This window comes from Equus asinus, chromosome 1 (genome assembly GCF_041296235.1).
Source record: "Equus asinus isolate D_3611 breed Donkey chromosome 1, EquAss-T2T_v2, whole genome shotgun sequence".
Lineage (NCBI taxonomy): Eukaryota > Metazoa > Chordata > Mammalia > Perissodactyla > Equidae > Equus > Equus asinus.
The window spans coordinates 188,960,120-189,077,058 of NC_091790.1; the positions used below are offsets into that span (position 1 = coordinate 188,960,120).

Sequence of the window (116,939 nt, forward strand, 5' to 3'; positions counted from 1 at the left end):
ATCCTCGGTTCCCAGAGAGACCCCATATTCTTAAAACAAATTCACCGCTTGAGGTAATTGCTAGAGCTAGATTTCTGTAACTCAAAATATGGAGTCATAAATAATTAATGTGAATGTGTAGTGTGTATTTTGTAAATCTTGGGCTTGTGTGATTGGATGGTGGTGTGTGGCAGGATGATTCCAGCTGGGGCAGGAGGGTGAGGCCAGCAGCTGGGGCAGGAGGGTGAGGCCAGAAGCTGGGGCAGCTGAGGCTGTGAGAGATTTGTTGGGTAATACAGTGGCTTTAGAATGAGAGACGGTGGCAGAAGCCAGGCCAGGCAATGAGTGGAGAGACCACAGTCTGTGGAAGTAACTTCTGAGGGGTGGAAAGTGGAGGACAAGGAGTGGTGCTGGCTTGGCTCCTCATCGGAGCTCCTGAGGGAGGGGGTACTACACTGATAGCAGCAGAGACCACAGGGTGATGTAGCCGCCCCTGACACAGGAAGGGTTAATAATCACTGGAAAAAGCTTGCCAACACACTGTGACCCGGAGGTGAGAAGGCCAGTTAGCCAATGACGGGTAAGACCCCCTGGGGGGGCAACCTAAGCCAGGTGGCTGCCACCTGGGGGCACAGATGGAGAAACGATATCGATATCAGGAGCAGGAGGGACCTTTGCCTAAGAGACCTTGCCTGCTCCGAGATAAAAATATGCAAGCACAGCAATAACATGATAATATCAAAACAGATGCCGAGGGAGGGCTCCTTGAGAAATCACTAAGAATTCTTGGCATTCGCTAATTACTTCATCCAGAACACCTGTGTATGTCTAACAGCTGTAAGCTATGTATATATTGAAACGCTGGTTACAATAAACTCAGAGTGGCCATCAGCCCTCTCCGCATCTATCCTGGTGTGTACATTGGATTGCGACACCGACATATGGTGACCCCGACGTGATCCAAGATCGGCGGCATTATTGGTGAGTAACGATATGCCGGAATTTCAACCGCCTTTTGGCGGTCCGCCGTGAGAATGATGGGCCAACAATTGGCAATTCAGCAGAAATTATACTTTAAGACACTTCAGCGGCTGCTGAAGGCGATTTCAGTTTTGGTTTCTCCCGCAGAGTAACAGAGGATATTGCTGGCAATATCTCTAAGCAACCGTGACTTGCCGTCGGGAAACTCGAAACGGGGCACACTCACCAGTGCCCCGAAAAACCAAATTTGGGGAGCTCTCAATCAGCAGGCCGATTCTATGTGAATGATTTAGTGGCGGCCTCGTCAGGAAGTGCCGGAGTGGATCTCATGGCTTCAGAGACAGTCGTCATAGATTTGCTGATGAAACCTTTCTTGTTCCTACCAATGTACGGGGACCTTTACGAGCAGGATAATTTGGGTTGTTAATGGGACGCTATAGTTCAGCTTTGAAGGGCTTAAAACATCATTCCCGGGGTAATTGATGCTGACTATCAAGGTGAAATAAAAATCATAGTCCATTTATCTACTTATTATGTGATAGAAGCTTTTACGAGGATAACTCAGTTGGTATTAATACCTTACTTGTCCCCTGCTCACGCCTCGATTTCAGTTTCGGTTTCTCCCGCAGAGTTACAGAGGATATTGCAATATCTACACATCGCCCCTGGTTCCCTGAGAATGGCACCTTGGACATTGAGTTGTGGGAAAGGGCTGGCAAGGCACTAAAGTCTCACTTTGAGCATGGTCTTTTAAAGGATGTACATATCTTAACGACTTGGGGAACAGTATGTACTGCACTGTTCCTTTTGTGGGATCTATCGGATGAGGAAAACTCGGCCTCTTTCACCAGAGCGTCCTTCAGGCAAAGCGCAGGAGGCGCCACCACTGCCTCCTCCGCCTTGCTTGCCGCCTAGAGACTCTTTTAAAAGGGCCGTTAGTAAGTCTCAGACAAATTTTGAACAAACGTCCTCAGACAATGATGATTTACCATTCCCCCCTCTTTTAGAGAGGCGTTTCGCCTTCAAGAACCCTCCTGTCTTGCCTACTGCTCCTCCTTGTACTCCACCCGCCCCGTATGTTGATTCCAGGCAGTATAGTGTGGTTCATAATTGCCTTCAGGAAGGATTAAATCCTGGAGATCCTGATGTTTTTTCCTGTGCCTTCCCCGTGATGGTCAATCATGGGCGAAGAAAACATGAATCCCTTCTTTTTGGGGTGTTTAAGGAGCTGAAAAAGAGCATTAGAGAGAATGGAGTGCAGTCACCTTTCACTGTCGGGATGATAGACGCACTGGGAGCCAGTTATCGTATGCTACCCTGTGATTGGCTTTTGCTGGCAAAGACTCTTTTGTCGCATGCTGAATATACTCTTTTCAGGTCTGAGTATAACGAGATATCTGTATCCCGATCTATGGATAATCTATCTTTAAACCCCCCCTCCCAATCAGTGCCGACATGTTACAGGGGGTCGGCCAATATGCGACACCTCAAGCACAGGCTGAGGCAAATGGAATGTTGCGTAGACAATGTTCAGAGGTGGCATTAGCAGCCTGGAAGGCAACTCCCCCTTCAGGGGCAGACAAAGCCACCAATTCCTTTGTGAATGTTCAACAAAGGCCAAACAAGCCATACATAGAATTTATTGACCATCTCCAGCAGGCAATTGAGAGACAAATAGCTCATCCTGAAGCAGCTCAAATTATCCTGTTGAAAATAGCCTTTGAAAATGCTAATGCTGATTGCCAGTCTGCTATGTCTCACCTTAAAGGGTGAACTCACACCTTAGGGGATATGCTGGAGCGTGTCTGGAAGTAGGAACTCATAGTCATGTGGCCAAAGTAATGGCAGCAGCGTTTTCGCAGCTGCCCAAAGGTGCTTTTTGATAATTCCTGTTTTAAGTGCGGAAGACCTGGACACCATGCAAAATAATGCAAGTCTGCTCCAAAAAATATCTCTGGTAAAGGAGGGCCAGCCGATATTAAAAAGCCGCCTTCTAAACCATGTCCTCAGTGCTGAAAGAGATTCCATTGGGCGAATCAATGTTGCTCTAAAATTAATGTAGATGGTAATCTAATCAACCGTGATTTGCCGTCGGGAAACTCGAAACAGGGCACACTCCCCAGTGCCCCGAAAAACGAAGTTTGGGGAGCTCCGCTGCCAAGAGGGGGGCCAGTGGCTTCGGCCACACTGGCGATGGTGCTTTATAGCCTCGCCCACTTGGCCTCCCCATTGGCCTAAAAAGCAAACCTCTGCATCTGTACAAGGTGTAGGGGGGCTTATGACACCTGAGGGAAGTGATCAAGTACTCAAAGTCAGAGGACCTGAAAACAGAATTGCCTTAATTACACCCTACGTTCTTCCAACTCCATACTCCCTATGGGGGTGACAAATAAAAATGGCAAGCAATAGGATATATTGGAGTATATGAGGAAGCCATTTGGTATAAACCTAATTCCACCTGACTTTGTTTTTCCAAAAGGGCCTGACTGTAGCCATTGAGCATGCATTGTATATCTATTTAGACATTTTGAGATAAAGGTGCAACTTCCCTCCCTCTCCCAACGTTGGCATCTCCTTAAAGATTAAGCATTTTTCTTTAGGCTGGGAACTGATTGTAGCGCTCATCTGTGACCGCCCAGATCGAGGCAACAGACCTGCTAGCCTGCGGGGTTCACTGAGACAGCAGACCTATCTGCCATTTCCATCAATGGCTGTGCGGACAGAGCAGCCTCCTGACTATTGTAACAGGGACATTTCAATCATATGTGAAACATACTCTTTGAAGGTATATAACCACACTGTGTACCCCCACTTCTTTGGAGTGCTCTGTTCCTTTGTGGAAAGACTCTCCTGGGTTATAATCCTCAGATTTAAGCTCAGAATAAACTCACCCAAATTTTTATTTGTAGATTGGTTATGGATTATTTTCCTCGACAGGGGTGAGATTTGCTTTCTCAATGGAAACTATCTCTAAACGTTAAGCCTTTTCCCTAGGGGCCACTGATGTTATTAACATTCCTCCCATACCTATTCAATGGAAAACTACCACGCCTGTATGGACAGATCAGTGACCCCTCCCAAAAGAAAAATTACAGGCTTTAAAGATGCTAGTACAGGAGCAACTAAAATTAGGCCATATTATACCCTCAAACACCCCAGTATTTGTGATAAAAAAGAAATCTGAAAAATGGAGATTACTCCAGGACTTAAGGGCAGTTAATGCTGTCATGCAACCTATGGGGGCTTCACAGAAGGGAGTGCCAAACCCTTCTTTAATACCTGAGAATTGGCAAATTGTTGTTATTGACATTAGAGACTGTTTCTTTTCTCTACCTTTGTGCGCTGCTGATAGGGAAAAGCTCGCATTCACTGTCCCAGTTTATAACAATCAAGAGGTCCCCCAGAGATATCAGTGGAAGGTCTTGCCTCAGGGCATGAAAAACAGTCCTACCATATGCCAACAATTTGTAGGAGATGTGTTATTAACTTTTCTCTGCAAATACCCTACTATACAACTTTACCATTATATGGATGATATTTTATTAGCAGCACCAACTAAAAATTTTTCATTAACATTATACCAACAATTAATTGAATTGCTAAAAGGCAAAGCCCTGCTTATGGCTCAAGATAAGGTACAGTTTACCTCCCCCTGGAAATTTCTAGGATTGATGATTGATAGACACCTGGCAAAGCCATGCATTCCCTCTATTTCCATACCCAATACTTTGACATTAGTTACATTGCAACAGCTTTTAGGAAATATCAGTTGGATACGTCCTTTTCTTGGCATCCCGATGCATTCTCTGAGTCACTTGTTTTCCTGCTACATGGTGACTCTTCCCCCTCTTCTACGCGCACTCTTATCCCTGAGACAAAACAAGAACTAAGCCTAGTAAACAAGGCTCTAACCTCCCAATTTTTAAATCGCTTTGATCCAGAAATTCCCTTATGCCTTTATATGATAAACACACCTAAGAGTCCTACTGTTATCGTCTTTCAAAAAGCGGGCAAGGTTATAAAATGCTTGGAGTGGATATACTTGCCCCACACACCAGCTAAGGTACTCTATACATATTTTGATGGAATAGAAGAGGTTATTCAAAGGGGACGTTTATGGTGTTTACAATTGCGAGGCGCTGACCCTCAGACCATTTTTTTACCTTACACATCTTCTCAATTTGATCATCTCCTCTGTTATCTCGTCTGGAAAAACCAGAAAAGCCAGTATAGCTTGGTTTGCCAATAGTGACTGGCAGACCAAAGTCTCTCACTGCTGTCCCGCTTTTGCCCTCCGTTTTAAACTTTCATCAAACCACACAAGATATTTTCACTCATTTTCTGAAAATCAAGCAATTATTGTCCCAGCGTACTCACTCCAGCTTTATTGCACACATACGCTCTCACACTCCTCTTCCTGGTCCTTTATCTCAAGGGAATGCTATTGTTGATTCTGCTGTAGAAAATGTTTGACTTGACTGTCCTGTTTACAGCAGCACGTTCGATTCACGCCTTACATTATTGCAATGCTCCAGCCCTGCGCTCGTGCTTGCACTTATAACGACAGGCTGCACAAATAATTGATGGTTGCCCAGCCTGTCAACAATCTTCCCTAGCCACCTCTCCCTTCACTGCTGATGGGGTTAACCCTCGTGGACTATACAGCAATGACCTTTGGCAAACGGACACAACAATATTTCCGCCTTTTGGACGTTTCAGGTATATTATCACTTATATTGACACTCACTCTCGATTTCTTTTCACATCGGCACATACAAAAAATACCGCTAAACAAGTCGTTTGTCATTGGCTTGCTATATTTGTTTTCGTGGGGTCTCCTACATGCATTAAAACTGATAATGGTCCCGAGTTCTCAGCGTGAATTTTCCGCCAATTTTGTGCAACTTGGAATATTATCCATAAAACTGGCATCCCCTATAATTCTACGGGACAAGCTATTATTGAGCGATGTCATAGAACGCTAAAGGCTGTTTTACAAAAAATGAAAGGGGGAAATGAGTATTATAAAATGATCTGCAAGGTATTCTCAATCTCGCCTTATTTACTTTAAATTTTTTGAATCTAGCGGAGGATGGCACATCAGCTGCAGAAAGATATATGGGTCAAACTCAGAACCATATGGCCTAACAAAGGCCACATTACACACATCTGTTTTGACACAATATCTTGGCAAAGTGTGGATTAAAACGTCCTTATACGGATATCTGGGAGGGCCTTTTTATGGTTAAATGTGGGAAGACGTGCATGGCCTGCTCTGGAATAACCGGAAAATGGACAAACGGATAAGTAAATCAGTTTTTTTCTTTTTCCTCCTTTCTTCTCTAATGCATGTTGAGGTGATTTCAGAGCATAAGAATCTCACATATTGGGCCTTTATTCCTAATCCTCTCTCTACTCTGGTTACTTGGTGGCATGCCAATCCCCCTTTGTCCTCTAACGATTCTGATTGGCCAGGAGGAACCGGGGTACCCCGACAACAACATACAGGCCTGCACCAAAAGGAAGAAGAACCTCTGGTGATGTATGCTAACAATTTACCTTTTTGTATGGTTTATCAAAACAAAAGCACAACATGTGTCACCTTTCAGGAACAAAAGTATTTGTATTACCAACCTAAGAAAGGACAACAGGCAGCCAATCTGACATACATTACTGCTATATCAACATCTTACGAAGACAAAAGTAATGTCACACAAGTTCCTTCCGTCCCAATTTGCCGTCCAAAAACTGATTGGCGTTACAAACATTACTCAGTACAGTGGTCCCCTTGCCGTACAGCATATCCAAGGCGGGGCAACATCTTTGGGGCCAACGTGCTGGATTGGGGACCTCATGGACATCTTTTGAGTGACGATATACTTGGGCCTTCAACAGATCAAGTCAGAAACCTATAACATGGAGCGAACACGGCCTATCTGGACCCCTTTTACAACTATTGTACAATGAGACAGTGTGCAGCCCCCTCACAAAGGAATATGGAGGATTGGGTTGCCTTTTATATCACGACGATTGTCGCATGGTAAATATGAGAATGCAAGTGGCGATTATTCATTGACTCTGATTTGAAATGTTTCTGATACCGTTATGATCTGTACCACCCATCCTTATGTGTTATTATGGGAAAAAAATGTCCCCACTATTGAAGAATCTTCTAGTATGTATGTAATTAATATTTCTCCCCCATGGTATTCTGATTGTTTAACACATTATAATGTACCCTCATTGAATGTGACCTATGTAATGGTGTTAAAAAGAAGAGCACATTTTTGGTTACCTGTTTCTCTAAATCGGACATGGTCCGAAGAGCATGCTCTACATATCCTCCTTGAGTCCATGAGAAAATTAGGTCCTAAGCGGTTTTTGGCTACGCTAATAGCATTCATTGTGTCCGCGGTGATTATCTTTGCATCAGCTGCTACAGCTACTACTGCCTTGGTTAACAGTGTTCAAACAGCCCATAAGGTGGAGTCTGTCTTGGTAAATGTCACTCAAGAATTACAGACACAGGCAGATATTGATAAAGGGCTAATGTCACGATTGCAGGCATTAGAGGCAGCAGTAGAGTGGCTGGGAGAGCAGCAAAATGCTTTACATATGCGTATGAAATTAAAATGTGACTGGCAATTTACCATGCAATGCGTTACCCCCCTACCGTATAATAGCTCGCTGACATCTTGGCAAGAATAAAAAACATTTACAGGGGGCATTTAATACCTCCCTTGCCAATGACATCACTGGGCTACAAGCTCAGTTAGAGAGACAGTTACAAGAAGTACATAAGGTGTTCTCTCAAAAAATATTTCAAGACATTGAAAATGGGTTACACTGGCTAGAGCCCTCCAATTGGTTCTCGGGCCCCAATTTACACATATTTGTTAATGCTGGTGTGATTTTGATATTATCCATGTTAATAGTTTATGTTTTACATCTGCTGTGCTCCCTGAAAAAACAACAAAGTCAACAAGAGCAAGCATTGGTTATGATGGGCCTTCTGGCCTCAGCACAACATGACGCCTTCCTTGCTTTAAAAAACAAAAGGCGGGGAAATGTAGCCACCCCTGACACAGGAAGGGTTAATAATCACTGGAAAAAGCTTGCCAACAAACTGTGACCCGGAGGTGAGAAGGCCAGTTAGCCAATGACGGGTAAGACCCCCTGGGGGGGCAACCTAAGCCAGGCGGCGGCCGCCCGGGGGCACAGATGGAGAAACGATATCGATATCGGGAGCAAGAGGGACCGTTGCCTAAGAGACCTTGCCTGCTCCGAGATAAAAATATACGAGCACAGCAATAACATGATAATATCAAAACAGACGCTGAGGGAGGGCTCCTTGAGAAATCACTAAGAATTCTTGGCATTCGCTAATTATTTCATCCAGAACACCTGTGTATGTCTAACAGCTGTAAGCTATGTATATATTGAAACGCTGGTTACAATAAACTCAGAGTGGCCATCAGCCCTCTCCGCATCTATCCTGGTGTGTACATTGGATTGCAAAACCGACAGGTGAACACAGAAATGTCTTGTGCAGAGAACCATGTGAAAGACTGTCAGGCCCAGAAAAAGGACTTGAAGATGAAGAGTGAGGAAGGCTCTGGGACACAGTGAACAGGCAGCTAAATGAAGTGGGAACAGGAGACCATCTTTGGGATTTATCTCAATTGTGGAGCTAAGCCTGCGCCATCTTTCCTCACGCTCTAGGAGAGTTAATTGTCCACCTAAACAGTTGGCTGGGGGTTGGGGAAGGGGTTGCGGGGGGAGGGTGAAGCCAAGAAAGCCAAGACCTTCAGTGTAGGGAGGGCAGCATCTTGGAAAAGGCCCCTTCTATGTTACCCCAGAAGTGACAGAGAAAAGAGAAGTCCAACAAGAACCCACCCTTGCCCCTGCCCGCAGGTCTGTGGGGCGGGGTTGTGGTGGGCAGCACAGGCAGCCCCTGCTCTGATGCCCACCAGCCAGGCCCTCCTGCAGCAGCAAAACCCGTGCTGCTCGCTGTGGAGATCCCCGTGGATGGTGACACCTGCTCTCTGTCTACCTTGTACTTCGCCCAGCCCGGGGAACCGCACATTTCGTGCGTTCAGGGGAACCCAACAGACAGAGTAGTCCATGCCCTCCTGGGGCTGAGCAGTCTCACCTTCACTTCCGAGGTGATTATGGGGACCCCCGGGCGCCATTTGTAGAGGACCCACATTTCCTCTCATTGCCAGCCCCAGGAAGCCCCCTGCGTCCAAGCCCTCTGGGCCATCTCCCCTGGAGCCTTGTCCTTCCATTCTCCAGACCCAGAGGGTTCGCAGGTCTCCATCCAGCATCTCCTTGAGCCCTGTGGGCTGTGGAACAAGATTGTCCGGGTTTGAACCTCAGTTCCTGCGTTTTCTATGAACCTCTGGCAAAGAGCTCACCCCATCAACACCTGAGTTTCTCGATCTATAAAATAAGGATGTAGATGCTAGTTTGCGGCGAACATTAAATAATACAAAAACAGTGCAGCAAGTCAACATAGTGAAGCATTTAGTAAAGCTAGGTACTTAGTGACCTTTGACTGTCTTCTGACCTTGGTTTTCTGGCACTGCCCAAATCAGGTCTGTCTTCTCCCTGGTCAAACATCTCATTGTTATTTTTCTCAGTGCTCCCTCTTGGACCAACTCCCATTTATGTCTGTGTGCGTCCTGCGTGTTTTTTGAACTTTGAGACCCAGCGCCACCCATTAGAGAACATGACACCATCACGAGTAGTTGGCACTTGGCTTCCTTTGGACTTTGTGGAATAGGGTTTATCTTGTGTTTTCGAGGAGAGTCTGCCAAGAGCCCTGTGCGGAATGAGAGTAAGGTGATGCCTTCCTGGACCCGTCTCTCTAAAAGCTGGGTTATTAGATGTTTCTGGGTGTTAGGGAGACAAGCACCTAAGAATTAGAAATGTTTTTTCCTCTGTCTCTCACTGAGGCTTTGCTGCATCCTTGAGCCCTAGTGGCTGCTCCCAGGTCAACAGTAATACCCTTTCCCTCATGACTTCATTAATACATCTCAGGGGCCAGCCTGGTTGGGCTGTTTTTGCAGTGCTTTCATCACAGCTCAGCCAGTCACTAGAAATCAGCTTTCGAAACTGAAAAGCCTCTTCAGCCAGAGCCTCCCCCTCAACCCCCTCCTTTCCTGCTCCCGGGAACTCGGCTTCCCCAAAGTGAGCTCCCGACATACCCTGACAGGCTGTGCCCTGATTTGTTCCTTAGCGTCATGGGGTATCAACTTCTCTGCAATTACCCAAACTTACCAAATTATGACTGGAGAGGGCTGGGGTGGGGCAGTGTGGGTGGCGGGAGTCTGTTGCAGATCCACATCTGGAGCCAGGAGGCCCCACCCTCCTCAGAGCCAGGCCAGGGATCCCTGTCTGCCTCTCACTTTTATTATTTTGGCAGGCATTCAAAAGTTAATCTTTCTCTAATGGAGCAGCTTCCCTTTTTCTTCACCCTGAGAGGATGCCAAAAGGAGAAGACCTCCAGTTGCCGTGAAGTCTGCCATGACCAGCTGTGAGCACCCCAACTTCCTGGTGAGTGCTGGTAGAAGAGAGAGGGAAAGAGAAGAGGGGGGCAGGCAGAAATGGAGAGAGAGGCCCGGAGGGGCCAGCAGGGAGTCCTAAAGCCCCCATTCCTTATTAGTGCTAAGGACCATGCCCCACAGTCTAGACAAGATTTTAGGTGATTAAACAGGGGTGGCAGCCGCCCTCCAACCTGGTCCCCACAGGCAGAGATTTCTCCAGGGCTGACCCTGTGGATGAACCACAAGGACTGAGGAAGATCTGGAGGAGCCGCTTTGCTCTACCTTTGACCTTAGGTTTGTCTCTGTTGAATTCAACTATTTGTTTTCCAGGGTTCTCAGTGTTACAATTTCTTTGCTCAGAAGCCCTTTCTGAACAAAGCAAAGGGAAGGAGAGAGGGAAGCAGAGAGAGAGAACTAATGTTTGCTGACAACCCACATGCCCCAGGCACTTCATGTACTTAGCTTCCTTCCCTCCAAGCCAATGCCACAGGCCCCTCTGTTCCCATTTGCCCGATGAGGAACCCGAGGCCCAGAGGAGTAGTCACAGTGACCCATCTGGAGGCCTCACGAGCTAGTCCTGGCCCCACCACCTCTCCCACCTGTTTTGGCCACCTGAGACTAACAGGGGATCTGAGTAGAGACCCTCTGTTCTTGCCACTCGCACCACAGGCAGAAAGAATCCCTTTGTACCAGGCCAGGGCTGTTGCCCAAATGAGTCCCAGCCAAGGCGTCTGTGGGACAGCTGCCACCTGCGCACCTGGGCTGGGTCCCCAGAGCTGTCCCCTGGAGCCAGGCTGCCAGACCCTGCCCACTGCTGGTCAGCCATCTGGTAAAGAGGCCCTGGCCGTCTCTTCTGGAAAATTGTGGGAGGCCCCTGAGAACATTCCCCTTTCTTCTCCTCAGAATCCTTTCTGCCACCACCTCATGGAAGCAAAACGAAAACTAAAAGAAAAAAAGTCTTGGGATATAAGTTGAAGACTGTTTTCTGAAGACTGGGATCTTTGCCACACTTGGGGCTTACCTGCGGCCAGTGGGGAGGGGAGGTCTGGGCCCGGATCCATCTCCTCTTCTGTGGCATCTTCTCTTCATTTTCCTCAAAACCTCAGTTTCAGCACCTGGATTAAGAAGTCACTTTTCTGAGATGTTTTTGGTTTTCACATGCATGTTTCTCTTCTAGAACCTTCTGGGGATATAAACACGGGGAAGATAGCTGATGGCCTAGCTAGGGGAAAGCAGGGTACACAAAAATTACTTCTGGTACAAGGGAGAAATGGTAAATTACATAACAGAGGCAACATGTACTGGAGTACTAGGGAGAAAAATCACACGGGGGTACGGGGTCAGGGGAGGTGATGGGGAGGCGGCACTGTGCTCTTGGAAGCAGGGGGTGGGTAGGGGAAGCAGGGCACTGAGTGGGGAGCACAGGGGGAGCAAAGGCTCTAAGGCAGGATCATCGAGGCCACATTTGGAGAAACCTGGACGATCTGATTGGCTAGAGCCTGGTGAATGGGAATGTTAGGAAATGAACCTAGAGGGTCCGGTGGGGGCACAAAGGCTGTGTGGGGTACGGATGGAGTCAGAGGGCAGGGATCCGTCTTCCCCCAGGAACTCCCCCTTCCCACTGCTGCTCTCCCTGCACCAGGGTCTCTTCCTGCTCTGCTCATCTGTCCTGGGAGCTGGAGGGCTGTAAGTACAGGGGACGCACCTGCAGGCAACTGCCTTGTTGCTAAAACAGGATGGTTACCTTCTCCTGTTTACAGTGGGACCTTGGACAAGCCATGGACCCTCACTGAGCCTCAGTCTCCCCACTTGTGAATTGGTGCAGATGAGAGGATGCATCAGAAGTTCTTTGTAAACTGTAAAGCTCTATAAAATGCCAAGGCACGGCAAAACTCCTCTTTTGATCAAGTCTTTCAGTGAGGTTACAGCCATGTATTGAGCTGATGGACTCACCTCCAAGCAGAAGAAGAGCTGTGGCCTCTCTTCTCATCCCAGTGCTCACTGGCAGGGACGCTGCATCAAGAATCCATTCTTCCTCCAAAAAGGGACTTGAAAGCTTCTGTCTGTGGCTGTGTGAGTCACAGGTGCAGACCTCTCCCTGCAGGGATTCTCTGGGAGAAAAGTGCCTCCCGGATTCAGATATGCTCCAGGATGGGACAGTGTCCACCTCTGTCTGAGAAGGCTGCTCTAAAAGAGCTTTGGGATGTCACTTGTTTCTATGTATGTCTTTAATATGCTATTGTTTCATCTCTGACCCAGAGGAATCTTACCACTCTGTGTACTTAGCGTGTGTTTTGTTTTTTGCTCCATCTCTTTGCAAAAGTGACACGAGGTCATTTACAACCAGACGAGTCTCTTGATCAGGCTCTGTGTTTTCTACTGCCATAACTGACCGGCTTCTCAGAAGTCGCACACTCTTACCAGATGAGAAGACTCAGTTGTTCTCAGGGAAGACAGGATTTTCCCAGCTCTAAATTCTAAATGATTTTTTTTTCATTGGGACTTCATGCAAGATCAGTTTCCCAGATAATTGTGTTTTGTTTTTTAAACCAAGCTTATGCATCTTTTCCTTTTTTTTTTCTTTTTTTTTTTTGCTGGCAAAGATACATACTGAACTAACGTCTGTTGCAGATCTCCTATCGTTTTTTTCCTCCTTAAAGCTCTAGTACGTAGTCGTATATTCTAGTTGTAAGTCCTTCTAGTTCTTCTATGTGAACTGCCCCAACAGGATGGCAACTGACTGACGAGTGATGGGGTTCCGCAACCGGGAACTGAACCTCAGCCACTGAAGCGGAGTGTGCCAAATTTTAACCGCTAGGCCATCAGGTCGGCTCCTAGATAATTGTTTTAAAGCAGGTGCAGGAGTGGTTTCCATAATCTTCAGATGATCCAATTTGATATCCAGACAGAACTTAGATTATTAAGAGGTCCTCAGGCTGGAAATAGTCTTGGAGTCATTGGCTCCTGTGAGGGAAAAAGACCAGAAGGTCCAGAGCCAACAGTTCTCTCCAGTCAGTGTTTCCCTCCCTGTCACCTTCCTGAGAATTCTGGGAGGTCCTGAGAGAGGATGTGAGGTGAGCTTGTTGGCAGAACACACACAGCTGTACCAGCCACAGCCCTGTGAGCTCATGCATGGGCGCACACAGCAGGATGTCACATACACTGCACAGACTGGAGTCTTCAAGTGTCCTTACAACCATCCCAGATTGAGATGGGGAGACTGAGGCTGGGAGAGGTGAAGTGATGTGCCTTTGGCCTCCAAGCAGGGCGCTGACAGACCATGTCAGCCCAGCTTCAAACTGCATGGTCCGTTGTTCTGTGTAGCCTACCCAGAATCAGTCAATCAATCAATCAGTTGATCGATCAATCTCTCTTTCCTTCTCCCTCTCCTCTTTTCCTCCACCTGTTTTTCCTCTGTTGCCCTCACTGATTCCTCCATACATTCACTAAAACCTCGTGACAAGAGCTCAGGGGCCCAGAGTTCGTTCCCTCCTGCACCCTGCAGTCTGTCTTGGGCCCAGCCTTAACCTCCTTTGGCAAAAACAACTTTCCTGTGCAACCCAAGTACCAAGCAGCAGCAATACATCCTTCTTCTCAGAAGTCTAGATAGGATAAGCACGATGTTTCAGAAGAGTTCTACCAGTTAGTTAGGGATTTACTTAAAAAAAAAAATCAAAGGCTGGCCCCATGGCCTAGTGGTTCAGTTCACTTGCTCTGCTTTGGTGGCCGAGGGTTTTGCTGGTTCAGGTCCTGGGCACAGACCTAGCACCACTCCTCAAGCCAGGCTGAGGCGGTTTCCCACATAGCAGAACTAGGAGGACCTACAACTAGAATATACAACTATGTACTGGTGGGTTTTGGATAGAAGAAGAAGAAGAAGAAGAAGAAGAAGAAGAAGAAGAAGAAGAAGAAGAAGAAAAGATTGGCCACAGATGTTAGCTCTGGCCAATCTTTAAAAGAAAATCAGTGAGAAAAACTCTCTATAGTCATTAATTTATGCATTTATTCATCTAATTCATCAGTCAGCAGATAGTTGTATGAGCACTACCTATGTGCTGGGATGGCCATAGAGACTTTATGGGACTTGATGATCTTCTGGACAAGGAAACACGGGGCACTCAGGCCTGTTTTGGGCCAGGGTAAATGTGCTCATGGTTTTATAGGAGCCTCTGAGGAGGAAAGGGCTACTTTAGTCTGAGGCTGGGGTTGGGTGAGGCCAGGGAAGGCTTCCCAGAGCAGGTGAGGGATGCATACTTCCAGCCATTGCTAAACAGATGAGCAGAAGCAAAACTCTTACATTAATCTTTTAGGACCTAAATGTTGGAAGATTAATGAGCAAACACTGTTCAAAACCCCAGGAACAAAATCACTCTGCAGAGCTGGGCTGCGGCTGGATCAGTCAGCCCACCATCAGCAGCCTGACCATAGCCCTGGGCTCCCCCAGCTGCTCCGAGGCTCAGAACGCTATGCCATGCCTTCTCCATGGCCAGTGATGCGGGCCCCACAGGTGGCTCTGGGAAGGAATTAGAATCAGTATTTGCTAATGCTCTAACCCCATGGAGGAGGAGGCCTGAGTTCCTCAGTCTCCACACAGGAGACGGGATGGTCTACCCGCCCCACCTCCCCATGACAGGCAGCACTGTCCCTAGTTAGGACTTCGGTAGTGGGACTTGATCAATACTCAAAACAGCAGTTGTTAACTGAGAGTGAGCTCACTCCTCCCCTTCGGGGACATTTGCAATGTCCAGAGACATTTTTGGTTGTCACAAGTGTAGGGGAGGAGGTGCCACAGGCATCAAGTGGGGAGAGGCCACAGGTGCTGCTTAACATCCCACAGTCCACAGTAGAGCCCCACCCCCCGACGCATACACACAACACACAAAGAATTACCTCGTCCAAACTGTCAACAGTGCTAGTTCGAGAAACCTTCTCTTAGAAGATAGTGTTCCCTAGGGACCAGTGCTGTCCTGGAGGTGGTAGGGACAACCACCCAGTTCTTGACCTGGTACATTTCTTGCCTCGCTCCACTTCTAAGTAAGTGGAGAAAGCCACTCCTACCCCATCTCCATCTCCTTCTCCCACTTCTCCAAAGCAGGACCACTACCCATTACGTACCACAGTCACAGTGCCTAGGGCCCATCATTCTTGTAGGATCCCATGAAAATGTTTTTACTTCTTTTAAATCAGAAGAAAAAAAGAACTTTTAGATCAAAGAAAGTGTTGTAACATAAAATCTTTGTCTTTATACCAATGTAAAAAAAAATATTAAATTTTTTGTGGAAGAAGAATCCCATAGAGTAGCAGTGCTCAGCACCCATGAGGGTCATCATGCAGCCCTGGTTCAGAAGTTTCCTCTGAGTCTTGGCTGAAATAAAGGGGGCTGAGGCATAGAGGTGGGTGTTACTGTTCCTTTCTGTAACTTTCTCTGTGAGAAGCCCACACCACCCTCAGGGCAACCCTGTCTCTGCCACTGTGCAGACCCTGCCTTCTGTCGTCTGACTACGACCCGGGACCCCACTGAGGCATATCACCTAGGGCTGCCTGATTTTCATGCTGTTGGGCTTGCCACCTTCTGGCCACACTGGAGACATTGTTCTCATGTTCCTGTCGCCCACAGCTAGCTGCTCAAATGTCAGGCCTAAGCACAAATTTAAAGTCTTTGAAACATGAGACTGGAAGCTCATCTTAATTATAATAGCTAATATTTATTGGGCAATTGCACTATGCCAGGCACTGGACTTTGTGCTTCCTGCTCTAGTTTTTTCCAGCTTTTCTTTTTTTGAGGAAGATTAGCCCTGAGCTAACATATGCTGCCAATCCTCCTCCTTCTGCTGAGGAAGGCTGGCCCTGAGCTAACATCCATGCCCATCTTCCTCTACTTTATATGTGGGATGCCTACCACAGCATGGCTTGCCAAGGGTCGCCATGTCCGCACGTGGGATCCGAACCAGTGAACCCAGGGCCACCAAGAAGAACGTGTGCACTTAACTGCTGTGCCACCAGGTCAGCCCCTTTTTCCAGCTTTATTAAGATTTAATTGACAAATAATATTGTGTAAGTTTAAGGTGTAAACTTACCATGTGGATTTGATACAGGTATATATTGCAACATGATTCCCACCCTAGCGTTAGCTAAAACCAGCCTCACATCACAGAATGACCATTTCTCTTTTGCAGTGAAAACATTTAAGATCCACTCTTTTAGCAACTTTCAAGTATATAGTACAATATTATTAACTATAATCACCAAGCTGTGATATCAAACCTGAAGTGAGTTTGCTCACTTGCTGCACAGCAAGCCAATCTCTGGCACCTCGTGTAGTGGAAGAAAGTAGGAATTTTATTATTGCATGGCACTGAGCAAGGAGAAAGGGCAGCTAATGCTGAAATCTCAAACTCCCTGAAAGCTAAAAGTAAGGGTTTTTATTTGGGGTTTTAGGTAGGGGAGAGGAAGCATATGGCCTTGCTCATCAGAGCTTTTCCACTAGCCTGGAGCTCCTTGGCAGGGAGGAGGAGGAGATAATGAACCCAGGTGGTTGTCCTTGGCTGTGTCTGTCTCCATGGAGGATAGTCGATTCTGGAGCCAGGAAGCCAGGGAGTAAGCAGGGAATCAGTGTTTTGGTTTTAACCCCATATATGCTGGGTTTAATGTAGGGAAACTGATATGAGGGCCGCTATCAGCTGTACATTAGATCCCTAGCTCTTATTTGTCTTATAATGTTTGTTTGCATTCTTTGACCAACATCTCCCAATTTCTTCACACTCCTATTTAATCTTGTCAACTATCTATAAATAGATGTTATTGACATTTCTGTTGTATAGATCAGACAATGAGGCTTAGAAATATTAGTAATTTGCCCAAGCCTGGTAAGCTATGCAGCCAATAAGTTGGAGGGGAAAGTTTATAACTGAAGTTAATTTTGGTTAAACTGGTAGGAATGTAAGTTGGTATTGACCCCAGAGCATTCTGTATGCACTGCACTCATTTACATTTGTGTGACATCCATTCATTTGGTCTACACTGAGCACAAGGACTGCTGCAGAAGCGGGACAACAAAGAAGAGTAAGGCACAATCAATGCATTCTAAGAATTCACAGCCCAGCAGAAGAGATGGATAAGGAAACGGTCCATACAATATCCATACTGTGATGAGGGCTTTGGCAGATGTGAGCCCAGAGCCTGAGGGTAGCTACACCATTCTGGGACCAGGATCCTCATTTACCTGACTATGTGGAAGGGAAACTTGCCCATTTTCTGACCTTGGAGTTGGCCCCCATCCCCTCCTGCAGAAAGCTGCTTCTCTGCCAGGGCTTTAGGCAAGGCATCCACTCCTCTTGCATGGCCCCAGATTCACACAGAGCCCTGTGCAGGTGTATAATAAAGAAAATCACTGCTCTTTTGAGTCTGGACCTAGAAATCCCAAGCCAGCCAACAGTTACCCTTGTCTCTTTGCCTCTTGCCTCTGGAAGGCTGTCCATCTGTGTGGTTGAAGTCAGGAAGTCCATTTGATTCCTTTGGAAATGCCCACATGTGTCCTTCTGTTGTTCCCAGCAGCAGGATGATAACATGCTCAGCTCCCAAGATGATGGCCAAGGCAAGAAGAAAGATGGTCAGCCTGGGAGTCCCAGCAGCAGCCACCTGGCCTATGGTATCTTGGACGTCCCACCATGGTATCTCTGCATCTTCTTGGGGATTCAGGTAATGCCAGCCAGCAAACACTGGATCCAACAAGGCTTTGCCTCAAAAGCCACATCAATGCACACCCGGGTCACATTAGGCAAGATCCACAACTTCAGTTGCTGATACTGTCTTCCAAGTAATTGACCTCTAGGGGAGCTCAGAGCTCCTCTGGTCTCTCTTTCTGTCCAAGAGTTTAGGGGTAGGAGGAGGAATTAAGGAGGATTTTTCTCTCATGCTGGGCTGATAGGTCACATCAAGGACATCAACTTGGCAATTTCTTTTTCAAGATACCAATTTTAATTTATTTGATTGGCAACAAGTAAAAAATTTGATAATCAACGTTTGGGGATTTTTCGAAAAGAAGCTCTCTTGAACACTTTCGTTGGAGTGTTATTTGCTGCAATCTTTCTGGATGACAGTTTGGTGATTTCCATCAACATGTAAAACACATATACCCTTTCACCCAGTCCCCAGTGCTTAAGTTTTTCTCTGTGGATGTGCTGACAAGGCTTGTTCAAATAAGTAAAGGTAGTTCTTGTAACATTGTTGGTAATAATAAAATCAAAACCACATAACAAAGCAAGAAAACCCTAGAAACAACCAAAATACCCATCACAGGGAACTGGTTAAATAAATTGTGGCACATACTAACAAATGACTTTTTTATGCAACTGTTAAAAAGAGAAGGATATATTTACCTTACAGTTAGGGAATGTTCCCCAAGTTATATTAAATGCAAAAAACAGAATAGATAACTGTGCATAGTGTGATCTTTTTTCTGTTAAAAACAAACAAACATAAAAGAGATAGAATGGTAGAAATAAGTATATGTAAGAACTTTATATGTTTTGAATGGTTCACAAGAAACTAATAAAGCTGTTTAGCCTTGGGAAGAGGAACTAGGAAAGGCAGGGTAGCTTTCAACTTTCCTTTTTTTATTCTGTAAATTTTATAGCATGAACTTGCTAATTTCATAGATGTGTTTCTTTTACTATTACAAACTGTTCAACATGGGATTGCAGGGATATGATACACATTTTTGTTTGCTTCTTGGTGCTTTTCTATAAAATAAGAATGAAGGTCATATTATTCTTAAAATATTGTTGTGAGCCAATATAATGGATAATGTAGTTATTTTATCATGAAAGAATGTTGAATTTTTTCAAATACTTTTTCTGTGTCTATTGAGATGATCATATGATTTTTATCTTTCATTTTATTAATGTGATGTATCATATTTATTGATTTGTGTATGTTGAACCATCCTTGTGCCCCAGGGATAAATCTCACTTGATTGTGGTGTATGATCCTTTTAATGTACTGTTGAATTCAGCTGGCTAGTATTTTGTTGAGAATTTTGCATCTATAATCATCAGGGATATTGGCCTGTAGTCTTCTTTTCTTGCAATGTCTTTGTCTGGCTTTGGTATTAAGGTTATGCTGGCCTCATAAAATTAGTTTGGGAGTGTTCCCTCCTCTTCAATTTTTTGGAAGGTTTTGAGGATTGTTGTTAATTCTTTAAATGTTTGGTAGAATTCACCAGCGAAACCATCTCATCCTGGACTTTTCTTTGTTGGGAGGGTTTGGATTGTTGCTTCAATATCCTTGCTTGTCATTGGTCTGTTCACATTTTCTGTTTCTTTATGATTCAGGTTTAGTAAGTTGTGTGTTTCTAAGAAGTTACCCATTTCTTCTAGGTTATCCAATTTGTTGGTGTATAATTTTCATACTAGTGTCTTATGGTTCTTTGTATTTCTGTTGTATCAGTTGCAATGGCTCCTCTTTCATTTCTTTCTTTTTTTATTTAAGATTTTATTTTTCCTTTTTCTTCCAAAGCCCCCAAGTACACAGTTGTGTACTTTTAGTTCTGGGTCCCTCTAGTTGTGGCATGTGGGATGCCGCCTCAGCATGGCTTGATAAGCAGTGCCATGTCCGCACCCAGAATTCGAACCGGAGAAACCCTGGGCCACCAAAGCGGAGTGTGGGAACTTAACCACTAGGCCATGGGGCTGGCCCCTCCTCTTTCATTTCTGATTTTATTTGTTTGAGTCTTCTCTCTTTTTTTTTCTTAGTCTAGCCAAAGATTGGTTTATATTTTCAAAAAGCAAGTTGATCTTTCTATTGTTTTTCTGGTCTCTGTTTCATTTATTTCTGCTCTGATCTTTGTTATTTCCTTTCTTCTGCTAAATTTGGACATAGTTTGTTCTACTTTTTCTAGTTCTCTGAGGAGTAAAGTTAGGTTGTTTGTTTGAGATCTGTCTTCTTTCTTAGTATAAGCATTTGTTGATGTAAACATCTCTTTTAGAACTGCTGTTGCTGCATCCCATAAGTTTGATATGTTATGTTTCCATTTTCATTTGTCTCAAGATATTTTTTATTTCCTCTTTGACCCACTGGTTGCTTAGGAGTCTGTGGTTAATTTCCACTAATTTGTGAATTTTCCAGTTTTCCCCCTGTTATTGATTCCTAGTTTCATACCACTTTAGTTGGAAAAGATACTTGGTATGATTTCAGTCTTCTTAAGTTGGATAAGACTGTTTTGGGACTTAATACATGATCTCTCCTGGAGAACGTGCTCAGGCCTTCCTGGTCAGTGGTCTTGCCCTCACCTTCTGCCTTGTTTTAATAATGAGCCTCTTGCCTTGTTCTTATCCTTGTGGCCCTGTCCTTTGTTCCTGTTATGTCCACCTTGGCTGTGTTTCTGCTTTAGTTTCTTACTCAGGATACCAGTTCCAAGCACTAGGGTCCTGTCCAGGATCTGCCCTTGAACCCCAGACCCTCTGGCTGGGTCCTTGTTTCTGATAGCAAGGCCTTCCTGGTACCCACTGTTTGCCTGGATTTCTGCCTGCCACTCATGGCGAGCTTCCTCAGAGACCTGAGATGGAGCTCTTGGCTCTGGCAATGGGAATGGAAATGAGGGTGGTTCAGGAAGCCACAGCATTTACATGCCTGTCTACTCTCTCTGCTCTGCCCACAGCACTTCCTTACGGCCCTGGGGGGCCTTGTGGCAGTGCCACTCATCCTGGCCAAGGACCTGTGTCTGCAGCATGACTCCCTGACCAAGAGCTACCTCATCAGCACCATGTTCTTTGTCTCTGGCGTCTGTACTCTCTTGCAAGTGCTTTTAGGAGTCAGGTAAGTAAACTCCTCCCCATGGATTCACACTTTTACCTGCCATAGTATCAACAAGTCTTGCTTGGCTTATAGCAGGAGAGGCAGTTAGGAAGCTGGTGTGACATGGTAGAGGGAGCACAGAGCCAGGAGTCAGAGCGTGGGTTCAAGTCCTAGCTTCAACACTTCCTATCTATATTAGCTAGGATTCTTGATTAAAATAACACAAATTCAGATTAATTTAGGCAAAAATTTGTTTGTTATTAACTGATAAGATCAAGCCAAAAGAAAGGCAGGGCACATTATGCATCAGGAACACATTGAACCAGGTACTCAATGCCACCAGGACTTTCTCTCCATCTCTTGTCTCTATTCAGGTCCACCCCTAATATTTGTGAGACCCAGGGCAAGAGTACAAATGGAGACCCACACACTCCATGTCTAAATATCACAGAGTTATAGACCAAACTTCCAAACTCCTAAATAAAATGTGTTCTTATCATCCCACCTGAAAGGCCAGGTTTGAATTAGAATTCTCTGATTCCTTCAAGTTCTGCTGTGGAACGTGGCAGCATGGGGAGGGCTTGCCCCCACCCTGTGGCCTTCCCCCTTCTCTTCCCACCACAAGCTTTTCCCCAGATCATATATGGTTTCACATGCATGGATGTGGACACCCCAACCTGCACACACAAGTTCCATCCACTCCACCCCCCACCAGATTCCCCAAACAGCTGCCCCTTGGCCATCCTTCAGGCCTGGGGGTTTGCACACCAGCATCATGGTCAGCCTTCAGCAGCACAGACCTGGGGAATAGGCCCAAGCAGGCACTAGAAGAGGCTCAAGGACATTTGGACAGAGAATTCTTGGGACTCAAAGGTAAGGGCACACAGACTTCAGGTGGGTAGAGCCCCTCGCCCTGCAGACAACCCCCCAGAGGAGGCCAGAGTGGAGCCCGCTAAAGCATCAGGCTAAGTGCAGGGGGCTCTCCTCTCCTAGTCTGAAGACAAGACTGTCTCTTCATTACTCTGCCAGTGCCAATGCTTCATTCTCGCAGACACACTTCCTGCATGTGTGCATAGACAGGGCTGCTGGCAGGCCTCACACTAACCCCTCAAAAGGAGTACTGCTCTGGCTGGCCTCACATTTTAAAATTCCAGGGGAGAGCTCTGATTGGTTCAGTTTAAGCCAAATGCCCAGCCCTGGACCCACCAGGGCAACAAAAATATGGAAATTCCAATTCAGGAAGAGAAGTTCTGTTCTGAGTAGAGAAGACAGCAAACATTCACAGAACCAGATATGTGCTCTGGGATCTGCCAGATGAGGCTCATGATAATATGTGCCCTGCTCCTTTACAGTGTCATTGAAATAATTGATTGTTATAATCAGTGGAGTCACCTTTTTTGTAAAATCCTCAAGTCTTTTTTTGCTCATATGTAGGCTCATAACTTTAGCCTGAATAAAATGGAGTCCTATTGCCCTGGAGCTGGACTTGACCAAACTGTGAACAAAGCCTAGAACTCATGTCTTTGGAACATTTCCTCCTCCTTTTCACACATCTTGTCTTCACTTTCTCCACCACCACCCCCGGCCCCGCCTGGATCCCACACCACACAGTGGCTCCCTTGGGTCACCATCTCCTCAGGAAAGTCCTCTCTGTTGGTCCTCCAGACCTTTCTTGCTCACCTGCCTCTCCTCACATCTGTCAGTCCTGTATCTTCTGCGTCTCACATTTATTTAGTATCCAGACCAAGGACAGACCCAGGTTTTGTCCAGCCTGAAGCTTATACAGTTTTTGGTGTCCCCTTTAAGAAAAAAACCTCAAAATTGTGAATACAAATCAGGTACAAAAGAGAATATTATTACCTTGAAAAAATCAAAACACATTACAAATTTTTAAAAACAGATAAAAACAGAAATGCCACCAATTTCAAAACATAGCTTGGTACTTTTTATTCTTTAACCTTCTCATAATCCCCTGTAATACAATTTTCCCCAAATTTTATGGTTACATACATTTCAATCCCCTATTCATTTCACAGAGAGAAGAAAAGATAATTTAGTCATTCCTCTAGCAGGAGTCACTCCAAAACTGTTTGTTACGACTGCTAGTTGGGACTCATTATCATGCCTCACATGCAAACTGTAGTACTGCTGTAGATTTGTGCCCCAAAACACAGGAATTCTGACCAATTCTATGGCACGTGATTCCTATCAATTTTTTATAAATGCATGGTGCATTTATCATTGCATATGCTGCGTTGTTAAGCATATTCCTGATAGGAGGAAACTTCCGTTGTGCCTGCACGTCAATGAGAACCAGACCTTCTCTGGTAGTTTGACGTAGCTGCTGGTTGGCCAATTTGCCACAGACTAGCTTCTGAATGCATACATTACAAACCTTGTTTCTCATCTACCACCCACATGTGTCAAGTGGCAGGTGCTGTAGGGCACATTCATACCATAATTCATACCATAATATGTGGCCTCTAGTCCTGCACCTTCATGACATATAATGAGCTGCACAGTGGGCAGTAAAGTGTTAGTAGAAAGCATGAATACCCTAAGGTGGCTAGCAGCACATTAACTACACATGGGTAGTTTAGTGGTCTTGAACCATAAAATATATCCCACTACATTCAAACTAAATTTATCCTGACTCAACTCCCCCTTAGCCAGATCTTAAAAGTGTCCATGGTCTTTCAAATGCCATCTGGTGTAAGGGTTGGAGTTAGGGAGGTGGCGGTGGAAGGAGACGGTAGTTTCAGACAATTGTGGCTGAAACCTTTTACTTTTGCAAATTTTATGAAGGTGTATGGCTAGTGAACACATTGCAGGGCCCCTCCCTGGGCTTTAGAAGGAACCATGCAAGGGAGAGGCCCGCCACTGTGAATCTGCTTTGACCTAATCTGTGCCAGGCCTGTGCTCAGCCCTGGAGCTGCAGAGGAACATGGAAAATCTTCCCTACAGTGTGCTTCTGCCTGGCCTGTCTTAAGAGGAAATGACTGGACAGGAAAAATTAATACCCATTTATTCCTTATCAATTATCTGAATCAAGCCCCACAGGTGTAGGCTGATACGGGGTTGGCCCATTGTTTCCAGGACAGGCTGACTGCAGGCAGCATCCAGAGGAGAATATTCCTTCCTACCATGGTCTTTTGCTAAATCAAGTCAAGGGCACTTTCCACAGTGCTTCCTTTGCAAGTCATGTCCAGGAGCTATGCCAGTGCTGAAGTTCTCCCATTCTCTGCCGAGGAGTGGGAGACTAGCACCTACATCTTTGGCAGGTTATTTCCTTTCTCCCTCTATCTTCTCCTGTCACCATCTCTGTGAGCCAAGATTTCTTCCAAATTCTCCATCAAGAACTGAAAGAGGTATGGGATTTGCTCTGATCTGTCTCTCAGGTCCCTAAGGTCCAGGACCCTTCCTTCCTTCCCAGGATTGGCCCCTGGAATTTCAGATGCTGTGGTAGCATTAGGCAGGCCTTGCAGCAACCTGTATGGATTCCCAGGAGCCCCCCAGCCCTGCCCCAGGCCCATGGAGATTTACAAACACAAACTCTTCTGGATGGAGGAGACCCTCACCTTAAACCTGAGACTGTGTCAATTATAATTATATTGGAGGCCAGGAATTCCAGTCCTGGCTTCTGTGCTATGGGAACTTGGACAAGTCAATGACCCTCTCTAGGGCTCAATTTTCTCATCTGTAAAATGAAGGAGTTGAACTATATAATATCTAAAAGCCCCTTACATCTCTAATATTGTGGACACCTATGATGTCAACAGAGAAGATGATGAAGTACCATATTTCAAATGGATAATCAGTAGTAAAATTGCCTGTGGACCTAATGTTCTGCTAAGTTCTGAGAAACAATAGTTAATTAGGAGTTGATGTTCAAAGAACTTACACTCTAATTAAACATGCAAATAAAGAGGGAAATAAATCAGGATAATGTTGTTAGACTGAGGTGGGGGCAGGAACACACTTGAGTTTGGTTCTGCCCATTAAAGTGGGCTTCCATCTCAGATGCTCCAGAGTAACTGCCTAAGATGTTATAGATGGTAAAACCTAACTGACAGCTTGTGAATCAAAGGTCAAGTCGATTTGATTGCAGATTATCCGCTAACCAGTATTCTATGGTGTACTTTTCTAGATTAGAAACAAGATGCTGATGTTGCAATAGGATTTCAGAAGGTCTTAGTACTTAAAACCATGTTAAATAATCAAAAAGGAATGGTAAAGGCCTTCACTGCTGCTTCTGATATGAGCGCTCATGAGTGCTGTACCCAGTGTGGGGCAGGCGGTGATAAGCCTTAGCAGCATGGACGGCTTCTCCCTGCTATGACTTTAGGGCCTTCCTCGCTCAGGTGCTCACCTCTGAAGTTCCTGGAAGGGCATACTTCACCATTCATTTCAAAATAAGAGGTTAAATTTGAAAGGCAATCACCAGAGGAAATCTAATATTGACTATATGTAATTCTGGGCCTTAACTCCATCTCTGGAATTATTTGTGACTTTACCAGCTAATTTCTTTCTGGAGTGGTTCCAGGTGGTATAACTCCTTTTCGATTTTCCTGGGAATATCTCGTGTGGAACAAGCCCTCCCACCGCAAAGTATGCTCAGGTGTCTTATGTTTGCTTTCATGCAGTTTCCCAGGAGTCAGCCCTGCCCTTGGTCCTTTTCATATGCCTACTTCCCTGTGGGCTGAGCCCCGCCGTGCCCTAGCTCTGTATCTGTCCCTGGTTATGCAGAAAGGCCATACCCATCGCCAGAGGTCTGCAGCCACCTTGCTCCTGCCCTGTTGACAGCTAGGTCACCAGATGTGCCCTTGGAGCTCTGGCTGGAGCAGGAACAGTGGTGGCCGTTGGGGTGGAAGAGTGACCTGGCCCTCAGACACATCAGAGGAGGGAGAGGGGTTGATGTGTCCCAAAGAGGGGGCTGGTGCTTCTGCTTCCTGTGGGTTTGAGTTGGGCGGTTATCCACAGAGAAGGTGCGCGATGGGCTTTCCCGCAATTAGCAGGTCCTTACCTGCTTGGTGTAGGGAGCCCAGTAAAAAGACGAACAAAGTGCTCTTTGTCCAAGAGTGAAGTAGTTGGGGCTCTTGGGGTGTCCAGGATTTCTCACAACTGAGTGACCCTTTTAAATTCAAGGAGAATTTATCAGTCCCCTCCTACATTCCTGAGGCTCTGCTCCCCATCCTGACCTCTTTCAAAGAAAAGCCCCTTCGACATTCTCTTTTGCCCACTCAGTGGATTGGCTCCAAGAAGGGGACATCAGAATGATGTCACAGGTGAGGTTGGATTCCAGTGACTCAAGCTCCAGATGCCTCTGTTCCCAACTGTGGACCTCTTCCCCATTTACCCACTGGCCCCTCAAACTCCACATGGCCCCACCGCAAACCTCCTCAGGGTTCCTGGTTCCTGTTCCTCCTCATCCCTCCAGGTTCCTAGATGCACAGGACATACTGCCCTGCCCAGTGGAGACTTAGTGCTCCCTCTCCTTTCTACCCCTGACAATATTTGCATTTATTTTCTCTTGGAGTCCTCATGTTTCTGTGAAGAGGAACTGTTTTTTAATTTTTACAAAGCCTTGAGACTTAGATAATGTACATAATGTGCTTAGCTCAGTACAGAAAATCTATTTTTCATACTAAGAAAAGGATTTACCACACACACAATTTTGCACCCTCCCTTAAAAGAAAATTTAATTGTGGGGGCCAGTCCCACGGCCTAGTGGTTAGGTTCAACACGTTCCACTTCGGCGGCCTGGGTTCAGTTGCTGGGCATGGACATACACCACTCTGAGGCAGTGACCCATATAGAAAAAAGAGGAAGATTGGTACAGATGTTAGCTCAGGGCGAATCTTCCTCAGGAGAAAAGAAAAATTAATTGTGGCAAAAAACATTTCTCCCCCCTTTTATAAACATATGCAATGCATTATAAATATCTTTCCATTTCCATAAACACACTTCTGCAATAGCACTTTTTAAAAGATGATAACAATAGTGCATATTCTAGAATACATAAACATAGTCTAGCTTATTTAACCATTTCCTATTAAAGCACATAAAATTTGTTCTGAGTTTTTCACTATTGTAATAGTGACCAATTTAATTAATAATTACGAGAGGTATAAATTTTATGTGTACTGATACTCATTTATCTAGTTGAAGACAGAAAAAAGACTGGAAGAAATGTTAAAGGTTATTGCTGGGTGATATACATTATGTAAGAAAGGTACATATTGTATGTGTGCTGATAAAGTTTATCTAGTTAAGGATAAAAAAAGACTGGAATAAAATGTTAATGATTATTTCTGGGTTGTAGAATTGGGGTGATTTAAATTTATTCTTTGTACTTATCTTTATTAGCCATTTAATTTCCTTCAAAGTCCATTGGTTACTTTATAACCGGGAAAAATAAAAACCAATTAAAACTTTTTTTAGAAGAGTATCAGAGTGTATTTCGTGAGCCACACTTTTGAATCTGTGCCTGAGGGCAAAGGTCCAGAAGGCTGCCCATTACTTTCTTGGAAGGGGGCGGGGAGCTATGGAGCAAGACCCGTGCCATTAGACAACTTCTGACAATCTGCAACCTTTGTCACCTCGTCTGCTTTTATCTTTGTTTCCCCAATCTGTTTCCCTGTGACGATCAGCATTAAAGCCCCTAAAAACAAGAAAGGGCAGGCATGCATGTATTCGGTGCAGAACAGAAGGAAGGACTGGAGCAATGGCCCCCATTCCACTGCCAGTTTGAGGGGGAGGGGACATGTGTCAAAGGCACACTCAGGGCAGTGGGTAGTGATGGGTTTAAAGAAGACAGATGAGCAGGCTTCCCCTCCCTACCAGAGATCTCCCTGTTTTCTTCCTGGCAGAGGCAAGCACTCTCATCCCTCCAGGCTGATTATTTAGGCATTTTCCTCCAAGTCTCTAACTAACACGCCTCTGTTTTAGGCATTACTGGCTGATGTGCCAACATGGATGAGTATAATTTCTTTTTCTCTCACAGCCCCTCCCTCCCACCACATACAAGCACACTTCCCATCCTCCTGTTCTCCCATACTCCCAGCACAGATCAATATTCAGTGCTTATGTTATAATGACTATGGTGCTATTCAGAACTGAATCACAAAGTTCCTTTCCTGCTCAACTTTATGTTTACTCTGGAGTTGAAATCTTTCTTGTTTTTAATATGCTTAATTTTCTAAGTACTTATTTCTAATTCAATTCTAGACTTTCTGCCTGTTGTCTGAATCTCTTCTTAATAATTTCATTCACATCACACAGTCTGTCAGCTTCATCTTCTTGGTGAACTTCTCCTGGAGCCCTCCGACTTGCTGCAGTCTGGATCGGTGGCTGCCTATGCCTGGTGCTCAGCTGTCATCCTCAGAGGCCTCTTCACCCTCATGCTGGGAATTCCCTTCCTGTCAGTTCTCAAGTCTGGATTTCTTGTTCCCATATCTTCCTCTTTCTTTGGTGGACCACAATTCTCTAGTAGGTTCCAGAGAGAGAGTCCATGGGAGGTAAATTTTGGAAGGCTTTGTGTAAGTGAAAATGAGTTGATTCTTCTCTCACACTTGATTGATAGTTTGGCTGAGTATAGAATTTTAGGTTGGAAGTAATTTTCTTTCAGAATTTCGAAAGTATTGTTCCATTATCTTCTAGTTTCCAGTGTGATTTGAAGAAGTCCAAAGCCTTATGTCACCTTCCTCCTTTTGCTGTAGGATTTTGTACAGGCCCAAGTTGTGCTGGGTTTTCTATTTAACACTTAACTGGGAGAGGTCTTTTAGTCACAGTGTCTAAGTCACAAGATCAACAATAAGCATCCTGTTGCTAAATCCAGTAGACATCCTCTTAGTAATTTTCCATCCACTGACCCCCACCCTGCTCCTTGGTGATAAATTCCCACATTTCGTTTTGTGTTGGAAGTTGAGCCTGATCTCTCTCCCACCACAAAATCCCATTGTAGTGCCCCTCCCTTGAATAAAGTCTGCCTTAACATCTTTAACAAGTGTCATGAATAATATTTTCATTAACAGGAGTACATGAGAGCTCAGAGAGAAAGGTTGAGGCTTAATTTCCCAATACTTCCAAAAGATTAGAAGTCCTTATTTTATGAGCCAAAATGGGACTACAAAGAGAGGAGAAAAATATTGCACCTAATCTTTAGCATAAATCCTTCAAGCAGATTGATCTTAATGCAAGTTCTGTTGTCAGTTGTCCTTATAACAAACACACTATTGCAATTTGGCCCCACGACTCACTTTCTGATCAGGGCTCCCCCACTTCCCAGCTGAACCCTGCCACTGGCTTCCCCTGGGCATCAGTTTCCTCATACACAGACAGTGCAGTGTCACCCTGCCCACCCTGAAGTACTCTTGAGATAATGAAATGAAAGTCGTGTGTAGTTTTTAAATACCATATAAACTTAGATGTTAATATGACCCCCAGGGACACGTTTCTGTGGCTTTGCCAATCTAAAATACCAATCCTATCAGTCTTTTAGGATACATTCCTGTGGCTGCAGATTTTGACATTTTACCTCTTCTTAGAAAACTAACAAGTCACTGTTGTAAAGGAAAATGGTTGGGAGTTTTCTCTTGTTTGTACGTAAGCAGACAGTTGAGATGGTGAAGGGTGGAGAGAGGAGTAGGATGGACAGAGAGAGTCTGCCCATGTTTCTATGGGATGTCGTCAGGGTGGCAGTGGAGATTTGCACCCAGGCTCAATCCATCTGAGCCCAGACTGACTTTCTCTGTAATGGTTCATGAGGCTGGCTGTGTGTGAGATGGGGTAGGGAGAGGGAGAACGAATAGGTGGAAAATGAAATTGGAAGGTCTGAGTATAGAGTGGCAGGTCCTTACTGTATCATATTTGTAAGTCCCCATAAATCCTATTTGGAACAAGATGAAGTATAAATCAATAGCTAAAGTTAATACATAACATGTTAGAACTTGTGGGACATTATTAGAGCACTTCCTCCAAATAAAATCTAACAAAAACAAACCAAAAAAGAGACAGAGACAGTGAGAGAGAGACAAAGAGAGGATCTGAAATCAATTCAACAACTAGAATGATAAGCTTAAAAATAATTAGTAGATCCAATAAAAGCAACTCTACCCCAATTGACACATGTTGTGACACCATGTGAAGAAAGCCGTGCCTCAGACATTGACCCATTTTTGTTTGTTTGTTTTTCTTTTTTTTTTAATTTTATTTTTTTCGGATGTACATCATCTTTCAAATTCTGTATACATTACATCATGTTCACCACCTGAACACTAATTATAGTGCATCCCCTCACATGTGACCCTAGTCACCCCTTTTGCCCTCCCCCCTCCCCCCTTCCCCTATGGTAACCACCAGTCCAATCTCCAATGCTATGGTTTTTTTTTTTTTTGTCGTTTTTATCTTCTACTTATGAGTGAGATCATACGGTATTTGACTTTCTCCCTCTGACTTATTTCACTCAGCATTATACCCTCAAGGTCCATCCATGTTGTCACAAATGGCCGGATTTCATCATTCCTTATGGCTGAGTAGTAGTCCATCGTGTATACATACCACATCTTCTTTATCCATTTGTCCCTTGATGGGCACCTAGGTTGCTTCCAAGTCTTGGCTATTGTGTATAATGCCACAATGAACATAGGGGTGCAAGTATCTTTATGCCTTTGTGTTTTCAAGTTCTTTGGATAAATACCCAGCAGTGGAATAGCTGGATCATATGGTAGATCTATCCTTAATTTTCTGAGGATACTCCAAACTGCTTTCCATGGTGGCTGCACCAGTTTGCACTGCCACCAGCATTGAACAAGGGTTCCCTTCTCTCCACACCCTCTCCAACACTTGTTGTTTCCTGTCTTGTTAATTATAGCCATTCTGACCGGAGTGAGGTGATACCTCATTGTAGTTTTGATTTGCATTTCCCTGATAGCTAATGATGTTGAGCATCTTTTCATATGCCTGTTGGCCATCTGTATATCTTCTTTGGAGAAATCTCTGTTCAGATCTTTTGCCCATTTTCTAATTGGATTGTTGGTTTTTTTGTTGTTGAGCTGTATCAGTTCTTTGTATATTTTGGATATTAACCCCTTATCTGATATGTGGTTTGCAAATATCTTCTCCCAATTGTTAGGTTGTCTTTTCGTTTTGTTGATGGTTTCCTTTGCTGTGCAGAAGCTTTTTAGTTTGATGTAGTCCCATTTGTTCATTTTTTCTTTTGTTTCCCTTGCCTGGTCAGACATGGGACTTGAAAGTATGCTGCTCAGATCAGTGTCATAGAGCGTATTGCCTATGTTTTCTTCTAGAAGTCTCATGATTTCAGGTCTTACATTCAAGTCTTTAATCCATTTTGAGTTGATTTTTGTGCATGGTGTAAGGGAATGGTCTACTTTCATTCTTTTGCATGTGGCTGTCCAGTTTTCCCGACACCATTTATTGAAGAGACTCTCCTTTCTCCATCATATGCTCTTGGCTCCCTTGTCGAATATTAGCTGTCCATAAACGTGTGGGTTTACTTCTGGGCTCTCAATTTTGTTCCATTGATCTGTGTGTTTGTTTTTGTGGCAGTACCATGCTGTTTTAGTTTCTATGGCTTTGTAGTATAATTTGAAATCGGGGAGTGTGATACCTCCAGCTTTGTTCTTTTTTCTTGGGAATCCTTTGGCTATTCGGGGTCTTTTGTTGTTCCATATAAATTTTAGGATTCTTTGTTCTATTTCTGTAAAAAATGTTGTTGGAACTTTGATAGGGATTGCATTGAATCTATAGCTTGCTTTAGGAAGTATGGACATTTTAACGAGGTTAATTCTTCCAATCCAAGAGCACGGAATATCTTTCCATTTCTTTGTGTCTTCTTCGATTTCTTTCAACAATGTCTTATAGTTTTCAGTGTACAGGTCTTTCACCTCTTTTGTTAAGTATATTCCTACGTATTTTATCTTTTTGTTGCAATTGTAAATGGGATTGTATTCTTAATTTCTCTTTCTGGTACTTCGTTGTTAGTGTATAGAAACGCAACCAATTTTTGTACATTGATTTTGTATCCTGCAACTTGACTGTAATCCTTTATTATTTCTAAAAGTTTTTTAGTGGACTCTTTAGGGTTTTCTAGATATAAAATCATGTCGTCTGCAAAGAGTGATAGTTTCACTTCTTCTTTTCCAATGTGGATCCCTTTTATTTCTTTTTCTTGCCTGATTGCTCTGGCTAGGACTTCCAATACTATGTTAAATAAGAGTGGTGACAGTGGGCATCCTTGTCTGGTTCCTGTTCTTAGAGGGATAGCTTTCAGTTTTTCTCCATTGAGAATGATATTTGCTGTGGGTTTGTCATATATGGCCTTTATTATGTTGAGGTCTTTTCCTTCTATACCCATTTTATTTAGAGTTTTTATCATAAATGGATGCTGTATCTTGTCAAATGCTTTCTCTGCGTCTTTTGAGATGACCATGTGATTTTTATTCTTCATTTTGTTAATGTGGTGTATCACGTTGATAGATTTGCGGATGTTGAACCATCCCTGCATCCCCAGAATGAAACCCACTTGATCATGATGTATGATCTTTTTAATGTATTGTTGTATTTGATTTGCTAGTATTTTGTTGAGGATTTTTGCATCGATGTTCATCAGTGATATTGGCCTGTAATTTTCTTTTTTTTGTGTTGTCCTTGTCTGGTTTTGGTATCAGGATAATGTTTGCTTCGTAGAAGGAGTTAGGAAGCCTCCCCTCCTCTTCAATTTTTTGGAAGAGTTTGAGAAGGATAGGTATTAGGTCTTCTTTGAATGTTTGGTAGAATTCACCAGGGAAGCCATCTGGTCCTGGACTTTTATTTTTTGGGAGGTTTTTAATTACTGTTTTGATCTCCTTACTGGTGATTGGTCTATTCAAATTTTCTACATCTTCTTGGTCCAGTTTTGGAAGGTTGCATGTTTCTAAGAATTTATCCATTTCCTCTAGATTATCCAATTTGTTGGCATATAGCTTTTCATAGTATTCTCTTATTATCTTTTATATTTCTGAGGTGTCCGTTGTAATCTCTCCTCTTTCATTTCTGATTTTATTTATTTGAGCCTTCTCTCTCTTGTTCTTGGTGAGTCTAGCTAAGGGTTTGTCAATTTTGTTTATCTTTTCGAAGAACCAGCTCTTGGTTTCATTAATTTTTTCTATTGTTTTTTTAGTCTCTATTTCATTTATTTCTGCTCTGATTTTTATTATTTCCTTCCTTCTGCTGATTTTGGGCTTTGTTTGCTGTTCTTTTTCCAATACCTTTAGGTGCACTTTTAGATTGTCTGTTTTGGATTTTTCTTCTTTGTTGTAGTAGGCCTGAAGTGCTATAAATTTCCCTTGTAGAACTGCTTTTGCTGTATCCCACAGATTTTGGCATGCCATTTTCATTTGTCTCCAGGAATTTTTTTATTTCTTCTTTGATTTCTTCATTGACCCAATCATTGTTCAGTAGCATTTTGTTCAATCTCCACATTTTTATGGCTTTTCTGGTTTTCTTTCTGTAGTTGATTTCCAGTTTCATACCTTTGTGGTCAGAAAAGATGCATGGTATTATTTCGATCTTCTTAAATTTATTGAGACTTGTTTTGTGGCCTAATATGTGATCATTCCTGGAGAATGTTCCATGGGCACTTGAAAAGAATGTGTATTCTGTGGTTTTTGGATGGAATGTTCTGTATATATCTACTAAGTCCATCTGGTCTAGTGTGTCCTTTAAGGCGAGTGTTTCTTTATTGATCTTCTGTTTGGATGATCTATCCATTGGTGTAAGTGGAGTGTTAAAGTCCCCTACTATTATTGTGTTACTGTCTCTTTCTCCTCTTATGTCTGTTAATAATTGCTTTATATATTTAGGTGCTCCTATGTTGGGTGCGTAGATATTTACAAGTGTTATATTTTCTTGTTGGATTGTTCCCTTTATTGTTATGTAGTGCCCGTCTTTGTCTCTTATTACAGTTTTTGATTTAAAGTCTATTTAGACATTGACCCTTAAATGTTAACATAAGCACCTAAAGTAGACAGACACTGTCTACTTTAAGAATTAGACCAGAGGAAACAACACAGAGGAGTAAAGTGAAAACTGTGAAGCGTTGTGCAGGTAAGGCCGTGCTATCTGAGGAGCTGAGTGGATGCCACAGAGCAAGAGGTCATTGATGCAGAGATGCAGACTTGGACCAGCCGAAGCACCTGGAGTCCAACAACACAAAAGAAAATAAGGATCGTAGAAGACAAATCTTAGAGAACAAACCTGCAAGAAATAATGCCAAACAACAGTGAAACACAAGCTTACACGATAAAATCTGCTATTTAGGGCAAACGTAAAGAAAATGTCCTGATATGCACTACCTTCTCAGGAAGTACCCACACATTTCAGAGGGAGTACCAATGACAAATACTGCTATTTATTGAGCTCTCTATGCCTCAGGCATTGGGCTGAGCATTTTCATATATTTTTTCTTCACAGCTACTCCTTAGGGAGGGTACTGTTATCTTTATTTTATCAAAGAAGACACTGAGAATGCAGAAGTTGGGCAACATGCCTGGGTCACACACTAATAAAGTAGAGCCAGATTCAAACTCACCTTTGCTCTATACTATGTTCTTAATCGGTGTCATAGGGCAGTGACGATGAGTGAGGAGTCCCAAGGACTAACCCTGGTTAACTCTGTGAACTTGAGCCCCAGATTCCCTATCTATAAAATGACAAGGGCAGGCTGGATACATTTCACAGGTTCTTCTAGTTCAAAGATGCTGAATTTTTTAATCAAACGTCTATGGTTTACAAGAGAGACATTTAATTTGGAAGGCTCATGTATAATAATAGTGAATCATACGCATGGGCAAATTTCAAAGAAAAAGGAGTTGCCATCATGGTAGCACATGAAATTAATATGAAATTTAAAAGAGCACTGAGATACACATTAAGATCATCATGAAAGGAAAGAGATATGCTGAACAATGAAAGCCGATTAATGATACTGAGTGTATATATCCCAAACAGGTACCAGGAAAGTTTACAATAGAAAACCTATCAGAAACAAAATTAGTACATATAGATCTCTCTATCTATCTATCCATCCATTATCTCTCTATCTACCTATCCATCCATCTATCTATCTATCTATCTATATATCATTATATCAAAGGGTACCAATAAGAAGTTATGGGAAAGAAATGGGAATGCTAACAAAATGAGGTGAGGAGAGAGAGAAGAATGAATGGAAAATGGAGTTAGAAAGTCTGAGTATTGAAGAATGAGGGAAGAATTTATTGATATACTGTGTGAAACTAAAGGTAGGACATGATAATACACTGAAACAAATAAATGGAAAAAAATTATTTTGAACATAAAAGGTATCTATCAATTACAAAAAGGCAGTAAGTCCATATCATATTATCCCAACTACATGCAATAATCTTGAAAGAAAATAACATGAACAGAGTTAGAAAAGTTCTCAGTCACTTGAAAATTTTGATATACTCCCTTAAATAATTTCTGAGTTAGAGATGAACTCCTGCATACAATAACAGAAAACACTTTCTAAAAATGAAAACGAAGCTCACTATCATAAATAAAGAATTACTATAAATACATTTTGACAGTATCCAACTTCCGTGTAATGAATAGACAGCTTATAGGCAAAGAAAGCAGACATGAAATCACATGAATGAGTGCACATCTTTTATGGCTTAATGAAATGCCAATTAACATTTGTTAGGGTTTCATTACACGCCTACTAAACTAAAAATATGAATGATAAAACCCAGTGTTGGCAGGTTGTTTTGTGGCACCAGGCTCAGCGCTGGAGGGATGGAAAAGAAAAATACTGAATCCCAGCCCTCATGGAACCCAGTAATACCGAAATGGCTGAGGCAGAGGGGGCACACTAACGTGGTGGGGTGTGTGTAAGCCTCCCTGAAAGTGCTTGCTAAGGTGTTCAAAGCAATCCGTGAGAGTCAGTCACTATACATGGTTAGTTAGTACGAGGACTAACAGAAATGCGTACCCAGAATAGCACTGGGAGCTTTGTCTCCCTCACCATGGTGTCCCCAAAACCTGGGGCACCTTGTGCCTGCCACATAGCAGGTCCTCAAAGAACATTTGTTGAATGAATGAAATGTGCGTAGAGAATTATGCAAAGAATTAAAACACAAGTCCTATATTATGTACTCTCTGGTTATACCTTTATATAAAGATGTCTATGTTAATTTTAAAAGCTCAAAAGGAAGTTTGCAGTGATCTAAGTATACCGTGTTTCCGTTTTCTGTCAAGATACTTAGATTCAGAATTTTTGTTTTTATTTTATTTTTTGAGGAAGAGTAGCCCTGAGCTAACTACTGCCAATCCTCCTCTTTTTGCTGATGAAGACTGGCCCTGAGCTAACATCCGTGCCCATCTTCCTCTACTTTATATGTGGGATGCCTACCACAGCATGGCTTTTGCCAAGCGGTGCCATGTCCACACCAGGGATCTGAATCGGCAAACCCTGGGCCGCCGAGAAACAGAACGTGTGAACTTAACTGCTGCGTCACCGGGCGGCCCCAGAATTTTTAAATTAAAACAAGTTATTCACACATACTCATACCACCTCCCGTGTGTTCCTGCCCTATGTGTGCAATGTATTCCATTCTATTTTGGAGTGTTATGGGTCTAGATTTATGCATCTAAATCAGTTGTTCTTGGCCCCGGCTGCACCTTGGAATCACCCAGAGCTTTATGCACTTGCCCTGCCAGGTCGCACTCCTAGACAAGTCCATTAACTTGTCTGAGGGTGATGCCCAGGCATCGCTGATTCCAATGTTCAGCCAGGACACAAAGGCCACCTAGGCAGCAAAATTCTTTCATATACTTCATATTTTATTACATAAAATGCGTTCAGTCATTCTCCAGAATAATCCTTTAAGCTGTCTTCATGGAATCCTGAGTTCAAAAATACCCAGCTAGTATTGTTAATAAAAGTACTTGACCAGGGTGGGCCATGCTGACAAATGCAATCAAGAGGCTGGGGTACCCCTGTTCCATCCCCACTCCTCCAAATTCTAGCATCCAGGACGGGCAGAATTAATAGCTTCTGACCTCTAGTAAGAGAGGGTTGGTGAAGGTTGACTTGTGAGGCTGTGTTCACCTTGAAGGGAGGACAAGCCAGGGAGGCACTGCTAGAAGTTCTCACAGAGGCTAGAGTGAGACACCGACCAGGAGTGAGAGGGGCCTGGATGGGGGACACGCCCTGACAACTGACCTCTGTCCTCTTCTGTCCATGTGATCAAAAGGAGCCTGAAGGTGGAGGTCTGGGTCTGCTGCTCAGTTTGAAGACACAGAAGACTCTGGCAACCCAGACTCTAGGCTGTGCATCTCTTGTCAGTGGGGAACTCCACATGTGTGAGCTGTGCTTTGATCCTTGGTCCAGGGAAGATTCTCTGGGACTGGGGTAGACAATGGCACTCACTACCTGTGTTCACTGAGCTCTGTGCTGTCTCCAGACCTTTTCCCAGCACCTAACATTCTCTTTCTGGGCTTGCCTTAACAGGACGGGGGTTAGGTCTGCTTGTCTTTCCCCTCCCCACCTCTCCTACCTGTCCAAAGTGTAGCAGAGTTCATAGGTCTGACTTGGAGCTTGGCGGGAGTTCCTCGTAAACTGAGAACAACAGGGGTCGTGCATTGCCTGGAAATTGATGTAGGACTTGGGATTAAAAGACCCCCATTGGGGTCAGTGACAGACTAGTACTAAAGGATCTTATGGGTAACTGCGTCCTTTCCCCTCCTCCAGGCTGCCTATTCTCCAGGGAGGGTCATTTGCTTATGTGGCGCCCTCCCTGGCCATGCTGTCCCTTCCTGCCTGGAAATGCCCCGAGTGGACAGTCAATGCCAGCCAGGTGAACACCAGCTCTCCTGAATTCACCGAGGAATGGCAGAAGAGGATCCGAGAGGTAATGGAGCAGGGGAGGGAGGTGGGAGGAAGGGAGGAGTACTCAACAGGGGCTCCCGAGTTGACTGTTTTGTTCAACATTCATTGTTCAGCTCACGGCTGGGCAAGATTCCAGGCTTTAAGATACTGCTGTAGGTAAGACAGAGAAGGGCCCGGCCCTCCTGGAGCTAACATTCTAGTGTGTGTATGTAGCAGTGCAGAGTAGGAGGGAGAGAAATACTCTAACAAGTAAATAGAAAAGGAAAGTTTCATGAAGTTATAAGTGCAATGAAGAAAATGAAACAGAGTGATGAGAAAGGGAAGGATTGGGGTGGAATGGATGGAGAGTGAAAATAGGTTAACTTGGAAACACTCACATATTTCATCTTTAGTCCATGACCCATCTTAATCTCACAGTATGTTTAAAAAACAGAACAAGTTCAAGCAACAGATCATGTCCTAATATTCCAGTATCATGGTAGTAATTGGCTATTTTCACACTGTTTATTCCTCATTGTCCATCCAGTACAGGCTAGTATATTCTGGGTCCAGTTTCATTAGATGTGATTCAGTTTGGTGGGATCAACTCTGGTGCTAGCATCCCTCATCCCAGACTGAAGATGTATCTAGCAATATTGCTAAGAAATCATTTTCTTATTTCCAATTGATTTTAGATATAAAGGACAAAGGAGCATTATTTGAAACAGTAATTTGGTGATCCAGTTTTTTCTGCCACCATCTTTCTTTCTGCCCACTGAGAGCCTTTCTTAGCCCATTCCCTTGCTCCTGTTGGAAGAGGAGATTTTGAGTCATTCTTGTCTATCCTTTAAATAGTGGGCAGCAAAAGTAACACTGTTAAACCCTCCTCTGTGTCCTTCCCCAAGTACTTTCCCCAAGTACCTTCCCTAAGTTACTTTCAAATGATTTAATAAGTATATTGTCACTGGATCCTCTCCATTGGTTGGGATGTGTCGTGAAAACACCAGACTCTCCAATCCAGCTCATAAATACCATGGGAATTCCAACAAGTCAAAGGAAATTGATTTCTATTATTTCTATCTTAGGGAACACGACCAAACCCCTAGTCCTTGGAAAATAAGGCTTCTTTACCCATTCATTCCTCAACCCGACCTTTAGGACCTGCTCCACTGGTGACTCACTTTTGTGCTCCACATGTTTAGCTTCATCTCGCACTGTCCTAGCCTAGAAAGCCAGCCATCATGCTTTTGTCACATACATTTTGTTGTTTCAAGCACATTCTAATTTTGCAATAATTTCACTGCTTTTGCAAAGTGATATGTAACACGAAAAGACCATTTGATATTGTATTTCTTGGTCCACTCCTGTCCTGTTCAGGCTGTGAAAAGTGATCCTTAAGCTGTTAGATAGAAAGTTGATATTCATGTTGGTCAATCTGGGTCACCAGCCTTTTTATAGTAGTCTGGGCCAGGGCTTCACTTGCAGAATAAATAGGCAAAGCTCAAACCAGAAACACTGTCAACACCAGTTTGAAAAACATTCGAATCTCCCATGCTCTGTGAAATGTCCAGTATAGGCAGCCTGCCAGCTCTGCTATGGGCCATATATCCTCATATTCTCCCACCAAAGGCACATGCGCCCACTGCTGTTGGCAATGTGGATCATCCTGGGCCACATAAGCGACTTCAGATGGAGATGAGGATTATATTGTTTGTGAGCTCACATGTGTCTGGCTTGTGGCCCAAGGTGTTATCTCCTGGGCCTAGTGACTACATTCGAAATCATACTTCCCTCTTCTTTTTAAGACTGAGGGGCATCAACATGAACCACCAGTAATGGAAATTTGAGTATAAAGTCCTATCCTACAAAGGTGAAATTTCAATTGAGCTTTCTATGATCCGCTTGCCAGACCAAACTGCTAGATCATCGGCCACGGTCCAAGAATCTATATAATTACATAGGGATAATTCCAGGTATTTATGCGTGCAGTCAGTCACATCACACATAACTCGGACCACTGGCTGGATTTAGACGTGCCTTACTTCTTCCACCAAGGTCCTTCTGTTGAAATGCGATACTCTTCCAGTCTCAGTCTGTCTCAGCTAGGTGAGCAGCACCTTTAGCAAGATTCCAACCAGTGCTTTTTGAACGCAAAGACTCACACAGCGGCATCCAAGTCTGTGTTGCTAGAGTTAGATTATCTTGTGAGGTGGTGTCCACCCCAGGGGAGAGGGGACTGTTACTTGCTTATGGATCCTATGAACCCCTCCGGCGTAACTGCTTTGTCTTTTCCTGAATATAATTATTTCCCTTCCATCAGCAAATTTTGCTGATCAGCCCATTCCTTATTTGAATGTCTTTCTGACATCACTCAAAATGTGATTGGGATCTCTGACCTCAGAGTTATTTGGTGACACTCAGTAATGGTCCAATTCCAAACAGCGCCCGGTAGAAGACGAGTTAGCAATGGTCTTTCAGAGGGAGAGTGGTTGGTGGTTCCTCCAGGCCGCATCCGCACCAAAAGCCCCACGGCAGAGCTGAAGCATCTGGCTTCTATCGGGGTCAGTCCTCATTCAGCATGCACTCCACCAGCAACACTTCCAATCCCTCAGGGAGCACTGACTTGTAAGGTCACAGTAGACAGTCTGGGCCAGAACTTGTGACTCTCAGCCAGCACCTTCTGCTGTTCTTCCCTCTCCAAAACAGCCCTTTACCCGTGCCTGTGCTCTCATATGCAGTCCAAAAGGGCACCCAGATGTGATTGAACTTCAATAACCTCATCAAGTCCTTGTGCTTCCTTTTTATCTCAGGGTGGACCCAGAGTTAACAGGGCTTTTTAATCTTTAAATAACTTTTCCATGTAATCCCAGAGCAAGATATAGTTAAGACTTTCACTTCTCAAGCTGGCGGGCCCTGGATTTTTGCCAGGTTGATTGACTATCTCACAATGTTGTGGGTTGTGTCACCTTTTCCAAATCAAGATGTACTTCTTTTTCAGTGCAGCCTAGTTTTATTATTTCATCATGGAATGAATCACAGAACACATGTGGTTTATGGAGGGGTTTTTTTGTTTTGTTTTTTTCTGTCCTCCAGGGAGCCTATACTTGGCTTTAGTAAATCCAGATTAAAACTAAGCAAAGAACGAGAAGCTGGGTTGCCTTACCCTGACCTGCTAGATGCCAGGAGCGGGATTTCCCTTCTACTGAGAGCTCCTGAGAACTATAATTCCTTAGGCAAGAATCTCTTACCTTCACACTATCTAGGAAGACAGATCTGACAGGGAAATCCTTCTCTTCTCCCACCTGAGCACTTACTTCGACTGCTCAAATCCTCTCTGTGTTCTGATGAGGCGTCTGCCTCCACCACTGCAAGGGCGCGAACCATCATCTCATTCAGAAGCGGTTACCCTGTGTTTTGAGGACTCTGGGCAAGAGTTAAGGGAAAGAATTCACCTGGGGCTTGAACAGTATTAGTCATGAGAGAGCACGTTTAGAGATATGGGTCGTGCTGCGCCTGCAATGAGCACAGCGTCCCAAGGGACAGAGACACCATATTTTCTTTAATACATTTACTGTTTATTTTTGTGTCTGTGATACCTGGAGTCCTCTAAGGCAGAAGTCAGAAAACTATGGCTCTTGGCCAAATCCAGCCTGTGGTCTGTTTTTTTTCTGCCCACAAACTAAGAATGGTTTTTACATTTTAAAAGGTTGTTTAAAATAAGAATATGTGATACAAACCACATGTGGCCCACCAAACCTGAAATATTTACTCTCTGGCCTTTTAGAGAAAAACTTTGCCAACCCATGCTCTAAGACATAGGGCCCAGGGAAGGGCTTCCTCCTGCCCAGGGCTCAGATGGTAGTCTCGACTACTTTTTCCACATCACCTCCAAGTGTCCAACACAGTGAGCCCAAACCCGGAGTCTTCTCTGTGGTATTGTAGCTCCCTCTGCTGGTCCAATGCTTTCTCCAGCGCTGTGACAGGAGAAAAAAGTTCGTATCAATTTCACTCTCATTTTATTAATTGACTGATTGGTTGGTAAAACTCACTGAGCTAGTCTATCAGAATTTAAGCTACATTCACCATATTTCACTGAGTCATATTTGTCCACACACCTTTCAAGGCTTGAAACCACTGATGGTGGCAGGCCAATTGTCCATCACAATCCCAGCCACAGATGAAAGTGATGTGAATACAGGACCAATAGGAATGTCATTGTTTACTGGATATAAGAATTAAAGGAGAGGTAAAAGTGAACAATGATTCTATTTTAAGGAAATGGTGGTAGCAGAAAAAGTAGAAAACCATGAGGAGATGGCAAGCTCAGTTTTCAACACATTAGACCAATTTAAACTTCACCTTCCATTATCATAGTAGTTTTTATTTACGTACTTACATATGATTATACATAAATAAAGTAAATGACAACAATGATAGAAGTGATGGGAAGGATAAATTAGAATTATTTTGTTATTGTAACATACACTACCTATGAAGTGGTAACAAATAGAAAAGAGTAACAAATATGCTCAATATGAATCCAACTGTTTCAAGTCACTTTGAATATCAATGGTCTGAATGCATCAGTTAAAAGGCAGAGATTATCACAGTGGATCATAAAATAAGATCCAAGTACATGTGTCTGCAAGAAACCAACTTTAACTAGAAAGACACAGATGGATTAAAAGTAGACGGACGGAGAAAAGATATACCATGCTAACACAAATTGCAAGAAAGCTGGAGTCACCATGTTACCTTCAGAAAGAGTAGACTTGAAAGCAGGGAAACTTTTCAGGGATAAAATAGCACGTATAACATCCAAACCAATAAAGTAAAACAGGAGAAGTAAAGCAAACTCTATCAGTCCAAGAGATCAGGGGCTGGCAGACTATAGTCCAGAGCCAAATCTGCCCAGTTGCCTATTTTGGTAGAGCCCACAAGCTAAAAATGATTTTATACTTTAAGTGGTTGAAAAAAATTGAAAGAACAATAATATTTAATGACATGACGAAATTATATGAAACTCAAATTTCAGTGCCTGTAAATGAAGTTTTATTGGAACACAGCCAGGCTCATTAGCTTACTGCTCATCTGGAAAAGTTTTGATAGAGTCCATATGGCCCATAAAGTCTAAAATATTCACTATCTGGTCCTTTTCAGAAAAAATGGCCAACCCCTACAATAGAAAGTAGGAAGACAGAGAAAAATAAAGCAGCAAGGTATTCAATAAGCTGCTGGGTGATGCTGGTATTATGAGTCCTCATCATCATCATTGTGATCAATAAATAATTTTGAAGGCTACTCCCTGAAAAACTTCCTATTAAGTGAAAATGTCCAATAGCTCGTTGGAAATCCAGAGCTGGAAGAGGAGCGAGATCAGAGCTCTTCTTTCCTCAGTTGCTTTGGGGTCCAGCTTTGCCCCTGCTGTGCCTCTGAATGTACCACCTAGGGCTGATCAGATTTAGAAGTAGGCTGCAGCAGCTGGGCCTGTCATGGTGGCCTGGGCTGGGCTGAGGCCCACAGTCCTGCTGCAAGCTGTGAGGGGCCTGAGCTGCACTCTTCCTCTTCAGTTGCAGGGCGCCATCATGGTCGCTTCTTGTGTCCAGATTCTAGCCGGCTTCACAGGCCTCATTGGCTTCCTCATGCGCTTCATTGGCCCCTTGACCATTGCTCCGACCATCTCCCTGGTGGCCCTACCTCTCTTTCATTCTGCTGGAAATGACGCCGGGATCCAATGGGGGATTGCCCTTGTGTAAGTACTCTCTGGGGAGGGAGTGGCATCAAGTTCTCTTTGGTGGAAGATTACCTGGGAAGAATAGTAAGAGTCCTGGCTGTTGGCAAACTCTTGTGCTTTAGAAATACTTTCATGAGCATTATGATACCTTAAGAAGCAGGAAAGTTGCTATTTCTCATTTATTATTCTTACTACTTATTACATTATTAGTACTCACAGACAGTGAGTTCATCGCAGGCAGTGTATAAGAACACTTGGTGTACTGTTCACGAAAAGTTGATACTACTGGTCCCATGCCTCCTAGGTTTTCGTTGAGCAAATGTTTGTAAACTTCTGGCCCCTGGGAAGGCTGCAAAGACATGGCCCCAGCTCTCAAGCATCTTGTAGTGTGCGGGAGAGAGATAAGACTCAGATCCACGTACCTATGACACCAGGAGACAGTGATGAGAGTCGTAGAATGACATGCACGTTGAGGGGAGGGGGTGAGGACAGCCAGCTGGGAGGATCAGGAAGGCTTCCTGTAAAAAGAGGCCTTAAGCGTTTAAATAGAGCTATGAAGGGACTTGGGGGTGACACTGGACACTGTCAGTCACTCTGCCTCTTGTGGTCTGACCACAAGGACCTGCAGAATGACCTGGGAGAGGCCTTCTCTGCTTCTGGCCTCATTGGCTCCACCTGCTGGAGCCATTGAGCTGCCAATGCCCAGGGACTAACAGCCTCCCATCCCTCTCCTCCCCCTCAGCCACCAGCAGCTTCTGGAAGGCAACAGCCCACCCTTGCATAGATGGCAGGATGCTGCCCGTGCTGCAGAGCGGGGTCTAGATGGGGATGCTCCCAGCTTGGCCACGGTCCCCAATCCCAGAGACACGTTGGTGGCCCAGCTTTCGGGACCCTCACTCAGGATGAGCCCCAGCTCACCAGGTTGGGTGTGGTTTGTTTCTGTTTCAGGACCATCGTCCTCATCGTGCTCTTTTCTCAGTACCTGAAAAACGTTGCAGTGCCCATACCCATTTATGGACGAGAGAAGAAGGGTCACACCTCTAAGTTATACCTGTTTCAGGACTTCTCTGTAAGAAGCACTCCCCACCCCCTTCCATTCTGAGTTGACTGGAGAGTGAGGCACAGCCTCTCGCACTCCCAGATGGCCCCCAAAGCAAGTGCCCCCCCATCTGCAGTGGCCTTTCCTCCTCAGCCTTCCCTAATCCACCCAAGAAGGAGAAGGAGGCTGGGAGGAGGCCGGTGGCCTGTGGGGGCGCTTTCTGACACTTGGTGGAATGCCATCCCATGTCCTACCTCTATCCTTTTGTCCTGGGAGCAGAGAACCCTGCCCTAGGTCGCTGCTGTGGGCTCCAGTGTGGGACAGCCTTCTCATGTTCCCTGGGCCGTCCTCATAGCAAGGTGCCAGGGGACACAGGCAGGTTCACTGCTAATTACACAAAACTAAGAGCCAAGTTGCTTAGATCAAGTTCTTCTCTGTGGCTCATGAGTAGTCTAAATACCCCCGGTTGAGGATGGTACCTCCCTCTTCAGAGGCTTCCCTGTTGAATTCTCTGTTGAACCACCCTGTCAAGTATGTGTAGCTGTCACCCACACAAATATGTTTGCAGGTTTCATTTGACTGTACACTACATTTGCACTGTAAAAAAATAGTTCCACAATGATCTCATTGCTCCTCCAAAAATGCTGTAGGCCAGTGGTTCTAAAATTCATTGTGCATTAAGAATCACTTGGGGGCATAATTAAAAATATACATTTCTGAGGTTCTGCCACCAGAGATTAAAAATCAATATATCTCAGGATTCTACTTGAAGAAATCCTGCTTCAGGCTCTGCAGAGCAGTGGTTGTTGTTCTATTGTACAGATGAGGAAACTGAGGCTCAGAGTTTGATCCAAGGTCATGTGACCAACAATCAGTGGAAAGGGAGCCGGAGGGTAATCCTTCTGATCCAGGCTGTGCCCACTTTACCAGACATTTCTGCCTCTGTGTGACACGAGGTCTCCCCATAGTTTATTTGCTACATTCCCTTAATGTGCTAATTATCCACTGACACACCAGATTGCTGTTGTCACTGGAAGGGTGAGTAACCCAACACGTCCTCATTTCAAAGAGCTTTCCTGAACTCTCTCCTTTGCCCCGCCCCCTGGGAGGTGGGTGCTGAGGCTGGAGTGAGACCCGTGGTGAAGGGTGGCTCCTTCGGCAGGTGCTGCTGGCGCTCTGCATCTCATGGCTCCTCTGCTTCGTGCTCACAGTCACCAATGCCCTCCCTGCAGCACCCACAGCCTATGGGTACCAGGCCCGCACCGACACCAAAGCCAACGTCCTCAGCCAGGCGCCTTGGTTTCGCTTTCCTTACCCAGGTAATGACAAGATGAGCCCCTTCCTGCCTGGGACGCATGATTCCCAGGACTGCCCATGGGGCCCAGGGCATGGGATGGAGAGTGGAATATGGCCGGGGCTGGGGGGATCTCCTCCAAGGGTCTGACAAAGAGGGACAGGTTCTAGAGAGTCCATATTGGACACTTAAGAGAAGAAGAAGAAGACCCTTGGATTGTCCTAAGAATTCTTTGGGGGTGCTAGGCCAAGGAGTCCTACTCCTAGACCTACCGCTGAGCTGGCCTCCCTCCCTCAGCCCCTCCTCCACATTGCTCCTGACCTCCTAGCCTTTGGGTCTCCTCCTGGATTTGGTGGATCCCCAACAAGAGAGGCCTTGGACTGAATTCAGAAATTTCTGAGGAGACAAGTTTAAGACTGTCCCTTAAGACACTTCTGGTCTTCTTTTCCCTGCAATTTTTGGCTCAGGGTATATAAATAATCAGGTTCCAGGGATGGCTTGGCTGCCCTCATGGACTGTGGCACTAGGCCCTCCCTGATGAAGAATCTCTGCTTCAAAACACTCCAAGGCGTCCTGGCAAGAGGCCCTGTTGCTGGCTCTTTATGGGCACAGTGACCTCAAGGACAGGGCATCTGACCCTCCCTCAGGGATGAATGGTAGGGCAGGATCTGAGCCAAAGCCTCTGGAGAGCTGTGGGGTTGGAGGACATGCCTGGGCTTTAAAGCCTTTCAGAGACCTCTCTGTCAAAGAAATTATTTGGGGTTCAGCAGCCTGTTGTCTTGTGGAGTAATATTCCCTCTGCATTGCCTTTCAGGACAGTGGGGCCTGCCCACCATCAGCCTGGCTGGGGTCTTTGGCATCACGGCAGGGGTGATCTCCTCGATAGTGGAATCAATAGGTGATTATTATGCGTGTGCCCGGCTGGTGGGGGCCCCACCCCCTCCGAAGCACGCCATCAACCGTGGCATCGGCATTGAGGGCCTTGCCTGCCTGCTGGCAGGGGCGTGGGGGACAGGAAACGGCACCACCTCCTTCAGCCAGAATATTGCGGCACTGAGTATCACCAAGGTAAGGCTGCTGACGGTGGCTCCTGGGGCAGGCTGGGCACCTAAATCAGTCTTCAGTGTATTAGTCTCTCAGTACTGCTGTAACAAGTTATCACAAACTTACAGGTTTCAAAAACCCAAAGTTATTATTTTACTGATCTGGAGTTCAGAAGTGCAACATGGGTCTCACAGGGCTGTGTTCCTCTCTGGAAGCTCCAGGGGACAATCCATTTCCTTGCTTTTTCCATCATCTAGAAGCTTCCCACATTCCTTGGCTCAGGGCCCCCTTCCTCCATCTTCAAAACCAACAGTGTTGCATCTCTCTGACTCTTCTTCCATGGTCACATCTCCCTCTGATCACAGCCAGGAAAGATTCGCTGCTTATAAGGATTCATGTAATTAGCCTGGGCCCACCCAGATAATTCAGGATACTCTCTCCGTCTCAGAATACTTAGTTTAATCATAACTGCAAAGTTCCTTTTGCCAAGCAAGGTAACATATTCACGTGTTAGAGATTACGACATGGCATCTTTGAGGAGCCATTTCTCTGCCTACCATACTTGACCTTCTTTAGTTGTGGCGATTCCACAGGCAGAAAGTCTATCCTGGCACTGGCAGACATCAGTGGCTTTATGAGCACTGAAGAAATCCTTACTTTCTGAAGTATAGTTGGGAGGTGACTTACCTCCGGCCCGACCCTGTGTCAGAGCTCCAAACCTGAATATTCAAAGACCACCTGGTCACCTCCACCTGAAGATCCCAAGGGCACCTCACTCTCAATATGGCCTCTGTGTTGCCCAGTACATGCCCCCATCCTTACTTCTCCTCCTGTAAACCTTGTCTTAGTGAGTTCACCCAAGTCACCTTAACTTCTCACTGTCCTCTATCCTTGCTGTGGACTCTATTTTCTGAAAATGCCTGCTGTCCTTCTTGTCCTTTGTTCTCCATTCCCAGGGCCACAGCTTTATCATCTGTCATCTGGACACTGCAGTCTCACTAACAGTCTCTTTCTAAGCATCTTCCCCATCTCTAATCTAGCTGCCACATGGCTGCCCAAGGATCTTTCTAGAACTCAATTAGATTAGTCCCTGCTAAAATCTCTTCATGGCTCCCCACTTTCCACAGGGAAACTCCGTAAGGTCAGCAAGAATTCTTCAGGATGGTGCTCTCTAAGGTGACTTAGAAAAAAATAAAATCATGATGTTGCTTTCCATATGCTTCAGGCGTCTTTGCAATGCTCTCCAGCAGAAGTCCTGTGGGCTTTGGAAAATACAAATTCCCCCACGCACATCCCCAAGCCTGCATTTTCTGATAGTGCCCTCAGTGGTTCTGATATGCAGCCAGATGGCATCGCATCTTTCTAGCAGCAGATCTGTCCACCTTTGTACCCTGCAAGGTCTCTGGGCCACAACAGGGGCTAAAATCCAGGAGGAAACAGCTGAGGCAGCACCCACCTCTACAGCAAGTCTTGCGTGCTGTGACACTGTGGACTCTGGTACTTGGTCAAGGTTTCAGAACCTTTAGCGCAAGCGAGGGGAAAGTTTTTCCACATGAGGGCCACTGACCCACACAGAAATACAGCCAGAGTTGGCTATGTAAGTATAAAGAAGCAAATATTCTTCCTGTTACAGAGAACAAATATGATGCCGAATAGAAAATTATACACAATAAAGAGAACAAGCACTTCTTTGGTGTATCATTTCTAAGCTAAGGCCTTTAGAGGAGAGAAAGCTACATAGACACAGAGCGAGCTGCGAATCCAGCAGGAGACAGATTAACACTGGTCTGGACTCACTCCTCCTCTGTGGCGTTTTAAGGTGTTGCTTCCTGTTGCACCTGCAATGAAGAGCTCTGACCAAGTTTTGGTTATCTCCCTGCATGTGTGTGTGTGTGTGTATGTGTGTGTGTACGGGGTGGAATCTCACTGAAGGCCAGAGATCTCCCATCACTTCTCTAGAATGTCATGCTCCCTGCTCAGATGTCAATCCTGAAGCCAAAAGAAGCCCAGGCCGCATGATAAATTCAGTGGCAGCAGGATTGGGGATGACTGCCATCTTGATGAGATCATCAGCATATCCAAAGGGCACTGGTTGAACCTGACAAACTGATGTATTGTGCTTGGATCCATGCGCTTGTTCCCACAGTGCATTGTTAGGGTTGTAAACAGAACAAAGCAAAAAGTTCTTCTGATGTGGTGAATTCTTACCACATCTCTTCTAATGAAGACATTGAGTAAATAAGCTCTAAGTTTAGAAAGAAAAATAAGCAGAGGCATAATCTGCTACTTTATCAGTGCCTTCATGGACTTCCAGAGGCTGACATTAGAGTATCTTTAAAAAAAAATATTTTTAGTTGTGGTTAAAGATGCATCACACAAAATCTACCATCTTACCCATTTTTAAGTGTGCATTCAGTGGTAAGTATATTTACTTAATATATTATATAATATGCTATAATAATATATAATAATATGCTCTACTACACTTGTGAACAAATCTCCAGAACTCTTTTGTCTTACAAAGCTGCAACTACATTAGAGTAACTTTTAAGGACTGGGAGGAGACAAAATGGAAGAGAAAGGTTCAGGAACTATCTACATATATTCATTGACCACAGACTCAGGATGGGATATTCAGACAGTTGCAGTGCAGCTCTGACTTTTGAGGATGATGACAAATGTCTCAAGGTCAGAGGTCATTTTTATCTCACTGGTAGTAGCTGTCACTCAAACCCCAGCTATAACCCTTGACTAGCACCACAATCAGTAATGTCCAGCAGTGTGACAACTGTGTGCACCTGGCATGAGGACGTGCTTTGTGATGGGATGGGATGTGGACCATGGCCCATGATCCTCATGGCAGAGCGTTTTGTTTCATTTTTTTAACCTTTGTATAAACTTATTTTAAGATCTGCTATAAGGGGGTGAACCATACTTCCTTAGCATTCCCAAACTACTAGCTACTCGAAAAACTCCACACAACCAGGTAATAGCAATCAGTAGTGACATTAGTGCAACAATTGATCCTCTGGAGAAACGAACTAGGAAAAATCTCACCTGTAAGATTCTTGATAGGACCAGTTAATGCTATATAATACCATGGGAGGGGGCCTCGTCTCGGTTTTGTATCCTAAGTGAACCCCCATAGAGATAAGGAGAAATCATAATTTACACATTTTCCATAATAATTGCTTGTTGAGAAAATATAGTTTGTCCTAACTGAGGAATGTATCAATTAACAATAATGAAGTGACTTTTATAGAGGGAACTCTCTGAAATGTAAATCACTTCCTGTCACCACCCTGCTTAACACACCCTACTGAGCGTTTCCTTTGTCTTTGGATTTTTCATTTTTAATTGCGGTAAAGTACACATAACACAAGTTACCATCGTAACTACTCCTAAGTGTACAGTTCAGTAGAGTTACATACGTTCAAATTGTCGTGCAGCCAATCTCCAGAGCTCTTTTCATCTGAACTCTGAACCAGTTAAACAACTCCGTATTCCCCTCCCCCAGCCCCTCAACCACCATTCTAGTTTGTTTCTATGAATTTGACTGCTTTAGGTACCTTATATAAGTGGAATCATACAGTGTCTGTCTTTTTGTGTCTGGCTTATTTCGCTTAGCATAATGTCCTCAGTTTTCATCTATGCTGTGGCATGTGTCAGAATTTCCTTCCTTTTTAAGGCTCCCTAATATTCCATTGTAGATACGTTCCACGTTTGCTTCTGCCCTGTCTTTGGATTTTATTCTAACTCCTTTCTCTGGCCCTTAAAGCCCTTCATAACAGAGGCTTTGCCTTGCTCTCCGTGCTGTCTCCTCTCTCTCCCCGTGTCACTGTGCTCTAGGCGCACTGATTTTCCTTTTATCCCCCCGAGCTGTATTGAGATATACTTGACATACAACATTGCGTAAGTTTAAGGTATGCAATATGTTTATTTGGTACACTTACATACTGCAATATGATGACCACCTTTAGCTAATGCCTCCATCACATTACCTAATTACCACTTCTTTTTTGTGGTGAGAACATTTAAGATGTACTCTCATGAACTTTCAAGTATATAATACAGTATTGTTAACTAGAATCACAATGCCATACATTAGGTCCCCAGAACTTATTCATCTTCTAACTGGAAGTTGTACTCTTTGGAAAACATTTCCTCCTATCCCCCACCCTATATCCCCTGGTAACCACCATTCTACTCTCTATTTCTACAAGTGTAGCTTTTTTAGATTCCACATATAAATGATATCATGTAGTATTTGTCTTTCTCTGTCTGACTTCTTTCACTTAGCATAATGCCCTCAAGGTCCATTCATGTTGTCACAAATGGCAGGATTTCTTTCTTATATTATGGCTGAATAATATTCCACTGTATATATGTAACACATTTTCTTTATCCATTCATCCATTGATGGACAATTAGGTTGTCCATATCTTGGCTATTGTCGAGAATGCTACAATGAATACGGGGGTGCATATATCTTTTCCAGTTAGTGTTTTCATTTTCTTCAGATAAATACCCAGAAGTAGTATTGCTGGGTCATACGGTAGTTCTATTTTAAATTTTTAAGGAAACTCCATACTGTTTTCCACAATGGCTGCATGAATTTACATTCCCACCAAGAGTGCACAAGGGTTCCCTTTTCTCCACATCCTAATCAATACTTGTTATCGCTTGTCTTTTTGTTGATAACCAATCTAACATGTGTGACATAATATCTCATTGCAGTTTTGATTTGCATTTCCCTGATGATTAGTGATGTTGAGCATCTTTTCATGTACCTGCTGGTCATTTGTATATCTTCTTTGGAAAAATGTCCATTTTAAAATCATTTATCATTTTTTGTTATTATTGAGTTGTATGAGGTCTTTATACGTTTGGATATTAAACCCTTATCTGATATATAGTTTGAAAGTATTTTTTCCCATTCCATAGAGTGTCTTTTCATTTTGTTGATTGATTGTCTCTTTTGCTGTGCAGAAGCTTTTTAGTTTGATGTAGTCCCACTTCTTGATTTTCACTTTTGTTCCTTGTGCTTTTGGTATCACATCCACAAAATCACTACTAAGACCAATGTCAAGGGGCTTTCTTTCTATGTTTTCTTCTAGGAGTTTTATGATTTCAGGTCTTACATTCAAGTCTTAATCTATTTCAAGTTAAATTTTTGTGAGTGGTGTAAGATAGAGGTCCAATTTCACTTTTCTGCATGTGGTTATCCAGGTTTGCCAATACCATTTAGTGAGAAGACTCTCCTTTCCCCATTGAGTTTTCTTGGCTCCTTTGTCAAATATTAGTTGACTGTATGTCCAGGGGTGATTTGTTGGTGCTTCATTCTGTTCCATTGGGCTATGTGTTTATTTTTATGCCAGTACCCTACTGTTTTCATTACTATACCTTTGTAGTATAATTTGAAATGAGGAATTGTGAGGCCTTTAGCTTTATTCTTCTTTCTCAGGATTGCTTTGGCTATTCAGGGGCTTCTGTGATTACTTATGAACTTTAGGATTGCTTTTTCTATTTCTCTGGAAAATGCCATTGGAATTGTGATAGGGATTGCATTTAATCTATAGAAGGCTTTGGATAGTTTTGGCATTTTAACAATATTAATTCTTCACATCCATGAACATGGACTATCTTTCCATTTATTTCTATCTTCTTCAATTTCTTTATCAGAATCTCATAGTAGTGTACAGATCTTTCATTTCCTTATTCAAATTTTTCTTCCTATGTGTTTTATTGTTTTTAATGCCATTGCGAGAGGACTGTTTTCTTTATTTCTTTCTCAGACGTTTTGTTGTTAGTGTACAGAAATGCAACTGATTTCTGTAGGTTGGTTTTTTCACCTGAAACTTTACTGGTTTTTTGATTAGTTCTAACAGTTACTTGGTTGAGTCTTCCTTACACATTTTCTACACATAGGATGATACCATTTGGAAATAAAGACAATTTTACTTTTTCCTTTCTGATTTGGATGCCTTTTATTTCTTTATCTTACCTGATTGCTCTAGCTGGGACTTCCAGTACTATGCTGCACTCCTAAGTTGAATAGGTGTACTGAAAGTGGGCACCCTTGTCTTGTTGCTGATCAGAGGAAAGGCTGTCAGCCTTTTAGTGTTGAGTATGATGTTAGCTGTGGGTTTGTCATATATGGCCTTTATTGTGTTGAGGTATATTCCTTCCATACCCAATTTGTTGAGAGTTTTTATTTGGAAAGAATGTGGAATTTTGTCCAGTGCTTTTACTGCATTTGTTGAGATGATCATATGATTTTTATCTTTCTTTCTGTTAGTGTGGTGTATCACATTGATTGATTTGCAGATGTTGAACCATGTTTGCATCCTTGGAATAAATCCACTTGATCATGGTGTATACTTTTAATGTGCTGTTGAATTCAGTTGGCTAATATTTTGTTGAGAATTTTTGCATCTATATTCATCAAGGATATTGGCCTGCAGTTTTCTTTTCTTGTAGTGTCCTTGTCTGGCTTTGGTCTCAGGGTAATGCTGGCCTCATAGAATGAGTTTCTGAAGTAAGTATAACTAATCCCATTTGGTAACTTTGGAGGCTGACATTTGGAGAGGTTAGGTAATGTACACAAAGTCACACAGCTAGTTAGAGGCAGAGCTGGGATTGGCTCTGACACCTTCATTCTTAAGCACTGGGCCGCTGCCTCCCAAGAGAGACTTCTTTCCTTGTTGTAAAGGCTTCTTAGAGGAGGAGCATTTGAGTCAGGACTTGAAGACAAGTGTGAGAGCAGCAGAATGGAGAGGTGAGGGGCAGAGGCCTTGATCTAAGGTCACATCCTCATCCTTTCCCAAACCGTGAGGGAGCAGAGGGGGGCCATTTTGGGGTTAGGCAATGCTGTTCCTGCAAGTCCACTGGAGTGATATTCCAGGTGCCCTGGGAGCAGGGCAGTGGCCTTTAAGGCATGTGGCCTGGCTGATGCTGAGCTCCTTGTCTCCCATTTCCTTGAGCACTGCAGGTGGGGAGCAGAATGGTGATTGTTGCTGCAGGCTGTGTGCTGCTCGTGATGGGAGTATTTGGGAAGATTGGGGCTGCATTTGCAACTATCCCACCACCTGTGATTGGAGGCATGTTCCTGGTGATGTTCGGGGTCATCGCTGCCGTGGGGATTTCCAGTCTGCAGGTGAGGCGAGGCACCTTTGGAAAAGCAGCAGCCTTGCATCCCCTGAAAGGAGCCCATGGGGACTGAGGTGAATGGAACAGGGCTGGGGCAGGGGAGGAGCAGGAGGAGGCGATCCTTGGTCCCGGGAACCACACTGGCCCCCAAATGAAAGAAATAAATAGCCAGAAGCATCCAAACTTCTGAAAAACAGAAATTGCATCAGCTTGAATTGGATTATCTAAACCACTCAACTCCCAAGGTCAAGTGGGAATTGGGGCCTGCCTTGCCCAATGAGAACATATGTCACTCTGAGTCCAGCCTTCCTCCCCACCTCTGGTGGTGGTGGGAGGGGAGGGGGCATTTGAGGATATTAGACTGATATGCAGTACAGATGCTGATGGTTGTGGGCTGCCACGGGGGCCTCTCTCCTGCAGTATGTGGACATGAACTCGTCCAGGAACATTTTTATCTTTGGCTTCTCCATCTTCTGTGGGCTTACCATTCCCAACTGGGTGAACAAGAACCCTGAGATGCTCCAAACAGGTGATTCTCCCTCCTTTAGACTGTGACCACCCCAAGGGCAGAGCCAGTGGGGTCCTTTGTCCCTGGGAATCCCCATCACTTTTGTCTCTACTCTAGGGATTCTCCAACTGGACCAGGTCATCCTGGTGCTGCTGACCACAGACATGTTTGTAGGCGGATTTCTGGGCTTTCTACTGGACAACACCATCCCAGGTAAGGCTCACTTTCACTCTATAAGCAAGTAGTTTGGGTAGATGGTGAGCATTTGGGCCACTCACATTGCTTCTCTGCCCCTGATTACCATGCCAGGCTGGCCACAGGCTACCTTGAGGAGACCATGGGTCAGAGTGGGGCATAGGGGCCTGTATGAGGTTTCTAGGGTTGCCATAACAAAATACCACAGACTGGGGGGCTTGAACAACTGAAATGTATTTTCTCACAGTCTGAAGGCTATAAGTCTGCGATGAAGGTGTTGGCAGAGTTGGTTTCTTCTGACACCTCTCTCCTTCCTTGTAGATGGCCATCATCTTGCTGTGTCCTCACATCTCTTTTCCTCTGTGTGTGTGTGCACCCATGGTGTCTCTCTCGTATTCTAATCTCTTCTTAGAAAGATGCCAGTCAGATTAAATTAGGGCCCATCCTGAAGACCTCATCTTTAACTTAGTCACCTCTTTCAAGGTCCTATCTCCACACACAGTCACATTCTGAAGTATGGAGGGGTTAAGGCATCAACATATGACTTTGGGGGGTTAAGATTCAGCCAATAACAGGGTCTTAAGCTGCAAAATACACTGGAAGAAAAAAGAAAAAGACACAAGCCCATCCCCAGAGCCTGCAGTCTAGTTGGCGAGGGAGGGAACACAAGTATTCATTCATTTTATGATTCATTCACTCATATTTTCAATAAAAACCCATTGAGCACTTGCTGTACTCCATATGGCATGTACCGAGAACACAAAGAGCAGAAAGACGTGCCCCTGCGTCCCAGAGATCCAGGGCGAATAGGAGAGAGGGACAAGAAAACAGACAATTACAACTCTGGTTAATAACTGTGATGAGGAGCCAAATGAGTCTATGAGTGCTGAGGACATTGAAAGTGAAGAGTGCAGAGCTGCCATCACTGACGGCATTCAGTCCTTCCTTCTTGATCCTCCTACGGCCTCTTGACAGGCCCTCTAGGATAGCCCCTGCCTCATGGTATTCTGTTTTCCACATTTCTTCTCTCTACCACGTGTAAAATGTATCTTCATTTCAGAAACATTAAATGCGGAAAGGCCCACTCCTGAAGATGAGGAAAGGATGGTGTTTCATATAAGGTTGTGCCCTGGAGCTCTGGACCACATCAGCCCCACAGGGGGTGCTCTGGGGATGCCTGATGAGCTGACCTGTGATTCTTGAGATGGGCTTGGAGGAGGAGGAGGAAGCCTTTGGCAGGTGGAGGGCACTGACAGGAGACCTCATGAGTGCCTTCAGGGGGTGCCAGAGGCTCCCTCCAGACCACCTCTGCCCAGCTCCATCAGGGCCAGTCCTGACTGCTCACTGTCTCCTATTAGGAAGTCCGCAGGAGAGAGGCCTCCTGACATGGGATCAAATCCACGAGGAGTCTGAGGAGACTGCGAAGGTGTCAGAGGTCTACAGCCTCCCCTGTGGGATTGGCACAAAGTTCTGCACTTCCTCCTATACCCGGTACCTCCCCTTCTGGCCCAGACCGGAACATCATAGGAAAGGTGAGGTGGGAACGTGCCAGCTTACCCTCTGCTTCCAAGATTCCTCAGGAGAGTGCCTGAAGGCTGCCACAGAAACCAGGATGTAAGGAGAACTCTCTGCACTGTGGGTGGGAATGTAAATTGGTAAAACCACAATGGAAAACTGTATGGAGTTTCCTCAAAAATTTAAAAACAGAACTACCACATGATCCAGCAATTCCACTTCTGGGTATTTATCTGAGGAAAATAAGAACACTAATTCAAAAAGATATATACATCCCCATGTTCACTGCAGCATCATTTACAGTAGCCAAGATATGGAAACTACCTACGTGTCCATTGATGGATGAAGGGCTAGAGATAATATGTGTGTATGTATATATATATGTGTGTGTGTGTGTGTGTGTACAATGGGATGTTATTCAGCCATAAAAAAGGATGAAATCTTTGCAACAATGTGGATGGACCTTGAGGGCATTATGCTAAGTGAAATAAGTCAGAGAGCTCTGCCCTGGTACAGCCAGGGGGGTGGCCACAGTGTCCAAATTCCCTGCTGAGCCACATAGGAGATCTCTGTGGAATTGGTTAGGGCCCTTTTGGCTGGGAATGAGACTAGGGTAAGTCAAAAAATAGGAAATCGGATTTATTGGTTCTTGTAACTGGGAAGGAAGGACACTGGGAGAGCTCACAAAACCATAGGAGGAATCACATGAACCAGAGACTTAAGGATAAGAACTGATGCTTTCTTTCTGTATCTCTGTCTCTCTGTCTCTTTCTGTCTGTCTGTCTTTCTCACACACACAGACACAGACACAGACACAGACAGACACACACACACACACACACACACTGTCCATCTCCCATCACTGCTTCCCCTTGCCCATTAGCCTCATTGTCTCCCACTGCAGCTGAGGACGATGGCCACACACCACCCAAATTTGTATCCTTCCCCTGTAACTGCCAAGGCAAAAGGAAGAGAGCCTTCCCCACTGGCTCTACCAGAAACATCCCAGAGAGGACTATGGTATCTCAGGGTATCCTATGCAAAGAAATTTCATAAGTGCCGAGTTTGAAGATGTGGTCTTAATTGTCCCTGTGTTAGTTTCCTAGGGCAGCTGGAACAAATTACCAAACACTTAGTGTCTTAAAAAAACACAGATTTATTCTCTTAGAGTTCTGGAGGTCAGAAGTCTAGAATGAGTCTTACAGGGGTAAAATCAAGGTGTCTGCAGGGCTGACTCCTCTGGAGGTTCCAGAAGAAAATTCATTTCCTTGCCTTTTCTAGCTTCTAGAGTTGGCCCATATTCCTTGCCTTGTGACCCCTTGCCCATCTTCAAAGTGCATCTGACCAACCTCTGCTGCCATCTAACCATCTTTTTCTCTCTCCTTTGACCTTCTTGACTCATTCTTCTAAGGACACTTGTGGTTACTTTAAGGGCCCACCCAGTTGATCCAGGATAATCTCCCCATCTCAAGATCCTCCATTTAGTCACATGGGAAAAGTCCTTTTGACATATAAGGTGACGCTCACAGATTCTGATGATTAGGACATGGATACTCTTTGGGAGCCATTATTCAGCTTACTACCATCCCCAATTAAAATCTGGTAATAGTAACTCTGTAATATGGCAGCTGTTCTTTAAGAACACGAGCCTAAAGACCCTGCCACCCTGGGGAAAATTGATATGCATAGAGAGCAACATCTTTACAAATCTGCTTCATTGACTCTAAATTTTCTCCCTGTGAAGCCAAGTCAGCTCCCACTGGACATAGGGTCTCCTGGTCACCTTGTCACTTCCACACTTCTAAATACACTAGCCAGAGTCAACACAGAAGGTGTGCTACTTTCATATAAACTTACTTGGTGCAAAGTCATATATTCGTTTTTCACCATTTGCCGGTTAAGTTTTTAAACCAATTCTGCTCTTTTGAAGAATTTTTCTTTCCTAACAAAGGCATCTTGTGTTGATGTTGTGTGTCCAGTCTGTTGTTAGAAGACATTTTGCAGTCTTAGGGCATGAAAAACTGACAATTATATTTACAAAATCTGTGATGAGCCTCTACACATTTTTCTTTTTGCAGTAATTAGATAACATACTCGAGTGAAATGTAACCTTTGTAAAATTCTCCTGGAAGCCGATTAACAAACAGAAATTAACATTTTATTTTAGGATAGTGAGAATGGGGAAGAGCTTTAATTCCACTTCCTACAGAACATGTCGATTCTACTTCTGCTTTGAACCTCACGCCAGCAGACTTTCCACCTATGCCCCTTTTTGTTGGTGGCATCTACAGACCCCTGTTACTAATCCCCCTTCCTTGAGGATGTCAGTGCATTGGGCACTGTCTGTCCAACAGTCCTGTCTTAATAATTGATGACTTCATATTCGCATAGCTCATCTTTCCTCAACCCTGGCCTCCCGTTCCTCCTCTAATAATCTCGTCCTTCACACAATCTCAGCAGCTCCTTCCTATGGGCACATTCCAGTCTGGGCATTGCGATCCATCTCCTACAGTCTCAATTTCAAGTAATTCTCTGACCACTGTCTCCTATTTTTCTAGCTCTCTATTTCTAGTCCCTCAAGTCCAATAACCCTTTAATTGGCCAGGATCTGAATCTCTGTCCTCCCACCTCCTTCTTGTCTTCTCTTCCCTCCTCATCCAGGTTCAATTCCATGGTCAGTCATAATAATCACTTTCTTGCCTTCTTAATGCCCTTGGTTTGCTCTCTCTTCATTGCACTCACTTGGCAAAACCTTTTAACACTGATCAAAAACAAGCTTCACCTGCTCTGTGCCTGCACCCAGGCAGCTGAACTGAGCTGACTCCTCTTATCTTAGATTCATAACCATGGACTTCACGTGGCTCGTCAATGCTGCCTGGCAGTCATGCTACCTTTCCCAAGTCCATTTGCTCTCTCTTTTTCCTCTCTTCAGAAACCCCTTCCACCTCTGTCCTCATCCTGATTCTCAGCTTCCTATTTCACTGAGAGATCTGTGGGGTTGCAATCAGAAGCATCCACATCTCTCCACCTACCAGCTTCTGCATCTCCACCCTCGGCTTTCCCTCCTGCTATGGTGAATGGACCATCTGGTTCTTCTCTAGAGCTGGTTCCCTACCTTTGAGCTCCAGAGCCCATCTCTTCATTCCTAGTGAAGGATTCACTGCAGTAAAATATTAAATTCTCCTCTCTTCTTGCATCATCTAATTTTCTCTTTCTTTTATAATGTGTCAGCATATACACCTGCTCTATTACTGTTATCTTTAAAAGAGTCTAATTCTGTGAATGTGTGATATAGTGGGCTTAAAGTTGTAGGGTCTGCCTATATAATGTGCTGTAATAAATATGCTGTGGATCCAGGAGATGGCTTAACTGTAGGGGAGCTCAGAAGCCTCCCAAACCAAAAGCAGTCACATCCCCTCTTCTGCCCTTCTGTTCTTCAAGTCCTGCCATTGGATTTTATACAGAAGACACTGAAGCAAAGCAAAGACATTATTTGACGGGCTATAGCTTATGCAGTTGTCTTCTTTGGGAAAGCCTAGTTGGCTATTTGGGATGAGTTATTCTTTTTTTAAAATTATTTTATTGATTTCATATTGGCTTATAACATTGTGTAAATTTCAGGTGTACATTATTTATTTTTTTTAAACATTTTTTTTTTTTAAGATTTTATTTTTTCCTTTTTCTCCCCAAAGCCCCCCGGTACATAGTTGTGTATTCTTCGTTGTGGGTTCTTCTAGTTGTGGCATGTGGGACGCTGCCTCAGCGTGGTCTGATGAGCAGTGCCATGTCCGCGCCCAGGATTCGAACTAACGAAACACTGGGCCGCCTGCAGCGGAGCGCGCGAACTTAACCACTCGGCCACGGGGCCAGCCCCTCAGGTGTACATTATTATATATCAGTTTCTGTATAGACTGCACCATGCTCACCACCAATACTCTAGATTTTATCCATCACCATATACATGCACCCCTTTACCCCTTTTGCCCTCCCCCAACCCCCTTCCCCTCTGATAAACACTAATCTGTTCTCTTTGTCCATGTGTTTGTTTATCTTCCACATATTAGTGAAATCATACAGTGTCTGTCTTTCTCTGTCTGGCTTATTTCGCTTAACATCATAGCCTCGAGCTCCATCTATGTTTTTTCAAATGGGACAATTTTCTCTTTTTTATGGTTGAGTTGTATCCATTATATATATATATATATATACACATACATACATACCACATCTTCTTTATCCATTCATCCGTAGAATATACTTGGGTTGCTTCCACATCTTGGCTAATGTAAAAATGCTGCAGTGAACATGTGGGTGCATAAATCTCTTTGCATTGTTGATTTCAAATTCTTTGGATAAATACCCAGTAGTGGGATAGCTGGATAATATGGTATTTTTATTTTTTTGAGAAATATCCAGACTGTTTTCCATAATGGGTACACCAGTTGCATTCCCACCAGCAGTGTTTGAGGGTTCCATTTTCTCCACATCCTATTCCTCACTTGTTCTTTTTGGTCTTGGTAATTATAGTCATTCTGACAGGTGTAAGGTGATATCTCATTGTAGTTTTGATTTGTATTTCCCTAATGATTAGTGATGTTTAATACCTTTTCATGTGCCTGTTGGTCATCTGTATATCATCTTTTGGAAAAATATCTGTTCAGATCCTTTGGTCATTTTTTGATTGGGTAGTTAATTTTTTTGTTGTTGAGTTGTATGAGTCCTTTATATATTTTGGAAATTAACCCCTTGTCAGATAAGGATTTGAAAATATTTTCTCACAGTTCTTGGGTAGTCTTTTTCTTTTGTTTCTGGTTCCCTTTGCCTTTCAGAAGGTTTTTAGTCTGATGTAGTCCCATTTGTTTAGTTTTTCTTTTCTTTCACTTTCCTGAGTAGACATGGTATTTGAAAAGATACTGATAAGACTAATGTCAAAGAGTGTACTTCCTATATTTTCTTCCAGGAGTTTTATGGTTTCACGTCATACCTTCAAGTCTTTAAGCCATTTTGAGGTAATTTTTGTGTATGGTGTAAGATAATGGTTTACTTTCATTCTTTTGCATGTAGCTGTCTAGTTTCCCAACACAGCTTATTGAAGAGACTTCCCTATCTCTGTTGTGTGTTCTTGGCTCCTTTGTCAAAGATTAGCTGTCCGTAGATGTGTAGTTTTATTTCTGGGCTTTCAATTCTGATCCATTGATGTGTATGTCTGTTTTTCTGCCATTACCACATGTTTTTATTACTATAGCTTTGTGGTATATGTTGAAGTCAGGGATTGTGATGCCTCCAGCTTTGTTCTTTTTTCTCAGGATTGCTTTGGCTAGTCAGGGTCTTTTTTTGTTCCATATAAATTTTAGGATTCTTTGTTCTATTTCTGTGAAGAATGTCATTGGGATTCTGATTGCTATTGCGTTGAATCTGTAGACTGCTTTAGGTAATATGGACATTTTAACTATGTTTATTGTTCCAATCCATGAGCAGGGAATATCTTTCCATTTCTTTATGTCTTCTTTGATTTCTTTCAATAATGTCTTATAGTTTTCAGTGTATAGGTCTTTGGTTAACTTGATTCACCTCCTTGGTTACATTTATTCCTAGATATTTTATTCTTTTTCTTGTGATTGTAAATGGGACTGTATTCTCGAATTCTCTTTCTGCTTGTTTGTTATTAGTGTATGGAAATGCAACTGATTTCTGTAAGTTGATTTTGTATCCTGCAACTTTGCTGTAGTTGTTGATTATTTCTAATAGTTTTCTAGTGGATTCTTTAGGATTTTCTCTATATAAAATAGTGTCATCTGCAAACAGTGAGAGTTTCACTTCTTCATTGCCTATTTGGATTCCTTTTATGTCTTTTCCTCTCTTAATTGCTCTGGCCAAAACCTCCAGTGCTGTGTTGAATAGGAATGGAGAGAGTGGGCACCCTTGTCTCCTTCCTGTTCTCAGAGGGGTGGCTTTCCGTTTTTCATGATTAAGTATGGTGTTGGCTGTGGGATTGTCACATATGTTCTTTATTGTTTTAAGGTACCTTCCTTCTATGCCTATTTTATTGAGAGTTTTTATCATAAATGGATGTTGGATCTTGTCAAACGCTTTCTCTGCATCAATCGAGGGGATAATGTGGTTTTTATTCCTCATTTTGTTAATGTGGTGTATCACATTGATTGATTGTGGATGTTGAACCATCCCTGTGTTCCTGGTATAAATCCCACCTGATTGTGGGGTATTATCCTTTTAATGCATTGCTGTATTTGATTTGCTAATTTTTCTTTTTTTTTTGAGAGGAAGATTGACCCTGAGCTAACATCTGTGCCAATCTTCCTCTGTTTTGTATGTGGGACACTGCCACAGCATGGCTTGATGAGCAGTGTGTATGCCTACACCTGGGATCTGAACCCGTGACCCCCAGGCTGCTGAAGCAGAACGTGCAGCCTTAACCTCTATGCCACCAGGCTGGCCCTTGATTTGCTAATATTTTGTTGAAGATTTTTGCCTCATGTTCACCAACAGTATTGATCTGTAATTTTCCTTTTTTGTATTGTCCTAGTCTGGTTTTGCTATCAGGATAATATTGTCCTCATAGAATGAGTTAGGGTGTCGTATCTTCTTTGATTTTTTGGAATAGTTTTAGAAAAATAGGTGTTAAGTCTTCTTTGAATGTTTGGTAGAATTCTACAAAGAAGCCATCTGGTCCTGGACTTTTGTTTTTGGATCGTTTTTGCTTATTGCTTCAATCTCCTTGGTTGTGATTGGTCTATTCAGGTTCTCCATTTCTTCTTGAGTCAGTTTTCAGAGGTTTTATGACTCTAAGAATTCATGTATTTCTTCTAGATTATCCAATTCTTTGGCATACTGCTTTTCATAGTATTCTCTTATAATCCTTTTTATTTCTGTGGTATCCATTGTAATTTCTCCTCTTTCATTTCTAATTTTATTTGAACCTTCCCTCTTTTTTTCTTAATGAATCTGGCTAAGGGTTTGTCAGTTTTGTTTATCTTCTCAAAGAACTGGCTCTCAGTTTCACTGATCCTTTCTGTTGTTTTTTGAGTCTCTATTTGATTAATTTCTGCTCTAATTTTTATTGTTTCCCTCCTTCTGCTGACTGTGGGCTTTGCTTGTTTTTCTTTTTCTAGTTCTGTTACGTGTAGTTAAGATCACTTATTTGAGATTATTCTTGTTTGTTGAGGTGGGCCTGTATTGCTATAAATTTCCCTCTTAGTACTGTTTGCTGCATCCCCTGAGAGTTGGTATGTTGTGTTTCTATTTTCATTTGTCTCCAGATTTTTTTACTTCTCTTTTGATTTCTTCATTCATCCAATGGTTTTTCGGTAGCATATTGTTTGGTCTCCACATACTTTTGACTTTATCAACTTTTTTCTTGTAGTTGATTTTGAGTTTCATAGCATTGTGGTCAGAAAAGATGCTTGGTATCATTTCAATCATCTGAAATTTATTGAGGCTTGCCTTGTTTCCCAACCTATGGTCTATCTTTGAGAATGTTCCATGTGCACTTGAGAAGAATATGTATTCTGCTGTTTTTTTGATGGAAATTTCTTTATATATCTGTGAAGTCCATCTGGTTTAGTGTTTCATTTAAGGCCACTGTTTCCTTCTTGACTTTCTGTTTGAATGATCTATCCATTAACATAAATAAGGTATTTAGGTCCCCACTATTAGTGTGCTGATGTCAATTTCTCCCTTTAGATCTGTTAATAGTTGCTTTATGCACTTTGGAGCTCCTGTGTTAGGTGCATATATATTCATAAGTGTTATGTCCTTTTGGTAGAGTGTTCCTTTTATCATTATATACTGCCCCTCTTTGTCTCTTGTTATCTTTTTAAAAAATATTTTAATAGTTTTTTGATGAGAAGATTGGCCCTGATGTTAATCTTTTGTGAATCTTTCTCCTTTTTTCTTCTTTTTTTCTCCCCAGTGCCCCAGCACATAGTTGTATATCTTAGTTGTAGGTCATTCTAGTTTTTCCATATGGGATGCTGCCACAGGATGGCCTGAGGAGCAGTGTGGAGGTCCATGCCCAAGATTGGAACTGGCAAAACCTGGACTGCTGAAGCAGAGTGTGTGAACTTAACCACTTGGCCAAAAGGCCAGGCATCTCTCATTATCTTTTTTATCTTGAAGTCTGATTTATCTGACACCTGCTTTCTTTTGCTTGCCATTTTCTTGGATTATCACTTTCCATCCTTTCATTGTGAGCCTATGTTTGTCTTTAGAGCTAAAATGTGTTTCCTGGAGGCAGCACGTTTTTGGGTCCTGTCTTTTAATCCATCCAGCTACTCTGTGTCTTTTGATTGGAGAATTCAATCCATTGCCATTTAAAGTGATTACTGATATGTAAAGTCTTAGTACTGCCAGTTTTTCTCTTATTTTCTGTTTTTTCTATATTTCCATTGTTTCTTTTCCCTTGTATTTCTGACTGCCCTTTCAGTTTGGTGGTTTTCTGAAGGTTTTCTCCATTTTCTCTTTATTTATGATTTGTGGCTCTGCTCTGATTTTTTGTTTAATGGTTACCATGAGGTTTGTGTCAAAGATCTCATAAATTAGATAGTCCATTTTCAAAAAGCCTTTTATCTCCATTAGCTTGAGCAGATTCCATACCTCTCCTCTTCTCTTTCTTTGTTGCTTTTGTCAAAGTTATTCTGTTTTGTGTTGTGAATTTGCAACTAAAGTGAAGTGTTTATGGTTATTTTTGATGCTTTCCTTTCCTTTATCTTTTATGTTATAATCAAGTGTTTGCTAACCTGTTCTGATAGAGAGGTGCAATTTTCTGATTTGTCTGTCTATTTATCTCCTTACTCACAGCTTTGTAAACCTTTCTCTTTTTATTTCAGGTAGGAAGGTTCCCTTCTTCATTTCTTGTAAGGCAGATCTAGTGGTGATGAACTCCCTCAGCTTTTGTTTATCTGAGAAAGTTTTTATTGCTCCATCATATCTGAAGGATAAATTTGCTCAATAGAGTATTCTTGGCTGAAAGATTTGTCTTTCAGTATTTTGACCATATCATTCCATTCTCTCTTAGCCTGTAAGTTTTCTGCTGAGAAATCTGCTAAAAGTCTGATAAGCATTCCTTGTAGGTTATTTTCTTCTGCCATGCTGGCCTTAATATTTTTATTTTTGTCATTGAATTTTGACAGTTTTAATATTATATACCATGGAGAAATTCTTCTTGCACTGATTTAATTCAGAAGTCTACTGGCTTCATGAACTTGTAAGTTCAGTTTCTTCCCCAGGTTTGGGAAGACCTCAGCTATTATTTCTTTGAACAAGCTCGCTACTCCTTTCTCCCTCTCTTCTCTTTCTGGGATACCTATAATCCTTCTGTTACTTTTCCTAATTCATTCAGATATTTTGCAAAGAATTTCTTCATTTTTAAAAAATCTTAGTTCTCTCTCTTCCACCTGAAGCATTTCTATATTTCTGTCTTCTAAGCCATTGATTCTGTCTTCCATAAGGTCTATTCCATTTCTTATGGTTTCTATATTATCTTTTATCTCATTAATTGTGTTCTTCATATCCAGAATTTCTGTATAGTTTTCTTTTAGGGCTTCAATCTCTGTGGTGATGTATTCCTTCTGTTCTTTAATTTTATTCCCAAGCTCATTGAACTGTTTTTTCTCTGTTTTCCTGTAACTTCTTGAGTTTCTCTATGGCAACTATTTTGAACTCTCTGTCATTTAGATTATAATCTTCTGTAACTTCAGGTTTGGTTTCTGGAGACTTGTCATTTTCCTTCTGTTATGTAGTATTACTGTAGTTCTTCATGGAGTTTGGTGAATTGATCCTCTGCCATTTGTGGTAGTTTCAGGTCACAGATTCAACCTGCCACCACTGGAAGGGTAGCCATGTTTTCTGATCCTACCCTGTCCACTGGAAGTTATGCTGTTTGGGCCACCCACTCTGCATTTGCACAGACTGGCTGCAGTTGCTTGGGAGTTTGCTCTCACACATCAGGGCCACTGCAATCAGTGGCTGGGGTGCTGTTGTGGGGGCCAAGCCACCACTCGGTGGGGAGTGTTTGCATGGGTAGGTGGGTGCTCCCATAGACTGAGCTACCACTCCAAAAGTGTTCCTGAGTGGGCCAGGCTGCCTCCGCCTAAACTCACAGTTGTACCAGCTGCTGTGACCTGGATTGCCACCACTGGGGAGGAGGAGGAGTCTGCACACCTAGAGCCACTGCTTCCTGGGGATCCAGTCCACCCACCTTCAGATGTATAGCTGCATGGATCTCTCAGGTGTTGTGTTGTGTAGGGAATCTTCTGCTAGCTAATGTCCATTTAGTTGCAACTTAGAGAGGAGAAACAGAGGGAAGGACTCACTTTGTCATGATGCTGGCATCACTCTGATGGGTGGTTCTTAAATTTCACTTTCTTGGATTTTAATGCATTGATTCTGGCTTAGGCTTCAGTTTGATTATGTAGGCTACCAAGGCATCAGAGCCCCCTCAACCTAATGGTCTCCTTGTTTAATTATTTTAACAGGCTTCAAGATTGTAGCATCAACTCCTGTCTGAGTTTCCAGCCTGATTATCTGCCCTACAAATTTCAGATTTGCAGTCTCCACAATTGTGTGAACCAATTCCTTAAAATAAATCTCTATACCTACACCTATACCTACACCTACACATGTATGTATTCTGTTGATTCTGTTTGTCTGACAGATATAGTAGTGGCTGACACAGGAAGATATCATCAGTCAAGATAGAGGAAGATACCTGACTGATATAGGAAGAGTCCTTGGTGGGGAAGAAGGGAGAATGAGGACCATGTGAAGGTGGTTTTATGCAACAAATTCATCCCAGGCTATGCCAATATCCAATGCACACTGCAGGAGATGGGGAGGGAAGGAGAGGGACTGTTGGGGCTGATGAGTGAAGGTGGGGACAACACTCCTAGCACCTGGCTGTGGGGAGAAAGGACACAGAATTTTGCTGAGGTCCACTCTGACCAGGGGCCCACTGGCAGATACTGCTCCAGGAATGAAGTCACAGCCTTAGACTAAATAGGCTCAGGTTGGGGGTGGATGTAATGAGGGATGGGCTAGTCAGAGCCAGTACACATTGCTTAAAGACCTACTGTGTGCAGACACCTCTGTAACAACACATTTCTTCTTTCCTACATGGTGGCTTGTAGTTTTTCCATGTGGGATACTGGCTTGCTGAGTTCCTGGCAGTGGCTGGACTGAGCATGGGTGCCATGAGCACTCCTCTTTCCTTTCTTCCTAACACAAGTTCAGACAACTCCTAAGTACAAAGATCCTGCCTGCCCAGCTGCCTAGAAAGCCCAAAATTGCCCTTCAAGTTAGACAGTGAAGTGCTTGCAAAACCAGGAACCCCGCATATCCCAAGGGGGAGTCCTGGGGGGGTTCTTGGCTCATGCCTCATAGGATGGTGCAGTGAGGCAGTGGGAGCTGGGACTGTGGTGTCAGACTGACTGGGTTTGGATCCTGAGACTTAACCTCCATGTCAAGTTCTCACTGAGAGATGAAACAGTCAAAGTATTTGGGAGGCCTTCAGTGGAGGGGAGCCACTGTTGTAATGATGTGTAAACCATAAGGAGCCAGGCAAGCTTCTTCTCATGTACACTCAGTGGATTAGTCACAGTTCTCTAGAGAAACAGAGCCAACAGGATACAGGATGTGTGTGTGTGTGTACATGTATCCAAAATCTTCCAGGTAGGTTGGCAGGTTGGGAAGAGTTACAGTTCGAGTCCCAAGACAGTCACTGGCAGATTTCCCTCTTCCCCCAGGGAGGTGAGCATTCTGGTGTATTCAGTTGTGGTACTGACTGGATGAGGCCCACCCACACACATAATGGGGGGTAAACTGCTGTACTCAAAGTCTACTGATTTAAATGTTAATCTCATCCAAAAATACCATACCTTCCTAGAAATGTCTGGAATAATGTTTCACCAAATATCTGAGTACCATGGCCTAGCCATGTTGACACGTAGAATTAACTATCAGATCCAGTGTGCATGCCCAGGGACCTTATACACTCTTTACCCAGGAAATTGCTCACCAGAAAGTGCTCAGAACACTGTGGAATCTGGCTTTGACTCCAACAACAGTCTTTATTACCAGAAGAAGCAGATGGAGCTGGTTCTACCCTGATGTCCTGTACCACAGGGTTGAGTTCAGCACCATTCCTGGGCTCCCAGAACATGCAAGATGAGTTGGTAGCCTCCAGAACTCTCTAGAACACATCAGAACAATGTCCAGAACCCAGGGTGTGCTGCAAGTAGCCAGTGTTATGACATCTCCAGGGACAGATTCCACCTGTTGCTTATTTGAAAGGGCTATGCCCTGGGCCGCAGCTTCCCCTAGCACCCCTGAATAGGAGCCCAGTGAGAGCAGGAGAGTGCCCTGCAGCAAGCCAGCCTCTTACACCAAACAACGCTGAAAGACCAACATGGGCCCATGCTACACTTAAATACTTTATAATAATCAGAAACTAAAACCATCAAAATGTTTTTGGGACAGCCCACACCAAAACTTTCTGGAAGGCTGAGGCAGGTGCAACATTGGCTGCCAGCATTCAGACTTGGAAACTGCCCACCTTCATCCATTCCCTCCTCCTCCCAGCCCTTCTGCCTTACAAATCTTCATTGTCAAAGTTTCAATCAAGAAACATTTTAAAGATTTGTTTTCCATGCAGTAATATTTTCATATATTGCCTTTGACATTAGCAAGAATTACTTCACCTATATTGAAAATTATTTAGTGCTCTTTAATCATGGTGGCTGGGAGGGTAAACCAAGATCAAGACACTTCAGTTCTTCCTTTGTAATATCTTGCTTTCATTCTTTAATTTCTATTATTATTGCTTTTTGTCAACTTTAAGCCTTTATTCTCAGATTATAAGAACAATGCAAGTGTGAGGAAGATGGGGATGTAGGTAGCTCCAGGAATCCATCTCTCTACCCAGACAACAACTGACCTGGCAGAAGCTGTCTCATGCAACTGTTTTAGAACTCTGAAGTCTGTTGAAGGCTTGCAACTTCTAAGGAAAGATTTGGTGGTTAATATTGGTCAATTTCAGCTCTTAGCATAGTAGCAGCTACCCAGCCTCACCCCTAGTCATATGGTAGACAGCCGTGCACATCTTCCAGAGCAGCTTCCACACAGCTTGGGGGAGTCAGAGTGGGCAAAAAGGACCCTGTCCTCCAAATATTGGGGATTTCTGCTCTGATTATTGATTGCTGCTTCTGATCACAGAAATGCAGACAAAGATGTGGGTAGCCATTGTTCTTGCATCTATGCCGTTGTTAGAAGCCCCACCCCCTCTGACTGAAGTGACTTCCATGGGATTTACAGGGCTAGTGCACATATTGCTCCATTTGAATTTTCACTTTTCCCTCTTTTGAGGGCCAGCCATTAAAGACTAGGGAATTCATAAACAACCCCATATACAGGGAAAATTAGAAAGTTACTGTGCATCTCTGGGGATGGCTCAGAAAAGACCTGGGAAGACCTTAAGTTTACACCTAAGGCTGATCTTTGGCACAGAGACAGCCTATAACAATCAACAAAACAAACAGAATGAACAGAGGCAATAATAACAACAACAACAAATGGTGGGCATGGGGAAGAATCTGATTTCCAGAGGTACCACATTACTAGATCAGACAAAAAAAATCACAAGCCATACAAAGAAACAGAAAAGTATGGCTCATTCAAAAGAAAAAAATAAATCTGTAGAAACTGTCCCTGAAAAAGACATAATGGCAGGCATAGTAGACAAAGACTTTAAAACAGTTCTCTTAGAGATTTGTAAAGAACTTAAGATGTGGAGAAAGCCAAGAAAACGATGTGTGAACAAAATGGAAATATCAATAAACAAGTAGAAAACCTAAAAAGAAACCAAAAAGAAATTCTGGAGCTGAAAACTGAAACAAAAAATTCACTGAAAGGATTCAAAGGCAGATTTGAGCCAGCAGAAGAAACAATCAGCAAACTTGAAGATAGGACAATGGAAATGATTAAATCTGAGGAACAGAGAAAAGAAGGCTGAAGAAAAGCAAACAGCATCTAAGTGACCTCTGGGATACCAAGAAGTGGATCAGTATATGCATTGATGGAGCCCCAGAAGGAGAAGAGAGAGAGATAGCCACAGAGAGAATATTTGAAGAAATTATGGCTGAAAACTTCCAAAATTTGATGAAAGGCATGAATATAAACATCTAGAAAGCTCAAGAAACTCTAAGTAAGATGAACTCAAAGAGACTCACACTGAGATGCATTGTAGTCAAAGATTGAAAAGTCAAAGGTGAAGAGAGAATTTTGAAAGCAGCAAGATAAGTGATTCATCTCTCACAAGGGATCCTCAATAAGATTGTCAGCAGATTTCTCTTCATAAATGTCAGAGGCCAGAAGACAGAGGGCTGATATATTGAAAGTGCTAATACAAAAAAAGCTATCAACCAAGACTCCTATGTGTAGAAAAATTGTTCCTCAAGAGTGAGGGAGAAATTAAGATGTTCCCAGATAAACAAAAGCTAAGGGAGTCTGTGGCCCTCAATCTTCCCTGGAAGAAATGTTCAAGGGGCTCCTGCAAGATGGAATGAAAGGATGCTACACAGTAATTCAAAGCTGTAGAAAGAAAGATCTCAATAAAGGTAAGTAAATGGGCAAGCATGAACGTTATTATTATCATAACAGTGGTTTGTAAGTATACTTTTTGTTTTTTATGTGATTTAAGACCAATACATTTAAGGGAAAAAAACACATTAGTGTAAAAACTAGTATTTATGTAACTTTGATTTGTAATTCTAAATCTTGTTTTCTACATAATTTAAGAAACTGAGTTTAAAAGAATTATTGGCTTATGTTTTGGGGCATACAATATACAAAGATGTAATTTTGTGACATCAGTAACTGAAAGGGGTGGGGACAGAACTGTAAAGGAGAAGAGTTTTTGTGTGTTATTGAAGTTGGTATAAATTTGAATTAGAATAATAACATAAGTTTCACATGTTACAGGTAATACTCAAGATAACAACAAAGAGTGTAGTCTAGAAGATACACAAAATGAAATCAGAAAGGAATTTAAACATTTCACTAAAAAATCAACTAAACACAAAAGAGGACAATAATGCAGGAATGAGGGACACAAAAGCTAAAAGGCCTATAGAAAACAAATAGCAGAATGACATAAGTACTTTCCTCCTTATCAATAATGGCTTGAATTGTCAACTCTTCAATCAAAAGACAGAGAATGCATAAAAACACATGATTCAACCATATGCTGTCTCCAAGAGATTCACTTTAGATTCAAAGAAAGAAACAGGTTGAAAGTGAAAGGACAGAAAAAAGTATTGCATGCAAATAGTAATCAAAAGAGAGCAAGCATGGCTGTACTAATCTCAGACAAAATGGACTTTAAATCAAAAATATTACAAGAGACAAAGGACATTATATATTAATCAAAGGTTCAATACAGAAAGAATATATAACAGTTATAAACATTTACACACTTAATGACAGACTATCAAAATACATGAAGCAAGGGGTGATGTCAGTGTCATGGTGGAGTGAGCTTGCCTGAGACTCTTTCCCCCCAACATACAACAAAAAGGAGCAACCATATTCCAACAGAAAATATCCTAATAGCACAGGAAGCCCCAGAGAGTCATGACAGCCAAATGACTGAGGGCAGAGAGGTTGGAGTCCCCCTCGGAGGAGCTGGAATTGGGTAAGAGAGAACTTCGCTTCCTCCCCTAAAGACTGGGATCACTGCCGTGTGAGGCTCTGTGAGGGAAGGAATTGGGGAGGGGTTGTGCATCCACAAGATCACACAGGAGTCCCTAGGGCCCTTGCAGCCTAGAGGGAAGCCCACTAATGGGGCTAAAGCTTTCACACAGCGTGATCTCATCAAGCCAAGGATCCAGGAGACCAGATAGTGAGAGCTGTTCGGGAAACAAGGGACTGCATGCAAGAGAAAGTGCCCCCACCACCCACACCATACTGCACCATGTTGGCTGAAGGTGGAAGGCTCAGAATCCATGGCTCTTGACCCTCATCCAGTGGCAATAGCCTGTAACTGCAACCGAATAATATCACAATGGGAAAACCCTATTCTTCCAGTGTCAGGCAGTTCATCAAAACTCCAGACCAGATAGAAAACAATAAATACCCAGAATTCTGTCCTGAGGACTCAGAAATCAGTAAACTGAATGACAATGAATTCAGAATAGCTATTGTCAAAAAACTCAAGGAGGTAATGGAGAATATAGAGAAACAATTAAACAAGTTCAGAAGCTACTTCACAAAAGAGATTGAAACTATGAAGAAGAATCAATCAGAAATACGAGATATGAAAGACACAATGGAAAAGATAAAACAAAATACGGATTCCCTAAATGCTTGTGTGGACACCACAGAGGAGTGAGTCAGCATAATTGAAGATAGACATATTGAATTGCTCCAAACAGAGGAGGAGAGAGAACTGAGATTAAAAAGAAATGAAGAAAGTCCCCAAGAAATATCCAACTCAATGAGGAAAAGCAACATAAGAATTATAGGTATCCAAGAAGGTGAAGAGGAGAATGGAGCAGAAAGCGTGCTCAAAGAAACAATAGCAGAGAACTTCCCAAATCTAGGGAATGAGAGGGAAATGTGTGTGGAGGAAGCTGTCAGACCTTCTAGATTTGTCAATGTGAAAAGACCTACTGCAAGGCATATAGTAGTAAAACTGGCAAAAATGAATGACAAAGAAAGAATACTCAGGGCAGCAAGGCAGAAGAAAATAATCTACAAAGGAACTCCTATCAGACTTTCAGCAGATTTCTCTGCAGAAGCCTCACAAGCTAGGAGAGAATGGAATGACATATTCAAAGCTTTAAAAGATAAAAATCTTCAGCCAAGAATACTCTATCCAGCAAAAATATCCTTCAGATATGAGGGAGAAATTAAATCTTTCCCAGACAAACAAAAGCTAAGGAACTTTATAGCCATGAAACACCCCTACCAGAAATCCTCAAGAAGGCCTTCATAGCTGAAAAAAGGAAAAAAAGGGAAAAAAGGGTCACAAAACAGAGTAAGGAGACAAATAGATAGACAGAATCAGAATAGGATAGCAAATATTCAACAATAGCATTAAGCTAAAGGGAAGGAAAACACCAAAAACAAAGACAATCTTGTACCTTTAACCACAACCTCACAACACAAGTTGGAATAAGATACGAGAATAATAACTTAGGAGGGGAGGAGGAAAGGGGCTGAATCAGTTTAAACTAAGGAAATAAGAGGCCATCAGAAAATGGACTATGTTACACATGAGATTCTGAATACAAACTTCAGGGTAGCCACTAAACTAAAAAGCAGAACAGAGACACAAAAAATAAACAGGGAAAAAATTAAGAAACACAGCATAAAAAACTGCAGAATTCAATGGGTAGACCAAAACACACAGGATGAGAAACAAAGGAAATGCAGGAAAATCAGAAAACGAGTGATATAATGACAGCATTAAGCCCTTATACATCAATAATCACCCTCAATGTAAACAGATTGAACTCTCCAATAAAAAGACACAGAGTGGCAAGATGGATTAAAGTATAAGATCCAACAATTTGTTGCCTCCAAGAAACACATCTCAGCTCCAATGACAAATACAGGCTCAGAGTGAAGGGGTGGCAGACGATACTCCAAGCTAATGGCAAACAAGAGAAAGCAGGTGTCACAATACTTATATCAAAGTAGACTTCAAGTTAAGGCAGGTAAAGAGAGACAAAGAGGGGTAATATATAATGATCAAAGGGACACTCCATCAAGAATAAATAATGCTTATAAATATATATGTGCCCAAAACAGGAGCACCAAAGTTCATAAAGCAACTATTAACAAACCTAAAAGAAGATATAAAAAATAAAACAATAATGGTAGGGGACCTCAAAACCCTACTCACATCATTGGACGGATCATCCAGACAGAAAACCAACAAGGAAATAGTGGGATTAAATGAAAAGCTAAAACAGTTAGATTTAATAGACACATATAGAACACTCCATCCAAAAACAGCAGCACACATATTCTTCTCAAGTGTGCATGGAACATTCTCAAAGATAGACCATGTATTGGGAAACAAGGCAAGCATCTATAAATTTAAAAAAATTGAAATAATAGCAAGCATCTTCCCTGATCATAATGCTATAAAGCTAGAAATTAATTACAAGAAAAAAGCTGAGAAAGGGACAAAGATGTGGAGAGTAAACAGTATGCTATTGAACAAGAAATGGATCATTGAAGAAATTAAAGAAGAAATCAAAAAATATCTGGAGACAGGGGCTGGCCCCGTGGCCAAGTGGTTAAGTCTGTGCGCTCCGCTGCAGGCAGCCCAGTGTTTCGTTGGTTCGAATCCTGGGCACCGACATGGCACTGCTCATCAAACCACGCTGAGGCAGCGTCCCACATGCTACAACTAGAAGGACCCACAACGAAGAATATACAACTATGTACTGGGGGGCTTTGGGGAGAAAAAGGAAAAAATAAAATCTTTAAAAAAAAAATATCTGGAGACAAATGAAAATGATAACATGCCATACCAACTCATATGGGATGCAGCAAAAGCTGTATTAAGAGGGAAATTCAGCACAGTACAGGCTCACCTTAACAAACAAGAAAAATCCCAAATAAGCAACCTCAAATTACACCTAACTGAATTAGAAAAACAAGAACAAACAAAGCCCAAAGTGAGCAGAAGGAGAGAGATAATAAAAATCAGAGCAAAAATAAAGGCTATTGAAACAAAAAAAAAGCAGTAGAAAGGATCAATGAAACAAAGAGCTGTTTCTTTGAGAAGGTAAATAAAATTGACAAACCCCTAGCCGGACTTACAAAGAAAAAAGAGAGAAAGCTCAAATAAACAAAATCAGAAATGAAAGAGGAGAAATAACAGACTCCACCCAAATATAACAGATTATAAGAGAATACTACAAAAAACCAAATGCCAACAAAATGGATAACCTAGAGGAAATGGATAAATTCTTAGACTTTTACAATCTCCCAAAGCTGAGTCAATAAGAAACAGACAATCTGAACAGACCAATCACAAGGAAAGAGATTCAAACAGAAATCAAAAGCATCCCAAACAATAAAACCCCAGGACCAGATGGCTTCCGTAGGGAATTCTACCAAACTTTCAGAGAGGATTTAATACCTATCCTTCTCAAGCTATTCCAAAAAATTGGGGAAGATGGAACACTTCCTAACACATTCTACAAGGCCAACATCGCTCTAATACCAAAGCCTGAGAAGAAGAGCCCAAAAGAAGAGAACTGCAGACCAATATAACTGATGAATATAGATGAAAAAATTCTCAACAAAATTTTGGCAACCCAAATTCAGCAATACATCAAAAGGATCATACATCAGGATCAAGTGGGATTCATACTAGGGACACAGAGATGATTCAATGTCCACAGATCAATCAATGTGATACACCACATCAACAAATTGAGGAATAAAAACCACATAATCATCTCAATGGATGCACAGAAAGCATTTGACAAGATCCAACAGCCATTTATGATAAAAACTCTGAACAAAATGGGGATAGAAGGAAATTACCTCAACATAATAAAGGCCATATATGGCAAACCCACAGCCAACATCATACTCAATGGGCAAAAACTGAGCGCCATCCCCCTGAGAACAGGAATGAGACAAGGATGCCCTCTATCACCACTCTTATTCAAAATAGTACTGGAGGCTTTGGCCAGAGCAATTAGGCAAGAGAAAGGAATAAAAGGAATCCAAATATGGAGTGAAGAAGTGAAACTCTCGCTGCTTTCAGACAAAATGATCTTATATATAGAAAACCCCAAAGAATCCATTGGAAAACTATTAGAAATAATCAACAACAGCAAAGTTGTAGGGTATAAAATGAACTTACATACATCAGTAGCATTTCTATCCTCTAATAATGAACTAACATAAAAAGAACTCAAGACCACAATACCATTCACAATCACAACAAAAAGAATAAAATACCTTGGGGTGAATTTAACTAAGAAAGTGAAGGACCTATACAACAAAAACTGCAAGACTTTCCTGAAAGAAATTGATGACGACATAAAGAGATGGAAAGACATTCCATGCACATGGATTGGAAGAATAAACACAGTTAAAATGTCCATACTACCTAAAGCAATCTACAGATTCAATGCAATTCCAATCAGAATCCCAATGACATTCTTTACAGAAATAGAACAAAGAATCCTAAAATTCATATGGGGCAACAAAAGACCCCAAATTGCTAAAACAATCCTGAGAAAAAATAACAAAGCTGGAGGCATCACAATCCTTGACTTCAAAACATACTACAAAGCTACAGTAATCAAAACTGGATAGTATTGGTACAAAAACAGGTGCACAGATCAATGAAACAGAATTGAAAGCCCAGAAATAAAACCATACATCTATGGACAGCTTCTCTTTGACAAAGGAGCTGAGGGCATACAATGGAGAAAAGAAAGTCTCTTCAACAAATGATGCTGGGAAAACTGGACAACCACATGTAAAAGAATGAAAATTGACCATTCTTTTTCACCATTCACAAAAATAAACTCTAAATGGATCAAAGACCTAAAGGTAAGACCCGAAACCATAAGGCTTCTAGAAGAAAATATAGGCAGTTAACTCTTTGACATCAGTATTAAAAGGATCTTTTTGGACACCATGTCTTCTCAGACGGGACACAATAGAAAGAATAAACAAACGGGACTTCATCAGACTAAAGACCTTCTTCAAGGCAAGGGAAAACAGGTTTGAAACAAAAAAACAACCCATCAATTGGAAAAAATTTTTGCAAGTCGTATATCCGATGAAAGGTTAATCTCCATAATATATAAAGAACTCACACAACTCAACAACAAAAAATAAAACAACCCGATCAAAAAATGGGCAGGGGATATGAACAGACATTTCTCCAAAGAAGATATATGAATGTCCAATAAGCACATGAAAAGATGCTCATCATCACTGATCATCAGAGAAATGCAAATCAAAACTACTACTCTAAGATATCACCTTATACCCATTAGAATGGCAAAATAACCAAAACAAAATGTAACAAATGTTGGAGAGGTTGTGGAGAAAAAGGAACCCTCATGCACTGCTGGTGGAATGCAAACTGGTGCAGCCACTATGGAAAACAGTATGGAGATTTCTCAAAAAATTAAAAATGGAAATACCATATGACCCAGCCATCCCACTACTGGTTATCTATCCAAAGAGCTTGAAATCAGCAATTCCAAAAGTCCTATGCACCCCTATGTTCATTGCAGCATTATTTACAATGGCCAAGATGTGGATGTAACCTAAGTGCCCATCAAATGATGATGGGATAGAGAAGATATGGTATTTATATATGCAATGGAATGCTACTCAGCCATAAAAAAGGATAAAATCATCCCATTCACAACAACATGGATGGACCTTGAGAGTATTATGTTAAGCGAAATAAGCCAGATAGAGAAAGACAATCTCTGAATGACTCCACTCATATGTGGAAGTCAAACATGTAGACAAAGAGAACAGATTAGTTGTTACCAGGGGAAACCAGGGGTGGGGGGTGGGCACAAAGGGTGACATGGTGCACCTACAACACGACTGACAAACAATAATTTACAAATGAAATTCCACAAGGTTGTAAACTATCATAATCTCAATAAAAAGTTAAAAAAAATATATGAAATAAAAGGTGAAAAAACTGAAGGGCAAAATAGTTCCATCATAATGGTTAAGACTTTAATATCCCATTCACAATAATGTATAGATCAACCAGACAGAATATAAGTAAGGAAATAGAGGATTTAAACAACATGAAAAACCAACTAGATCTAACAGATGTGTACAAAATATTCTACCCAACAACAACAGAATACACATTCTTCTCAAGAGCACATGGGACATTTTCCAGGATAGAGCATATGTAAACAAGTGGTGTCAATAGATGTAAAAAGATGGATACACCAAGTATTTTTCTGATCACACATTCTGCTTTGGTGGCCTGGGGTTTGTCAGTTCAGATCCCAAGTGTGGACCTATGCACCACTTGGCAAGCCATGCTGTGGCAGGCATCCCACATATAAAGCAGAGGAAGATTGGCGGCAGTTGTTAGCTCAGGGCTAATCTTCCCAGTGAACGTCATACTCAGTGGTGAAAGACTGAAAGCTTTTCTTCTCGGTGAGGAACAAGGCAACGATGCCTGCTTTCACCACTTCTGTTCAACACAGTCTGGGATGTTCAGCCATAACAACTAGCCAAGAAAGAGAAAAAGCATCCAATGGGGAAAAGAAGTAAAATTATCTGTTTGCAGGTGATAAAATCACACATGTAGAAAATCCTAAAGATTCCATGCACACAAAAATCCTGTTAGAATAAATGAATTTAGCAGTATAGCAGGATACAAGGTCAATACAAAACCACTTGCATTTCCATACATGAACAATCTGAAAAGGACGTTAGGAAAACAATCTCATTCACAATAGCATCAAAAAGAGTAAAATATTTAGGAATCAACTTAACCAAGGACTTGAAAGACTTGTACAATGAAAACTACAAAACATTGCTGAAAGAAAATGAAGGTGTAAATAAAGGAAACACATCCCATGTTCAAGGATTGGAAGACTCAATGTTATTAAAATGGCAATTCTACCCAAAGTTATCTGCAGAGCCAATGCAATCCTTGTCAAAATCACAATGATATTTTTTGCAGATAAAAAACCCATCCTAAAATTCACGTGTAATCTCAAGGCACCCCCAATAGCCAAAACAGTCTTGAAAAAGAACAAAAAAAAACTGGAGGACTCACACTTCCTGATTTCAAAACTTACTGCAATGCGACAGTGTTCAAAACAGCGTGGTATTGGCATACAGACAGACCTATAGACCAATGGAATAGAATAGAAAGCCCAGAAATAAACCATCACAGATGGGGTCTAATGGTTTTTGACAAGGTTGCCAAGCCCATTCAATGCACAAAGGACAGTCTTTTCAACAAATAGCACCGGGAAAACTGGATATCGACCCACAAAAGAGTGAAGTTGCATCCTTACCTAACAACAAATACAAAAATTAATTCAAAATGGATCAATGACCTAAATGTAAGGCCCCAAACAGTAAAACTCTTTTGAAAAGAAAACATAGGACAAAAGCTTCATGACATTAGATTTGGCAATGATTTTGGATATGACACCAAAGGCACAGGTAACAAAAGAAAAAATAGACAAATTGAACTTCATGAAAAGTTTAAAATTTTGTGCACCATAAGACACTATTTACAAAGTAAAAAGGCAGCCCACAAAATGGGAGAAAATATTTGCAAATCATATATTTGATAAAGGATTAATATTGAGAGTGTGTCAAGATCTCCTAAAACTCAACAACAAAAGAATCAAGCAACACAATTCAAAAGTGAACAAAGAACTTGAATAGACACTTTTCCAAGGTAGCATATGAAAAGATTTTCAGCATCACTAATTATTAGGGAAATGCAAATCAAAACTACAATGAGATACCACTCACACCCATTAGGATGGCTGCTATTCAATGAGCAACAAATGTTGGCCAGGATTTGGAGAAAGTGGAACCGTTGAGCACTGTTGGTGGGAATGTAAAATGTGGAAAACAGTTTGGTGGCTCCTCAAAAAGTTAAAAATAGAATTACCATATTGATGTGGATTAAGGCTGCCCCAGCTAGAGAAGCCCAAGGTGACCTGGCCTACATGCCAAAGTATATGACCCGGTGGAGTATTATGGTATGAATTAGGGCTGCCCCAGGGAGAGAAGCCCAGGGCATCCTCACCTATATGCTGATCTGTTTGACCAGATTCGTATCTAAAGTTGTGGGACCACCCAATGGCCAGACCCCAGCTGCACTGATACCATTTTAACTTTTTTTACATGTTCTTTCCTTTGACTTGTAAAGAGATGACTCACATACCTATGCCTTAAATTTAGCCTTACTCTCCACCCATGTCTGCAGCAGTAGCGGGGGCAGCAGCAGCTCCTCCTGCCCGTGGGTCCTGTTCCTACGCGGCAGCTCTGCCTGCCCATGGGTCCTGTCCCCATGCTGGCAGCAGCAGCTGGGACTGCCCATGGGTCCGGTCACCATGCTATTCCACACTATTCTCTAAATAAAAGAGCACTACTGCCAGATCTTGAGAGTCCAAGAAATCTTTCTTTCGACTCCTCGGCTCACTGACCCTGCATCACGTATGATCCAACAATTCCACTTCTGGATATTCACCTAAAAAAATGGAAAGCAGGATTTCAAAGAGATATTTGCATACTTACTTTTTTTTTTTTTTGAGGAAGATTAGCCCTGAGCTAACAACTGCCGCCAATCTTCGTCTGCTTTATATGTGGGATGCCTGCCACAGCATGGCTTGACAAGTGGTGCATAGGTCCACACTTGGGATCTGAACTGACAAACCCTAGGCCACCAAAGCAGAATGTGTGAACTTAACTGCTGCACCACCAGGCTGGCCCCTGTATACTTATGTTTTATAGCAGCATTATTCATAATAGTTAAAATATAGAAGCAACCCAAGTGTTCATGGATGAATGGACAAGCAAAATGTGGTATATATGTACAATGTAATATTATTCAGCCTTTAAAAGGAAGGAAATTCTGCAGTTGCTATAGGCCTCAGGCGTACAAGGCTGTTGTTAGTTCTCTTAGGAGTGCAGCTGAGTGGGGCTGGCCCTAGGCACGAGAACACTCAATTGTTTCAGGCTTTGGAAGGTGGAGCTGATCCTTTTTAGGGCTTCTTTTTTTAAAGATTGGCACCTGAGCTAACAACCGTTGCCAATCTTTTTTGTTGTTGTTGTTCTGCTTTATCTTCCCAAACCCCCTGTACATAGTTGCATATCCTAGTTGCAGGTCCTTCTAGTTGTGGGATGTGGGACACCGCCTCAACAAGGCCTGATGAGCAGTACCATGTCCACGCCCAGGATCTGAACCCTGGGCTGCTGCAGCGGAGCACTGGAACTTAACCACTTGGCCACGGAGCCAGCCCCTAGGGCTATTTTTTTAAGCACAGGTCTTCTGCCACTAATAAGCACCATCCTCCACAGGATCATGCACACCATCTACACAGTCTTGGTCTGTGCACACTTCCCAACCCCCTAGAGCATACCCCGATGCCCCACTGCAGAGGCCCCCACCTCTCCTCCAATGCCACCCACAGTTCACCTGGTTCTCACAGAGGTCCTGCCACATAGAGGCAGACACACTCTCCTGCCTGTAGAGGATCAAAGCCCCCAGTCAATGCAGGCTGACAAGTAGCTTGAGGGCTTGCTGTTGGGTGGGGCCAGTCCCTAGGGCAGCTGCCTGCCCTGGCTGAACTAGATTAAATCTGTGCTCTAGTGGGTGTGGCAGACCCCTAGGCTAACAGGCCAGGGGAAGAATTTCAATGGCATCTGCCTGTCTGTATCAGCATGCCTGGACTAGCTGACAACAATGGCCCCCACCAATGTCTCAGTCTCCAGAGAGGTCTCTCCTCTCACTGAGATGCACCCAGAGCCTACCAGGTGAGTGTCTTTTCATCAAAGGACTGTCAGCCTTCTTTCTGGTGATTTTAGGTTGCTGAGACAGGTGAGTTTGTGAATGGGCTCTTTAGAGCCAGGTCTTTTTGGCTTTCATCTGATAGCTTTTCTGGGGATATTCCCCACTGCAGTTCTTAGCCAGCAAAGCCAGATAATAAGACCCTTATCTCAGTTGTGCTGAGTCTGAAGGATGCTTACGGCAGCATTGGGACCCCATTCAGGACCTCACTCCTACAGGGAGGGCTGAGTACCTTAGGGTAGCTCCCACCTGGCTGGCTGAGAAACTCCACTGCTCCTGAAGGTGGCTTTTTTCCTCTCCAGAAGGAATTTTTGCCTCTTCCACCTTAGTCAGGACTTTGTTGTGGGGGATCTTTTTATCCAATTTTAAGTTTTCCACCCAGGGTAATTTTTCCAAAAATAATTGTTCATGAGAGGAGATGAGTTCAGAATCTGCCTATGCTGCCATCTTGATGAGACCTCCCCAGACTGAAGCATAGCATATTCTTGAGTGAAAGTTTTTGTTTTTCAGTATTTTGAATATATTGTTCCATTTTCTCAAAGCCCCTAAGGTTTCTGTTGGCCAACCTGCTGAAAGCCTCATACCATTTCCTTTGTAGATTATGTTCTTCTGCCTCTCTGTCCTGAATATTTTTTCTTTGTCATTGACTTTTGATAGTTTTCATATTATAAGGCTTGAGAAGGTCTTTTTGCATTGATGTAATTAGCTGTTCTATTGGCTTCATGTACTTGCAAGTCCAGTTCTTTCCCTAGGTTTGGGAAGTCCTCAGCTATAATTCTTTGAACAAGTGCACTGTTCCTTTCTTTCTCACTTCTCCCTCTGGAATACCTATAATCCTTATGTTGCTTTTCCTAATTGAGTCAGATATTTCTCAAAGAATTTCTTCATTTTTTTAGGTCTTAGTTATCTCTCCTCCTCCACCAGAAGCATTTCTTTATTTCTGTCCTCTAAATCAGTAATTCTGTTTTTTGTAACATCAGCTCTATTTTTTAAGGATTCTAGACTATCTTTTATCTCATTAATTATGTTCATAGGTTCTGATCATAGGTGTGGACCTACACACCACTCATAAAGCCATGCTGTGGTGTCATCTCACATAAAAGAACTAGAAGGACTTACAACTAGGATGTACAAGCATGTACTGGGGCTTGGGGGAGGGAAAAAAAAAAAAAGAACAAGATTGGCAACAGATGTAAGCTCACGGCCAATCTTCCTCACCAAAAAGCATACCTTTGAAAAGAAAAGTTTAGTAAACAGAGAGGTCAGTTAGGCACATGTGTGGGAATGTGCAGGCAGGTGAAGAACAGAAGCAGTCATTCATTCATGAATTGTTTTAGTTACTACATAGTCTACTTGAACCTGAAAAATCCACGACAGGTTGAAACTGTCTTTGGTATTTCTACATAACACTAGACTAGTCTGACTGCTTACTAGGGAGTATAGAGTGAGGCATGTTTTTAAGTGATGACTATATTCCAAGATCAAATTAAGCTGTGTTCTATCAGCCCTTTTATAGAAAATCACAAAGCAGGAAAAGATGAAGGGCTTAAAAAAAAGAGCACACAGTTAGCATTATAGCTGCCAAAGTGGGTTTCTCTCCTCCCTCTTCCTCAGATTAACTGCAATATGATAATTATTATGAAATGCAAAACTACAGGTAGCAAAAGGAGAATATCTGCTCCTTAGGGTACGTTGTCACTGGTGACGAGCCAATGGGTTTTTCTAGTTTGCATAAAATCTCAACAAATTAGTTTCACAGACTGCAAAACCATCTGAGGAGCCACTGGGGAGGAAGCTGAGGGGCCAGGGCACTAGGACACACATCCCCCCATCCTGATTTCCAGATTTCACGTATTAGGGTAGCAAGTAAGATTGCATTTGAAAAACAAGGTCTGCTGCTAAGAGTGAAGATAGAAGACCTACTTATGACAACACAGTGAGAAAAAACACGTTTAAGAGGAATTCTAAAACAAAAAGCTATTCCAAGTAATTGTTTCCTCTAATACGGTTTATGCCACCAGGTCAGGGTTTTCTGTCTCCTCTTGGAATTCTTACCTCTACCTTCTTTTGGGTTCCCCCTCCTCACGGTCTTTTCATTAAATAATAAACACATAGGCCTTATTAATTAAACTAGCTAGATGCAACTAAATGCACAATCCACCAATTCTCTACTGTCACGTTTGAGTGGGGACAGCTGGCCCACATATATTCAGCCCCGATCCTTAGGCTACTCCATTCTCCACTGCAGCCCTAGGGCCTGATCTTGTTTTCTAAAAAGCTTTCCTCTTCCTTTTCTTCACTGCTGTCCTTTACATTTCAAAGTCAGAGGCTCCCTCCAGTGTTTAGGTTACTTAGTGCAACAAATCTCTGTAGGTACAAGAGGTTGTGCATCAGAAATCTAGTTCCCATTATGGTTACCTCTTGCCAGTTAGACTGTCAAACCTTCACACATTATAGAAGGACATGGCGTACAGCCTGTCTCAGACACCACACCCCTCTCACACGCCCTGATTTATACCGTTTCCTATCAGCTTGGGGACGGAGTCAATCTCCACCAGTGTATGATTTTAGGAAGCATAAACTTTCTCAAACTTCAATCATATATCTCTAAGCAACTCAAATATAAATGGATTATTCTTGTCTTATAATGTTAAACCAAACTTTAAATAGCATGCAAAATTTCTCCTATTGGATCTTAAAAGAAGGCGTTTATGATACAGCTGAGCTGTCCTTTAGGACAGCTCCCAAAATTGTTTCAATTTATTGACAAAAATTCACAGGAAAAATGACTACTTTGTGAATAAGTTCTTTCAAATAGATCTATAAAATCAGTTTGTTTATGAAAAAATGTTGCTGTATTTAAACAAAAAGAACTGACACTCAAGTTTCTAGGATTATGCTCATTATAAAGCAAGATAAACCAGTATTGCAGAGCAGATTTGCTGGAGCAAAAACAAAAATAAAGGGATTGATAGATTTGAAAGTAGAGATTAAACTAAGTGAATAATTGTAAGAACTCAAATGAAACAGAGTGTTTCAATCTCTTTGGTGAAGTATTCCTTCTGCTCATTAATTTTATTCCTACACTCACTGAACTGTCTTTCTGAGTTTCCCTGTAACTCATTGCGTTTCTTTATGGCAGCTATCTTGAATTCTCTGTCATTTAGATTCTAAATTCTGTCATTTCAGGATTGGTTTCTGAAGACTTGTCATTTTCCTTTTGCTGTGAAGTGTTCCACTTCTCAGTAAACACAAAAGTAAGGAGAAAATTGGCCTTATAGAGTTATGGGGTGTTTTCCTTTTCCCTAATCAGTGGAAGAGCAAGGCTCCAATCATCTGTACAGGTTTCTTACTGACCTTGGCTGTCTAGTTCAAGAGGATTAATCTTTCTCAGAGTTTCCCATGTAGTTGTACATCATCCTTCTACATCACGGGGATTTTATTTTCCTCCTAGGAAGGTTTCCTTGTTAGAGTTCCATTTCTCGTTAATTGAAACCATCTGAAGTCTGACAGTTTGACTACTTTAAGGCTTAGAATGTGCCATAGCCACCAAACCTCCCCATAATTGCAGGTCCTCTAGGACTTTATTAGTGTCATCTTGTTAATGCCTCATGCTGTTGGAGCCAGGGGAAACTGAAGCTTGTGTTGTTAATTAGAATTTTCCCCCCTGCATGCAAAGTCCAGTTTGTTCCTTCAGTGAAAATATTTCTTTATCCTGCTAATGGCTGAGGGACATTCTGTAATACTGCTGTGTTTCTTTTTTGCCTCCTTTTAATCATGGAGCTCATAGGCCCCTGAATTTTCCCTTAAATATTTGATCCATTAAAAAGTCAATTAGGGGTAGCCTGGCTGCATACTGGTTAAGTTTGCACACTCCACTTCAGTGGCCTGGTGTTCACCAATTTGGATCCTGGGTGTGGACCTACACACCATTTAGGAAGACATGTTGTGGCAGGTGTCCCACATATAAAATAGAGGAAGTTGCCACAGATGTTAGCTCAGGGCCAATCTTCCTCAGCAAAAAGAAGAGGATTGGAGGTGGATGTTAGGTCAGAGCTAACCTTCCTCAAAAAAAAAAGTGTCATTTAATAGTCTGTACAAAGTAGATCGAGAGAGAGCTAGATGTTATTTAAGAAGAGAGCAACTCATGGGGCCAGCCCCATGGTGCAGTGGTTAAGTGCGCACATTCCACTTCGGCAGCCATGGTTCACTGGTTCAGATCCCAGGTGTGGAAGGTGTGGACATGGCACCGCTTGGCAAACCATGCTGTGGTAGGCATCCCACGTATAAAGTATAGGAAGATGGGCATGGATGTTAGCTCAGGGCCAGTCTTCCTCAGCAAAAGGAGGAGGATTGGCAGCAGAAGTTTGCTCAGGGCTAATCTCCCTCAAAAAAAAAAAACCCAACAAACCAGCAATTCAGGTAGGGTCTAGGTTCAAGTCCCCACTATATAAGTTCTGTGACCTTGGGCATATTATTCTGGAGTCTTTACCTGTTAGATGCAGGTTATACCCCCTGCTCTGCCTACCTTACAACATGAGGATCAAGTGAAATAATAATTGACTATGAGAGTGCCTTATAAGTTGTACAACACAATACAGACGTAAAGTGGATGCAAATAGAAGGATGAGCTTTAGGAAACTGCATTCATTGTGAAATGGAAGTAGGTGTGAAGAATTTATTTTCTTTTCTAGTGATTTGTCTGTATGGTGTAAATTGCCTTTTCTTCATCTTAGTAGATTCAGGGATGACTTTTGTTGGGTTTGGTTGTAATTTTTTGTCTTTTTATAAATAAGGTCAGTAGGGTTAAATGCTTCACTTGCTGAAACATATAATTTGGCATAGATCAGTGATTGGTGCGAAGCAAAATTATAAAAAGAAAATTTTGAATTCACCAAGCGTAGCCTGTGCTTGATAGAATATCCTTCACCATCACCATTGGCATCATCTTTAATGGTGATTGCTAATCAATTCCGTAGAACTAGAAATAATTTTCTACGTTCTTCTCAAAAACTCCAGTTGGTAGTTTGACCTACATTCCTATTTTCAATAAAACAGTTATTCTAAGTAGTAGTTACACTTACCCTTTCCTCCTCAACCAATTAGTTATACTATGTGGATTCTGTATGGTAGGAAATCAAGCTAGTTTAGTCACAATTTATAAAAAGCCTTTTTACGTTGATAATTCTTACCATATTTGACGCTATTCATAAATATAACCAGGGAATGGCAGGACGCCAGGACTAGTGTTTTCAATGATTGGTGGCGCTGTTGGAGTAGAGGAGGCAGCCTGCTCTGGAAATTACTCCATCTGGAAGGTGGCTTAGCCCCTACCTCCTTGGGCTTTGTGACTAGTGGAAAAACACTCTTTTCAAATTCAAAAGCCTATTCATCATTGCCTTTCTCCTCTTAAATGTATTAAGTTTTATAGCAGGAAGAACGTAATGACTTTTCTTTTTCTATTGGCTTCTGTTTATTCTTCACAAGATGACTTTTCTTCCATTTGACGGGCTCAGAAACCTGCTCCTGTGTTGGACTTTGCAGGCTTGCTTTGGTTTCAGAGCGTAAAGCAGCTCAGCGGGCTGAAGGCTTTACTACCTGAGACTCCACAGTGTAGCTGGAACTAAATTGTGCTCTGGAGCGCTGAGTCTTTAAACTGGAGTATCGATTTCCAAACACAAAATGGTGAAGAGGTTATCGTAAGGACAAGAAGCTCCCTCTCCTGATCCTTGAGCAAGTTTGTCCTCGCTTCTTTCAGGGGCTCTGAGCTCAGGAGCAAAATCCTAACCAAGTTTATCTTGCCAGGACAAGCCATTTTACATGCTCAATAAAGAAAGAGTAATTCTTCTCCCGCTTAACCACTAAAGGACAACATACGTTTCTAACGTCAGCTTTTTATTTTTTTTTTTTATCTTTCATTTTTTGTTGGTAAATCTCCCAGACAACAGCAGTTCTGTAGAGAGTTTAAATGTGAAGGAATGGCAGGACGGGCTAAGGGCACTTCTACCCAACATTAACATCAACTTTGGTGGACTGCCCAATTCCTCCTCCCCCTCCAACGCCAACCACAGTGCACCAACGTCCAACACTGCCACCACCGACAGCCTGAGTTGGGACGGCCCTGGCAGCTGGACAGACCCAGCCATCATCACAGGTAACTTTCTCCCTCCTTCAGCTCCGCTGACTGCTGTCAGTTTGGGTCTTAGCACAGATTAAATGAAAAACAGAGGTTTCTTCAACATAAGCTTCTTTTCACAAAGCCACGAGTGTGGGGTGGCTTGTTTCGTTCTGGGAATTTTTTTTTGACATTTCATTAGCGAATTTCTTGCAGTTATTTTCTCTGTTACCCCGTTTTTCAATATCAGATTTTCTTAACTTCTCTTCTGTTATTCTTTTTCCCAATTTTCCATCTCTATCTTTTGCTCTTCTTTCTAGGAAGTTTTGTCTCAGCTTTATTGTTTATAGGTTTATTCTCCTTGTGTTGTTTCTGTTTCTCCAAGTTGTTTTTATTTGTTTGTTTGCTTTGATCTCTCTCTTCCATACTAGAGACTTCTCAGATCCCTTGTTATCCTTGGTTATCTGCTCAGGAATAAGACTAAAAAGCCAATGGGAAGCTTTGAAAACATGACTATGGCTTGCCAAATTTGAACTTCACTGTTGGAAGGTCTAGATGGACAGTTAGTTGGGGAACTCCTGTGATCACATCTTTAGGCCTTTTCTTTTGGGCTGGTCAGATTCCACGGAGGAGAGCCTTACAATGACTGGCCTAGAAGGAAGAGTCTGACTGCCGAGCTGTATTGGTGGTCCGTGCATTCATTATGCATATATTTACTTAATCCCTCTGTTTTGAGTCCTTTCCTCTGCAGAGATTGTCTCCAATTTTCTGCCCATTTAGGAAAAGTGTGGTTGTACTATAGTGTGGAGTTGAGGAATGAATCTAGGTAACTAACGTCGGGGTTTTTTTTTTTAAGATTGGCCCTGAGCTGACATCTGTTGCCAATCTTCCTTTTTTTTCTCCCCAAAGCCCCAGTACATAGGTGTATATCCTAGTTGTAGGTCATTCTAGCTCTTCTATGTGGGACACCACCACAGCATGGCTTGATGAGCAGCGTATAGGTCCACGCCCAGGATCTGAGCCAGCAAACCCCAGGCCCCCAAAGCAGAGCATGCGAACTTAACCGCTCAGCTGCAGGGTTGGCCACAGAACTAACTTCTTAAAACAGCTCTCTCAGTTATCCTTCTTTTAGCCCTGCCCCCACACGCTTTATGCCTAGTTCTAGGGGTACCTGGCACTGTCAGTGTCTGCGCCCTTGAGGATTCTGTGCTGTAAACTGGGTTGAGTCTCAGCTTTCCTCACCATTACTTTGAGGTTGGCCTCTCTCAGTTCAGCCAAATAAGTTCCCTCAAACATCTGCTTTCTAGGTCACCATGTTTTGTTTTGGTTCCTCTCATGTGCCCCCTGCTTTTTCCTTTACTCTAATTTAGACCTTTAGGAAGAAATGAAATTAAATACATAGATTTAATCTGCCATGTTAGCCCATATTTGTGCTCTGATTTTGTAAGCTAACAGTCATAGATTGTCTGGCAATAAGTACAGGGAGTGTCTTGCTGTTGGCCAAGGAGCACTAGCTCCATGTCCTATAGTCCTTGATTTGAATGGCTCCTGCCCATGTGCTTGTTTTGTTTACCTTGAAGTGGTTTCTCTCTTTTTAACGTCCTCCTTTCCAATGAAGCTCTTCTGATTTACAGTCAACAGTTTGTTTCCAAATGGACATCATACAGGGGACTATTTTAATGGTTAAATTTTAGTCCAGATGTTAAAGGCAAGTTTTGCTGCAGCTTTGGTGGGAAGGATTGCAAGTCAGATGGGTGTGGGTCATTTTCTAGGCTGCACTGAATTAGAACCATTCTAGAAATTGCAGAAGAGGAAAAAATAGCCTATCCTTAACTATATGTGAATTGTATTTTGTGATTAGATAACAAGTGTCAACCCTGTATTTCCATGGGGATTATGCTGTGATGACCCAATACAGAGCTGAAAGCAGTTAGTACTCTCCAACACAGTTTGCATGAACTTGACGACATGGCACACACTGCACATGTTACTGAGTTTTCTATCAAATTTTACCAATATTCTTTGATTTAACGTCCTTATTATATTTAGCATACGTAAACTTTAAAAAGTTGGACAGCTTATATGTCAAATATAAACGTGAGACATATCTTTCATCAGATGTAGCTATTTCTGCCCAAGTGGTGAAAGATGACTGAGGTCATTAGCATGAATTCTTTAGAAAGACAGATACCTATTATGTCATAAAAATCAGTACTCACTTCTCTGTGCTTGTTAACAGATTGCTAATTGAGTCCAGATACAGCCTTCAGGCACTAGGCAGTTTCCTGCCAGGAAGAGCTGCCTTTGAAAAAACAGTTGTTTCTGAACAAATTGATTTAAAGAAATGAGTATACGATTAGAAAAGTCCCTTTAAAGGGTAAAACAACTACTTTATTTGTGTAACTCAAATAATTTGGGAAAGACCATAAACATTAGCCCAAAAGTTCAGTGTGCACCTAATAAGAACTGGCCATTCTAAATATATTCCTCATTTGATCCATCTCTCCGGGAAACTGAGTGTAGAAGGCAGGTGTTTGTAAGTGTCCTCATCGCCCCTCCTTCCAGAGCTCCCCTTCATGGTTGAAGGAAGTAGATGAACAAGACCAATAGAAAGTAAGAGGCCAAATAGAATTTTTGGGAGGTCGCTGAGTGATTTAAAAACTCTAAAGTTCATAAATAATTAAGAGCATTAAAGAGAAACAATGATCTGTGGCTTTCCTATTTTCAGCTTTAGTATTTCAAAACTAAAATATTGTTAATAAAATGCTTGGTTTATTACATCTAGTCCAGAAGGTTTTTTAAAATGTTTCAGTAGCATGAATTTCTCACCTTTTATCGGTCTCCATAATATGCAAAAAGTAGAGAAATAAGCACCAAAAGTTAAATTTTTGTCCTGGGTCACAGAGTTAATAGCAGAGGTAGAAATAACTGTTACCCACCTCAACTACGTTTATCCATGTCTTTGGTTTCTGTTCCAAAGCTTCAAGTGCTTCACCAGCTTTCTTGTTTATATGTATAAAATGACTAAGATAAGGGTCATATTATCTGTTTCCCCCTTATTTTAGCTAAATGGTGGTGGAAGAAACGTTATGAAAAGATACGGTCTGTATTTACCCCAAATCAGAGTGTGAGTCAAAGGTTGGTTGGTAAATAGAACCTTTAGGGACTTCTTCACTATTTCGTACTTATATTGAGTTTTGTTTACGTTGAATTTAGACTATCAAGATAGCCAGTGTCTTCTGGATTTTGTACAGATAAGGAACAAGGACAAGGTAATTGTCTTCAAATATTTGAAGGACAGTTATGTAGGAGAGGAAATAGGATGAAGGACGCAACTGGGACTAAGATGTGAAAGAGATTTGGGTTTAATTTAGTCTAACGTTTTTTTCAAACATCTACTTTGGGCTGGGCATTGTGCCAGTTGTTTGGGGGGTGCGAAGATAAGATGATCCCTGCTCTCACGCTCTGAGGAAGTTTGTGTGGTCAACTCTAAAACAAGACCGAGTGGGAGTGCCAGAGGTACACAGTGTCAAAGTAGCTCAGAGTGAGAGCCTTGGATAAGCTGAGACTTGGGTAGGGGGACAGCCTGAGCAAAGAATTTCTCCAAGATGATGTTGCATAGGGCGTGGTTAGGAATTGCATCTCAGTCTGGAAGAAACCAGGGGTTTGAGAGGCAACTGTGAGAGGGAGGACTTGAGGGTGGATTGAGCACAGCTTTTGTTGGAAATGAGCCACTGACAACTTCTAATCAGGGGAGAGACATGATAGGATTGTGCTTTTAAAATATACAGCCCTAGGCAGGAATGATGAAGATGGGAGGGACACTGATGTCCTTTGGCTTAATGGAAGAACTCAAGGGATTAGGGTTTGGTCTCAAAAGAGCTGTCCATGACCCCCTGAAATTGTCTGCAAAATATGGTAGGTGCATCTATGTTTTATCAGAACAGAAAATGTCCATGATACAAGAAATAGTCTAGCTAGTAAACCAGAGAAATATCCCGGTGTATGTTATTGGTTGACAAGGAGGATTGAGAATGGAAAGAAGGTAAAAGATTTCAAGAGAGATTTCAGAATCTTGAGTTGTTGCATGTTATTGGACATAGTTAAAGGATAAAAGAAAAACCATGTCAGAACTTTCTTGCGTTTCTCCTAGATCCTCCACTGGACTGTAGGCTCTTGGAGAAAAAGGAACACATCTGCCTGTTAACCAAGAGAGTCCCAGCACTTAGCAAAGGGCCTGGCACAGAGTGGCCTCTCCACCATTTTTTTACCTGAATGAGACTGAAATACACTATGCCTGTGGTTTTGAGCCAGATAAGTGGAATAAATAATTGTATTGTGCTTAAAAGAAATGTGGACTCATGAAAAGGGCCTACTTTAAAAGGAAAATGATTCATATTTTTGGCTTTGTTGAGTTTTAGATTTCTACAGGTCATCCAGGTAGAGGTGTCCAGGAAACAGTTGGAAGTTTGGATGTGAAACTTAGGAGAAAGGCCAGAGGTAGAAATATAGTTTTGCATTCATCTTTAGAAGGGACAGAGATGAGACAGAAATCTTGGGAAAAATAGAGATGAGTGGTCTGAAATGAAGGAGAACGGAGTGTATAGTGTTGATGTGGGACTGTTTCTAGGGCAGAATTCTTCAAAATGGCATTCTGTATCAGGGTTTCATCAGGAAACAAAGGGTTTCACAGCCACTGGAAGGGCTGGAGAGGAAAGGTCGGGAGGACTCGTGTCGGCTCTCAGGAGCTCTGGAAAGGTGGGAGCCATAGGAAAGCCTCCACCACAGAGCTCTCAGCTGCCCGCAGCACCAGCTCTCTGGGAAGCAGCTGTCAAAACCCCACGTTTGCCAGTGGCCACCCACCTACCCACAGCTACTGCCTCTAGAAACAGGGCTTCTCCTTTCCAGTTTCACCTCTGTGCCTCTCCTCAGCAGGATCTAACCTGGGATCCAGTTGGATGGAATCTGAGGACTGTGATGCAGAGGAGAGGGTAGCAGGGCATGGAGCTCGTTAACTGTCAGCAGACAAGCTAGCACCTGTGGCTCAGAGCATCTAAAATGGGTCATGTCACTTCCCTGTCAAAACTCTCCAGCACCCCCTTCCCCCCAATACCTTCACAGAAATTTCAGTTTTGCTGGTGTGGCCCCTAGAACTGTCTCCCCTAACACACAGAATGATGTCCTCTATTTCAGGTGACTATGCTTCTGCTCCTGGTTATATCTGTTCTCTCAACCTGGAATGTGTACACCGTTCCTACCCTCAGCCTGGCAATCTGCTCCTTGAAGCTTTCTCTCACACTCCTAGGGAGATTTAGGTGGTCCTACCTCCCTTTTTGCCTTGTACATGCCTCACTGATGAAGGAACTCTTCTTTTTGTCTACGTATACCCAGGGCTCAGCGTATGCCTAACATTCAGTTTGAATGAATGAGGGAAGGAAAGAAAGAAGCTTTGAGTGGTTGGCTGTTATTAAATTTCATGGCAGGAGATCAGTAATGACCTTCAAGGGACTGGTTTAAATGCAGTGGAGGTACTGGAATCCAATTTGGTGGATTGAGGAATAAAGAATGAACAGGAATTAAAGAATTGGAGATAACGTACTTAAAGACGTTTGATAAAGGGATAATGACAACACAATTTGAGAGGCAAAAGCAGAGTAAAGGAAGCTTTTTTTTTCTCCAAAGCAAGTCATAAACCTGTTGGAAGTCAGAGAAGACAAATCTATTTGAAAAGGTAAATTGAACAAGAAAGCTGAATTGAATGGGTTCAAGAGTGCACATGGAGGTTTACTCTTAGGAAGGATACTTTTCCCTCCAAGATAGTCAAAATAAGAGAGAAGATTTTGAAGTAAAGACAAGAAACATTAAGGGAACCCATAAGCTCAGTATAGTGAGGGGTCACAGGTAGAATCTGGATTTGGAGCTTCAGAGCATACCAGGTGTGCAGCCACCAACTTGGGGAATGGAGCAAGAAGGTAAGTGAATGATAGGAAGAGTGGGAAGCAGGGAAGAAGGGCCTGGGTGAGGTTAGCATTTATCTGAATTCGACCCAATCAGAATAATTTAGTGTTATCCAGAAATGCTCTCCAGTCTTAGAGCAAAAGAAAGGAGGTGCTGGAGGTTAGCAGGAGCTTCTAGCAAATAGACGAGGCAGCAAATCCTGGGGTCCAGGCTTTTCAGAAGGATGGAGGTCTCAGTGCTCACTGTGAGGTTTGGGCCCATAAAAGGCCAACAGTAGGGGGCGCTCTTAAACTGTACTTCAGGCTCCTGGGAAAAGGATTGGTTTCCATGAAGCTGTGCACACAGGCTACACAACCTATTGTCGGGACGGAGCCATGTAGGGCAATTCCACACCAACTAAGAAGTCGGATCCCTCTAAGATCCCCGAAGTTTCTCCCAAAATTCAATTATGATTATTTGGGGATTACTGCAGAAGTTGGCAATAGCTAGAATTAAGTGTAAAATTTAACAGAATGTACATACAATTTTATAAAATTCACAATAACCAAATTCCATATATTGATTTTATTCCAGAGATATCTGTGTTTTCTTGTTAATAATACCACATTGACCTTTTTCTCCCTCTGAACATTTATTGAGCACACTGTCACTAGGCTGTGATATGCTTTAGGGATATAGTTGGGAATAAAACAGACACCACTCCCGCTTTCTTAGAGCTCACACTTGAGTGGTGGAGATGACCACTAAAGAAAGAGTCCAGTAGTGACATCAGAAATGCTGAAGAATGTTTATCACTTTGGGATAAGGAAAGCATTTGCAAGCAAAATACAAAATACAAGACCCAAAAGAAAAAATATTGATCAGTTTACTAACCTAAATTTAAGACTTTTTTTTTTGAGGAAGATTAGCCCTAACTGCTGCCAATCCTCCTCTTTTTGATGAGAAAGATAGCCCTGAGCTAACATCCATGCCCATCTTCCTCTACTTTATATCTGGGACACCTATCACAGCACGGCTTTTTGCCAAGCAGTGCCGTGTCCGCACCTGGGGTCTGAACTGGTGAACCCTGGGCCACTGAGAAGTGGAACGTGCGAACTTAACCGCTGCGCCACCCGGCTTGCCCCTAAGTTTAAGACTTTTATAAAACAAAACATCATACACAAAATTGGACCAATAAAAGAGTGGGAGAAAACACTTACAAGTTAATGTATCAATAACCTTAAATAACCTCCAGATTCCCAGGCTCTAGCTGAGAGGCCCCTGATATGAAACAGCAAAAAGACTTCCTTCTTATTGTATGTACTTGGGAAGACCACAAGACCAATGTTGGCCTCTGTGTCTTCATTGAGGCATGAAGATCATTATACTCACGTGACTGTGAGGCTCAAATGAAATACTGTAAATGAAAGTGCTCTGAAAACTAAAGTAAACACAAATGCAAAGAATGATTATATCATAATTTCCTGCAGAATGCTTTTTTTCTCATGAAATACTGCTGCCAAGCTTTAGGCTGGTGGCTGGGAATGTAGGAATAACTTCACTTGCATGGATTTCTTTAGTGTCACTCAAGGAGCCTCTAGGCAGCCCTCAGAGGCCACATTGCACTTTGGACATCACTCTTCCTGGGAATGGCACCCACAATTTCCCTTCAAGAAGACCTTCAGTTCAAATGGCTTCCAGTTTTGAGCTCTGCTACCAGCCCTCCGCGGGGAAAGCCAATGGTTTGCGTTTCATTGCCTCAGACTATCAAGACGACCACTTTGAGTGATTACCCTTATGTTTGACAGTTAAAGAGATACTAATCATAACCAGATGTTGTGATAACAGCTGTTATCCCGCTTTTCATTTTGGGAGAAGATGCTCCTATATGGTATGTGGCAGAGTATTTAAAGAATATTTTGGAATCCTGTGTCTACGAAGCCCTTTAGGGACCACCTAATGTGTCCTTATATATCAGAGAAGGTTGAATTTTAATCCAATGTAGATGTGTGAATATTTTGTTTATTTATTCCTTGAATGTATGTTTATTGAGTACCCACCAGCTAGAGTGCCAACAATGAAAAGACGTGTTCCTGACCACTAAGGAAATCAGAGTCTCAAAGGGGAGACTGACGTCAATATTTCTTAAAGCTTTTGATTGAGAAATATAAGTAATAACAAACGTACATAAAGCCTAGATGTGCAAAGTGGCATAGTAACATGGTGGAGGGAGGGTTTAGTTTAGTCACAGAAGATCAGGGCCAACTTCCCAGAGGAAGGAACATGGAAGCTGGGCTTCAAAGGATGAGTAGAGTTTGCTAAGTGAAGACAGGGGTTTGGAAGAGAGCACAGAGGGTGGAGAGTATATGACATTCCAAGCAAGGGAAATGGCAGGTGCAAGAGAGTGAGAATTTATGTCAATTAATATAAAAATGTTGTTGAAATGGATAATGCTCTGGAGAAACACATGAAAGGGCTTGCCAGGTAGAGTGGTGTGATTTTGGCATTGTTGGAGGAGCGGCAAGAGGTGAAGCTGAAAAGGTAGGTGGTGGCTAGATTTTGAAAGGCCTTGACCACCATGCTAAGGAGTGTAGATTTTTTCTTGTAGTCAACACGGAAAAGTAGGTCTTTCCATATCTTAGAAAGGTAACTTGGATTGTCCGATACAAAAAGCGTTGGAGGACAAGAAAACTGGAGGTAATGAAAGCAGTTAAAAACCTATTGAGAATAATCAGGACACAAAAGGACAAAAATTGTATGATTCCACTTATATAAGGTACCTAAAATCATCAAATTCACAGAAAAACAAAGTAGAATAGCGGTTACTGGGGGGAGGGAAAATGAGTTTCTGTTTAATAGGGACAGATCTTTGATTGAGATGATTGAAGAGTTCTGAAGGTAGATAGCACAACAATGTGAATGTACTTTATGCCACTGAATTGTACACTCGAAATGGGTTAAAGTGGTAAATTTTGTGTTATGTATATTTTACTGCAGTACAAAGCAGAGCTATTGTGGTTGTCCTCGTAAGAAAGTGCATGTGAGTCTGAATTGAGACAATGAGGATAAAAAGGAAAGGAGTAGCTAAAATTTTTTTCTTTATCCCCCAGTAAGAGTAATTTAAATTTGAGAGACATTTCTCAGAAATAATTGGCAGGACTTATGTCTGGATAAAGAGGTCAAGGAAGAGAAGGGGACAGAGATGACTGAGGTCTTTGATTTGGACAGCCGTGTGTATGCTGGTTTAGGAGGAGGAGAATGATGAGTTTGATTTTGTGGGGTCTACTATACAGTGAAAAAAAAATGTATATGCACACATGCACACAGACAAATACACACACAACTATAGCTCAGGAAAGAGGGTAGAGTTAGAGAAAACCATTTAGGAGTTATCACTGTGTGGGCAGTATGGAGCTGAAATCATTTAGGGCAGAGGGAGAAAAAGAAAAGAGCCATAAGTGGGGTCTTGGAGAACATCAACTGGTGAGACTGAGAAGAAATAGAGAGAAAAGAAGAACCAGACAATAAATGGTTTCATGGAGGCTAAGAGAGAAGAGAGTATCATTATCAGTTATGTCAAATGCTATGGAGACTGGTTAGGATGAACACTGAATGCATTTGGTAGATTCGGATCTTTGGAGGTCATTGATGACCTTTCCCAGAGGGAAGGTAGAAGCGCAATATGTGGGATAAGAAACAAATGGGAAGTGAAGAAATGGAAGTAGTCAGTGGAGACTAAGTTTTTTTAAATATGAGGGTCTTCATCTCCTTTGGAAATAACACTAGAAGCTTTATTATTAATCCTCATTCTTAATCTCTTTATGTGTTCACGCATAATTTCGATTAAAGCCCGATCTTACTTGTTTACTGTTGTTTGTCGCTGTCTTCAGTGAAACCTCTATTATACCCTCAATCCCTCTTCTCTAGTCTAAATATGAGGTGTTCAACTATAGAAAAACATTGAATTGAATCTTCTATTGTAATTATAAATGATATTGTGAAGATGGCTCCTATTTCAGTGGGAGCCACTCTTTATGTCTTCAGAGAATCCCTTTAATAATGAAATGATTCTCTCCTCTGTGTAGGTGAGGATAATTCTCTTGACTCTAAATCAGGACTTCAACTTTATGTATCCAGTGGTCATGATACATATTGTTGACATGTAATAAATTTGGTATTAAAAAACTTGAATCCTACTTCCATTTAGCCTCATCACCTGTGTAACACTGAATACGTTATAAGTCATTTTGCTTTTCTAGTCACAGCATCTTCATCTATAAAATGAAGTGTTTGGATTAAATGATTTTGAAAATCCTTTCCAGTTCTAGTGCATTCCCACTCAGTTACCTTTGTGACTGTGGCACCATTTGCCAGATGCTTGGCCAGGGCCAGGGATGCTGTGTATGACTGGGGAATATGGCAAAACTATTAGTCCATACTGGGACTTGATATTTATGATTCACTATCATTGACTATTTATTACTTCTCTTGCCTGTGGCTCTCCAAGGCCTCATGTCTTATTGGCTTCTGATATCCTTGGCCCAATCTACTAAGCCTTTCTCCTAGGCCAGCTTCTTAGGGCCATGATGTTGGTCGATGGATTTATTAAGGCTAGGAGCTGATCTGGAAACTGTGGGGTAGGGTAGATGGGAAGAGGATATGGGGCCAAAGAGCCCTTAAAAAGTGAGGTGAGATTCTCCTGGGTGCCTCACTTAGACAGCATCCCTTTCCTGTGTGTCCCATAGTACCCACATTCAAGACATACATGAGGACACACTGGCTAAGGGGCAGATGGGTTTCTAGTACAAACTCCTAAAAATAGTGGAGGTAGGGCTCAACTCCAAATAGTGACAGTATCACAGGTTATTAAGAAATCTGCCAGTGGAGTGACGTCACCATCATGGCAGAGTGAGCTGTTCTCCTAGGCTCTCTCCCCTAAGATACAATGGAAATGACATTCATTTACCAACAGAGGACATCCACACAACACAACAGACATCTGAGAGATCCATGCAGCCATCCATCTGAAGGTGGGGGTGCTGGACCTCCCAGGAGGGAGTGGAAGGAAGACAGCAGATCTCCTCCCCCTCCCCAATGGCAGCAATCTAAGGCATCAGTCCTCGTGTGGTGACTGGCGTGCAATTCTGAGAGAAGAAGGAGGCAAAGGCAGCCCTCTGTGGGCAACGCATTCCCTCTTGGAGTTGCTTCCCAGCCTGTGGGAATGCTCCACACCATGGTGGCTGGGCACCCCTACCAAACTAAGCAGCCCAGGCAGGCAGCCAGTGAATGCAGAGTGAGAGCTTGGGTGGGAAAGAGGACGCCTCCTCCCACCTCCCACCTAGTGTATCAGGTTGGTGGCCATGGCAGGGGATCCCCACCAGACTGCCCATGCCTGCAATGTGTGAAGCAGCAGCAGAGAGATGCAGAGTGCTGTGTTGGCACAATTTCCTGTGGGCACAATTGCCAGGGGTCGTAGTGGGCTCAGAAAATGCAGCTCCTGCTGCCTCTGCCAGTAGTGGTAGACTTTGTGGATAGATACTACCACTGTGTGACATCAAATGTCCACCCCTTCAAACAGCATGAAGAAATACATTAACACTCCAGACCAGAAGGAAAAGCACAAGTATCCAGAAACCAATGCTGAAGTCACAGAATTTTACCCTGTAAATGACAGAGAATTCAAAATAGTTATAATAAAGACCAACGAGTTATAAGAAAATTCAGAAAGATAGCTCAATAAACTCAGGAATATAATTAATGAGAAGAGGATATTCTTCACAAAAGAGATTGAAACTAAAAAAATAAATAAATCTTAGAGATGAAGAACACAATGAATGGCATTTTAAAAAGTCTGAACTCCTTAAAAATCAGACTTGATACAATGGTGAACAGAATTAGTAATTTAGAGGACTGTAATATAGAATGCTTCAGGTGGAGGAGGAGAGAGAACTAAGACTAGAAAGAAATGAAGAAATTCTCCAACAAATATCTGACTCAATTAGGAAATGCAATGTAAGGATCATAGTTATTCCAGGGGAAGAAGGGAGGGAGAAAGGAGAAGAGGGCTTCTTCAAAGAAATAATAGTTGAGAACTTCCCAAACCTGAGGAAGGAGGTGGAATTACATGTAAATAAAGCTAATGGACATCCTAATTACATCAATGTAAAAAGAACTTCTCCATGGCAAATATTAGTAAAACTGGCAAAAGTCAATGACAAAGAAAAAATATTAAAGGCAGCAAAGCAGAAGAAAATAACTTACAAAGGAGTCCTACCAGGCTTTCAGTGGATTTCTCAGCAGAAATCTAACAAGCTAGGAGAGAGGGGAATGATTTATTCCAAATTCTGAACGACAAAAATTTCTAGTCAAGAATACTCTATCCAGTGAAACTATCCTTCAGATATGATGGAAAAATAAAAATTTTCCCAGATAAACAAAAGCCAAGGTAGTTAATCACCACAAGACTCCCCTCCCCACAAGAAATGCTCAAGAAGGCCCTCATACCTGAAAAAAAAAACCAAAAGGGTTTACAAAGCCATTAGCAAGTGGATACATAGACAGACAAAATGAGAAAACTGCAGCTCTCTATCAGAACAGGTTAGCAAGCACTTAATTATAAAATTAAATATAAGGGAAGGAAAGCATCAAAAATAAATATATATATCACTTCATTTTAATCACAAACCCAAAACACAAAATGGAATAAGTTGTGACAAAATAACTTAGGGAAGAGGAAAGGGATGGAACCTGCTTAGGCTAAGGAAATAAGAGACAATCAGAACATGACTATCTCATCTATGAGATCTTTTATACAAATATCAAGGTAACCACTAAACAAAAAATCAGAAGAGAGACACAAATGATAAATAAAGAGAAAACCATCATAGAAAATCACCAAACTGAATTGGCAATTGGAAATAAACAGGATGAGAAACAAGGGAAATACAGAACAAGTGGAAAACAAGATGTAAAACTGCAGTGTTAGGCCCTCATATATCAGTAGTCACTCTAAATGTAAATGGATTGAATTCTCCAATCAAAAGACATAGAGTGAGTGGATGGATTAAAAACAAGACCTAACAATATGCTGCCTCCAGGAAACACATATCAGCTCTAAAGACAAACACAGTCTCAGAAGAGATGGAAGATAATACTTCAAGCTAATGGGAAATAAAAGAAAGCTGGTGTTGCCATACTTATATCAAAGCAGACTTCAAGATAAAAAGACAATTAGAGACAAAGATGGGCAGTATATAATGATAAAAGGGACAGTCCACCAAGAGGGTATAGCACTTATATGTATAAATGCAACTAACCCAAGAGCACCAAAGTGCATAAAGCAACTATTAATATACCTAAAGGGAGAAATTAACAGCAACACAGTAATAGTAGGGCATCTCAACACCATACTTAAATCAATGGATAAACCATCCAGACAGAAAGTCAACAAGGAAATAGTGGAAGTAAATGAAAAGCTAGACAAGATGGACTTAAAAGATATATATAGAACACTCCATCCCCAAATAGCAGAATACACATTTTTCTCAAGTACACATGGAGCATTCTCAAAGATAGACTGTATGTTGGGAAACAAGGCAAGCCTCAATAAATTTAAGAAGATTGAAATCATATCAAGCATCTTTTTGGGACTACAATACTATGAAATGAGAAATCAACTACAGGAAAAAAGCTGGGAAAGTGACAAATATATGGAGACTACACAACATGCTACTGAATGACCCATGGATCATTGAATTAATTAAAGAAGAAATCAGCAACTATCTAGAGAAAAATGAAAGTGAAAATACATCATACCAACTCATATGGGATGCAGCAAAAATGGTCCTAAGAGGGAAATTCATAGCAATACATGCCCACAATAACAAACAAGAAAAATCTCAAATAAGAAATCTTAAACTACACCTAGCAGACCTAGAAAAAGAAGAACAAACAAAACCCAAAGTCAGCAGAAGGAGGGAAATATTAAAAATTAGAGCAGAAATCAATGAAATTGAAACAAAGAAACAAAAAACAGTAGAAAGAATCATAGAAACAAAGAGTTGTTTCTTTGAGAAGATAAAATTAACAAACCCTTAGCTAGACTCACTAAGAAAAAAAAGAGAAGGCTCAAACAAATAAAATTAGAAATGAGAGAGGAGATTACAACAGATACCACAGAAATACAAAGTATTATATGAGAATACAATGAAAACCTATATGGCACCAAATTGGACAATCTAGAAGAAATGGATAAATTCTTAGACTATACAACCTCCCCAAACTGAATCTAGAAGAAATAGAAAATCTGAATAGACCAATCACAAGTAAATAGATTGAAAGAGTGATCAAAAACCTTCCAAAAAACAAAAGTCCAGGACCAGATGGCTTCTCTGGAGAATTCCACCAAACTTTCAAAAGAGATTTAATACCTATCCTTCTCAAACTATTCCAGAAAATTCAAGAAGATGAAACACTTCCTGACTCATTCTCTGAGGCCAACATCACCCTGATCCCAAAGCCAGACAAGGACAATACAAAGAAAGAAAATTAGAGGCCAGTATCACTGATGAACATGGATGCAAAAATTCTCAACAAAATATTGGCAAACTGAATGCAGTAATACGTTAAACGTATCATACAGATTGAGGGTGGAGGATGGGGACAAAGGGTGAAGAGGTGCAGCTATATGGTGACTGACAAATAGTTATGTACAACTGAAATTTCACAGTGTTGTAAACTATCAAAACCTCAATAAAAAAGCAATTAAAAAGAAAATGAATAAAAGTGTCATACACCATGATCAAGTGGGATTTATATCAGGGACACAGGGATGGTTCAACATCTGCAAATCAATCAATGTAATACACCACATTAATAAAATGAGAAAAACTACATGGTCATCTCAATAGATACAGAGAAAGCATTTGAAAAGATCCAATATCCATTTATGATAAAAAAAAAAACTCTCAGTAAAATGGGTATAGAAGGAAAATACCTCAAGATAATAAAGGCCGTATATGAGAAACCCACAGCCAAGATGATACTCAAAGGGGAAAAACTGAAGCCATCCCTCTGAGAGCAGGAACAAGATAAGGATCACCACTCTCACCACTCTTAGTCAACATAGTACTGAAGGTTGGTTTGTTGGTTGTTTTTTAAAATTTTTGAGGTCATAGTAGTTTATGACACTGTGAAATTTCAGCTTTACATTATTTGCCAGTCACCGTATATGTGCCACTTTACCCCTTATGCCAGCCCCCACACTCCTTCCCCTCTGGAAACCACTAATCTGTTTTCTTTGTTGATGTGTTTGTTTATCTTCTACATATGAGCGAATACTGTGGTGTTTGTCTTTCTCTGTCTGGCTTATTTCACTGAACATCATACCCTCAAAGTCCACCCATGTTGTTGCAAATGAGATGATTTTGTCTTTCTTTATGACTGAGTAGTATTCCATTGTATATATATACCATATCTTATTTATCCATTCATCAGTTGATGGTCACTTGGGTTGCTTCTGCATCTTGGCTATTGTGAATAAGACTGCACTGAACAGAGGGGTGCATAAATCTCTTTTGATTGTTGGTTTCAAGTTCTTTGGATAAATACCCAGTAGTGGGATAGCTGGATCAAATGGTATTTCTATTTTTAATTTTTTGAGAGATCTCCATACTGTTTTCCATAGTGGCTGCACCAGTCTGCATTCCCGCCAGCAGTGTATGAGGATTCCCTTTTCTCCACATCCTCTCCAACATTTGTTCTCTTTTGTCTTGGTAATTATAGCCATTCTGACAGGTGTAAGGTGATATCTCATTGTAGTTTTGATTTGCATTTCCCTGATGATTAGTGATGTTGAACATCTTTTCATGTGCCTGTTGGCCATCTGAATACCTCCCTTGGAAAAATGTCTGTTAATTTCCTCTGACCATGTTTTGTTTGGGTTGTTTGTTTCTTTGTTGTTGAGTTGTGTGAGTTCCTTATATATTTTGGAGATTAACCTTTGGTCAGATATATTATTTTCAAATATTTTCTCTCAGGTGGTGGGTTGTCTTTCGGTTTTTTTTTCTTGTTCTCCCCAAAGCCCCCCAGTACATAGTTGTATATGCTAGTTGTAGGTACTTCTAGTTCTGCTGTGTGGGATGCCACCTCAGCATGGCTTGATGAGTGCTGCTAGGTTTGTGCCCAGGACCTGAACAGGCAAAATCCTGGGCCACCAAAATGGTGCGTGTGAACTTAACCACTTGGCCATGGGGCCAGCCCCTGTCTTTTCATTTTGTTCCTGGTTTCCTTTGCCTTGTAGAACCTCTGATGAAGTCCCACTTGTTTATTTTTTCTCTTGTTTTCCTAGTCTGAGTAGTCATGGTATTCAAAGAGATTCTTCTAAAACCGATGTCAAAGGGTATACTACCTATATTTTCTTCTAGGAGTTTTATGGTTTCAGTCTTACCTTCAAGTCTTTGATCCATTTTGAGTTAATTTTTGTGCCTGGTGAAAGATAATGGTCTACTTTCATTCTTTGGCATGTGGCTGTCCAGTTTTCCCAACACCATTTATGGGGGAGACTTTCCTTTCTCTGTTGTATATTCTTAGCTTCTTTGTCAAAGATTAGCTGTCTGTAGTGCGTGGTTTTACTTCTGGGCTTTCAATTCTGTTCCATTGATCTGTGTGTCTGTTTTTGTACTAGTACCATGCTGTTTTGATTACTGTAGCTTTGTAGTACATTTTGAAGTCAGGGATTGTGATGCCTCCAGCTTTGTTCTTTTTTCTCAAGATTGCTTTAGCGATTCAGGGTCTTTTGTTGCCCCATATGAATTTTAGGATTCTTTGTTCTATTTCCATGAAGAATGTCATTTGGATTCTGATTGGGATTGCATTGAATCTGTAGATTGCTATAAAATATATGGACATTTTAACTATATTTATTCTTCCAATCAATGTGCGTAGGATATATTTCCATTTCTTTATGTCATCATTGATTTCTTTCAGTAATGTCTTATAGTTTTCATTGTACAGGTCTTTCACCTTCTTGGTTAAATTTATTCCTAGGTATTTTATTCGTTTTCTTGCTATTGTAAATGGGACTGTATTCTTGAGTTCTCTTTCTGTTAGTTCATTTATTAGAGAATAGAAATGCAACTGATTTTTGTAAGTTGATGTTGTCCCCTGCAACTTTGCTGCAGTTGTTGATTATTTCTAATAGTTTTCCGATGGATTCTTTAGGATTTTCTATATATAGAATCATGTTGTCTGGAAGCAGTGAGAGTTTCACTTCTTCATTTCCTATCTGTATTCCTTTTATTTCTTTTTCTTGCCAGTTGCTCTGACCGAAACCTCCAGTACTATGTTGAATAAGAGTGGTGAGAGTGGGCACTCTTTTCTTGTTCCTGTTCTCAGAGGGATGTTTTTCTGTTTTTCCCTGTTGAGTATGATGTTGGCTGTGGATTTGTCATATTTGACCTTTAGTATGTTGAGGTGCTTTCCTTCTATACCCATTTTATTCAGAGTTTTTATCATAAATGAATGTTGGATCTTGTCAAATGCTTTTCAGCATCTGTTGAGATGATCATTTGGTTTTTATTCCTCATTTTATTAATGTGGTGTATCACATTGATTGATTTGTAGATGTGGAACCATCCCTGCATCCCTAGCATAAATCTGTCTTGATCATGGTGTATAATCTTTTTAATGTATTACTATATTTCATTTGCTGATATTTTGTTGAGAATTTTTGCATCTATGTTCATCAGAAATATTGGCCTGTAATTTTACTTCTTTGTGTTGTCCTCATCTGGCTTTGAGATCAGTGTGATGTTGGCCTCGTAAAATGTGGTAGGATATGTTTCATCTTCTTCAACAACTTGGAATGGTTTGAGAAGGATAGGTATTAAATCTCTTTTGAAAGTTTGGTGGAATTCTCCAGAGAAGCCATCTGGTCCTGGACTTTTGTTTTTTGGAAGGTTTTTGATCACTCTTTCAATCTATTTACTTGTGATTGGTCTATTCAGATTCTCTATTTCTTCTAGATTCAGTTTTGGCAAGTTGTGTGAGTCTAAGAATTTATCTATTTCTTCTAGATTGTCCAATTTGGTGCCATATAGGTTTTCATTGTATTCTCATATAATCCTTTGTATTTCTGTGGTATCTGTTGTAATCTCCTCTCTCATTTCTAATTTTATTTGTTTGAGCCTTCTCTTTTTTTTTAGTGAGTCTGGCTAAGGGTTTGCCAATTTTATTTATCTCCTCAAAGAAACAGCTCTTGTTTCTTTGATCCTTTCTACTGTTTTTTGTTTCTTTGTTTCAATTTCATTGATTTCTGCTCTAATTTTTAATATTTCCCTCCTTCTGCTGACTTTGGGCTTTGTTTGTTCTTCTTTTACTAGGTCTGCTAGGTGTAGTTTAAGATTTCTTATTTGAGATTTTTCTTGTGTGTTATTGTGGGCCTGTACTGCTATGAATTTCCCTCTTAGGACCATTTTTGCTGCATCCCATATGAGTTGGTATGATGTATTTTCACTTTCATTTGTCTCTAGATATTTTCTGATTTCTCTTTTAATTTCTTCAATGACCAATTGGTTGTTCAGTTGCACATTGTTTAGTCTCCACATATTTGTCACCTTCCCAACTTTTTTTTGTAGTTGATTTCTAGTTTCATAGCATTCTAGTCAGAAAAGATGCTTGATATGATTTCAATCTTAAATTTATTGAGACTTGCCTTGTTTCCCAACATATGGTCTATCTTTGAGAATGTTCCATGCGTACTTGAGAAAAATGTGTATTTTGCTGTTTTTGGATGGAGTGTTCTATACATATGTATTACATCCATCTTGTCTAGTTTTTCCTTTAATTCCGCTATTTCCTTGTTGAATTTCTGTCTAGATGATCTATTCATTGATGTAAGTGGGGTGTTGAGGTCCTCTACTGTTATTGTGCTGTTGTTAGTTTCTCCCTTTAGGTCTGTTAATAGTTGCTTTATGTACTTTGGTGCTCCCGTGTTGGCTGCATATATGTTCATAAACGTCATGTCATCTTGGTGGAATGACCCTTTTATCATTATATTTTGCCCTTGTTTGTTTCTCATTACCTGTTACTCCTGGTCTTTTATTCTTTTTTGCCATTAGCTTGGAGTATCATCTCCCATCCCTTCATTCTGAGCCATTGCTTGTCCTTAGGGCTGAGATGTGTTTCCTGGATGTAGCATATTGTTGGGCCTTGTTTTTTTTAATCCATCCCCCGACTCTGTGTCTTTTGATTGCAGAATTCAATCTATTTACTTTTAGAGTGATTATTGATATATGAGGGCTTAATGCTGCCATTTCTTCACTCCATTTCTGGTTGTTCTGCATTTCCCTTGTTTGTCTTCCTGTGCATTTTAGACTACCAATTCAATTTGGTAATTCTCTATGATTTTTTTTTCAGTTTTCTGTTCATTTATGATTGTGTCTCTGTTCTTATTATTTATTTATTGATGACCATGAGGTTTGTAGAAAAAAAATCTCATGGATGAGGTAGTCTATTTTCTGATAGCCTCTTATATCCTTAGGCTAAGCCGATTCCATCCCTTCCTCTTCTGTTTTAAGTTATTGTTGTGTCTTGAGTTTGTGGTTAAAATGACAAGATCATATTTATTTTGGATGTTTTCTTTCCTTTTATCTTTAATGTTATTGTTAACTGTTTTGATAATAACATTATTAAGTTAAGGGTTTGCTAACCTGTTCTGACAGATAGCTGCAATTTTCTGATTTTGTCTACCTATTTCTCTCCTTGCTCAAGGCTTTGTAAACCCTTTCTTTTTTTCCAGCTATGAGGGCCTTCTTGAGCATTTCCAGTAGTGGGAGTCTTGTGCTTGTGAACTCCCTTAACTTTTGTTTATCTGGGAAAGGTTTTATTTCTCCATTGTATCTGAAGGATATTTTCACTGGATAGAATATTCTGTCTGAAAACTTTTCTCTTTTGGAATTTTGAATATATCATTTCACTCTCTCCTAGCATGTTAGGTTTCTGCGGAGAAATTTGCTGAAAGCCTGATAGGGCTCCTTTGTAGGTTATTTTCTTCTGCCTTGCTGCCCTTAATATTTTTTCTTTGTCATTGACTTTTGTCAGGTTTACTACTATATGCCTTAGAGAAAGTCTTTTTACATTGATGTAATTAGGTGTTCTATTACTTCATTTACATGTAATTCCAGCTCATTCCCCAGGTTTTGGAAGTTCTCAGCTATTACTTCTCAGAACAAGGTTTCTGCACCATTCTCCTTTTCTTCTCCCTCTTGAATACCTGTAATCCTTATGTTGCATTTCCTAATTGAGTTGGATATTTCTCAGAGAATTTCTCCATTTCTGTTTAGTCTTAATTCTCTCTCCTCTTCCATCTGAAGCATTTCATTATTTCCGTCCTCCAGACTGCTTATTCTGTCCTCTATAATATCAGCTCTGTTATTCAGAGACTCCAGATTTTTCTTTATCTCTCCTATTTTGTTTTATATCTGCAATGTTTCTGATTGGTTTTCCTCATAATTTCGATTTCTTTTGTGAAGAACTCCCTCTATTCATTAATTTTGTTCCAGATTTCATTGAACTATCTATGTGTATTTTCTTGTAAATCATAGAGATTTTTTTATGATAGCTAATTTGAATTCTCTGTCATTTAGGTTACAATTTTCAGTGCCTTCATGGTTGATTTCTGGGTGCTTGTCATTTTTCTTGTGGTCTGTAGTATTAATATATTTCTTCCTACTGTTTTGGCACAGATTTGTGCCTTCACATAGTGATAGTGTCTGGTTGCATCTTCCATCTGCTGCCACTGGGTGGGGGACAAGACCTGTGTAGCCCGAGTCTGCTGTGACCCCTCATGTCTGTGCCTGATCTTAGAATCTATGCTGACAGGTCCCATCTGTGATTTCTGATTCACTTGCTCACAGCTGCTGCTTTTCTTACCTATGCATGGGTGCTCTGGCTGACTGAGCTAGAGCAGTGGCAGGGTGAGGGGCACTTTCTTTTGTGCTTGATCTCTGGGGCATTCTCACTCTGCCCTTGCTATGTGCTCTCCTGCAGTTCTGGCTTAATGGAGACACCCCTGAAATAGCTTAGCCACCTCTCTGTGGGGCTTTCCTCTGGGCTGTGAGGGAACTTGGAGCACAAAGGTGTTCCCAGAGAAAGCTGCCCCTCCCCCCTCTTAGAGCTGTGTGTGTTCCTGTGCCCTGGTTCACAGTGCCATTTGGGAAGGAGATGAGATCCCTTTACCTCCTTCCACTTCCTCTGGGAGGTCCAGCACCAGTACTGGAGGTTTTGGCCAGAAAAATTAGGCAAGAAAAAGAAATGCTTGGTATCCAAATTGGCAAGGAAGAAGTGAAACTTTCTCTGTTTGCAGATGACGTGATTATGTATATAGAAAACCCTAAAGAATCCATCTGAAAGCTATTAAAAATAATCAACTACAGCAAAAGTGCAGCATACAAAATAAACTTTAAAAAATCAATTGCATTTCTATACGCTAATAATGAAGTAACAGAAAGAGAATTAAAGAATGCAGCCCCATTTACAATTGCAACAGAAAGAATAAAATATCCAGGAATAAATTTAACCAAGGAGATAAAAGGCCTATATGCTGAAAACTATAAGACATTATTGAAACAAATTGATGATGACATACAGAAATGGAAAGATATTTCATGCATATGGATTGCAAGAATGGACATAGGTATAATGTTCATACTGCCTAAAGCAATCTACAGAGTCAATGCAATCCCAGTCAGAATCCCAATGACACTTTTCATGGAAATAGAACAAAGAATCCTAAAATTCATATGGGGCAACAAAAGACCCCGAATAGCCAAAGCAATCCTGAGAAGAAAAGAACAAAGCTGAAGACATCCCAATCCCTGACTTCAAAATATAGTACAAAGCTGTAGTAATCAAACAGCATCATACTGGTACAAAACAGACACACATCAATGGAACAGAACAGAAAACACAGAAATAAAACCACACATCTATGGACAGCTAATCTTTGACAAAGGAGCCAAGGACACACAGTGGAGAAAGGAAAGTCTCTTCAATAAATAGTGTGGGGAAAACTGGACAGCCACATGCAAAAGAATAAAAGTAGACTATTAACGTTCACTATACACAAAAATGTACTCATAATGAATTAAAGACTTGAGGGTAAGACCTGAAACCATAAAACTCCTAGAAGAAATATAGGCCATGCATTCTTTGAGATTGGTCTTAGAAGGATCTTTTCGAATACCCTGTCTACTCAGGCAAGGGAATCAAGAAAAAAATGAAGAAGTGGGACTTCATCAGGCTAAAGATCTTCTCTAAGGTAAAGGAAACCAGGAACAAAATGAAAATTCGACCCACTAACTGAGAGAAAATATTTGAAAATAATATATCTGACAAGGGGTTAATTTCCAAAATATATAAAGAACTGATACAACTCAACAAGAACAACAAAAAACAACCCAATCAAAAAATGGGCAGAGGATATGAACAGACATTTTGCCAAAGAAGATATACAGCTGTCCAACAGGCACATGAAGAGATGTTCAACACCACTCATCATCAGGGAAATGCAAATCAAAACTACAATGAGATATCACCTTACACCTGTCAAAATGGCTATAATTACCAAGACAAAAATTAACAAATGTTGGAGAGGATGTGGAGAAAAGGGAACCCTCATACACTGCTGGTGAGAATGCAAACTGGTGCAGCCACTATGGAAAACAGTATGGAGATTTCTCAAAAAATTAAAAATAGAAATAGCATGTGATCCAGCTGTCCCAATTCTGGGTATTTATCCAAAGAACTTGAAATCAACAATCAAAAGAAACTTACACACCCGTATGTTCATTGCAGCATTACTCACAATAGTCAAGATGTGGAAGCAACCCAAGTGCCCATCAACTGAAGAATGGACAAAGAAGACGTGGTATATACATACAATGGAATACTCCTCACCCATAAGGAAAGACAAAATCATCCCATTTGCAATAACATGGATGGACCTTGAGGGTATTATGTTAAGTGAAATAAGCCAGACAGAGAAAGACAGACATCGCATGATTTCACTCATGTGGAAGGTAAACAAACACATGGGCAAAAAGGACAGTTTAGTGGTTACCAGAGGGGAAGGGTGTGGGGTCTTAAGGGGTAAAGTGCCACATATATATGGTGAGTGACAAATAATGATGTGCACCTGAAATTTCACAATGTTATAAACTATTATGACCTAAATAAAATAATAAAAAAAGAAAAGAATTCTACCAGTAATGATGAGAAAGATGACTCTTTTCCCATTCAGATCAACTCAGTTCAAGATGAGCCTAGCTGGTGTTCGTTGGGGGGCTGAGCTAAGTCACAGACTGAGAACCGCTCTCTGGAGTAGTCTTTATGTCAGAGATTCAGGAAAATTCACTTCTTGCTGGTGTGTATGCTCAGATCAGATGACATTTCAGTGGAAAATCATGTATGATTTCCACTATAGTGTCCAATATCGCTGCTGGTTTGCATCATGCCTTTAATTTTCTTCTCATTTGCCTATCTCAGTTGTATGATGTCTCATTTTCAATCTGGTCATTATAGGTGTATACTACTCATTGTTGGGTTTTAGATGAACTAAGGAAACGGCAGTAGCCCCCTCCATGTGCTGACCATAGGGCAAAGGCACAGGATGTGTGGGGGAGTAGTCAGCGGGTTAAGCAAGTAGGTGCAAAAAGGAAATGGTGGGATGCTCCTTCCTAGAATGTAGCTTCCTGGCCTTCATTTGGACACCTTCCCGGGAAGCCACATTCTTCCTGAGCCGGCTTCTGTTGAGAGAAAGTGTAGACCTCTCCCACATCTGGGTGTGGTGCTCAAGCATAGGGAGCATGTAAGAAATTTTTCTCTATGGGTATTGTCTTGCATGTTCAGTTGCTGACTGGCTATTTCCATGCAGATGTCCAGTGTCCTTTCACACGAAACATGCATGAAACCTGGTTGCATCTTTCCCCAACCTGTTCTGCTCCCTACCCTGTTTGTTACTTCACTTGTCAGTACTGGAGAGGGATGTGGGAAAAGCTGTGGACTGGGAAGTGGACCTGGATTCTAGTCTGAGTCTTACAGTTAGCTGGGTGTCTTTGGGCAGACTCTTGACCTTTTGGAATTGGGAAACCATGGTGTAGCATTATCTATGCAAGCTGCATGCCAGTTATGTCTAATCACTGTGGTGCACAACACTAAACACACACATTCATTTTTATCAAGACTTCAGTTTTAATTGGTCATGAGAGCAAATTCTCTTCATAAATACCCACCTTTCATCTCCTGTTACTGATCATTTCTATCCGAGTCATTATTTAGTGTCTGTGCCGGATATTTTCTGTTTCCCTTCAAGACCCACCTTCACCCCTCTCTATCCTATGCTCAGCCCCAGGAGGCCGACCTTTATGGGCTACATCAACTTCCTGTGCCGTCTGGCCTTGGTTGAGTTTGGCCCATGAAGAGCACCAGTAGGAAATTAGAGGGAGGAAGGAGAGTGAGGCCATGATCTTTAATTTCCTGGCTCCCTACCTGGGAGGCACCTTAGCTTGGTTATATCCCTCAACCAAGGTCCCTGCACTTTGCAAATCATCCTTTTCCACATGACTCTCTCCTCCTGGGTTCCAGTATCTCTTCACTCCCCTAGTCCTTGGACCTAAGAGTCGAAATGGCTCCTCCACTCTTACTATCTCTGGGTTACTACATATCCATTGTGGTTGCCTTATATTCCATCTCTACCTTTGCAAATTATCTAATCTGATTGTGCCCTTTGTCTCCTGGTGGGAGTCTGACTGATAGAGCATTGGAGCACAGGGGTGAGAGGGAGAACATGGACAGGAGAACATAAAGGCACCATTTCCAAGGCTCAAAGGGCCACCTTCTGATCACTTGTCAATAGAGGACAGAGTGAGTGGTTGAAGTGCCCAGGACCACCTTTAGGCCTGGCTAGAGGGATCCACTCTAGTCCTCTTCTGGGTATGCCCTCCCCGCATGTGGCAAGGAGTCTATGGGTCCAAGGGGACATCTGACCTGGAGCTACAGCCCTCTTTCCAGGACCACACTCTTATTCCAACACCCTGGCCTTCCTGCCCAAATGGTCACTTGCAGAGCCTGTGCAGGCCATTTCCCCAGGTGTCTACCCCTAGGCCCAGCCAAGGAGTGGCCAAGGGCAGATGTTCATGGAGGAGGGGTGTACAGGGCTTGGGTGTGCAGACTGGGCATCCACTAGCGTGCACCCAAGGCTCTTATCTTGTGTGGTGGAGCCAAGTGAGGAAAGCAGGGCTGTGAGCTGAGGCCTGCTCTCTCTGTGCCACCGCATTTGAGCACAGAATCCAAGGAGTGAGGGAATTCTAAATGCCAGCCGGCTAGCAGGTTGCTATGAGGGTGCACTTGTCAGGGCAGGATGATAGAACATACTTATTTCACAGTTTGCTAACTTGACTTATAACCTTTCAATAAGTGGATGCAAGGTGGGTAGGCCTCCATGTGTGCTTGTGCCCTGGACCCTGCAAATATTATGAGTGGGCTGTCCTCAGAGTTGTGCTGTCCCCAGGTGCTCCTATTCAATGGCAGGCAGCCTGTCCTCTTCCTAAAGACTTATAGGAACAGAGAGTCATCCAATACCTCATTAGTCCTTGCTGTAAACTCAGCCTTCTCAGGACATTCTTTTCCTTCCTAAGTCTAGTTTTGTTAAGAAATTGGATATGGAGAAAGACCTTTCTGATGACACAGTGATAAACAGGATGTAGTGAGTTAGAAAGATCTTTCTGAGGGCACAGTGAGAGCCGCTGACAGGGGCAGAGTTTGCAGTTAGAATCCTGGCCTGGGCTTTCCAGCCCACACTAGAAAAGGTCGGGATGGGGTCTAGGGAGCATGGAGAAGACAGGACAGATGGCTGTGAGTTGGTGACAGTTCCCCTTTCCTGCCATGCCATGCTCACCACAGACGCTGGGGTTGGGATGACTCCCATGAGGGCAGCGTGCTCCAGGACACCTCTGCTGTGCTCAGAGGAGCACGGCAGGAGCCCAGGGAGATGGGCATCTTGCTGCTGCTCCTCCCAGCTCTCCCAGGGGAGCTCAGATGCAGGCGGCTCTTGGGGATGAGTATTTTCTGAGGCGTGAGCAGCAGGGGCAGGCCCCTCAGCTCCTGGAGCAGGTGGCTGCGTGTTGGTTGGTGCAGGTTCCGTTGGGGGAGACTCTGGCCTGCCTGTTGGCCTGAGGAGGCATCCCTGGAACTGCTGCAAAGAAAGAGGAAGGAAGGAAGGGAATATGAGTGATCTGGATGAGAACGGAGTAGACCTGGGGCTGGGTTGAGAGGGGCTGCTCCCCGGCTGTGCATCTACTCGCCGTCCTGCTCTTCAGACACAAATGCTGCCTCTTACCCCTAGGAGAGTGTGGGGGCTCCTCCCCTAGTCTTCGCTGGTCTAGGGGAAAGGCACTTTCTCTTGTGACATGTCCCTTCACTGCTTTTCCCAGCCCCTCTTAATAGATGATAAGTGCCACTGAGAGCAGAGTCAGGTACCTATTCCAGCCATTTTCCAGTCATATACTCCTCCTCCTCTACACCCACTATCACCATGAAGCTGTCTTACCATTCAATTAAAGGCATCGATTGGCTATGGGAGCGAGGTCTGTGCACGTTGTCTTACTGTTATTGAGGCAAGTGAAGTCCGGGTAACCCATTGTTGGGCATAAAAGGGAGAAAGAGAGGTTTCAGGGATGAGCAATGAGGTGAGGCCTGCTGCTGGTGACCCCTGCTCAAGGCCCAGATGCCTGCTGGGAACCTGGTTGCAAGGGAGGGAGCAGTGAGGTTGCTGGGGCAGGACATGAGTGGGAGAGGTCAGAAGGCTGCTCCAGGGAGCGAAGCCCACTTTTGTGGGGCGACTGAGGGTGTTTTATGGACACCATGTGGGGACCCTGGCCTCTGATATGAGAAGCTGGCTTGGAGGGCTGTAAGATGTTGGAAAAAATTGGGTGCAAGAAAGCAGACCTGAATCTCATGTCTGTGCCACATCCAGCGCCCTCCTCTTACTGTTCCCAGCCCCAACTAACAATGCTAAATTGGTAACCTGGCCTCTGCGTGACCCACACTGCCCCCTGGCCAGCTGCTCAGGCCTTGGGGGCCCTGGAGATCAGGGCGTGGTCCATCTTAAGAACATTACCTCTGACAGCCCCAGTTATCAGGGCACAGAGTGGGTCAGGAAGGTGGCTCCGTGTCCCCAGGTCAGCCTTGTCCATAAGCCGCAAGTACCTCCCCAGCGCCAGGCCTCCTCATGTGTGGGGCCACCTCCCTGGGTAGTACCTGGAAGGTGGAGAGAAGGGGCCTGGTCCTGGGAGAGGCACTTTGGAGCCGGGCATGGATAGTGGGCTTCCCTCCCTCCTTCATGGGCAACATGGCCCCACAAAGCCCGCTGCCCTGCCTGCCAAGAGTATGAACTTCAGCACAGGAAGGGACCCCTGCTTCATCACCACTTGGGCAGAGCTGGGAGGGGAATGAGGAGGTCACCCAGTCCCACATTTCCCATGTCTACTCTCCCCAGAGTCAGGTCAGCACCTAGTGGGATTCTGCCCTATCAGGAGGGAGCCCCAGCCAGGGGCCACTCCACCACAGATGGAGGGATGGAAGGAAACAAAGCTAGCCCCACAGGGTCATGTACGTGCAGCATGAGCGTCCTTCTCTCTTGTCTCCACTTTCTCTCTCTGCTTGTAAGCATCTGATCCAACAGTCCTTGAATAAGATGGGACCACAGCGACTGGAACTCTAGCCTGGGCAGCAGGAGAAGTGGTTCTCCTCTCCTTCCAGCTACCATCCAAGGACTGATGTGTGCACCCTCAGGGCAGGCACCTTGAGCCCTGCTTCACCCCCATGCCCAATCCATCATCAAGTTATGTTGATTTTACCTTCCAGTATCTCTTTGTTCCACTCAGTTCTGTCCATCTTCACTGTCACTTTGGTCTGAGCCACTGTCTTTTAACACCGAGTCTCACAGCATCATTCATCTCACTTCCATAGCACTGATCACAGTTGAAATTATATATTGATCTGTATAAGTCTTAATTATGTCTGTCTCCCACATTAGACAATGAGTTCCACACAGACAGGGACCTATGTGTCTGTTTTTGCTCACTAGGATGTACTCATCACCTGGCACGATGCTCAAAACATACTAAGTGATGGTAAGTGCTCTGTAACGTGTGGAATGGTCAGTGGCTGGGAGACAGGGAGCATGCCAAGAAGGAAGGAATGCTCATTACCAGCTGTGCTTGAACTAAACCTCGAAGCTAAAGTTCTCTTTTAGATTTCTGATATAAGTTAATATGGCTTTGTAGATTGAGAAAAATATCTTTTCTCTCCTTGCCTTCTCCTTGCAGGATGGAAGAAGAATAGGCCCTTTGACAAAAGCCAGGCCTTGGGTCTGGGCTCAGGGAAACAGCACTAGAGGGTTGGGAAGTCAAGTGTGATTAGCAACTGTGTGAACTGTGGCCTTGAGGCCCCTGAGACAGCAGACGTCAGACGTCAGGCCCTTCCATTGCCCTCCAGTCCAGCTTGTCCTTCCCCCAACCCTAGGATGTCAGAACCGTGGACAGCACTCAAGCCCAGTCCCAGGAAGATGGGATCTG

At 42.4% G+C, this 116,939-nt stretch overlaps 1 protein-coding gene across 3 annotated transcripts; it reads left to right on the forward strand.

Annotated features, from left to right (window-relative positions):
- The first annotated feature begins 841 nt into the window (after positions 1 to 841).
- On the forward strand, positions 842 to 67,303 carry LOC106844838 (solute carrier family 23 member 1-like). 3 transcript variants are annotated; one of them, XM_044781165.2, is made up of 13 exons: positions 842 to 960; positions 10,388 to 10,518; positions 18,060 to 18,206; positions 21,166 to 21,323; positions 38,077 to 38,236; positions 43,764 to 43,945; positions 44,876 to 44,996; positions 46,129 to 46,285; positions 47,075 to 47,328; positions 54,296 to 54,460; positions 54,874 to 54,982; positions 55,079 to 55,174; positions 56,515 to 56,860. In XM_044781165.2, exons 2-13 carry the CDS (start codon positions 10,489 to 10,491, stop codon positions 56,772 to 56,774), a joined length of 1,839 nt encoding a protein of 612 aa, XP_044637100.2. In that variant the 5' UTR covers positions 842 to 960; positions 10,388 to 10,488; the 3' UTR covers positions 56,775 to 56,860. The 3 variants fall into 3 exon arrangements, with proteins under 3 accessions (XP_044637100.2, XP_044599665.2, XP_044637143.2); XM_044743730.2 differs by lacking the exon at positions 842 to 960 and adding an exon at positions 67,165 to 67,303 and having other exon boundaries at positions 10,270 to 10,518; positions 56,515 to 56,688; XM_044781208.2 differs by lacking the exon at positions 842 to 960 and adding an exon at positions 67,165 to 67,303 and having other exon boundaries at positions 10,275 to 10,518; positions 18,063 to 18,206; positions 56,515 to 56,688.
- Positions 67,304 to 116,939: the final 49,636 nt, after the last annotated feature.

What these genes read in the sequence shown, in the direction of transcription:
- LOC106844838 (XM_044781165.2), top strand. Translation starts at nt 10,489, where the DNA reads ATGACCAGCTGTGAGCACCCCAACTTCCTG. An exon ending in GCATCTTCTTGGGGATTCAG is followed by an intron (nt 18,207 to 21,165) that starts GTAATGCCAGCC and finishes CTCTGCCCACAG; the next exon opens with CACTTCCTTACGGCCCTGGG. An exon ending in GTTTCGCTTTCCTTACCCAG is followed by an intron (nt 46,286 to 47,074) that starts GTAATGACAAGA and finishes ATTGCCTTTCAG; the next exon opens with GACAGTGGGGCCTGCCCACC.